Source organism: Anoplopoma fimbria, chromosome 7, assembly GCF_027596085.1.
Source record: "Anoplopoma fimbria isolate UVic2021 breed Golden Eagle Sablefish chromosome 7, Afim_UVic_2022, whole genome shotgun sequence".
Taxonomy (NCBI): domain Eukaryota; kingdom Metazoa; phylum Chordata; class Actinopteri; order Perciformes; family Anoplopomatidae; genus Anoplopoma; species Anoplopoma fimbria.
The window spans coordinates 3,097,920-3,242,098 of record NC_072455.1 but is presented as its reverse complement, the minus strand read 5'-3'; the positions used below and the strand labels follow the sequence as shown (position 1 = coordinate 3,242,098).

Genomic DNA, 144,179 nt, shown 5'->3' with positions numbered 1-144,179 from the left:
CCATAATTATGTAGAGAATTATGCAGAGAGTGTGACCCATGGGGGTTGGAGATAATTGCAACATGTAGCATTTTCCAGCATTGATAATTGGTGTTAATGTAATTAGTCGTAGGTGTCACACTCGCACGCAACCGCACGCTCAGGGTGCTAATAAGTAGAATCTGATGTTAACTAGAATGGTGACATGAACACACACACACCGGTGGCCTGGCAGCCTCCATTAACGCACCGTGTCCTCTATCTCATTTGCTGTCTTCTTCTGTTTATTCTTAATTTATTCATAATAACTAATATAGATATAGCATCGACGTGGAGAAATAAGGGTCCTCACGGCAACCAAGGAAACAGAACATCACAGAGGAGGGTAAAACATAAATGTAGGAATGCAACATTGATTATCTGATGGGGCCAATAGCTTGATATGTAATATGATGTAACTACTGTATGCACTTAGTTCTGAGTGTCTGGATGGTAATAAGAAATTATCGGAATGTTATTTTAGTGTTAAATTATCAACTTAGTGTTTGTCATGCAGCGCACCCCGACACCAGGCTGCAAAAACATAATTAAAAAACGAATATATTATATGAATAATTAACATAAAACATTATAGGCTATTTTTTGCTGTACTTACATTAAACTTATAACAGCCAGTCTATGCTGCACCCTTTCTTTACCCCTGTCACCCCCACAACACGCACACACCTTAGACTGTATATCAAAAGTTTTTTACATCACATCACATATAAAAACATTTTTTTGCGGTAGCCATCTTTTTTTTTGTGACCGTATTTGGACTGAGGAGTGACGTAGAGACGCCATATATGTCTCTGGTAGGGACCTGTCAATCACAACATACCCCCACCCCTAAAGCATACCCTGCTTTATGGTCTGTTTGACTCTAAATGGAGCATCATTTACTAAATGAACATCATGCTGTATTGAAGAAGACTTGAAACTAGAGATTGAGACCATAAACTCATGTTTACAATGTTTACTGAGGGAATAAATCAAGAGAGAAGTAGAGTCATTTTCTCATAGACTTCTATACAACCAGAGGAGTCGCCCCCTGGTGGACAGGAGAGAGAATGCAGCTTTAGTCATTTTATTTATCTGAGCATAATATGTGCTCTATGTTAAACATTTCTGTACTGTACAGCATGTCTTTATTATTTTTGGAACATAAAACAATATGAATGAAATCTGAAGTGAGGCATTGATGATGGAAGTGATGCAGCAACAAAACAAATGTAATGACTTTGGATTTCTGCCAATTAAAGAAGTAATACTTATAACATATGTTAATAATCCATAGATTTTGAATGATTTCATCTCATCTCCTTCCCTCGTCCACTTCCTCTCTGCCTCCCCCCTCCACTGTTTCTCCTCCTCCTCCCGTCTCCAGATGAGTGTGGCAAATGGAGGATAAAACAGGTTTCAATTAAACCCATAAGAATTCAAATCACATTTTCCCTGAGCGGCTACAAGAATGAGACGGAGCAACACACATCGAGACACACACACACACACACACACACACACACACACACACACACACACACACACACACACACACACACACACACAGTACAGATCTCGAGGCTGTTTGGTGTAAGCACCGCTTTGTCTTCAGCCATATTTCTATTAAAATGCATGTCGTGTCTGCAGACAATTACAATCTGTGACACAGTGTACGGAACATTGACTGTCCTGTGGAATGTGTGTGTGTGTGTGTTGTGTGTGTGTGTGTGTGTGTGTGTGTGTGAGGCATGTCTCAGCTTTTGGAGGGTTTTGCAGCATGACGGCGTCTTCTAATCGCTTTTGTCTCTTTGTCTGTGCATTTGTTGTGGAATGTCACTGTGTGTGTGTGTGTGTGTGTGTGTGTGTGTGTGTGTGTGTGTGTGTGTGTGTGTGTGTGTGTGTGTGTGTGTGTGTGTGTGTGTGTGTAATTTAAGGGAGTCGAATTCAATGGCATTTTGCTTGATTATTAACTCTTAGGCATGTTTATTTAAGTATTTTTTTGTATTTAAGTAAAATGTTATTTAGTTTTAAACAGTGGAGGAATGTGTGTGAGTCATATTTCATCTATTTTGATAAGAGATATTGACCTGTGTTTCAAAATTGCAGATGGTTTCTGCTTCAAAAACAGAACAATAACAAAAGGTGACTCATAACTAGAAGTGCAAAGATGACATTAAGCACTGTAGGTGAACGCCTTATTTTGGAGTTGAAACTTTTTCCATGCAGGTTGTGTGGCTAAAAATACAAACACTTTCTCCTCCTGGATCATTTTAAGATTAAAAGACGGAGACTGGGGGGACCAATCGAGACAAAGGAGGAGGGAGGGAAGACAATGGGGCTTTTCATGTTGCATCTTTAAAAACAGCTGAGTCATCCCTGCTCTTATTCAGGGGAAAGAATGTAAAGGTTTTGTTATCAAGACAAATAAATCTCATGAGATATAGCAGCTGCATAATATGACATTATAGTATAGTAATAAATAAGATCAGCTTATATAGATGGAAGATAATAAAAGTTTTATTTGCAGTATATTTTGTTCTTACTTTGCTGCCAGGTCATTTTCACCCGATAAAGCCGGATCGAATCTCATGAGATCAGATTCTGCTACTTCTGATTTTTATCTGGGAAACATTGACTGAGAATTAATCGAGTCAATTATATAGCCAATTGTTGGAGTCGTTGAAATGATAACGACGACTGGCTTTACTCATACATTTTAAATTGAAAGCTAAAGTTCAACACCCGAACATCCTGGATAGTTTGTTTTTTTGTGTGTTGGGGGAAGTTTGTATCAGAAATGTGCTGTGTGCTTCTTTTGATGCTACCACTTGGTGGCGCCAAGTAAGCTACTACATACTCATCATCCTGTTGTAATGTTTGAGCAGTTAGTACACCAAAATATCAAAAATACTACAAGAAATACAATGTTAACTGTCAACCAAACTCCTTTTTTGGGAAGCTACTATTAAAGTTCCCAAAATAACTTTACAATATTGTCTTCTAAAGATTGAATACTTTGGATTTTTTGGGGTTACCAAGATTGTTATGCAGCTGTATCACTACAATCCACAATTTATAGAAATCTATTCCAGCTGCAAGAAGCTCCTTTTTATGCATTGCATTGTGGGAGAATAATGTGCATCAATAGCTCCTTCTGCATTCTGTCTGCTTTGAGTATACTTTGTTTTGCTACTATGATTGTGTGAATACAGTATATAACAATTAGTATTTAGCATGGATTTGGGAAGTGACGAAGGTATCTTTAAGATATATTTTTAGATATGTGATGTGTTATTTCCCAGAGAAAAAAAACCCCATGTTTTACCACTTTGACACCCAGGTGGTTAGGATGATTCATCCATCATCATTCGTGACGCCGCTTGTCAATCATCTGTCAATTCATTGTTGAAAGGCGGATCTGCTCGCCTCCCAACATCCACAGAGTAATCAGCGAGTAATTAGGGTCCACACCCATTAACACACCCATTTCGTGATAACTCAATATTCCCTTTGCAAAAAGATAATCTTGCCAAGATTTCATTAGAGTGTGTGAAATCCTCCCCAACATTAGCTCCAGGTAACTTCTGTCATTACACCAGACATGTGGCTGGTTGTGACTCCACTTCCTCAGCTGGTTGAATGAACGACCTTCCATCCGGCAGTCTGTGATTACAGCGGTGCCTCTCTCTACCATTTACTCTCATTTGAGTAAAGCTCTCTCCTATGAGTCATATCCCCTGTCCCATAATAGTCCTCTTGGACTTGCTCTAATAAGCTACATCAAGAAAAAGAGACGATCCTCTCTACCTTTCTTCTTCGCTCTTATTACTCGTGTTTCTTGTCATGATCACTCAGGGGTCAAAGCAATAAAGTCGGGTCAACAAGGCTCTCTGACCCGTTCACATCTGGCCATTGGTTGCTTGTAGTGGTTGAGGAATTGAATCTAATTCTACTGTTCCCTTAAATTGCAATGTCAAATATTTGAAAAGCACGACTAGCAACAACAGTACAGTGCTGCTGGATTGAAGTATGTTTGTAGGTACAGAAGTTAGCGTCCCATTGGTACCCTCAACAAAGAGCCAATTGGATCATTTCTGGAAATAAGTTCTGTAGCAAAGAATAGTTTATGATACTTACACATTTTGTTCAGCAAGATATTCTTCACCACTTTTATGATTTTTGAAGCTTAATTGCAAGTCGGCAGAAGTCAAAAGCGAACCTTAGGCTATGAAGGAGCTACACCACGGTAGTAGGACTTCACATCCCCACCACTAAGCTACAGTGCTCGGTCATTGAGCCTTTTTTTAAGACATGTAAAAGCTTGAAAATGTCATGAGTAGGTTATTTACTGATGTATTTTATTCGTAGAAAACAACATTACAAAAGTGAAAAAGTATCCTGCAACATCGACAAACAGAATTACCAATACAACAACTATTTAGGGTGAGGTCACCTTTAAGAATGCGGGGGTGTGATTGTGGGAGTGTCTTTCACAAGGGTTCAATGTTTCCTGAAAATGAAATGAAATTAATTAGTTGTTAGATAATTGGTCTACTGTTTAATGTGGCATCCCATGAAAGGAGTTGATGGTTTCAGTCCACTGGAAAAGGTTGCCAAATAAATGTGAGTCACATTAAGAAGCAGTCCACATAAATGACGTGGCTTAAATGTTTTGCAGATAATGACTCTACTTCTCTCTTGATTTATTCCCTCAGTAAACATTGTAAACATGAGTTTATGGTCTCAATCTCTAGTTTCAAGTCTTCTTCAATACAGCATGATGTTCATTTAGTGAATGATGCTCCATTTAGAGTCAAATAGACCATAAAGCAGGGGATGCTTTAGGGCGGGGCTACCTTCTGATTGACAGGTCTCTACTGCTGTGTTATCCGGTCTGAGATTTTTCTCCATGTTTTTTTTTGTCTTGGAGAATTAATCACAGCGTGTTTTCAAAACATGAAAGTCATTCTTAACCATTTTGGTGGCCTAAAAATCTCTCCTCTCTCTCTTGTCACATTTGGTTGCAAAAAAAAAACCCTATATGGGGCCAAAGACCAAGATGGCAACAGCCAAAATGGCAAACCCGAGGCTGCAAATCGGCAAACCAAGTGGTGACATCGTGATGACCACATCCACTTATTTTATACTGTCTTTTGGGAGTATGATAAACTGGAATATCAATAGATGGGTCTTGTGTTGAGTTCTACCTGCATCCTTAGGTTTAGTTAGACCAAATCCTAACGAAAGTATTTCTGACCAAAACTTCAAAACTAAGCCTTAACCCTCAAAACTGTCTTTTTAAAACTTGAAGGCTGGACACTCAAGAACACAAACTACACACTTCATCCATGTGTCTCAGCTACAGATAAAAAAAAAAAAAAACTGCCACTGTGTGTCTGCAGGCTGGAGGAAGAATATTAAAAAGCAGAGCATGACTCATCCAAATGGAGCTCGTATTGACGAGTGGGCTGCGTTTGGCGCAAAACACTGCTTAACATCTTATTTGGGGTGAAAACACACACAAGCAGGCGTCACACACACTATTCCTATTCCCTCCGCTTGTTCTTTCAGCCATGGGAGCACTTCTCAAAGTCACCACGTCTCCGGCCCATGATCCTCTTTGATTGTTGCCGATCCCGGGTCTTAACCCGAACACCGATCCATTCCTCATCCGATTCCCCCCCGCCGTTCACCTCTGCTCCGATCTCCAATAATTCACCATTCCGGTCCAGGTTTCATCAAACTAAATCAGATCGGCGGTTCTGATCCCTCACTTCCTGGTCGCCCGGGCGCTGTCCCAACTGGTCAAATGGAGCGGAAGTGGCCAAGTCAAGGGGAAGGTTGAGGGTGGATTTATTCATCGGGATGTGTGATGCAATAGTGGATAAAAACATTCTTAGTTTCCAAACTACCTGAGCAGCGAGAGAGTGTTTTCAAGGTGACGCATTTGTTTGAATTATTTTAATATCATCAGGGAAGTGGGTTGTTAGTCTCATTCTCCTTCATTGACTTTTGGAACAAGAGAGAAAGAGGCAGACAGACAGAGAGAGAGAGAGAGAGAAGACGCCCTTGCTGAGTCTCAGAGTTAAGTATAAACCAATAAGTTCCGCAAGAGTTGGTGACGGCCCAAAATATCGTTGGCTGTTTATGCCCTGGTTGTAAATCAATTATTCAAATCAGGTCATATTTTATCATTGGCACCATTGTGATGAAGATGATGATGCAGGCATGAATGGACTCAGGAGAACACACACAGTCTAATGTGTAAAATATTTATATTGTGTTGGAGTTTGGGAAGTTTTCTTCCTCGTTCTGGTTCATTGTGAAGATTGAAGTAGGCTTCAAAAATGTATATATGTATATATATATATAATGTAAGCTTTAAAATTACATTTTTAGAAACAGAAGCTAAGTACCGATTTTTAAACAGTTTCAAGCCCCCCAACATTCAGACATGTTTTGGATTTTTCACTTTTCTTCTTTCTTTTCTTCTCTTCTTTTCTTGTTTGTTTTTGTTTAAATTTGTGATGATTGTATCTTTTTTTATAATTAGGAAAAATTAGAATAAGTGTATCTAAATTGTAAAACCATGTTAATGTTGCAGGGGTTTTGCTATTATGCTAATTTCAAGGTTATTATGAGGATCATGCAACAAAACACCAAAATATAATACCACCAATAAGTAAAATGAACACAAACAACAACAAAGAACGAGCAAAAAAAAGCATTTAACAAGGTTTTTGCATAACAAAAGGCTGAGTGCCTTTGGGCGTCTTTATCATAACTTTCCCCATTTCATCAAGTACTTGAAAATCAAAGTAATTGTTCAAAAACTATTATTGTTTACAAGCCATCTGAATTAATTAATAAAGAACTGAGGGAGTTTTATAATTAGTGGCAAAAGGTTTTTGCAGCATTAATGAGTCTTTTTATGTCATTTTTGCTCAGCGGGGTTTTTTATTAGACTTCAAGGGCCCTGCAGTGAAGTGGTCCTTGCACAAATCCTTGCGGGACTCCCTTCCAATATTCTAATTAGCTTTATCACTCAATGACAAAGGAGGGACCTTTGTTTTTAATAAAATAATCTGTTTTCTTAAGGATCTAAACTCTTTTGGACCTTTGAGAGCTGGCTGATTAGCTCTGAGGTAGTAAAAACAAACAGCAGATCCAAAGACATCTGTTGCAACCTTGAATAGTGACGGGAAAATAGCTCGTACTGACATAATCAGACGGAGCGGGACGGGAGAACATCTTGTGCATCATCTAATTTTAGCTTGTTTGCTGAAATGTCCCCTCAGGCTGCTTATCTTTAGGAACATGGCAGCAAAAATAAAAAAATCAATATTTATGTCACAACAATCTGGAGAAATGAGACTTTAATAGAAACAAAATGCATGTTATCTTCTAAACGTATCACCGTTGAACGAGGACACTGACAATGACATGACAGGCCCATTAACTTCTGACTGCCGGAGTCTGAAGGTCTCGACTTATTGTGTGCGATGGCTCTCTTGATGACAAAACTAAATAATTCAAACTGGTGGGTTTCGCTTCATGAACGTCCTTGTAGTTATACAAATATAGTTGATAAACTTAACTTGTCATACAATATAAACGTTCCACAGAGTTCACTCATCTTATTAACCTGAAGAATGTGTGGGCGAGTACAGATTGTGCTTGATTGACGTCTCCTGGTCATGCTCTTAAAAGTGAATTCTCTCTACCATCAGGGGGTTTTACCTGCTTGCAGAACAAACCGCCATTCCAAGTCGTTCATCCTCTGCAATTCGACTACTAAATGCATTGTGTATGTGTATTTGTTGTTTGTATGTTACTGTGTCTGTGCAAGCTGCTCAAACAAATTGCCCTAGTGGGATAAATAAGTTTATTGTGTATTGTATGTACCTCAAGCTGGGTTTGCTCCATCAAACTTCAACTTCTTTTAGTAGCTCTGTGTTATTTGCATCAATAATTTAAAAAAGAATCCAGATCCAAAAGGGTTTGGACATATATAATAAATAAGATTCTGTGATGTGATGAAGGGGAGAACATAGCAACTGCAGAGAGTCATTTTTTATTCATACTCATTTATTACACTTGATGGATGCAGTACTTTTTGTATCTTTCTAACTTAAAACATATTAGTACATGAGTTGTGGCCCTTGGATATTCACTATGGAAACTCAAACACTTGTACCCATTACTAGATTTGAAATTGTGTTCAACCTATTATGCAATGACAGTTAGTCATTAGATGCATTAGACTGTAAGTGTTGGCCTTGTGTTTTTTGTCCATTTTATACTCCAATGGGCAAAAACATTAGTCATGCATAATTAAAAGCTGCAAATCTGTCAGTGTTCTTCGGTCCCTTTCTTTGCCTCGGATATTTCAATTGTCAGGTGAAAAGTTCAAACTAGAATTTGTGTTGATCTAATCAACCGTATTGGAAGCCCATTTTTAACAATTTGGCAGACAAATTCCTAAAGATGTATGCTATCGGCCAATTGCTTCAGCATCTACACTGCGATGAGCTCATGTTCAATAGTCACATCGTAGCATTGGAAAAAGACAAAGGTGGAGGCAGCTTGCAACTGTTAATTGGGGCAATGTCGGAAACCCCCCTGACCAGTCTTGAAACCCAAAGCCTGTATCATTAATCACGCATATTGTTTTGTTTGCTGTGTCATCACCATTCATATCTACACAACCAATGGGTTTATGGTTAAATGGTTTACAAGAGCATACAATTGTTCATCTAGCCTCTATTTTTACTCTTGAAGTGTCACATTGATGCATTTTACCTTTAAAATTTCAGATTTTAGGTGAAATATTCCTGTTATTAACATATTGCATGAAAAAAAATTGTTGCAATGTCATTTTTTTCCAATACGGTACAGCCGTAATGTGTGTCCCTCTATTGGATGCTTCCTCCAGGGAACCCGTGTTGGTTAAATCCTTAGATTTAATTAAACTAATTTGAGTGTTTCTCCCATCACTGCCTCAGATAACCCTCAGACAGACACACTCAAACCCACAAGAATTTCATAGAAATGTTTGCACAAACTCACACACTGTCATGACGCTCACTTTTTATGTAACAGATGGGTGACATCCATGAGTGCCAGACTAAAAAGACGACAGCCAATATCCCGCCGTGTGCACACACACGCTAACAAATCCATTCACTTTGCTGCGCGCTAGTTCTCTGTGACATCCACTCACTCGCCATGTGTGTGATATGCCAGCTGTCAAATTTTACTATTTCATTCGAGTCTTTTTTTGTGTGTGTGTGTGCGTTTGTGCCGACAGAAGCCAAACAAACAGACGCAGGAAGGACACATTTGCAGGAGACTTAATTCTGTTTCCAGGCGAAGAAAGTCATTAAAGGTAATGGAACAGACGTGCCGACACACGAGTGCTGAATGTTAAAAAGCTTTTGTTGCATAACACACAGCCTGAGAGAGATAGTTTGATATCCTCAGGAGAAACAGATTGCTTTGCTTCTTCGATGTTTAAGATCATTTTTAGTCTCTCATTCATTAATTTCCCTAATTTCAGGCAAAAAAAAGCACAAATGAGCAAGTACATAGTTTAGTGTCTTACTTAAAAAAAAAATCTGTGTTTGCATTGTATCTTAATTAATTAATTTATTTATATTCATGTATTATTTTTCTTTTATTTATTGAATTGTACTGACATGATCTTGAACTATTTTATTTGAATTTAATCAGACTTCTCAGGATATTGTGTACACATGTTTTTCATGACATCCCTGATTTCCCTGCATGTGTCTTTGGGTGACAAATAAAAAACTTTAGTATTTCTAAAGTCCTTTTATCTTTTTGTCCTTGTTCTATTGAAATGTGCCAATAAGCTATGAGTGTTCAGTTTGTTACCTCTAACATGAACAAGAAAACATTTAAATTCAAATTGTAGTGCTCATTGTGAAGCAGAAATAGCTGCAGTCATAACAGCTTTGTCCAACAGTGTTTCCACACTGTTTGTGTCAGTGTAGGTGAAATGTTCTCTTGAATCACAGCATCATTTCAATTCCCAACAGTAAAAAACAAACACCGTCATTGATTCATTATGGCTGTAAAAAAAAAAAAAAACACCAACCTGAATTTCTAATTATTGCAAGTGTTGTTTGTTTATTGACAGCGTGGCATCTGCAAAAAGACAATCACGTCCCAGAAATGCAAAACTGTAATTACATTACATTACATTACATTACAGTCATTTAGCAGACGCTTTTATCCAAAGCGACTTACAGGAAGTGTATTCAACATAGGTATTCAAGAGAACTACTAGTCACCAGAAGTCATAAGTGCATCTCCTTTCTTAAACAAGCATCTTAAAGCATAAACCAGAGCAAAAGTATAGTGCAGAGGCAAATTACTACGAAAACAATAATTGCAACAAACTACTACGAATAGGATAAGTGCTACAAACTACTACGAATAGGATAAGTGCAGTAAACGAATACGAATGCAATAAGTGCAACAACTAATACGAATGCAATAAGTGCAACAACTAATACGAATGCAATAAGTGCTACGAGGAAGGCTCAGGGCTCAGGGTAGTACTTCTCCCCTGCAGTCTTCAGAGGTAATTATGATTCTTTCATTGTTTCTCTCTGCTGTTTCATTCTGCTCTCTCTCTATTCAGTTTCACTATTCTTCACTTGTTCTGCAGCTCTTTGCTTTGATGAAGAAGTCTAGCACTTTTTTTTCTCTCTTACACCTGTCTTTGATTCTCCAAGTTTGATCTTTTGACGACCATCCCTTGTGTCTAAAATCAGGAAGGCCCAAACCTCAATGTGCACAAACACAAAAGGGATCAATAGGCTCAAAAAAATCCCAATTTATGATTAAAATGCAGCTTTCAGGTTTCCAGAAACCAAAGTAAGTATCTTGTTTTGTCCAACAAAACACCCAAAATCAAAAAGTGCATTTAATAACTATGTTGTCGAATTTACTTGAACAATTTATCTATTATGTGTTGTAAAATAACATGTTAAAATCTCTAAAGCTTGTGTTAACCACGTACCTTATTTCAGGTTAACTAAATACCCATTGACTTCAGGACGAAATAACCCGGAGTGCAACAATTCCATCTGAGTTTTAAGGATTCCTGCAACAATATACGTCTTTTGAATGTCACGTTAGTAACTACGCACAGAGTTTAAGCTTTATTCTCCATCTTCAATTACTTTTTAGTAAACAGAAAATAGCGCAATGGGGAACCAAATGTCAGGGAAAAAGTATACAGTAGATAGGAAATGGAGAGAGAGGATACAGTAGATGTTGTGACTGAGCTAACGGTTAGCTCGGCAGATACTGCAGCTTACCACCAACTCCAGCAAGTAGTCACACTCATATACATCATGAAAGTAAGCAGGCATGAACCACACCAGGACCCTTAAACTGAAACAGCTAATTGGAATTCAGCCATCATTGAATTCCTTTATTTAACCTGTAACTTTCCCTGCTGTGAAATGTAAAAATCTCTACTGTGAAAAATGCGTTTTGTACTATAAAGTTGCTCTAACAGATGGAAGTAAACAGCCGAGTCAATAAGATTTAAAATAAGCAAAACAAAGCCAAAACTGACCAATGAAGTGTGTATTCACAAGCATGCACAGACACACACGAGTGCACACTGTGGCCGACAACAGCTGTGGATTATTAAGAGTTAAGCAGATCAAGGGTCAGAAACCACTGCTGGCTTTGAGATAGATGCAACACACACAAAAACACACACAGTCAAACACACACACACACACACACACAGCTTGCAAACAGTGCTGTACTCTCACAGGTCGACTTAGGAGGTCAGGGGAGGACCCGTCCGCCAGCTGGTTGGGGCGCATCGTGTGGGTGGGTGTTTGAATAAGTTTGCATAATGTGTGGAGGACCACGAGGAGTTTTTTTGAGCCCCACGTGTGTGTGTGTGTGTGTGTGTGTGTGTGTGTGTGTGTGTGTGTGTGTGTGTGTGTGTGTGTGTGTGTGTGTGTGTGTGTGTGTGTGTGTGTGTGTGTTCTTTTGGGAATTTATGGAAAACACGAGGGTTTTTCTCTATTTTGTGTCGTCTACTGTTTTTGTGTTTGTGTTTTCTGTTTGCATAATGAGGGACTAAGAGTGTGTGCATGTCCACGTGGATGAAATCTCATTCCCCCTGGTGTATTTGTTCTGACATGCAGGCTGTGTGTGTGTGTGTGTGTGTGTGTGTGTGTGTGTGTGTGTGTGTGTGTGTGTGTGTGTGTGTGTGTGTGTGTGTGTGTGTGTGTGTGTGTGTGTGTGTGAGGGCCGGTTTTTCCTGTCTTGTGGGGACATTAATCTGATTCCACAGTCATATTGTGGAGACCTGGTTAAAGGTCAGGGTGAGGTTTTTGGGTTTAGGTTGAGATTTAGGTTAAACTCAGGGTTAAAGTAAAGGTAAAGGTTAGGATTATGCTGGTAGAAGTTATGGTAAGGTGAAGTCTCCAGGAAATGAGTTCAAGTCAATGTAATGTCCCCAAAAAGTCATGAAAACACGTCTGCGTGTGTGTGTGTGTGTGTGTGTGTGTGTGTGTGTGTGTGTGTGTGTGTGTGTGTGTGTGTGTGTGTGTGTGTGTGTGTGTGTGTTATTTAAAGAAGGAGATTAGGACCAACAGGGACTCAACACCTGATTAATGCAGAGAGATGGATTGAAAAGTGGATTTGAGCCAATGGATTTCATCACACACCAAAATAACACCCTTATGCAACACACATAACACACACACACACACAGAAGCTGAAGACTGAAGACTGAAACTGAAGAATAAAAAAAAAGTTCACAGCCATCTCTCATGTCTGTCTGTATTGACATTTGAAAGACATAAAGAGAAGATGCTGAGTGAGAAAAACACGGAGGAAGAAAGTAAGAGAACAATAAAACACACACACACACACACACACACACACACACACACAGGAAGTCAACAGGAAGTCAGCGAGGCAGTCAGTCAACAGCAGCAACAAAGAGCTCCGAGGAGACGGAGAGAAGTTTGCATTCATAAAAATGTTCCGCATCTGGGCTGATACCGAAGCTGGAGGAAGTTTTTCTAAAGACTGTTAGACGTCATGAAGTTTGCTCTGAGTCCTCGGCCCTCTCTCTCACAGAGCATTGTCAACTCTTGTCAAATCAGAAAAATCAGTGACACAAATAAACACGGCGGCATGAGGAGGAATTATGAAACGGAATCAATGCACTGTGGGAATGGACGGAACTGCTTCTACCAAACTAGAGTTTGACCAGAAAAATAAGTTATCCTTAAATTGAAGGCGCTACATTTTTATTTCACAACAAAAATCCATCAAATTTTTTATATTTTTTTCTTTGGTGATTAATTATTTAATGAAATGACAGCTTAAGGCAGCGATGACACCAAGACGCCTCTCTAGAAACTCATTGTCTGCAAAACCGTTGTTTTTCAGACGTTTTTTTAGACGCGCATAAAAGTACAAATTTCAACATTTCAGCGCACTAGTTAGCCGTTTGGTTGTGAGAGAGCTACGGAGTATGTGAGAAGGAAAGAAGAACCAGGCGGCACGCTCCTGTTCTGCAGGGTGAAGCCGATGCAGAAGTGTTTTAAAGCTGCTTTCTCTCTACCGACCACCAGGGGGCGACTCCTCTGGTTGTATAGAAGTCTATGAGAAAATGACTCTACTTCTCTCTTGATTTATTCCCTCAGTAAACATTGTAAACATGAGTTTATGGTCTCAATCTCTAGTTTCAAGTCTTCTTCAATACAGCATGATGTTCATTTAGTAAATGATGCTCCATTTAGAGTCAAACAGACCATAAAGCAGGGTATGCTTTAGGGGCGGGTTTACAGTGATTGACAGGTCGCTACAAACTTGAAAAGTGAAAGCTCAAGCTTAATACGCCTACCACTCTTACATTACATAACTAACTTGGCTTCTGAAGTAATTTAAAGTTATTTATCTTCACCACACTCATGCCAGCAATCCTATTTTTTATCATATAACTTTCTGTGAAGTGTCAGGCTAGCAATCTGAAAATATGAAATGTGTGAATAGTGCATTCACTCTTCAGGAATGAGGAGACAGCAGGAGAGAGAGAAGCAAAAAGATGAAAGAAGAAGTGTCATTGACTTCCCTCAGCGGGGGATTTGTTCAGCTTTTCTTTGCAGCAACAAGCCGTCTTTAAAAAGATGATATTGAACATTATTAATTAGCCATGAAAAATGAGAGGCACTGGTGTGTCTTTGTGAGGCTGACATCCAAATGCTTCCCTGCTGCTCAATCTAAATTTGAACACACCAGCTTCCACTGGGAGTCACAGAGCTGCAGAGGAAGAAAGGAGCAGATTTGGCTGGGAAATGTATTGATATTATATCAATATCGTGATATGAGACTAGACATTGTCTTTTGGATATCTTTATATGGTATAAGAGTTATCTTATCCTTGTTTAATTACTGCATTTTCTAAACTTACCAGACTCTTCTTCTAGCATTTACCCACTTAGACATTAAATCCACATTACTGATGATTATTCATAAAATCTCATGTAAATATTTTGTGAAAGCACCAATGGTCAACCCTACAATATCGTCACAATATCAATATGTGTGTTTGTGCTGCAGAAAGAGAAAGAAAGGAATTTGAAAATCGGTCCAATAAAGCAACAATAATATTTGATATTTGCCTTCCTTTGTATTTAAATGTTAAATTCACTTTAGCTTCCTTTGTCATGCAAGTGCACACACACACACACACACACACACACACACACACACACACACACACACACACACACACACACACACACACACACACACACACACACACACACACACACACACACACACGTGGATGCTTGCACAGGTCTGCTGCGTGCCTTCAAGAATAACAAATATCCTGATGAACTTAGACACACACACACACCATTTATCTGTCACATTCATGTTTTCATCACCTCACCTCAGAATGTCCAAAAAACAAACCGAGCTATTCCTGTCTGGGCGTTTAAGATGTGAAGAAGAACCTCTGGAGGGAGACTAAAGGCTGCAACATGTGATGTATCTGATTACACACGTTAATTAGTCATATAAGTGCTCATAAAATCAAACAAATTGTCTCGTAAACGGACATTGATCATAATATTTTGCATTATTCATTTTCATTTGACTGTTATGATTGGTATTGACAAAGCAAACTGTGAAATAAATGGTTTCCTCATCAGGCAATGGCAGTAAAACTCACTCGCTGGGCTTCTTCTTCTACCTTCTTATTTTGTTTTTCAGAGATTTATTTGCATACAGCTCCCTTTTATATCTTGGTCTAATTCAAATTAAAAATATATGTGTTGAAAAACAAAAGGAAAAAAATAGAACAAAAAAAGGTGTCTTCCGTGCCACCAGAAACATTGTCTGTTCCTAAAGTGGCTGTTTCAAAAAGAATTCAGATGATCAGAAGCAGGTTTATGAAGGCGTTTTTCATATACAGGGAGTACACTTTTGATTGGATTTAGACTCAAAAAGAAGTTGTTTTGCTTGGGGAGAGACCGTCGTCATGGTGAAAGAAACATTTGGCTGTAAAAAATAACCTTTTCTGGTAGGAAACAATAAACAAACTGCAGTCTAGTGGCTTTATAACAAAGATGAGCCACTCCAGTCTTTATTTCTGAGAGGCAGCAGTCATTATAGGTAAAGGAAAAGGTAAACACAGGTATTTGAACAAACGATCAATGCCGTCGTTTTTCTATTTGGCGGCCTCTGCAGCCTACACAGTCAGTCAGTCTCCAGCAAATGACTGTCTTTACCCGAGACAGACACCTGCATCCAGATGTATTTGTTCAAGCTTTCACTCTGACTCACAAACACGTGCAAAACACACAAACGACAGACTCTGGCTGTCACTTCCTGATGCATACATTTTCATTTTCGCGAGGGGAAAAAATGCAATCAGATGCCAAGTGATGAAACACACACACACACATATATATCCTGTTTCTCTCTTTCTCTTTCTCATTCACACACACACTCAGAGTCAACACTGCACTGTGAATACGAGTGTCAGCCCTGGGGATTATCAGCGGGGCCGCTGTTTGCCGGGGTAAAGACGTAGTCGATATATATTGACCAGACAAATGTACAAGCTGAGATAAACGAGCCAGCAGCTGCAGCCGTGCATTCTCCATTACGTTCAGCTCGGGCGGAGAAAGCAGAGGAAATGAAGGCAGATAAACGGGTATGATGTGTCACAGGAGAGCAAAGTGAAGCTAGAGGAAGTCTAGAAGGGGATATTTTAAAATCTATAGTTTAAATGGAGAAGAAGTTTTATTGTTATCCAACACTCCAGTTTCAAGTTTTATTGTCTTAAAGTAAAAGCAGTACAGTCTCATTTGTCTATTAAATGCAACTTTTCACACTTCAGTGCGACCTACCTGATCGGAAAGTGATGGAATATATTTTGTGGTCAACACAATTCATTTTCCTGTAAATTCTGCGTCATTTTTGCCTCTCCCTGCTGTATTAGTTGACTTGTTTCACTGAACAGCCGCTTACAGAGCTTCCCTAAATCATTGATAAAGACATTACTCTAAAATTCTCTGATATTTTGTTATTTAAAAAGCTTTTATTTTGAAGCAGGAAATCAGGAAATGTTGGGACGAGCTTTTCGTCATAAGGAGGTGGGCCGTGGTTACATATTTCTGTCTCTCGGCCCTTTTTTTTGCTTTTTTCAAAATGATGCCGTGGGTAGACTTCAAGTGATTTATATCAACCATGTTTTATTTCTGTGAATGAGAAAGAAGTGAAGTGTGTTAATATAGAGTAGTAGTAAATCACAGCTCTGCTATAAAAAGGCCCTGAGTCGTTTTATTGGGACTTTCTCTGGATTCTGGTCCAACTTCTTGAGGACCACTACGTTTAAAAAAATAGATATATTGTTTTTTATATACCGCCCTCTGGGTAGCTTGAAGTTTAAGATGGTAGGAATCTGATTTGATTCCCAAGAATTAAAATAGGTTTAATATCTCATATTGTCTTGCAGTTATGCTTTTTGTTTACTCTTAATTATGTAATTTAACTTGCTCCACCTGCTCAGCTTGCACCTCCTTACTGGACAGTCTTGTACCGATAATGGTGCAGAATGTCGAAAGATAAATTTGCAATAGCTCCAAAAAAATGTATGATTGTATGATTTCCTAGTTAACTAAACAGCAAAGAGAGCATTTGCATCTGAAGGATGACTCAATCGTGATGATGCTGTTCCGAGTGGAAGAGGAGGGGGAAGAAAAATGGAAACTGGCGGTGGATGTGATTCATCAGCACCGGAGGCTGATGTCTGCCGAAGGTACAGACTAATCAGGAACTGGGAAATGTGCGTGTTGAAAACTTGGCTTGCATGCTCGGCCGTGATGACGGTAGCATGGCGGATGCTTTGCCAATTGTTTAACTCAATAAACAATTACAATGCTCGGCTTGACGTCTTTGTCACAACGAGAAGCAAAGGCACCATTAAAAGTCTGTGCGAAAGCATGTTATTATCACCAATAATCGCCTTTGACATTTTATGATCGATGATTGCACTTTAATTTATGCTGGGTATTATTTAAGGTCACAATTATTCCTGACTCATCTTACCCAACACTTATCCTTAATGAATGCCTGCATCAAACTGGTCTGGAGGTATTATAATTGTAGATGCTATTGTCAGATGATAAATCAATGTTAAAGCTAATAAGCTAATGTTTAGCAGGTGTAATGTTTCTTTTGTATTATTGGCTAATTAACACTAAATGGTATGGCGTTTGGCTGTTGGGAATGTCCGTTTTGCAGGTATTTAACAAATACTGCCATCCATTCGTTTGTGGACTTCCATTTTGAAGCCTCGATTTCGGCATTTAGGTCGTCGCCATCGTGTTTTTTTGCGCCCATTGACCATATTTGGACCGTGGAGGATTGACTCCTTGGTTGGGATGGCGTGTATGGCTCTGGAGAGTCAGGGGATCCTCAGAGTGATTAGAATTTATTGTCTCGGAGCTATACATTTAAATTCATAGAAACAGCTTTTGTGCTCAGTCATGCTTCGGGTACATCCATAATTGAAAAATGCTCCGTGGCACTTCTGAGAACAAAAGTCTGGACCAAAAATAATGATATTCCTACTGCTTTTTGAAGAACTGAAACTTGGAAATTAGATATAAATAAAAATCCATTCCCTCCAATTTTGAGAATGTCCCCAGCGTTGTGGCCGGCTCGATTAGTTTAGGTGCACCAATGGGATTTTTAGAATGGTCTAGTTAAACATCAATGAGGCCAACGTGATTATTCACAGCAGCATGCTTAGGGAAACTTGCTGTGTGTGAGCTTGGTGATTAGTCAAACTTGGCCATTAGGACTGTATGACTCATCACATTCAATCATGCGACACCAGTCAAAGACGAAGATGTTGATTGGATGCGACTGAGCGTTGTTTCTGTTGCCGTAGGTACGACAGAAACAACACAGAGACGGAGGTTTGAACATGAAGAAGGATTCAGTTCTTGAATGACTCCCACACTGCAGTCCACTTATCTTTGCACACACATAGAGAGGAGACCTGCTCCATTCATTGCTCACCTCCAATCAATATCCCCCTCCTCTGTCGCTGTCCGTCTGATTGAGAGGGATGAGGAGGTTTCATGTGATTGCATCAGTTAATCAGCAGCCTTACAACCAGTCCAGCTGCTGCATATCCGCCACAATCAACCTCTCCTCACCCGTCGCAGCCTCCACCTGTCAATCTAATCTTGTCGTCAATTGACATACCTCCTTTTAGTTAACTATACCTGTCTGTCATCCTTTCATCATTGACACTGACTTTATACTCAACGATATCTGAATCAGGATCAGCTTTAATGGCCATGTGTAAACACAAACAAGGAATTGTGTTGCTCTGAACATCCATACACATGAAATAGACATTCAGCTAAAGAAAATAAGGACTTCCAATACAATCAGACTTCTTTTTTTCCCCAACCAGAGGAGTCGCCCTCTGAAGGCCATTAGAAATAATGCACATTTAACATTTAACATAACACAATTTAGCATTGACTGTATAGAGGAAGTGGAAACCACTTGACAAGGTAAACCATTATTTTCGACCACTCTGTAATGTCATGTATGAGTCATAATGTGCATTTTGAGTGTGGTCGTGTGCCGTTTTCCCTCAATCCCCTTGATCCTAAAGGTGAACACGATCAGGTGTGCTTATTGTAAAATGTAGTCAAAAAGCAGTCGTGGTAGTTGTTCACCTTGTGTTCTCTCTGTATCGGTTAGGGAGGTAGGTATGGTGCCTTTAGTTTCTTTTTTGTTTTGGGCCTGGCTCATCCTGACGCTTATTTCTACTTCACTTTCTAAAACATTTAATATTGTGGACTGTACATTCTTGGGAGTGGGGGAACATATGTATATAAATATATATATATTAAATTGTAAGCAAAAGTGCAAAGGTGCAGAGTGCAAAGGGTTCTAAAGAGTAGGCTACATCAATACGCCAATTCAACCTTTTTCCATGTGACTTCATGTGACCTTTGTGAATGTCACCCTCTTAAACTCTCCAAATGACTTTTACTTCATAATCGAATAAACTCTGTAGAACATTAAATAATGACAAAAAAGTTCATGTGCTTATTTTGAAAAAACAACAATTGGATGGGAGTGTAATTGATTTTTTACAAACAGACAAGCAAAAGATACGTAAAATGTATGTGTGTAGCTTTCAGGAGATCTACATGCGTGTCACACCACCAACTAAAGGGATTCAAACATGTGAGAACTAGGGAGTGCCACACATAACACAGAGCTCACATGTTCACCGTCATACTCTGCATCTGCTCGGAAATCTAAATGTTATGCGACGTTTGATGCGTGTAACTGGTACGATCCTCACTCTTTGGTATCTTCTTTCTAACAGAGGATTACAACATGCAGCAGTAAGAGATCTGTCGACACTCCACACCTTGAGCCCATTTAGTGCCCATCATTGCATAATTGTGAAACTTTAATGACTGGCAGGGATGGGTGGATCTGCAGTGAGCATTATTATTATTACCAGCCGAAGGTATTGTGTTCACCTTGTAAATCTGTCTGTGTGTCATCATGGCAAAATGTGTTTCTTGACCCACTTACTGTGCCAGGAACAAGCACAAAGGTGGTTTTGTTTATATGTCAGTCTGTTGACAGTGTGATTGATGGCCGCAACCTTTCAAGTCGCAGTCACGAAACTTTACAAATGTATTGTTGACGATTACAATGAAGATGGGCGTGTGCCGAGCAAAAGGGGCAACAGGGCTTAAATACACTTATTGTATTGGTATTAGTCTGTTTCTGCACTATACTTTTGCTCTGGTTTATGCTTTTAGATGCTTGTTTAAGAAAGGAGATGCACTTATGACTTCTGGTGACTAGTAGTTCTCTTGAATACCTATGTTGAATACACTTCCTGTAAGTCGCTTTGGATAAAAGCGTCTGCTAAAAATGACTGTAATGGGGCCATTGCACGTTTTTTATTCCTTTTGTATATTGTTATGTTGTACATTGTTGTTATTATTATTATTGCTATCATACACTGCTGCTGGCTAGCTGAGAGCTGCCAAACGGAATTTCGTTATTCACTACAATGACAATAAAAACGTCTTTATCTTTATCTTATCTTTATTAGCGCATCCACTTAACCCCCCTGGCCTAATTTGGCGTCAAAAAAAACTTTTCCAACTGTGTAGTTAAGATCGTCTCTAATAATTTATTTTCCTAATTTGGGAATGATGTCAGCACTGGGTATAAACAAAAATAATTCCTCCTTTTGTATTCAGCTGTTATCATAACTTTATGGCATGACAAAGAGCTGCTGGCTACTGCTGATGACTCAAGAATTAATCGAAAGTTCAATGTCATAGAAATGTGTAAGAGCGGAGGGATAAAAGGGAGCTTCTATACGTCATAGTTTTCATGAACATGGTAGAAACTGTAACCAGTTGATCTGCTGTCATTATGACTTGACAGTGACATAATCTCTCCAGTTAGAAACTACAGATGGAACATAAACCTTCTGCCTTTAGATTGTCGCAACAATTTACAAATGTACATATTTATGTCTGCAAATTCATGTTCATTCTGCTATAAAAACAGGTGTTCTTTTCGTATAGGTACTAAGGAAAAAATGTATGAAACCACCGAACAGAATTCAGCAATTTAGAAAAAAAACTGGGAACCAAAAAGGAACATAGAGAATAGTTTCCAGATGTTATGACCCATTTGAAGATTCACACAGATAATTCCTTGCATGCAAAGTCATTAAAAGATGAAAGAGAAGCCGGCCTAGCAGGTGGAACTAAATTAATAAGAGAGTCAGGAATTTGTTTACACGCACACATTCCTGAAAAGAAATGTCATCAGCCAGAATAAGTAGACACCTGTAGGCGTCTTAACAAACATTATGTAAGATCTACTGAACTTTGAGCAGTTCATAAAAGACAATGAGAACAGAGACAATAGACAGTGAGTTTTGAAAATGTGTTGCCCTCTAGACTGAGAAAAGGGGATCACAAAAAGGGTCAGATTTTTTTTAATTAAGGGTTTGTTAGAATTAAACGTTACAATGGACAAACTCCACCGTCTATACACAAGGTGCACTGCTCTGAGCAGCCCTTTGCTTTGAAGTCTGAAGTCTGCACAGGCAGCAGGGCAAGAAACATTTAAATTCTGTTTGGCAACCGCAGAATGGGTAACTGTCAATCATGTTGCAAGGACAGTAAATGGAAAAAGCTATGAACATAAGTTATCTAAAGAAATCCAAACTTGGAGAGGAAAAAGCTGTGGTGACAAGGTGTTTTTCTGCTCCTCGGAATTTTACTCTTCAATCACGGTTTCAAATAAGTAAGAATTATATTTCTCAGTGGACCCAATAAGACACATTTTGATCAAGCTTCAAATTAAGCTTCATTTACAGCATGTATCCCACAAAGGAATTCATTTTTGAATGTGGTGATGGATTAAACCATCACCACTAGTTATCACGATAGAAATAGAATTGACTAAATGTAGTTCGCTGTGCTCTCAGAGAACACTGAAAGTGAATGTTTAAATATCGGTTTATAAGTACCAAAACGTACATTTTTAGGCCACCAAGCCAACGAAGCCGACCAAAGAGGCGTTCTTCTCATTGCGACGGGCAATGTGTACAAAGGGCAGGGACTTAATCACCTTGAGCTCATGGCCTGTGCTTACTGTGAATTTCTCATTAATGCAAAATAATTGCAATCTCCCAATCTATATAACATGTCGCCAGGTTACCAATGCCTCTTGGCAAAGGGCTGCCACATGCTGATCAACTCAGTGGAGGCGCATGCAGTCCTGAACATCTTAGTCCATCATCCAACCACTGGTGACCATTTAGAAAAATGGGTGCCACGGCCACCAGGGGGAAGGTTTGTGATGACCCAACATCCAGTTTTGTTCCCAATATATCGATCATCACCTCTAAAAAAAAAAATTGGTGATGTCATATTTGGGTTTTTTATCTTTTTATTCATTTCGACCTTTAAAACTTTTTGAGTCAATCCAAGTACAATTTGAGGATTTACATTTTCTGCTACTTTACGTTTGTACTCCATTCCATCTCAAAGGCAAATAATATCCTTTTTCTAAACTACATTTATTTGACACCTGCAGATTCAGATTTATAATAAAATGTTATACTTGTACTTGAAAATGAACGTGTATGAAGTCGTAAGCTTCTTTCATTAATTAAACCAATCAATTGGTTTTGAAGTTCCCAATGATGAGAAGAAAGTAAAATAAAAATGTAGGACTAATGATTGGGAACTCCATCTCTTGCTCATTATTAATAATTGCATTCTTCTTAATACATAGGTGCTTGTAATTAGTGCATAGCTCCGTGCAAGCTATAAACAAACACAGGCATCAAGACAAACATGTTTGACTTGATGCCTTTTCTCTTGGCCTCACGCAAAGCTTCTTATGTCAGTGAGGGAGATGAACTTGGTTTATTGGAAAGCATAATACTGTGGGCGGAGCCAAGTTTAACGAATTGGGTATATAACGGCGTGGACGAAGTGAAGGAGGCATCGCTACAATGGCTCTCTACCAGTTCCTGTGTGGTTCCACCGTGATGATGATTCTCTTATCCAGAGGTAAGAAACTTTTCTTTACAATATTACAAATGTTTGGGTTGATAAAGGGTTGAAGTGGTACTAGACTGTTGATGTGAGGGTATCTGCGAGCTATATTGCCTGCCAAGTGCAGCTTGAACTTGGAAGCAATGACGAAGTCAGGTCTCCGTTAAGATTATCTTAAAAGGTCAAAATAAGGGAAGTTGTAGGCTGACCTTTCATTTTGTCCTTCAAAAATATTTAATCTTCAAAAATAAGCAAAAATGACTGATTTTATAATGTAATCAAAGATCTTGGGTGCATGTAAAAGCACCCAAGAGTGGCGGTAGAGTGGTTGTAATCAATTGTGCTTCATTTGGAAAACTCTTCCTGTCTTTTCTATTTTTCTTTATTTTAAATATGATTAATTAAAGAGAGAAACAACAAAAAGTTGGAAATGTGGTAATGTTCAGTAGAGTGAAGAACCGAGTAGTTCAGTGTTATGAAATTAATTATAGGAATATTACATTGGGATGAATAAAAAATAAATCAACAATATCAAAAAATTATAAAACATAACAGGTTTATTAATTAAACATTCAGAGATTAAATAAAATAATAATAGCAATTAGAACTAATACCTTGCAAGTGTATTTGTGACAAAACATTATGTCAATAGATCTAGGAGGGTGTTTGGCTAGAGTTGCAATTTTATTTCAAAATGTGAGTTGCAATTTAAAAAACATGGAGCCTGGACTTCAAAATGAACTGGTCAAACAGTTAAGACACTGTTTTTGTTTGTTTGTAGACTCATTTTTACATTTAATGACTTTATATATTTTTAGATAGGGTATATTGGAGAGAGAAATAAGATGTGGGGAAACAGGGTAGACGTGAACCGGGAGCATTTCCGCCCATGTTGTATGTGCCTTAGCCAATCGGCTATTGGGTCAGATTTTTTCTAAATGTTTTTGAAACTGTAATTTATGCCCACAATAGTTTCTTTTTGGATTTATGTTCACTAATGCACCTCATCATCTGCTTCTCCCTGAATGGGTTTGCTTAATTAGTGTCTCTCTCTCTCTGTTCTACATTTCAGGATGTCATTCACAGCTGCCAGGTAAGCATCCAAAAGCAACATTACAAAGATCTTCAACTTTTACGATTTCTCAGATATTTAGCAGCCTTGTTGCATAATAGTTCATGTTTTACTCACCTATGTTCTTCTTTCTCTGTCAGTGTGTGGCCTGGCTGTAAAAAACACCAGAATTGTGGGAGGTCAAAATGCGGCTCCGGGAAGTTGGCCCTGGTTGGTCAGTTTAAACAGTGATGGCCGTCCCTTCTGTGCAGGGTCCCTAATTAACAATCAGTGGGTGCTGACAGCTGCCCACTGCCTACCAGGGTGAGGAATAACTGTTGCTAGCTTTCTTTTATTAACTTTGTAAATGGTTTGTCAGCTTTTTTTAATAGAAACGACAAGATAGTCTTGAAAAAAAGATTGTGCACGTGCAGTCTAGCAGTATTGCTGAAGTACAAACAGTCCCTTATTTGTGAAACTCACCTGGTACTCTGGAGGCTGAATGTGAAAAAATGTACTAAAATATATTATTTTCCTTCCTTTGTGTTCTAGAAGTGACCGCCTTACCACAACTGTTTATCTGGGTCGCAACAGCCAGACAGGTCCAAACTTCAACGAAGTGGAAACGTCACTTGAAAGTATCAATTGCCATCCTTCATACAACTTCCTGACCAACGAGAACGACATATGTCTCCTGAAACTGTCGGCCCCGGTGGATTTTACGACCTACATACAACCGGTCTGCTTAGCCTCGGCGATGAGCACGTTCCACACCGATGTTAGCAGCTGGGTCACTGGTTTTGGTGAAACTCAATTTGGTAAGCTCAGAGACTGTACACTTTTATCACAAAATGATGCATACTGATGTGTATCGTCTTTGTTCGCACACCAATTTGATTCTTATCTTTTGAAATATCTCTGAACAGATTCATCTTCCAGGGCAGACATCCTGCAGGAAGTGAATTTACCAATCGTTGGAAACAATGAGTGCAAATGCACCTATCCTGAAATAACAGATAACATGATCTGTGCTGGGTTCAAAGAGGGAGGAAAGGACGCGTGTCAGGTGACCACCACTTTTTGTCTTTTTATTTTGTAATGCCTTCTTGTGGAAATCATTTTACTGAGAGATGATAGAAGGCAGGGTAAGCTACAGTTTAGTAGCTTGGAAAATATGTACGTTGTCTTCCAATTTCAGTAGCAGGGTAGATTGTATACCCATTCGCATGGGTACCAAATAATCTTAAAACCTTAATTCATATCCCAGAAATCTGCAATATTACATAAAAGAGCTGCAAATCATGCACATGTTGAGTAGTTTCTCTTTGTCTACCCAAAACATAAATGTACATTCATTTCAGTCACACTTGAGACTTTGGCTTGTTGTTAGTTTTATCCAGTTTGTTAATATTAGCTGTCAATTTCTTTCCATAGGGAGACTCAGGGGCACCACTGGTGACTAAAAAGGGTTTTATGTGGATCCAGAGTGGAATTGTGAGTTTTGGCCTCGGCTGTGCCAGGCCTATGACTCCTGGAGTCTACACCCGTGTGTCCGAGTACGAAGAATGGATCACCACCATGACTGGCAGCAGCGAACCAGGCTTTGTTACCTACAGATCCTCGGGAGTGGACAGCGACTTAAATATTACCTGTTCAAATAATCAAGCCCCCACTACCACCGCCACCACTACCACCGCCACTACCACCACAACCCCCACCCCCACCACTACCACCACAACCCCCACTACCACCGCAACCACCACCACTACCACCGCAACCACCACCACTACCACCGCAACCACCACCACTACCACAACCCCAACTACCACCGCAACCCCAACTACCACCACAACCCCAACTACCACCGCAACCCCAACTACCACCCAACCAACTACCACCATGAACACAACCCCAACTACCACCGCAACCCCAACTACCACCACAACCCCAACTACTACCACAACCCCAACTACCACTGCAACCCCAACTACCACCATGAGTCCCACTACCACCACAACCCCAACTACCACCAAGATTCCCACTACCACTAAAAAAACCTTAACCATGAAATGCCCCACTAAAAACCAGAGGGATGTTGACAGTGTATTTGACAGTGGTGAAAAAGTTATCCATTTCTCCCGCTTCACCTCACTCTGTCTTCTAGTTATTTCCCTTTATGTGCTGGTTGGTGAAACATAAAGTGAAATGTCAAACTATATCTCATTCACTGTGTTTTATAATGAGCCTTCTTCTTTCAATGTTAATATGTAAATATGAATGTAAAACCACTAGAACTGAAATGCTGTGATTATCAACAACAGAAACAACTTTTTTAAATGTGTCCTTTTGTACCTGTAGCCACACCCAACAGTTATGTCACAATGTCCTTGGGTACACCTATGCATCACTGCAGATTGTGAAACCACTGAAAATCAGCAAAAACAATACTTTTCAGGGGGGTATTGAGTTACTCTTTAATTGCTATTGTATGCTATCATAAAGTAAATCATTGTATGAAGTTGCAGATGATTGGATTGATGTTACATTTGAAAAAAGTTTGTGAAATGTTGTATTGTCTTGTAAATAACGAAATGTTTTATTAAAAAAGATCATGAAATAATCAATTTTATGTTGAATTCCTCTTTGAATTGCTGTTTGCTATATAGAACAGATGATTTGATAATTCAAATAAGAGAGTACATATAAAACACATATCACATGATGCGTCTATGGCTTGTTAGACATAAATCTAAATTAGACATTCATCTTTACGTATATTTGCAATAATCAGAAAAACATTTAATTTCTTGCACATTTGGATGTGGCTTCTAGTTAAAGAGTGTATAATAATGTAAAATAGACAAGCAAAACATACATAAAATGTATTTGTTTTGTTTTTAGGAGCTCTACTTATGTGTCACTCAACCAATAGCATTCTTGATGGGCGTATATGGTGCTATTCTCATTTCTTCACAACTCTCTGCAACATTTCATTTTCATACAGATGCCGCCAACTAGACCAACACAGCAACCATCTTTGTCTCACTTTTCTTGTGTTTTTAAGTTTGTACAGCAAATGTACACACGCAATTAGAGCTGGTTTGCATTCTGTATCTTGCCGCGAACAGAGGGTTACAACGCGCAGCAGTAGGATATCTGTCGACTTGCCACAGCTTCTGCCAAAGTAGTGTGCACAATTCTTCATTTCATATTCAGCTGTTATTATTGCAGCAGCCTTCTTTATGGCACGAGCTGTCAAATAACCACTGGCTACTGCTGCATATGTGGAGGGCTAATCCATGCTTTACATACTGCTAAATAGCTCCATACGACATAGTTTTCATGAACAGGATGTTGGTTTATTTTACCTAATGATCAGGCGAGATTTGCTCATATATTACTTTACTTTCAGTATCTATGAAAGCGTGTGCAAACCTTGAGATGGTGTGGCAGACACTGGACATAATGTAAAACCCTTTCATACAAAATTAGGAATAATTTAAACACTATAAGTTTTCTGTCTAAAACTCCTCTCAGGTTACATAATGCATAATGTAACCAGTTGATCTGCTTCGCGTCATCATGACTTGACAGTGACATAATCGCTCCAGTTAGAAACTACAGATGGAACAGATACCTTCTGCCTTCAGATTAGAACAGGACTGTGAAAAGAGCATGACAAAAAGACAATTAAAGTCCCCTGTATTTGATGACTTTAGTGTCACATTTTTAAAACTACATTTTCTATCTGGGAAATGTCTCTTTGTTTGATTTAAACTATTAAATATTGTGCTACCCACAGAATGGGTTACTGTCAGTCATGTGGCAAGCCAAAAATCGGTAAAGATCATTCTTAAAGTTAGCCTACATGAATGTTACAACTTTTACTTCCTCAAGATAGTCAAGTTTGATCGTTTTCTTGAATTGAAGAATCGGTAGTTGCGACGGGCGATGTCATCAGGTTACCAATGCTTCCTAGAAAAGGGCTTCCGCTCGCTGATCAGTGGAGGCGCTTGCAGCCCTGAACATCTAAGACCATCATCCAACCACTGATGACCATTTAGAAAAATGTCTGCCACCGGCCGGTTCTTGATGGCCCAATATCCAGTTTTGTTCCCAATATATCCAACATCACCTCTGAAAGATTTGGTGTTTTTATCACAAAATCATAAGGATTGTTTAGTAATGCCGCTTAGTTTATTTATTCAAAACTTTACAACTTTGACTGAATCCAAGTACAATTTTGAAATACTTGTACTTCATTTGAGGATTTTTCCATTCTTCTTTATATTTGTACTCTAATACATCTCATAGGGAAATATTGTACTTTGATTAAACTATATATAACCCCAAAATAAATGATGATGATAAAAATATCATGATATATCATATTAGAAATCTAGAGATGTTTAGATACCTTTTTTTCCTTCCTGTCATTGTGTTTTAGCCAATGCTGAGTACAGATGAGATACCGGTACAAAAGAAAAATTGTTAGACACATTCTTCTCTAGTAAATGCAAGTTGCAGATAAACCTAGGCATCAAGACAAACACGTTTGACTTGATGCTTTTGCTTATGGCCTAATCCAGAGCTTCTTAAAGCAGGAATTCTGTTATGTTGGGAGGTCAGCGGGGGGGGAAGTCCTAATGATGACGGTTTAATGGAAAGTATGACACTGTGGGTGGAGCTGTGTATTCTGAAAAAGGTATTTAAGGGCGAGGACAAAGTGAAGAAGAAACTCTTAAAATGGCTCTCTACCAGTTTCTGTGTGGTTCAGCTGTGATGATCATCCTCTTATCCAGGGGTAAGAAACTTTTCTTTACAAAATTAACAGAAGTTGGTAATGTTCAGTATAGTGAAAATAAAATTCACCATCTTCTACCAGCCATTGTTTCATAACCTAATGGGTCAACCCTAGCACTTTGTAGAACATTCACAGTATTATGAAAAAGTTATAGGAATATTACATTGTGGTAATAGTCCAAAATTATTCACAATCATCATGAAATCATAAACAAAACTAAGGTTCAATAATAGAACATTTAGACATTAAAATAAAAAAGTTGACGTTGGATTGAATACATTGCAAGTGTAATTGTGTAGCAGTTGCATTTTGGTTCCAACCAGACTTTTATTCTGGTAATATAACAGAATCCCATTAGGTTCCCTAGAGCTGAACAACATTACAAATACAACAACAACACATGACCAAGAACAAGCTCCTGAAACTGCCAGAGTAAAGAAACAACTATGTATGGAAACACACAACGGAATTCAACCGAGTTATTTGACAAGGCATGGCTAAATCAACTGGTCGGAGATTTAAGAAACTGTTTCTGTTTTTATATGATTTCGATTATTTTGGGGCATTTTAAACTTCTATTTCATTTATCTATTTTCAGAAGTGATAGTGAAGAGAGAGAGATAGAGAGCAGGGGAATGTCATCCAGCAAACTCAGGGCATTTGCTCATGTTGTATGTGCTTTATCCAATCGGCTGTCGGGTTATATTTTTCCGAAATGTTTTTGAAATGGTGATTTCTGCCGAGAATAGTCTCTTTTTTTTCTGTTCATAATCAAATGTCATCATCTGCTTCACCCTGAATGGGTTTGCTTAATGTCTCTCTCTCTCTGTTCTACATTTCAGGATGTCATTCAGAGTCACCAGGTAAGCATCCAAAAGCAACATTACAAGTTCTTCAACTTTCACGATTTCTCAGCTATTTAGCAGCCTCGTTGCATAATAGTTCATGTTTTACTCTTTTGTTCTCCATTCTCTGTCAGTGTGTGGCCTGGCTGTAGAAAACACCAGAATTGTGGGAGGTCAAAATGCGGCTCCGGGAAGTTGGCCTTGGTTGGTCAGTTTATACAGTGATGGCCGTCCTTCTTGTGCAGGGTCTCTAATTAACAATCAGTGGGTGCTGACAGCTGCCCACTGCCTACCAGGGTGAGGAATAACTGTAGCAAGCTTTCTTTTATTAACTTTGTTTAGAGTTTGTCTTTGTTAATAGATACAACCACAGCATGAGCCAGGAAATACATATGACGTAAATACTGCAGGTTACTAAAGTACAAGCTCTCCTTCCTTTCTAAAACTCAGATGGCACTCTGGATGCTGAAGGCGAAACATTTGCTAAAATGTATTCTTTCACTTTTTTGTCTTGTAGAATTGACGACCTTGACACAATTGTTTATCTGGGCCGCTTCAACACATCAGGTCCAAACTTGAATGAAGTGTCTCTTGGACTTGAAAGTGTCGATTGCCATCCTTCATACGACTTCCTGACCAACGAGAACGACATATGTCTCCTGAAACTGTCAACCCCGGTGGATTTTACGGACTACATACAACCGGTCTGCTTAGCCTCGGCAGGGAGCACGTTCCACGCCGGTGTTAGCAGCTGGGTCACTGGTTTTGGTGTAACTCAACCTGGTAAGCTCACAGACTGTACACTTTGATTTCAAAATGTTGCATACTGATGTTTTTTTTTGCACACCAATTTGATTCTTATCTTTTGAAATATCTCTGAACAGATTCATCTTCCAGGGCAGAGATCCTGCAGGAAGTGAATTTACCAATCGTTGGAAACAATGAGTGCCAATGCACCTATCCTGAATTAACAGATAACATGATCTGTGCTGGGTTCAAAGAGGGAGGAAAGGACGCGTGTCAGGTGACCACCACTTTTTGTCTTTTTATTATATCATGCCTTCTTGAGGAATTTATTTTACTGGGAGATGAAAGAGAGCAGAGTAAGCTACAGTTTAGTATCCTGGAAAATATGTACCTTGTTTTACAATTTCAGAAGCAGGGCAGATTGTATGTCTGTTGGCATGGGTACTAAATATTCCTAAATTCTTAAATAATATCCTGGAAATCTGCAATATTACATAAAAGAGCTGCAAATAACGCACATATCTACCCAAAACGTAAATATAAATGAATTTCAGTCAAACTTAAGTCTTGAGGAGTCTTGTTATGTTTGTCCAGTTATGTTAGCATTACCTTACCTTAGCTTTCATGGTTTTTCCAAGTTTTGTTTCTGATTCTTTGTTGCAACAACTTTTAACGTTACCTACAATTTCTGGCATTGACACAACAACAAAGCTTCTTAAGAACAGACATTTATTTGATTCCCCTTGCTTGTGAGCTTTGTGCTAAGCTATGCAAAATACATCATCAAGATATTCATTGATTGCACAGACAGAGATGAAGGAGAACAGACTTTAACAGTTACCAAACAGCATTCAAGGAGTTATGCTTCAGAAAGGCAGTTGCTTCCTAGGCTAGAAGATACCCTAACACATTCCATAAACTGTCAATTCCTTTCAACAGGGAGACTCAGGGGCACCACTGGTGACCAACAATGGTTTTATGTGGATCCAGAGTGGAATTGTGAGTTTTGGCCTCGGCTGTGCCAAGCCTACGACTCCTGGAGTCTACACCCGTGTGTCCGAGTACCAGGAATGGATCACCGACATTATTGGCAGCAGCGAACCAGGCTTTGTTACCTACAACTCCTCGGGAGTGGACAGCGACTTAAATAGTATCTGTTCAATTGTACCATACACCAATGCAACTACCACAACTACCAACACTGCAACCACCGCTATATCCAAAATCCCAACGACCAACACGAGCAGCACATACAGCACCGAAGACCCTAAGTCTGGTGGCAGTGTATTTGACAGTGGTGTAAACGTGAACCACTTCTCCCACTTCACCTCACTCTGTATTCTAGTTATCTCCCTGTATGTGCTGGTTGGTGAAACATAAAGGGAAAATGTCAGTTTAAGGTTTCAAAGAGCAAATGTTTAATTCATTGTGTTTTATAATGAGCACACATCACTGCACTAAGGTGAGAAGGGAAACCACTGGAGATGAGCAAAAACTAAACTTTTCCGGGGGGTTTCTCTTTAAATTTGATTGATTTAAGTTTGAAAAAGCTTTGGGAAATGTTGTATTGTCTAGTAACTAACTATATGTGTGTGTGATGTGTAATAATGGAATCATGAAATAAACAATTGTATGTTGAGTTACTCTTTGAATTTCTGTTTGCCATATGGATTAGATGATTTGATGATACAAATAAGAGAGGGCATATAAAATATACATTACTGATACATTTTCAATGTCCTGCAATGCTTGATGGGCGTAACTGGTGCTAACCTAATTCCTTCAAAACTCTGCAACATGTCATTCTTCATACGGATACTGCCCAACAGACCAACACAACAACCTTCTTTGGCATATTTTGGTATCTTGCTTGCTAACAGATGATTACAACATGCAGCAGTATGAGAGCTGTCAACAGACTAGATCTGCCAAATGTATGTGCATAATTGCATAATTGTAAACCTTTAATTAATAGCTGGGATGGGTGGATCTGCAGTGCACACTATCATTACCAGCTGCGACGCAGGAATTGTTTTCACCTTGTATGCGTGTCATCATGGCAAAATGGGGACCTGGAGACAAAGACACATGTTTTTATGTCTGTGTGTTGACAGATTGTGTGAGACATGAGAAATATGCCGCCAGCTATTACTTAATAATGCCAGACATATCCAAAGTCTTTATGTGCTGTGTTTGAATTATTTCTTTGAAGATATGTGGATGTGTTTTTTTTAGAGGTACAGAGGCAGAGATCTGAAGCTTGGCAAACACATTATTATGCATTCCAGTAAATGGTTGACATAATCCACCTGTAACAGATTACAAGCAGGTAATAAGAAACACATTGTAAAGGCTTTGTCATGAATTTAACCACAAAGAATTTTTCTCTATTCTGACTAGTTTTTCTTGTGACGTCTGGTTTTGATGGGAAATGTTGTTGTTGGATGTCAACTTTCCCACATTGGCTGGGAGACTAAAGAAATTTACTTTTAAACACATTTAGAACTGATAATGTATATATCTATAACTGAATACGTACAGTTTATGTGCAGTATGCAAATAATGAATCAAAACAACGTGTTTGATGTGCACAGTCTGATGCTGAGCATCCGAAACCACCAAACAGAATTCAGCGAGTTAGGAAACAACTGGACAGAGACGGAGTTATGACCCATTTAACTTCATAACACTAACATCAGCTCAAAGCAGCTTATAGCCTAATGCAAACTTGAAACTGCCAAGATGTCTTCTTGATCAAGGTTATAATTTAAAAATGAATGCAATCATGTATTTCCCAATCATCTGAATCGCATTGTTTGTTTTTATGCAAATAACCAGATAAATCCTGGTCGTTAAGGGTGAAGGAGAATCTACCCAAATGGGTTGAACAAAATCAAAAAGAATTATTACATGCACAGTCCTTCAAATAAATCGCATCAGGCAGAATAAGTACACACACCTGTAGGCGTCACATTAAACATTCTGTGAGACTTTTCATCTACTAACATTTGAGCAGTTTACAGGAGACAATGGACAGTTTTTAAAGTGTGAGGCCTTCTGGACTGTGAAAAGGGTGTCTGCTCTGAACAGCCCTTTGCTTTGAAGTCTGCACAGGCAGCAGGGCAAGAAACATTTCACTTCTGTTTGGCAACCGCAGAATGGGGTAACTGTCAATCATGTAGCAAGCCCAGTAAATGGAAATGGCTAGGACCATACGTTATCTGAAGAAAAACTAACTTGGATAGCGGATGAAAAAGCTGTGGCGACGAGGTGTTTTTCTGCTCCTCGGAATTGAACTTTCAAACACGGACCATACAGTTTGTTTTTTCGTACAGAGAAAACAAGAGTCACCTCAAAACCAGAATACAAAACACTACACTGGTAATAATAAGCAAAATGAAGCCTTATATTTCTCTGTAGCTGGAATAAGACGCATTTGAGCAAGCTTTAAATGAAGCTTCATTTGCAGTGGTTAGACTCTCAATTTACCACATGCCTAGATAAACTCACAGCATATAAAACACACAACAACTAGTGGATAATCTAGACACCTGAAGGTCTTATATGAAGTATAAGACCTCAGTACAAGCTGAGACTACAAGGTTTTATGGCCCCACCTTCCTTGTTATACAAGTATCTACATTCCAGAAGGAGAAAAGTTGAGACAAAGTGACAAATCCAACTGTGAATAAAAGACTTAAAGAAACTGAATTTTGATGTACCTTGTACCTAAATGGATATGCTATGTTTAGCTAACAAATCTAAATTAATAGTAATAGTGCTTTGACATTTGGGTTTCGGACCTTTTGTTGACCTCTCTCCAATAAACTGATTCCTTGAGAAATGATCCACATCTGTGATTACGTTGTTTTCTATTTCAGTCATTTCAATTTAACTGAACAACTCTAAGTAGTATACATTAGGACTTACCCTAACCAACAGGCATCAAGTTAAAACATGTTTGACTCTTCATCCAATTTAGATGACAATCTAATTGAAAGTATGACACTGTGGGCTGTGCTGAGTATAACATATAGGGTATTTCTGTTGTTTTTCTGTTGTGTTTTGTAACTTTGCCATGTGTTCACTGAAAGTTACAGAGAGCAGTGAGTCATGCCAAAAGTAAACATACAAGATTTCAAAAGTAGGACATCATGTCAACCAAATGACAAGTCAATCAGAGCAGTGGTTTGGCTCGAGTTCAGATTTTATTATGCAATTGGAAAGTCGGCATTTAAAAAATGCGGAACCTAGACTTTAAAGTTTACTTGTCGGAGACAGGAGACCACACTCTCGGGAAATAGACAATTAAAAAAAAATTGTGGTTTGGTTGGAAATGATCTACTCTACCGGTAGAAAAAATTACTTATCTAACTACAATTACTATTTTCCGTCCATGGCACAATAGAGGTATCAGAGTGAAAGAGATCTGTGTGATGATGATGATGATGATGATGATGATGATGATGATGATGATGATGATGATGATGATGATGTCCTTATGTCCTTTAAAAAGATTGAAACTACGGAAAGATTTCTTCCTTTAAGTATATTCTTCCACCACTGGTTAACGTGATACAGCCTTGAAAATGTACATGTATGAAGCCGTTAGCTTTGTTCATTAATTGAACAAATAACCAACCATTAGCTATGACGTTTGTTGAGTGTTGTGTTGGGAGTCCGTGAAAAGTTTGAAAAGTTTTGCTTTCCTGTCGGACTTATTGAACGGGATGTTGCGCTGGGTGAGTACGTTCTTTAGACGGGAGACTGTCCACTTGGAGATGTGGGACGTGTTGGGGCTGTTGGAGAGTCGGCGTGGTGAAGGAGGGTCAGGGTGGTTTTGCCCGTCGTTCGAGCGCCTGGATCTCGAGCGGATGGGAGAGCGGCTTCGGGGAGGGCCGATGTCCCTCGCGCGCCGAAGTTGAGTTCTCCCCCTGGGGCTGATGGAAGGCGAGGGGCCGACGGCCTCGGAGTTGTCCGGGGATGAATGTCGGGAGCCACGAGGAACGTGGATGGTGGAACGTAGCCGAGGTTGCTGGTGACGAAGGATGGTGGGAGAAGGTTGGAGCCTCGGGACTTCGGGGGTGAACTCGTGTTCTTCGAACAGCTCGTTGTCAGAAGGGTTTAGGAAGAGTTCCTGGTCCATGGTGCTGGGGTTCTTGTTGTGTTTGTCTCGCGATTCTGACGTCATGAGGAAACAGAGTCAAGGAGGAAGTGGATGGATCAGTCATGCTTAAATACTTTGTGCAGAGACAATTAGGTGTTCAGGGCGTGGTCATTGTTCCATAACTACGTTATTTAAAACTTCATTTGTACAAGCTGAACATTTCCTCATGAGAGGGCCTTCTGAACCTGAAACACCGGGAGCTCTGGTTTGTTTTACTGCTTTGTCATTTCCAATAGAGCTCCTCAGAGAGGATAACTCATAGTCACACTTACACATTCCTGCTAACCTGGCAGAAAAGTGCAACTCATCTCCACTGGCCTGCAGGATTAATCGGGTGAAAAATGACATGCACTGATTCCATGTGTGTTTGAGCACTCATTAGGTGTGTGTTTCTGTGTGAAAATGTGTGGCTTTTGTGTGTTTGTACGTCGCATTGCCCTTAAAATGCCCTTCAAGGTTCACAACCTTCCTCTGAAACAAAACCTTCATTTGGTTTAATGTAACTTCTCTTTCATTTCCTTTCATGTCTTTAATGTTCATTTTCAAATATTCACACATGAATGGGACTGCTATCCCCAGCAGGCCACAGTGGATCATTTGACAAACCTGCGCTCCAATATGTTCTGGGTGGCTGATCAAAAAAATTAACTCTAAAGCAACTTGAAGCAACAGCCTCATATGTGATGGTGTATTATTATTTTAGTCTCAGTGGTATAAATTGTGTTTGTGGACTTTTCTCACAGAGAAATGCAAAGATTGACTAAGGGGCAAGAAAATAAAGTTAATTTCTTTGCCAGATGTAGAAGCACTTTGTTTCGGTGTGTCACTTCTTTTTGCCTCTTTCTCAGTGAGAAATGTTTTTAATTTAGATTATACTGAAACGTATTTTTACCAACCAATCCAGAGGTTTAGCAGAGAAACATTATTGAAACAGCGTCCCTGTTACTGTGTCCATTTTCATTCCCTTTGAGTGCCCTTTATAATGCATTCTTACATAATAAACTGTGTCTCTTTTGTTACGTGTACTTTATATAACATAATTTGGTCTCTCTTTGACTGATCAAAGAGAAAGATGAGGCTCAAAAAACAAATATACACCGCAATATATCTTTCACCATGTTACAAAAAGCTGGAAGGTTTTCTTTTCATCGCATTGGTGTCGGGATCAGAGCCAAGAGAATAAAAGAAAAAAAGAACAGTGACCCTGTAAGACCGTCAGACAAGAAAAGCTAATTAAGAGAGAGAACGCTGTCTCTCTTGAGTGGCATTTCACAAAAAAACCCATTAAATGTGGCCTTTATTGCTGCACCAGTAAATAGCAGACCTAATTTTATCAAACAAGAGAAGGAATCAGTAATAGAGAATGACAGTCAGACAAAGCATTTATGAAACATACTGTCCATTCTATATTCACCACACTGGAAAATGCCATATTGCTCTGTTTAGATCCTTCAAGACAGTATGTCAGGAGCAATGGCATGTGAAAAATGAACATTTAATGGACGATGTTCAGAGAGGGACTCTTGTCTGGAAGCCTGAGTAGTGGTGTTTAAAACCAAACAAACTAAAAGTAGAGTGGCAGAAAAATCGTTGCAGCCAGGAGGGCCATCAGTTTAGAGGCTCGCACATCACAAACAAAAGTTAGCACAGTAGAAATATTAAAAGTCAGTGCACACAAAAGGCTGGAACACCAGCAAATGGCAATGCCTGAAACCAATCCAAAACATCAGAAAACACAGTGATAACTGGACTAAATAGGGCTAAACACCAGAAAATACTAGACCCAAATAACCAGTGAGTATTGGACTAAAACAGGGCTAAGCCATCACAGAATATAAGGCCAAAACATAAGTAGAACACACGACTAAAACCCAAGTGAATAATATCAGAGCAAAGTTATTAAAACCCAAGTGACTATGAGACCACACCAGAACTAAAACACCAGTAAACATTGCCCTAAAACTGGCCAAAACACTAGTAAATAATGGACAAATATTTAATTTATCATTGCAAAAAACGGGACAAACGGATACCAAAGACATCTCATTTTTAAGATATTCTAAAATGCAGCGTACTGCAGAGCTTGTTAAGTCTCTGTGTCAGTGCTGACTCACTGTTTATGTGTAATGACTCATGGTGTTAGTTAAGACACTGCCATTGTTAGCGAGCTTCTGTTGAACTTCCCCACCCCGTCACTATTACACAACCTAATGTGGAAAGAGTCATCATCGATCTTATAACTGAACCAGAAAAGTGGTAATATGATGACTGGTAGTAGCAGTAACAATAGCAGCAACAGTAACAGTAGTATTTGAAACAGTAAAGTATATATTCTTTGTTTACCTTCTTTCATTTGGCTGCCTGTGTTGTCTTCCTTTCTGTGTCCAGTCTATTGCTTCAGACTCAGCCAAATTGAAAAATCACTGAAGTCAGCATCTGTTCATTTCTGAGTGTGTTTGGGAGACACAAGAGTAAACTGCTTTAATCTTCCTCTTTGCAGGCTCAGCTGCAGTCATGAACTGGATATAGTTTGCTTCAGTGGCCATGAGTGTCTCAAAAACATGCACAGTCTACTCACCAAGGTCGCTTTGTGATAAATCATATTGATGACTATTGTCTTCGCAGTGCGGTGAGCAAGGCAAAAGATTACAGGTATGCCAAAACGACTTGGAAACCTTCAAGCAAACACACTTATATGTATTCAGGATTGCGCTCTCACACACACACACACACACACACACACACACACACAGTCTCACCCCTTTCCGTGCCCGTTTCTCTCCCTTTACTAAAATCTTTGTGTTCAGAAAAGCACCCATTTCAAATGTCATCAGCCGATTAAATGCATGTCAGCAGTGGTTCCCGATGGTTTCACCACCAGTCTAATGCGTCCAGCAGAAACAATGCGTCTACCACGTTAAAAAAAAAGTGAAACTTTAAGTTGGGATTTGAAAAGAACAACTTGAGCTTTAGACTACTAGGTTACTACTTATTGCGTAATTTGCATATTTTGGCGTGAGGCCATCGGTTTCAAAGACGTCATCCACATTGTCAAAATAATCTAAATATTCTTCCCATGGCATTGAAAAGCTTCTGCATAAACACTAAGCTACTCTTCCTGTATTACAACACTTCCTGGTACTCTTCTCTCAAACTCTCGCTCACGTCGCCTCATGAGATTTCCGAACAAGACTTCTCATCATCTCCTTTTTTCGAAGAGTCCTTTCCAAATGTCATCAGGACCGAATGACAACAATCTGAGCCTTTCAGTGGCAAAAACAAACAAATTTTCGTGCAAGTAGCGTTAACTTGAAATTGTGCTATTGTCCTTGCAACCTGGTAGCTGCAGCGCTCTCGATCAATACTGAACCAACTTTAAAAAATTGTAGTCGAAAAAAAGGATCCAGGATGAAAGATACCACAGTTCAATATAGGTTTGTTAGTTAACTTGCAACCCGGTCCCAGATAAGCGTAAGATGATGGATTGATGGAGAGTCAAACTGCAAGACAGCTGACCAGAATTGCAAACTTGCCAGAAATCCATTTGATCTTCCGAGAGCCTGTTGGTAGAAATCAATCAGGCGTCATGAAGCCCTTCAAATGTTCCATTCCAGATTCACTGCAGCTCTCATCACTGCTCATTGCCTTTGATGTGTGATCGACAGGTTCATTAATCTGCTATGGATATTTGTATGCATCGGGCATTTCAGCCAGTGGAAGCGTTACCCTTCCATCCTGGACGCCCTTCAATTCACAATCTGAGACAGACTCTGCTGATTAATGTCTTTGATTGATTGATTAGAAAGGATATCGTCGACTAGTTTTCTAAAGAAAAGTCTGCCAAAAGTCAACACGTCTTCTTTAGCATTTTTGGAATAAGTAGTCACACAAGAAAGATTGACGCTGGTGTTTATAATGTTGACAGACCAATAATGGTAGGAATGACATTTAGATATCCAAACATGGCCGCTGGGAGGATCTTATATTCATAAGTAAATCCTTTAAAATGTATTCAAAATGAATCTTGTATCTCATTTTGGTCTTGTCTCTGAATACAGCTAACCCATTGCATCTTCATCTTCATCTTCGTACTTTTCACTAACCTACTGTTTTGTTTTTGGATGTATTGATCTCCAAGTTTGGTCCACCACATCTCAACAAGTTTTGAATGGATTGCCATGAAGTTAAGCACCCGTATTCATAGTTCCCAGAGAGCGAACCCAACTGATTTCCGTGATCCCCTGACTTTTTCTTCTAGCACCAAACAGTATATACAAATATCTCGATATCTAGGATGAAAAAGACACAGGGGAATTGTCAAAATAACAAAATAAAACTGAGAAGATGCTCCAGCCAGGAAAAAGGCGCTGAGTTATTGTGCATGGAGGAGATATTGAGCTGAAGTAATCATTTGAGCCTTTCCCTTCTGCTGAGGTAGATATTGATACGATTCTGGTGTGGAGGTTAATGTAAAAAGAAGAGATTACACTATTGATGGAACTTGGAGCAGAGTTAGTGTAAAAGGTATAAGAATAAATCCTCTGTTCAGGGTTTTCTCCTCTGCTTCTCATCTGGTAATCCTTTCTCTGCTCTGTAGTCTCAGATATGCCTTTTGGCACCAAACATTTTTTCTTTCTTGGAGTGTACGGCTTAAAGAAGTCCTATGGACAGATACTTCTCCAGCTCCATCAAGACTATCTTTGTTGCCTCTCTGATTTAGGTCCTCCTTGTCCGGTTGAGGAGCATTGGTCCTCTCTTGGATGGTTTGTTGTGGTGCCATATTCTCTCCATTTTGTAATAACGGATCGATTGGTGCTCCATTAGATTATGTGAGAGATCAAGTGACAGATAACTGACCTTTAGCAAAGTCTCACTCTCGAAGGCAAACATAGCGTAGCATCGTCGCGTAGCATCGTCGCGTAGCATCGTCGCGTAGCATCGTCGCGTAGCATCGTCCGTTTGCTCCATAGACTCTCGTGTGATCATTTCGGACGTTCTGCTTTTTCAGACTGGTTTAGTGGATTTGGAACTAGTCATGGTTAGACATTGTGCAATAGTGATACTCAGAGAGCTTGGAAGTAGTTGTAGTTTTTCTAAAACAATTAGTTTCTACTTAAAAACCATGTGGGGCTTTACAGGAAATGTTTACAGTTCTGTTCCTCCTCGTCTCCAGGCGATGTGGTGGTTCACTTTCACACTGTGATCTGTAGCTTCCATCTTTATCTTCTGAACCCGTTTTCACTGATTGACATATCCTTCAAACGCCAGCTTCTCTCTGAAATCGCTTTTTTCCGAACTTAGATATTACATCAATATTATAGCGAAGGGTCAATTGGTAGAACCAGATCTTATTTAGGGGCTTCATAGCTATCCTTTTCTAATTACATTCCTTGCATTTCCTCATCCTTCTTCCTCCCACTTTTATCTTACAGTTTTTTAACCCAATTTTCATCACCACTTTCCTAATTTCTCTTCCTATCAATTCCCCCTATCAAATCTGAACCCTCCTACTCCTCCTTTGTATTTCAGCTCTTCTCTTTTCCCAAATGTTCCATTCTCATCAAATTCATCCACTTCTTACCCCTGTGCAGCTAAAACAATCTGACACATACGAATTTCATTCAGCTAGAAATGATCTGCTTCAGTACAGAAAAGGAAAATCTCCCAGAGGGTCGGTTTAAATTCAGCATGAAGAAAAATTGGATGGATATCATTTAATTCAATATTTCGGTGGAATTTGTCGTATCCATTTCATATGAGATTAGACTGCTGGAGGGAAGATTTAAGCGATTCAAAAGAAATTGGCTTATGTGGAAGTTTCATCCGAATCTGATCTTTAAAATGAAGATAAGAGGCTGTAATAGTGGATATCATTTGACCCCATCTGGTTCTCAGTATAATATTAGTCATTTACTGAGAGAGGAAGAGGCAGTAAAACACTTAATTATCTTTCTATGATTAAACAGATATTTTTATTCAGATTTTAATGAATTTGTCTTTAGGTTTTAAGACATTAGTGTCACTTTGTCTCAAATACATTCTGTGGTTTAAAGTTTAGCTGCTAATATTTTTCCTTTATTTCCTTATATTTGAATGTACTGAATACTTGAAGCAGGTCGTAGCATCCTTTGAGAAGCACACAATCTGAATTTAATTTAAATGAGAGACCTTTTACAAAATGACAAACTTTCTGTGGCATTAACAAATATTTGTGCTTGTCAAATAGTTACATAAAACAATAAACCACTTTCTGTTATATTGGTTTTGTTATCTAATTATTAAAAACTTTGCAAAGTTCTTTGTAGCTGTATAATTATTTCCCCTTTAGCCACTTGGGGGCAGCAGTAAAAACTATAAATGTAACATCTGGCATAATAAATTGATATGGTTTACCTTTTAGTAAACCATCATCTCCATGTTTATAGGAATGACAGTTTGGAAGATGAACACAAACTTTAAATAGAACCCTTTCATTCATAATTATCCTCCTCTGAATCAGTGAATTTCACCTTTTCCCCCTTTAACTCTATTAAATTCCTTCTTAACGGCAGATTTCTCCCTCATTAAGAGCTGCTCACATCATCCCACGTTACAAAGGCTTGACATCTCTGCTTCATTTCATGGTTAACGGCTTCTGTCAGCGTGAATGTATCTGTATAAATATCACTTTAAGTGGGGAATTAAATTCTGGATTAGGGATTTAGTCCTTTTTTCCAACCTCATTCATCCCTCGCCTTCATCCTGTAATCTTCTTCTCCTTCTTCTAAAAAGACCAGACTGCGGAAATCATCCTGTTCCTCTACAGAAGAAAGCTTCTTCTTTCCCGACAGATTTAGCTCTTCATGAAAACTGTCAATCTCGTCTCTTCCTTCGTGTCTTTCTCCGCTTTCATCATTCAGAGTGGAGGCTTCCTATCGCGGTAAATGGAGATATATCTTTTCCTCTGGTCACAACGAGTTTAAGGACACACACACACACACACACACACACACACACACACACACACACACACACACACACACACACACACACACACACACACACACCGGATAAAATATCATCCAGATGGTTGCTCATGATTAGCAAAGTAGCAGAAGATATTTATAGTGGACAGGTTCTAAAACAAAACAAGGATCTGAGAATAAAAGGACTGTGGTGTCAGCCGTGTTAATTATGTTCCGAAGGCTTGTTTTTCAGATTTCTCTCATGCTAATTAGTCGCCCTGTTAATCCGTTTAGAGTGAATGATAATTTCACTCCCCGGGAAGGGAAGACGCCATTATTATATGTTGGTAATAAAGATATATCTTGTAATTAAGTATAAAAAAGACTGAGATGAGTTAAAGTTGTTTGTATTTCCCAATTACTCTCTGGAACAGGACAATGTCCCCATTAACCTCCAGTTCTGAAAAGTGACGCCAATGCTGAAGTGCCTTAAAGCTGCATTCTCTCTACTGTCCACCAGGGGGCGACTCCTCTGGTTGTATAGAAGTCTATGAGAAAATGACTCTACTTCTCTCTTGATTTATTCCCTCAGTAAACATTGTAAACATGAGTTTATGGTCTCAATCTCTAGTTTCAAGTCTTCTTCAACACAGCATGATGTTCATTTAGTCAATGATGCTCCATTTAGAGTGTTATTATTAGTAGTATTAGTGTAAGTATGATTATTATATCTCAATATATTATTCAATCTATAACTTTTTCCCCACTTTATAAAAATAATAAAGTTATAAAAGACATCTGTAGAACATGATATTGTTAATTAATGATAATAAACATGAAAATGAATTCTCATAAAGGATCGGCTGTCTTCTAAAAGTGTTTTTTATTGAAAACTCACCTCTTCAAGAAGTACTACCCTGAGCCTTCCTCGTAGCACTTATTGTATTCGTATTAGTTTGTTGCACTTATTGTTTTCGTATTAGTTTGTTTCTGTACTTTTGCTCTGGTTTATGCTTTAAGATGCTTGTTTAAGAAAGGAGATGCACTTATGACTTCTGGTGACTAGTAGTTCTCTTGAATACCTATGTTGAATACACTTCCTGTAAGTCGCTTTGGATAAAAGCGTCTGCTAAATGACTGTAATGTAATGTAATGTAATGTAATGTAATGTTATAGAATGGCAGAGGGGATTACGTGAAAAACAGAGAGAGATCTACTTTTATGTAAATAATATTCAGCCAGTAGAATCAAATAGTTTTACAAGATATTTAGTGCATCCAGTATTTTTTGGACATATTCCTTGTCTCAAACGATGTGCTAGGACTAAATTTTAACTTGGAACAATGCAGGAAAAGAGGCACATGAAAAAAACAAACATATCAGTTCCGCCTCGCTCTGACCCAGGAATAAAGATCCCTGCCTCATTCATTAGTTTTACTGTCTGCGGTTCGACCCAGGAGGATTGTGGGTGTCCGTGGAGCGCCGGGCTCCTGTCAGCTGTGGTTGGTTCCCTCGCAGCTCTTTACACATCTAATCACACAGAGTTTCTGTGTTTGTCTGTGGCTCATTAGACAAAGCCGAGCACTTGTGATTGTTCCTCTGCTTCTTTTCCCCCTCGAGCTTCTGGGAATTTGTGTGTGTGTGAGTGTGTGAGTGTGTTTCGGCTAATGTACGCGTATTGTTTTAGGTACACGTCGCTTCTTGCATCAACTGTCTCGCTGATTGTCGCCATTTCTTCCACGTGAATGAACACAAGCATGCTACGGCAGCAGCAGCTTCAGAGTGACAGCAGTTGGTATTTACAGGAGCATTCTTCTTCATGTGTGTTTGTATTGGTTTTAGAAGTGCAAAACCTTAAAACAAAAGGAAGATAAGGGTAAAAATGGCAGCTTTCACTTAGTTTTAGATGCACAAGTTTAACAGTTTACCTTGCGTGCAGAAACATGTCAAAAGTGAAACGACGGATGCAAATCCTACTGAAACAGACTGACTCTGACTTATTTTTAAGTGTTTGGTGGCCATACGGCTCCGTAGTTTTGAGATCAGCTCGCGTTGGAAAAGTCAGAAGAGGATGAAATAAGTCAAAAGCAAATAACAGGGAATCAAATATTTAAAAAGGTTCATGGTATGAAAGAGGAGGAAAATAAGGAGTATATCGTGAGAAAACACTCCCCATCCTGTTGTTTATTGTACAGTTCTTATCTCAAACATGAACAAATAGGTCATTTGCATAATTCCACGCGATAGTAAAAGTGTCATCGAGCTGCATCATGTCTACATGTTAAGATCACACTTGTGAAAGGCTCTATCGTTTTAGAAAATACATTTATACCAAATGTTGTTTGTTTTATTTCTCCGTGATGCTTCTTGTTATTTAAGAGGCTGAACTTCAGCGTCAAACACATTTTTTCCGTCAGACATCAGTCAATCGGTTCGGTGACACCCCGGCTTCCTCAGTCAGGAAGCTCATGTCAGATATCAAACTTATTTGATGCTTTGGCTTTTCATGTCCCAACCCAGGCGGATCTGACAGCTGGCCGTGATGGAAACTACTGAGGAGGACGGATAGAACCAACGAGAGGAAGGAGAGACGATTTCACAAAACAAAGCTGTGAGCGGACAAGAAAGCGGAGAACAAAAGGCAGCGAGTAAGATGAATCATTTCTGATGCAACAGCCTCCACTCTGCTGGTTCCTCCACCAGATGTAGGAACCTGGCTGCTGACATTTGTTCCCATGCAGACATAAAGAGCACTACAGTGCAGGAAGTAGTGACGCTGAGGAGGCTGCAGCACCCCCTACTGGCAACTGGCCGTAACTGCAAGGGATATATCGTGTATTTAAATGTTTTGCTCATAAACTGGAACAAAAACATGGATGTAGACATTTTGGAGCCTATATGGTAGAACTATATTACCATTATAAATCATCAATATGTCCTCAGTTATACAACATGGCAACCTTTCGTGTTTCTCCTTGGAATCCCAGCGATTTGTGGTCTTTCTCCCCAGAGTTCTCGCATCACCTTTCAAATCACCATCACCATCACCATCACCATCCCCATCCCCATCACCATCCCCATCCCCATCACCATCCCCATCACCATCCCCATCCCCATCCATCCCATCCCCATCACCATCCCCATCCCATCACCATCCCCATCCCCATCCCCATCCCCATCCCCATCCCCATCCCCATCCCCATCCCCATCCCCATCATCCATCACCATCCCCATCACCATCACCATCCCCATCCCCATCATCCCCATCCCCATCACCATCCCCATCCCCATCCCCATCCCCATCCCCATCACCATCCCCATCCCCATCCCCATCACCATCCCCATCCCCATCACCATCCCCATCCCCATCACCATCCCCATCACCATCCCCATCCCCATCACCATCACCATCCCCATCCCCATCCCCATCCCCATCACCATCACCATCCCCATCCCCATCCCATCCCCATCCCCATCCCCATCCCCATCACCATCCCCATCCCCATCACCATCCCCATCCCCATCCCCATCCCCATCCCCATCCCCATCCCCATCCCCATCACCATCCCCATCCCATCCCCATCACCATCACCATCCCCATCCCCATCACCATCCCCATCCCCATCCCCATCCCATCCCCATCACCATCCCCATCACCATCCCCATCCCCATCCCCATCACCATCACCATCCCCATCACCATCACCATCACCATCACAGCTCATTCTTCCAGCCGCTGACCATCAGTGAGAGTCAGAACGAATGCCGACCTGTAGTTGAAATATCGACTCCGAGGCTCAGTTCTTGCTTTTAATGGATGTGGAAGCTATTTGGAATGTGGCCCAGCTGCCTAATAATGCATGGTAAAAATACTTATTTTTCTTGAAAGAGGCTCAATACAAACACAATATGCTAATTTGCACAAAAATAGGGGAAGCTCACTTTGATTCTGTCAGATGGGGATGTCAAATTTGGGATTCTTGCTTTGTTCAGGAGAAACAACCATCTTTGTTAATTGATTTTTCACCCTGAAACACACATATGCATTTTGTCACAAGCTCATTACCGGCCCTGTGTACAATGATACTCTGATATTGATAAGAGCCCACTTTTGTTCAGTCGTCTTTATGAGACTTTGTCGTCAAACTGCGTCGTTTTCTTATCACCGACAGGCCGAGAGTAAAAACATCAGAGCTTAATGGCTTCAGTGTCGTATCCCCTCACTTTCATTCACTCACAGAGGGTTGAAATTCATCACAGAAGAGGCAGAGACTCCAATGTCTCCACCCACGAAGAAATAGACCAGAATGCAATTCAGCCACGAGACGGGGACACAGCTGCAATCACACCGACGGCCAAATGATCATGAACAGAGAGGCGGCGGGGCTTCATCACACGGCCAAACACCAAGGCTTGATTGAAAACGTATTGTTTATGTCATTGCTTTGGGGGTGGATGAAAAGCATCCTGGGAAATGTAGTAAATCATACATTATATCTTCTTTTTTTTTAGAAGAAAGCTGAAAATACGGAACAAAATCTTGGAATTTGTGACGAAAAACAAGTTAAACAATTAAATTTGAGCAAAATTATTACACGAAAAACAGCACAATTAGAATTTGAAGTGCAAACACTGCATTTTTTCATATTTAAACAAATATAGATATAATATGGTGCGTTATCAGCAGCTCAATTTCTTCCCATTTTTCTCCTCATGTTCTATTTCTAACATAACACATTTTCTCCGTTCTTGTTTCTTTAAGGAGTCACTGGTTTTATGCAACAGGGGGGGGATAGTATTTTTGTGAGAATGGGATCATAAAATCAAAGAGAAAATCCATTTTAAATGATCTGTTGTTTTTATAAAAGATTCCCCAAAGAAAAGCAAAGAGCATGAAGACAATCTACGAGAGCTGTTTGCCAAGTCAAAAGGTACCGCCAAAATAAAAGCCAAAAAAAGAATGTTCCTCTCCTTAAGAACAAACTGTGACCTTCAATCCTAAAAACACACACACGATAAAACACATTTGTGAAAAATGTTTCGGGTCAGATTTGAGCTCTTACTGTTGAACCCAGTTCCTTGCAGGGAAATTTCCTCTCTGGAGGTTTCAGACTTTGACATTTGGCCGTCGCATTGTTCCACAAAGATGAGCCTGCTGAGGTTCACCGAGTGTTCTGTGTTCATGTGTCAGTGCGCTTGTTTTCTACACTTTTCTTCCCAGAGGCTGGTCTCTCTCTCTTTTTATTATTTCCTCTGTTATTCTAACACCTACACACACACACGAGTATTAAAACTAAAATGCTCACACACACACAGACGCAGGAGTTTATGGAAATGACCAACGAAGAAGTCAGGCAACGATAATTAAATGTAAAAATTTAAGATAGTGACACTTTAACATGATAAAATAACTCATAATAATGATTGTGGTGAATTATCGGGTAGTAGGGAACTTTAGTCCAGAGTGACTTGAAAAAACGGTCAAGCGTGAATGGAAAAATAAAGTGGGATTTAATTATAATTCATCAATTAACGCCACTCTTTTTTTCCTCGTAACTTTATGATTTGATAATCTCACAAATTTGAGAGTTTTTTTCTAGTAAATTTGCCAGTTTAATCTCATAAATCCGGAACTTTTTTTATCTGAATATTCCCTTCCTCCCCTGGCAACATAATTGTACAATGATTTATGATTGTTTGTTTATTTTTCCCCCAAAAAAACTTCTGTCCAGTCTGTGATGAAATATGAATATTTGTTTCCTAAAACAATGTGAGGAAAAGTTATTCCAGTATGTTTGAAAAGGCATATTTAGAGTTTTAAGCATATTGTGATGACTATCGGTAGAATATCGTGAATTGCAATTATTATGGCCAAAATAATCCTCCGATCTTTTCCATATTTCCAGCGGCTCAGAGGCACTTTTCTTGATAAAATGTCACTTTTTAAAGAGCTGGATTATGGTTGTTTTTTCTTTTCTCACCATCTTGACGCTGAGCTTTGGTTTTGTAATTTTCTGCAGAAAGGAAGGCGGATGTGTTCACCGGACAAAAAGCTGGTGAAACACACACCTGGCTACAGATGTTCTGACTCACACACATACTGCCGCCTGATGTATTGTTGCTGCCGACGGATGATAAAGGCTGCGGTGTCTTGGTGTAATAGAAAAGAAGAACTCTTTGAAATACTGCCCTTTGTTGAATCTGAAAGTTGTAATTCAACCCGACCCCAACGGTCATCTGTCACACGAGGTGGACATAAAGCATACGGGACGGTTTACTCAATGCTTTAAGGCCTGCATGTAATTCTTACTTCAATGTCCTTTTTCCAAATAGTTTTTTTGTCATTTGTAGTTTAAGAAGGAACGCAAATATTAGGCAACAAAAAAAGCGGCAAAGTTTTACCCAAACAACTTCAAAACGTGGCTCCACACACTCCACACGGAGGCTTCATAATCCAAACCAAGCTAACTTTATGAATCCTTTCAACCTTTATCTGAACCTTAACACCTCTATGCTGCAGGGATCGCAATGTTTTGTGTACATTTTGAGGAATCGTAAAGGTTCATTGATGAGAAGTGGTACTTTGTGAAAGAAGTTTTTGCAGAATTTGGGAGAAGTTTTAGGAGCTACTATGCTAACATAAAGCTTCGGTTGTGACTGATTGGAGAGGTCGACATAACTTGCTACTCACTCTGTTGAATCAGAATCTGTTGCCAAGAGAAGAGGACATTTTAGGACGGCAGATTAGTCTTTAAAACTACAAAATCTCTTCGTTTCCTGTGACTGAGAAGAAAAGCACAAGAAAAAGGTCACTTCTGTTCCAGAGTTTGGAGAACAAACTTTAAAGAAAAAGTGCGAGAGGTCATCGGAGGGAATGAGACCATCTTGTATTGGAGAGAAAGGAGGAGGCTGCAATATCTAACAAAAAAAAACAATAGTAAAGGAATTTGTTTCGGCTGCAGAGCTGAAATAACCTTTCAGAGGTAGTAACAATAGAGAGGAATGACAGGAAGAACCAGGTTGGGTAAAGAGGAGTGACAATAACAGACGACTTGATTAATGTCCAATTTACTTCAGAGGAATGAAAAGAGAATAACCTTTCTTCTGGGAAAAGATTGTATTCAATAAAAACACTAAAAATGACCCCAGAGATCCAGATCAGAGGGGAAGAAATGAAATCAAAGTAAAACAAATCCTTCCTCACACACATCAATCAACCTGATTGATGGATAACTGGAGAAGGTTCCGCGTCGTTCCAATTTTCAAAAGTACAACACGGCCCTCGTGATTTCAGACTGACGGAGTGTCCACTTGAGATCGACTGAAATAACAAAACGACAAAAAACCCATTCCGAGCTGGCCAAACAACAAAAAAATACACTCCGTCGCCATGGCAACTGGCTCTCTTGTCCCACTCTGAAATGGGGTTTTTTTAATCGGTTCTGGGCTTTATTCAGCATCTTTGTGTCTTAGTTAGTACAAAAAAAACTGTAATGTGATTATTTATTTCCACTAAAAGACATTTAAGCGAAGACGGATGTTATTTCTGCTTAAAATACTGAATGAACTGTATTTGGATTAAACATTCAATTATAATTTTACGGACATACTGGGACGACAAATGGCTAATTTGCATGAGGAAAATGAAATGCAATGGCTTCCACTTTTACGACTTTTTAATCAGACAAACTGTGTAAAAAGATATGACTCTTAGGGGCTTTTAAAATGTATTAGTATGACAGAAAGCTGAAGTCGAAGCACTTTAATAAATGAAAGTTCTAGCTGGAGTGGAAGCGCTGAAAGATATAGGACATGAGTATGAAACTCATGAACGAAAATGTATTTTAAGTTGTTCAGTAATGTATTTAGGCTACAAAATAAAGTGCATTAAATGTCGACATAAAAGTGGAACAACATGAGCCCCATCTGTCTTCAACAACATAGCAATTAAAAGAGCAAAGCTTTTTGAACGAGACACCCAACCAGTATTTGAGAATATATAAGAAAACACAGCAGGAAACACATTTACAACCTTAAAAAAAACATAACAAAAACATGTTTCTATTGTTATTATTCCTTCAGGCTGCATTAAAGTGACCTTTTTAAGTTTCATTTTCTACAAACCGCACTCACACAGCGGTGTCTCTGATGATGTATCCGTTGGCTCTGCAGCCACGGACAGAGCATCCATATTCATGCAGCTCCATCCACAGACATTTGGTACTCATGCACACACAAACACACACACACACACAAACCACAATGACTTGGAGCACGCCACGGGCCAAATCCAAGACGCTCTATTGTTTTGGCTCATCTATTATTATTTTGTTCACCCCTCTTTTCTCCCGACGGGGTGAGGTTTGCCCTTTCTTCACCGTCCAGCTGGGGAATGCTAATGGCGACGCCGCGAGGCCAAGACAATTAGCCAGACACCCACACACACACACACACACACACACACACACACACACACAGTGAGCAACAGGAAACACGCTGTGACACGTTTACACACTGAAACACACAATGAGAGACAAATGCTCGTTTCTAGCTTTTGTTTTGAAAATTTGCATTTCAGGCCAAGAAACAGAGCGACAGCAAAAATGCAAAGCGAGGTACTAGAGGTAGAGCGAGAGAGGGAGGTCTGAGTCACTACTACAGACAAACTGCAGGGTGTTGAATGAAAATATTGAACGAAAACACAATTATGATTCATGCTCAGCGAGGATGCAACAAGTTTAATGCAACACCATCTACTTTAAAACCCTTTGAACCCCAAAATCCCATTGGAGGGATTGAAAAGCATGTTTTATTCAAACCATCGGCAAAACTAAACCCTTAATCACAGCCAGAAGCTGCAGAAAACCTCATTGTTGTCAGGTTTTCATGGGTCATGGGCGGCAAAAGAAAAAAACAGCCAAAACAAAGCCTCTAATTGTGATATTTCATCAACAAGAAAAATATTCTACATGTGTCATTTAAAATGTTGCCCCATAGAAACCGTTTACTTTAACCAGATTCTGTAAAAAAGCATTAAATTCTGAGCTCCTCAGAGCAACTAGGAAGCCATGATTGATTCTCCTGAGATCTACAGTCACGTGACAAAAATTCTGTTAAATGTCAACTGAACACAGAGCGGAGAGGAGAGGCTGTAAGTAAAGGTTGTAAAAATGTAAATAATTCAATATATACAGCATGTGGAGCCAAAAATGTATTCATCCAACATTGCTAAAACTTGTGGACACTTGTGGAAAAACGTTGTATATATAGATTCCAGTGTTTTCCAATTTTTGTCAAATAAATTATCACAGAAATTCAACTTTTTTTATGATTTATGACATGGAAACTGTGTTATACTGAAAAAAAAAGCCAACAGAGTGAGAGCCTGTTTCCCAGCCAATCACTGATCAATACTTCATATGAGGGTTTGGCAGAGCCGGATCAGATGCGTATTTGGCCGAGTGGGCACCATCTCCACCAGAGCACTTTTAATCAGACTGAGTTATGAGGATCTGTGGCTCAGAGAGATCTAGACACACACACACACACACACACACACACACACACACACACACACACACACACACACACACACACACACACACACACACACACATTCACAATGCTGGGACAATCAATCACTTTAATTGATGGAGTATATAACGGGAAGAATGGGCTCAGGAGTCTCGAGGCGCGGATGCAGCAGTTAGGTGGGTTTGGCAGATGATAGGCACTGAATTAAATTGGCAGGGATCCATACACTCTGTGTGTGTGTGTGTGTGTGTGTGTGTGTGTGTGTGTGTGTGTGTGTGTGTGTGTGTGTGTGTGTGTGTGTGTGTGTGTGTGTGTGTGTGAACTTTTAAAAGGAAAACACACTAAAAGGTTAGAGATGTGTTTTTTGGGTCCAGATGTTCGCTGTTTTGGTGTAAATCTGTGCAGAAAAAATAAGAAGAAGAAACCATTTTTTTGTCAACAACCATCAAGGTGTCCTTGAAGGATTTACTGCTTTGAGAAAGTAAAAAATATACCCACAATCTCGACAAAGCTACCAGCAGGGCTCATGTGATGTTTTGCATTTAAATTCTTACTTTGAATAAGAAGCATTTCCAGTGTTTTTGCTCCATGACTATACAAAATATCCGTTGATTAACAAAGAAATCTATGTGAAATCCCAGAAACAATACCTATTTTACTATTCATTTCACAAGGTGTATGTAATTATAAAAAATATAAAGATTTACAGTATTAAACTTGAATTCAATCATTTTATTTATTTAAAAACAAGTAAATATTTGTGACATGATGATTCATTTTCGAACATATCTTATTAGTCTTCTTGTGTGAAAAATAAACAATTATTGGTAAGAAAATTGAAATGTTCTGTTTTTTTCACAGTAACAGGTTTTTCATTTTAGTATTCATTAGACATCTAATTTCAACGTCAAATTTTGTATTTTATTCATATATATTTTCATGTATTTTATAAAAACACAGAAAAAGAGTAAAATTACAGCCTTTTTTACAGTTTATAGTTGAATTGAGTCCAAGCTGTAGAACTTTTTCTTTTACAAGAATGGACTGTCTAAATGTTCTTCCACACTGCTGGTTCAGTCTGTCTCATCTCAAATGTGAACTACCAAAGAATAAAGTCTCTTTTGTTTCAGAACAGTTGGATTTTGCACACAAAATATGTATTTAAATCACCAGAATTTAAGAACAAAAAGTGCTTTAAGACTCAGTACTTTGCATCCACAGTTCAAAGGTTATAAAGCCAGAAATCCATCTTTCTGAGGAAGAGGACCATGATGCAATGCGACATCATCGAGACTGGAGAAACTCGCTCCACTGTGGCGTCTCGGACATAAAATCCATCACTGAATGCTTTACCACTCAAGTGTTGAGTTCAATGTAGAAGGTTGCTCTGAAAAATGTGGGAACTTTCTAATTTTAGTAGAAAAACAAAAGACAGGAGAATAGATATAAATTTCAGCCGTTGCTCAACAGGAGAAAGTTTTCAAATGTATATTTTTGTCGTCGAAAAGTCTGTCCCAACTAAATCTGAGGACACAAAATCGATTTCCACACCTCTACCTCCCTCCCTCTCTCAGGCTGTCACTTATCCGCTGCAGGATTCTGTAGAACCAGGCAGCCCAAAGAGGGATTTAAGAATCAGAGCTGTCATCTGGTCAACTTGTTGATCCACACAAATCTCTTCAGACCAGCAGCTACAACACCGGTGATTGACATCTGAGGGTTCTGAGGGGAAAAATCCTCATGAGACAGTTTTATGTGATGAAACTTTTGTTGAATTTAGGAGAAATCTACTGATCCAAGTGCACAAAGAAGTAAAGTAAACATCTAAATGTGCATTTTTTTTATGTTTTCTTTCCACTAGACTGAAATAAGATGTGTTATGGAAGCAAAATAGACCAAATCTTGAAATTGATAAGTGAATAAAAAACACATTTTGCCTGTAGCTTCTGCATTTGAGACAAACAAGACATGATATATTAGGAAAAAGAATCAACATGGATTCAGCATAATAATATAATGGAGGGATGCAAGGGAAACTGATATGACATCATAAAAAATATTTAAATTCCTTCTCTCAGAGAGACATTTGTGTCTGGAGTATCGTTTGACATAAAGAGGAACGTGGTGCATCACTGCCCTCTAGTGGCCGCCCAGCGTAACAACACGTCCTGCACTCAACAGGTTAAAAAGATGCTCTTATTAAAAGCAACATAAATACATGATTAAACAGAAAAAATATTAAATTAAACATGTAGACTAAATGAAGGACAGCAATTTTATCAAAACAACTTTATTTTTAAGAGCGCGCATGACAGCCATTTAAAAAAATAGCACAGCATCATTGGGTCGTCTTTTATACAAATAATTAGCAGAGTGATATTAACATGATAAACACTGTACAACGTATGGAAATCATACAAACATGCTGTCTAACTTCAACAATGTATGAAAACGTTCAGGCTGGTGCATAATTCATCAGTAGAAAGTATAATTTACTGACTCCTCTACCTTAAAACGTATTTTAAAACGGGGCGTACAAATTACAAAAGAATTAAGATTTTTTCCCTTTGTATCCTCTAATAAAAATGCCACAAGAAACTGACTCAAATGTAACACTATAAAAGCCATTATTAAAAACAGCTTTTAACACAATGAACTGGCATAACTTTAGAATAACAAAAAGCCCACATAAGAACTCTTTTCCATCAAAAACTGGAATTAAAGATTTATTTCCAATATTATATAAAAAGACAGGAGACACAACATGTATAAATATTAAACGTATTAACAAATTATGTACAGGTTTGACTGGCAATGTTGTATTTTTTGAGAGGAGGTGACGTCTCACTGAGATAAAGCTTCTTCCAAAATGTCCCCGTTGACCAACGGCAGGGACGCGACCTCGAAAAACACCCTGAAAGATATTAAAGAATCCGTAAATATTAAATGTTTAAGATATTATGCTGCTTGTGCATTTCATTAACTTAATTTAATTAACTTACTTGTGAGAGTATTTGTTCCTGATGGCTTTCAGTTTGTCGTCCGGAGGAGCTGAAAGCATCTCGTGGAGTTTTCTGACGACGGGCGCCACATCTGACGTCTGATACCCGGAGTGGAACTGCAGGATGGGACTCTGCAGCACAAACACATGTTTGATTAATAAAAAATGTTTTAACTTTATCCTTTCTACATCTGAGAGGATTCTGGAATCGGACCAGGAACAAAATGAAATCACCCGCCGCCCCCTTTAAACATTTACACGGAAACTATTTGTATTTAAATTGAAAGGAGGAAGGTTGCTCTCTTCGTGCAGGATTGAAAATTCAGCAGTTTAAAAACAGATGCAACTTAAACTGGTGGACAACAGAAGAGACAGCGACTATTTTGCTGGTAAAGCCAACAAACAGCCTTTTTCTGTGACAGTCAGAGGAGCTAAAACATCAAATAAAAGTTATTTTAGTTTGTGTTTCTACCACATTCCTGCAAACATTACAAAAGATACAGCAGCTGTTATTGTGTTCTTTGGCAACACAAATCATTCCTGTCATGCAAACTGTGTGGTAAATACTGCAAAGTGCGACCAAATGTGCTAGAACAATCAGGTGTGTTTTTTGGCATACTATGTATTGGGACATACTACAGAATACTGTATGTATACTTTACATTTTGAACTCTATATATACAGAATTTTTGTAATGCGACTGTTGGTCTCAGCTGAATCAATCATGACTTCCTAGTTGAACTGTGGAGCTCAGAATTTAATGTTTTTTGCAGAATCTGGTTACAGTAAACGGTTTTATTGGTAAACATTTTTAAATGAGACGTGTAGAATAAATAGTTTCACAATTTCAAGCTTCGTTTGGCTCCTTTTTTTAAAAGCGTTCAGCACACATGATGTGTTCAAGGACCATCGGAGAGATTAGAATCTGAGGGTAATGTTGGTTTTTCCAGTTTCTGGCTGTGATAAACGGTTCAGTTTTGGTGATTGTTGAAAGAAAACATGCTCGTCAATCCCGCCTAAGATCAAAACAGAGCAGCAGATGAAGACGAGTCAACGGAGGAACAAAAAACAGACGTGTTCTTGAACCCACCCATCCTCCCAGGTCTCTGGTGACCAGCGCCAACAGCAGGCAGGCGGACGCCAGCAGCGAGCCTCTCTCCGACACCAGCTCCATCTCCATGAGACTCATCTCGCAGAAGAACCGGGCCAGAGTCAGCGTGTCCATCCCCGCACTCACACACTGCAGAGACAGAACCACACACACACACACACACACACACATGATGAGCAAAGAGCTAAAGAAACACCCAACACACACACACACACACACGTCATGCAAGGAATTCACCCAGCACACACCTTGGCAAAGCGTCTGAGGAAGCGGTACGGGATGGGGATGTTGATGTCGAAGCCCAGCGTCTGCAGGATGTTGGCCTCCATGGAGATGATCTCCTCCCTCTTGTACGCATCATCACAGATGTACAGGAAGTCGTCGACGCACGGCGGACTGCGCTCCTGTGGGATCGTCAAAATAAAAGGTCAGGAAAAACAATCAATCTGTGTAAAAGTGTCATTCTTCCTCTTGTTTTGGACTTAAGGTTTATTTATTGAGCGTAGTGGCGGTCTTCGTTCTCATTTCGTGTTTGCTAAACGAGCCTCTTAATCTTAATTTTTCCTGCTTGGCTTTTCAAGAGTAAAACATTTTTATAATAATAGTACCCAAAACCTCCAAGAAACCATGACTTATTTCTTCCAATATTAAGGTTTTGATGTGTCATTAGTCATTTAAAAATAATGTGCTCAAATTATTCTTTTCTCTGAATGGTAAGTTGTGCGTCTTTACCTCAAACTTGGAGGCTATGAGCATGGTGGTGGAGCCCACGAGCTGCAGCAGCTCCCTGTGGACGGGCGTCTTGGCGAGGTAGTGGTCGGTCATCTTCACGGCCAGGTAGAGGGTCTCGTGGTACAGCTCAAAGTTCTCCTGAACAAAACACACAAATAGAAACCACAGTCCAGTCAACAAGCTGCACAAAACACAGAAGAGCAACTAAGCTGAAGAACACACAGACGCACGACATCTGGAATCCAACTGAGCGGCAACGTTCTCTTCATTTTTGTTATTACATGCTTCAAATTTTACGATTTCTTTAAGCACCTGGAGTTTATTTTAGCAGTGATTTTACTTTTAATTCAGGACCATAAAACTCTTAGTTTGGATCAACACAAAAGAAAAGAAAAGGTGAGCAAATGTAACTTTTAGAGATCGGCGATCACGCCTTTGAACATTGATGATCCATGTTGGCAGACACAGATTGTTTTTGTTACGTTATAGCATTTAGTCTACAAGGCTGTCGACTTTTTTTTTGTTTTCATCACCTTCCCAAAAATCATTTCAACCATCGAACATTCTAAATATTATCCTTTTACTTTGTTATGGATATTTGTGGTGTTTTTATTACTTCTTAAAAAGCACAATTAAAATGATAACAAAAAAAAATATATTTTTTATTGAGAAAAACATCTTGTATTAGTAGTTTTAATGAGGTATTATAATCTGCCAATAGCTAGTGTAAACGATGACATAATTCTTCTCTGATATGTTGAAAACATCTGGATTCTTTCAAGTTTCTCACCAACACTGCATTTCACAAGATGACATTTGAACACATCATAACGTTATAATTTACCCAATTCTCATTTTCCCTGAACAGAGCTCGAATGCATTCATATGGATCTTAATGGAACCTCCGTACGTTGGCCGTTAGCGATGCTGCTAACGTTACTAGCTCTCTCCTTCTAATTGTAACACTGATTATTGCCGATGTCTTGGTGGTTTATTTTTACTGAATATCGGCTTTATTTCACACTTTGATGGTTCAAACTGTGCAAATAATCCTCTAACCACTACTTTAAAATGCACACATAGATTACCTCGCCCACTTTACACCCTTTAAACATAATCTCTTATTAGCACAAGTCCCCAACAGGCCAGCAGGAGGGCTCACCTGTACTTCCACCAGCCAGTCGATGAGGATGGCCCTCATCTCCGTGTTGAGGCTGGGCTGCTTGGGCATGTAGTTACAGAGGACAAACTTCTCCTGCAGACGACACAGAAACAGAAGAGATGACATTGCATTCAAAGCCACACTGTGGGGAGAACGTAACCCTGGTAACGGGGTTTTTGTTTGGCTCACCTCTCTCTGTTGGAGGTAGTCAAATATGTCCTTTGCGTACTCTGGACACATATAACAATCCTCTGAGTTCTCAGAGTCGATGTCAAACTCCTCTGGGATCTACGAGGACGGAGAGAATATTAGTAAAAAAGAACATTTTAAAACAACCTTTCCGCAAAAAAAGCTTCTTTAAATTCCCCTCACCTGTTGTTTCTGATGGTGTAACGGCACCTCACAGGCAGCAGGGGGCGCAGCAGCCACCAGCTCTTCTACTGGGGCTGCTACGTCCGTCTGCACCTCCTCTTCCTCCTCCTCTGCATCAGTCTTCTCAACAGGCGTCCCCTCTGAGCTCTCCGACGAAGGCCTTCAGAGAAAAAGAGAGAGGCTGGGAATTAGAGAGACATCTACCACTGAAGGAGGTAAAAGAGAGAGAGAGAGAGAGATAAAGAACGGTTGGGTTACTTTTTCAGGTTGGCGTTGTTCTTCGCTGACACCGTGGCGGCGCTCGTTTTCTTCACCTGCTTCTTCGCCGCCTCCTTCTTCTTCCTCCCCGGAAGGCTGATCGTAACCTTATGAGCCTGCGTGAGACAGTCAAAGTTAGAGTTTTCAGTGAGTCCAAAATCTTGTATTTGTGATTTATCCTCATTCATAAGGGATAATAGAGGAGATTGGTGCTATTAGACTGTTGAAAAAGTACCAAAAAAAAAGCTGGAATATCTCGATTTTGGTAACTACACAGTTGCCAAAGCTGCAGCTGTGAAGTCAGCAAGGTGGCAAACAAACATGGTGCTCGTTTCACATTAAACGGTGAAGCGGCAGAGAGCATCGAGTCACACCACAGTGGAGAACCACAGAGGCCGTATGAAGGGATGAATTGTGTCATTCGTACGCGGATGGTGGGGTGATTAACATACACAATGAGCAGTGAGATGTTCAATTTAAACTATTCTGTGTGCACATTCTTTAAATCCAACAAAAAACCAATAAATTCCAAACATTTAACGACCTGACAGATGCAGAATAATGTCAGAAACAGATTTAAACAGAGACACCGCACAGACTCAGTTTCCTGTTTCTGTGTCAACCAGGCGGCAACTTCCGGTTCTGCAAAGTGAAGCCAATGCTTCATGTCTTAAAGCTGCATTCTCTCTCCTGTCCATCAGGGGGCGACTCCTCTGGTTGTATAGAAGTCTATGAGAAAATGACTCTACTTCTCTCTTGATTTATTCCCTCAGTAAACATTGTAAACATGAGTTTATGGTCTCAATCTCTAGTTTCAAGTCTTCTTCAATACAGCATGATGTTCATTTAGTAAATGATGCTCCATTTAGAGTCAAACAGACCATAAAGCAGGGGATGCTTTTGATTGACAGGTCTCTACCAGAGATGTAAGGCTGTCATTCCTGCTACTGTGTGAATTACTAGGTCCGAAGGAAAAAAATATCTCAAATATTTGTTATTATATAAAAAAAGAGACACGAGGGCAAAACTAAGTTATCAACATCTCTCACATGTTGAGCAAAGGACGCTTTCTACACATGAACCGTAACATATGCGTGGATGTTCCAGCAAGCCTCCTAGACGGTGTCACGAGTAACTGTTCCCTGTAGCGGCAGGAATTTACTGTGAACAAATGTATGATGGTTTCACGCACATGATGCAATCACTGGAGACTCAACAGGTAAATGTGAAGAGAGCAGAAAGGAAACAGATACCGAAAAGCTCCGCCATGCAGCAGGCGACCCAGAACACGATCGATTATCAAACACTGATGTAATCTTCAGAACTAAAACGACTATAAATATGATTAACTGGTCGCAAATACAAGCACCAGGCTGACAAACCTTTTCTTTAACTCGTGCTGCTGTTTGGTAACTGATTCAAATCAAACCACGTACAGCAGACCTCAACAGGGCTCGACAGTAAGGAAACCCATTCTTAGCCTTTGAGCTTATTAAAAAATAGGGATAGCCAACAGCAAAAACGTACATCCCAGTCTCTTCAGCTGTTTGAGAAGAATCGAGAAGGATTGGCGTTCCTTTCTGAAAGCAGAGACGATGGACAAGCTGAGATTTGTGCCACTTCAAGCTTCCACAAATCAAAGACTTTTTCCAGAATCGAAAGGTCCAGAAAAACAAAATACGAAAAGGGAGAGAACAGATGAACAAGTGACTTGCTAGGATACTTTTTGAGGATTCTGTGAAGAACATGACAGCTTCACTACTGCTAGATTGTATATCAGGAATGGTTAACTGATAACAATTAAGATTCAAATTCTGTAAGGCTACTGATAAAACACAAAGTAATAAATAATTCTGTTTGGTATGACTGATGAAGCTTTAATTCTAAGCGGACGTATAACTGCATTGTAGCTCAATAATTCAAAATATAAAGGATGAAGTCTAGTGTTGAATCAAATCAGATCAGTGTTAAGGGGAGTTTGCATAAAGCAGACGTATTATCTACACTTTGTGGTCATTTGGACCAAAACAAACATGTTTTAACGAATCAAACATTAACATTTAATGTCAAATTTTGGTTATGGATGTAACCATTTACACCTCAACACACCAGCTGGATTTAAGAGAATAAATTAGACTGTTTGTCCTATCCTTTATGCTATTGACCCTGAATCTGAATCCTGATACCAGCTGATCTCAGACGAGCTTACATTGGTGATGTCGATGAAAGCGGTCCTCTTCTTCGGGGCTCCGTGGGGAGGAGAGGAGGACCTCTTCACCTGTGGGCCTTCCTCCTGCAACACAAAACCAACAGGAAGCTGAACAAACACATGCATCACTCACAAATCACGTGCATGCAGATTGCAAAAAAAGTTGCATGCTTTTAAACCTCATGCAACTACAAGGAGACTGAGACGGAGGTCTTCAGGAGTGCAGGGAGCACTCCTGAAGTCCTTCTTTGACTCTGTGGTGGCATCAGCCATCTTTATGCAGTGGTCTGCTGGAGCAGCAGCATCTCGACAGCCGACAGGAAGAGACTCAATGAACTTGTCAGGAAGGCCAGCAGTGTGCTGGGGTGTCCACTGGATACGGTGGAGGTGGTGGGAGACAGGAGGGTGATGGCCAAGCTATCATCCCTGATGGACAACACCTCCCACCCCATGCAGGACACCCTGGCAGCTCTGTGCAGCTCCTTCCTTCCTGCTGCTGTTAGTCTGCACAACCAGCTCTGTCTGCCATCCCAGTAGACCACAAAAACACTAATACACTGTGCAATACAATAAGATAAAATAAGATAATCCTGTATTAGTCCCGCAGCGGGGAAATATACAGGATTACAGCAGCAGAGAGGATAGTGCAAACAAGAGACATAGTAAATAAAAAGATCAAAATAAGTATTATAAATAAGCAAATGAGCAATAAAAAAAACAGTAGAGAATCCACAGTAACTGAAATATTATATATACAGACAGAAAATACATATTGTATTGCTATATATGTATTATAATAGCTATAATAGTTTCTGTCTGTATATATAATATTTCAGTTACTGTGGATTCTTTACTGTTTTTTTATTGCTCATTTATAATACTTATTTTTGATCTTGAACTATGTCTCTTGTTTGCACCATCCTTATCTTATCTTATCTTAAGGAACATATGATGCAATATCTGCTCCTCTGCATGAAAGCTGGTTATTTAAACCCACATGAGTGCATCTTCTCACCTGGTTCTCACTGGTTGTTGCATTCGGTTTTGGGACCTTGCTCCCGGCAGTGGCTGCAGGTTTCTTCCCCCTGGTTAGAGGCATGTCTGGATCCTTTATTCTCCCACACAAGACCTCTGCACTTTGATCTGCTGTGTGTATAAATACATAAATAAAATAAAATAAATAAATAAATAAATTTAAAAAAATATTCTGCAGTATTTGGTGTCTTTTTTAAAAGGTTTAACAATTTTTATAAAATAAAAAAAAAAGCAGGTTGTGCACGCAGAGTGACGTCATCGACACATATTTCTGTGATTTCCGCACATGAATTGTGTCTGTATTTTAAAGACATTCAAGCAAAATATTCATATTTTTTCTTACCGTTTCTTATGGTTCCTGCTCGTTTGTTTCGGTTTAGCAAAAAAAAAGCAAAAAAAAACTGCACATAAAGCTGTTTTTTAATGTTGTAAACAGTCTAAAGTGTGCAGCGTTGTTCTGCAGTAAGAGAGCTTAAACAACACACTGCTTCAAACCTGCAGCTCCTCGCTCCTGATTGGCTGGAATTTGAGCCCGGCTGGACCAATCAGGAAGCCGCTAAGAATGCCGTTGCCAGGATAGGAAGCGTTGGTTTCACTTAACGGCTCCGCGCGGTGCTGTTCATTCATTACAAACACAGTAGCAAGCTTTTAAAATAAAAAATAAATGATTATATGTGGGGAAAGTAGTTTTTTTATGCTTTGTTGTTGTTTTTTTGTGTGGTTTAAAAAAGTTAAAATGTATTGAAGATGAGTTTTTAAAATAAACCCCGCCCGTCTGCATCGCTCCTTGTGATTAAATCCAACGAACCCCAGAGGAGGAGCCTGCAGGCTTTTCAAACATACTAACAAATAGTTTAAACTGTAGTTTATTGATGCTTTCCTCATGAATGAGGGACTGATAGTGATTATTTCAGTACAGACATGCAATTGATATATATTATAAATGAGTGCACATGATAATACATGTTTTTCTACTTTTATTTCAATACTTATGCATTAAAATATGCATAAGTATTGAAATAAAAGTAGAAAAACATGTATTATCATGTGTGAGGGGCTGATAGTGATTATTTCAGTACAGACATGCACTTGATATATATTATATAAATTAGTGCACATGATAATACATGTTTTTCTACTTTTATTTCAATACTTATGCATATTGTAATGCTGCATCTCAGTAAATGCAGGTATTGATGTTTGAGGGACTGATAGTGATTATTTCAGTACAGACATGCACTTGATATATATTATATAAATTAGTGCACATGATAATACATGTTTTTCTACTTTTATTTCAATACTTATGCATTAAAATATGCATAAGTATTGAAATAAAAGTAGAAAAACATGTATTATCATGTGCACTAACTGGAATAATGATAGTGAAATAATCACTATCAGACCCTCAGACATGAGGAAAACATCAATACCTGCAGTTACTGAGATGCAGCATATTTTAATGCTGCATCTCAGTAACTGCAGGTATTGATGTTTTCCTCATGTCTGAGGGACTGATAGTGATTATTTCAGTACAGACATACACTTGACATATATTATAAATAAGTGCACATGATAATACATGTTTTTCTACTTTTATCTGAATACTTATGCATATTTAAATGCTGCATAGTCATGTTATCAATAAAGACCCACATCCAATATCCATTAAGTTATTCAATATGAACAATAAACGATGAAGTAATTACAATTATAACATCAGGATTAAATCTTTTATATGTTCTTGAACAGAAAATGTGGTGTTTTAAAGTTTAAATTACATGATATTGATCATTCTTGACATCTGCACATTCCATATCTTGATGAAGACCATGGAAGCTCCATAAAAGCCAGGAAATTGACCTTGAGCTAAGAATATTTCTCAATTGCAGAATACAAAAGATCATATATTTCTTTGTATGCTTGTGTAATGCAGGTCTGTCATGCAGTGATTTCCCTTTAGGCAGCCATACACGACTGAAATTACTCTTTAAATCTATTCTAATTATCGTGTTTGAAGAATGAGCTCACTGATACAAAGACCACATTATTGCCTATTGGGACCGAACAACACTGCAAGTTACTGCGGCAACAGTTTGGATAATAGACGGTCATTACATCACATTTGTGAGGGTTGAGGATGGAGCCAACATCCACCCAGCTGCTTGCATTTTGGGAGAATCATCCCTCATTCCTGTCTGAATAGCATGGAATAGAGCCCATTAAGTGTATCTAAGTCATTTTAAGAGAGCAAATAAATCGTTTAAGTTCATTTAAACCCTCCTTTATCCTAAAAACGCACCATTAATGCCATATAGAGGTATGTCATCTCCAAGTCCACCCTTTTAACTGCACGTCAAGTCTCATTAAACTCCAAAAAATGAAACAAACATCCCTTGATTATTGCTTCACGCAGTGCAATTTGGCGTCTTAACGAAGTCTGCAGAGAGATATATCCTCTTATAACACTGTTTTTTATTTAATCTCCCTCCTCTCAGTTGTGCTCGTCCAAGACAGAAATGCCTTCACATGGGAACATTTCTTTTCCAGATTTTCATTGCTTCTTAATCAGACCGGCGAGGAATACTTATAATTCTTGGGATTTAGTTTAAGCTGCTAAGAAATCTTTGGACACTAAATTCAGGGTGTCAAGGATGAAGTGCACCAAAGAAAATTACACAGGGCTGTTAAACTGGAGTAAAAATAAACACAAAAAGTGATGTATTTTAAATTCTTTTTGGCTGAGGTATCGGTCTGAATCTGTGCTTTACCTCCTCCGCATCCTCTCTTCCTCTTCCTCCCCTGTGACCATCTCTTCATTATTTTAACTTCATGCACAGATTAAAAAGAATAAAACAAGCAGAGTGATTTCCCATAAACCCAATGCATATTTACATAATGCATATGTAATTTGCTTTATGTTGTCAGTGAGGGTGATTGCTGCATATAACACTCACACACATACAGGAAGTGGTTGAACTAGTCTTTCAAACCTGTTTCCGTGTAAACTCATTTGCACAGTAGACACCAAACAAGGAACCGCTGGTAAGTTTATCTGCATGCAGCATACGCTGTTTCCTGTGTCTGTATTTTCATATTTTGAGGTACATTTACGTAACTTTTTGGCTTAAATCTTTTCCAGTTGGCCCTTTTGAGATGCAAGTCTGCCTCTGTCAGCTATAGTAAATCTTTGAGTTGCCCCCCTTTCATCTGCCATACTTCATAATCCTTAATGTTTTATGTTAAGCAAGTTTATTTTCTTCTTTTTTTGGTCAGGAATCCTTTAAATATTTTCTCGTTTCTTATCTACTGATGTAGCGCTAAATCTTTGATATTATCTGTGCAGTTTTTCTCAGGCCGACAAATGTTAACTTGAAATATTGAAAACAAAACAGATATAGTGTGAAGACGTTTAAGGTTATTTATCTGCAAAAAGTTGAAATACTCCCTTGCAGAAAGCTCTTTGGATTTCATTAGAAAACATAAGTGTGAAAGAAGAACAACATTCACAGGTTATTGGATGTTATAGCAGACTCTAAGGTGTGTTAGTAAGTACCATCATAATCAACCTCTTTTAAAAAGGGTTTTACAAGAAAACACAGGAGTAAAGTAGCACCCTAATTTTATGAACATCAAGATGTCCAAGTCAGACTGCCTGCCAAGAGAAAACATTCTTCATGTTATCTGTAATTTGCTCCACATCTGTGCTTTATTCTTCATTCGTCCTCCCCTTGAACTGTGGCTGTGGTGGAATGGCGGGAAATTATTGTGACATACGTCCCTGTTGCATGAAGATTTGTCGCTCAGAGCGCTTTGAATGCCTAAAAAAGGAACTCAGAAAGTAAAGAGAAACTCAAACTGCATTCTGGAAATTGCTTTGAACCTGATTTAAATGTCATTTTTGTTAAATCTATACAATTTAGACGTCAAATTATTCTTGGATAGGCTCAACTTGAACCATCATTTTGATCGCAAGATGGCCACAAAATGCTAACCCTGAAAAACCCTAAAGTCTTTGTACAGTAGAGATGAAGATAAGGAAGTTATTGAGGTTGTTAATTTAAGTTTCACATTAGTTTAGTTCTCCAGTTTCTCATACAGAAAAACTTAAAATGCAACTTAGTCTACTTAGCAACTGTGATTTAAAGTTACATTAGCAAGGTGAAGTTAAAAAGAGATTAAAAACTACATATTTTCAGTATATTTTCAATTATGTTTTTATATGAATGCAATTGTTTGCTAGCTAGACAATGTTTCAAACCTTTTAAGACAAAAGGTCAAGGATAAAATCGTTGTTAGGAAGTATAGCTAACTGGTATTACGTTACGCCAACTTCTGCTGTCTCATGCTAGCTAGCTAAAAAGGTCAACGGAAAATGTACGTTGCAGTATATAACAATATTGACTTTGAAATAGACCTAATTATCTCAAACATATAAGTTAATGTTTTGAGGTTTATCATACAAACAATCAAAATATAACTTGTTAATTAGTAAGTCATAGAGGTGGATTTTACTACGTGTTAGCAAGTATAACTCGCTGGTATCATGTTAGCCAACTTCTACTATCTAATGCTAGCTAGCTAGAAAACGTTAAACCGAAAATGTACGTTGCAGTTTATAAAAATATTTACTTTGAACTAAACTTATTATCTCAAAGATATAAATTAATGTTTTGATGTAAATCAGTTTTAGAGCTGGATTTTGTTAAACGCTAGTGTTAGCTGTTTCCTCCTGGTTTTCATTAAGCTAAGCTAAGCTAAGCTAAGCTAAGCGGCCGTTGCTGGCAGAAGCTTAATATTGACCATGGTATCAATCTTCTCATCAAACTCTCAGCAAGAAAGCAAATAAGAGAATTTCCCCAAAATTTCAACTATTCCAAATCTATTAAACGATTAAAGAAATATATTTTGTACTTATTGTATTCGTATCAGTTCGTTGCACTTATTGTATTCGTATCAGTTCGTTGCACTTATCCTATTCGTATTCGTTTACTGCACTTATCCTATTCGTATTAGTCTGTTGCAATTATTGTTTTCGTAGTAATTTGCTTCTGCACTATGCTTTTGCTCTGGTTTATGCTTTAAGATGCTTGTTTAAGAAAGGAGATGCACTCATGACTTCTGGTGACTAGTAGTTCTCTTGAATACCTATGTTGAATACACTTCCTGTAAGTCGCTTTGGATAAAAGCGTCTGCTAAATGACTGTAATGTAATGTAATGTAATGTAATGTACATATCAACTCAGGGTTGTGAAAATGAGTTGATATGTTATTTCATATTCAAAGCTGTTTGCACTAACACACTTTTAAACAGGGTCCAAAGCTTCTTTCTCTATCGTGTTGAAATGGATGCAGATGCCGTCAGAGATAAACAACATAACACATCTCATGTAACATTTGCTTTGCTCCAATTTCCGTTTTTCTCGACTTGAAGAGAGATGATTATCAAACACAGCTCCGTCTCCATTAACTACAGATGCCGATACATAGCGAGTTTAGAGAGAATGTCAGGTTGCCTCTGTGGACGCCAAGTACTTCCTGCTTGTCACATCCTGGCTGGCGGACAGCTCATATGGTGACAGGCTGTGGTTAAGGCCTCCTTCTTACTTTCCATCTGAGGCTTCAAAGGGGACTTTTTGTTTTGACAGACTTATTTTCTTTCCTTATTTACATCCATACTGATTACTTTCTGATTTTCCGTTTCTTATACATACCGTACATTTAAACATTCCTTCAATTTGATTGATTTCTTCTCTAATCTGAAACAGGCGAGGAATGTAGAATATTTGGGACTAAAGCAATAACTTAATGTTATAAATTATGTCATATTTGATCTCTTTCAGTTAGCTAAAAATAAGCCCTAAAATCAGATCCTTTATGTCTTCTTCTGACCTTATACATGCTTTACTTTTTCTCATCTGGACTACTGTGAAGCACTTAATGTTGGTATCTTTCTCATTGACTCTAACTGGTGCATATTGCAGCCGGCCAAATTCTAAAGTACTATTCAACGTACACAGTCTGACAGTTATTTTTCGTATTAATTAAAAGAATTGATTGACTTTAAAGCATTAAATGACCTTGCTTTAAAATATATCAACGCTTTATTGACCCCTTATGTGCCTTGGCGTTCCCTTATTTCGGCCTTTGCCGTTATTGACTCAAGAAAGCCTGTTTAAATCAGACACGCGTTATCATCATTAGCATCTTTTATATTATCAATATTCGATATGTTGCTGGGTTTTATCATCCCTCCCTGGCAAATGAATATATATATTTTTAAATTTTAACCTCCTGTATTTTGATGTTTTTATGACCCCTTTGTTGTTTGTTTTGAATTATTTTGTTGTTGCATGTTTCTGTTCAAACCATCTTTCTACTCTTTCCGGTGCTTGTGCCTTGTACTGTCCTTCACCATATTATTCTTGCAAAAAGAAAAGAGGCTCCAGGAAAGGCAATATTTCCATTGCTTTTACTAAGATTAGTGCTTTTATCCTCACAGGATCCAATGCAGACGGTGAGTGCTGATCAAAAGGTGGAAGAGCCGACTCCAGAAGGCCTCAAGAGAAGCCACCTAAACATTGGTGTTCTTGAGGAGTTTGCCAAAAATATGTCCGAGAACATAATCCAGTCGTTTAAAAGCCAAATGGAGACGATGGAACCTGGGGTGGACTGCCGGGCGTCTAGATTTAATCAGAACCAGGAGATGTTAGCCGAAGAGTTAGCTTCAATAGTCGTTGAGGTCGCTTTGAGGGAAGTGTGTGGAGGTCATAACATAGGGGATCATCTGGAGGGTTCTCAGAGGTCAGCTGGGGTTAAGATGGATGGCGGAGCGGCTAAAAATTGGCAATTTATGGACGAATCGGACAGCGAAAGATCCACAGAGATGAATCCTCGCAAAGAAATCCAGACCTCCAAAGACCACCATCACTGTCACCAATCTTTCTCCCAGCCAGGGCTCCCCGTCGCCGGATCCCTCGACTACCCCGACGCCCCTCCGACCACGCCGCTCCTACCTGAGCTCGAGAGGAGCCGACACAGTTTTGCCAGGAAGCTGAAAGGAGGCCTGGCGAAGGTTTACCCGCCTTCGACCCCTCCGCCGACCCCGAAGGACGACTCGGACGGGTCCGCCGGCGACCCCCAGGTGGAGTTGATGGAGCATCTGATGCACTCGCTCTCCACGGGTGATTTGGAAAGGGACTATTTTGGGGTAGGATCTCGCTGTGGAGCCAAGATGGAGGTCTTTGCGGAGGCTCTTTCATGCGATATCATTGACTGGGTCTTGAGGGATAAAAACAGAGATGAAGATGGCGATCTTCATCTACTGGCCCACCAACTGGCTGAAACCATCCTCACCTCCTCTATTGACGAAGCTAAAATGCTCGTCTAGTATCTTCATGTGATTAATTGGATCATATTTGGGATGACTGGCAAGAAAAGTCTTGATATCACCCCAAACATTTCTTCCAGTCGGCCTGGCATTTGCATTGAAATGTGGTTTACTGCAATAATATTGTTACATTGGCTGATTTTTTAAATATTCAACTTCTCAATAACGTTTGGTTCAAGCTCATCCAGTTGGGGCTTTGATTGTGAAATATTACTTTTTATTGTGAAAACTGACCAGAGGTCCAACAAAAAAGGAAAGTTTAGCACTTTTAATGACGTGTTTATTGTAGAAGCTGTATATCTTAGATGCTGGATAAGCAATCAGAGGTTATGGTTTTAGTCAAAGATGGATTAAATGTACCCTGGCAATTTTGACTGGGATCCAACCGCAATAACCGTAAATGTCCTGTAGATGGTATTACAGGAACAGAGGTTGACCTGAGTAATTACCTTTGGGTTAAAAAAAAAAGCTATTTTGCTATATATATATACATGGTTGATGCTTTATTTATCTATGTGGATTGTAGATAACTTGTGTTGTTTGTCTTGATTTTGCTTTATTAATGGAATCAAATATTGTCAATTCAGAGAATAAAGACTTTATTTTTGTATATTTAGTGCACTGGATTTAAATGTTTCACAACTTTTATGAACACAACTCTGACAGAGGAGGAAATGGCACAGTAGATGTTTGAGAATTTGAATACGACCACAAGTAAATTAATCCCTACACCGCTTTATAATCGATTGCGATGCTTGGAAGTTATTCTGATATTTCCCCTTTGTAATCATTCTCGAAATCTTTACAGATCCAGTGATTCATTCCTCCCCTGGACTGAGCTGAATGGTGGCATTTGAGACAAAGTCTGGCTCTAAAGAAACACATTTTCATACTCACTTACTTATTGAGTTCAGATCCAGGAAAAGAGGCAGCCATTGTGCACGTAACCACAAAAGTGATGTGATCCTGCAGGAGAATAAAGAAAAAACTTGTTTTTCTTTCCTTACTTTCCTTCTTCTATTAATAGATAAGTTTGCCGCTGACATAACAGTCAGTAAATGCCAAATTCAATAAAAGAGGAGCTTAAGTGATCCTTGAAGTAGAGTTGTATTATTCTTAGTCATCCGTTATTGCACACATAAACTCAAACACACTTTTTAGATTGAAGAGAATTGGTTCACAATCTAATGTTTGCTCTTTTTTTTTTTTTATGTTTTATGTTGCTCTTTCTCTCTCTCTCTCTCTCTCTCTCTCTCCCCAACACAGATGGGATGAGTGGGAGTAGAAAACAAAGTCAGCGGGTGAGCACTAATCATTGACAACTTAATCTGGGTGGCACATACATGGCTCCATTTCATTCAGAATTAAGATGCAGACGTCCTACTGATTTTGATGATGCCATCAGCCTCAGCTGTATTTTTATGTTTGATGCTAAATATAGCACGCTAATACGCTTCATTAAGTGGGTGTTCAGGCCGGGATCAGTTTAAACTGTGCTGGAGCTCTGTGGGTGGGGGGGACGAAATAAAATGTTTCCATTGGATTTTGAATATTGCAGGAAATAAGCTGCGTGGCAAACGAATGGTTACGATACTTACACCTTTTGTTCAACAAGATAATCTTCACAAATAAACAATGCTTTTATGATTTTTGAAAAGCTACGTAAGGCTACAAGGAAACTACACCACGGTTGCATAAGCGCGAGTAAACACAGCGAGGCTGCAAATTTAGCAACTTATTAGCAACCGCCTTTATTAAGACACGTAAAAGCTTCAATATTCACTTATTTTAGGGTATTTAACGACGATTTAAGTTTATTGTAGAACTAAATGTTAAATCTCTTCAGCTTGTGTTAACCACAGACCTTAATTTCAGGCATCTTACCAGAACTCATTCAAAAAAACAACAACATTGACTTCAAGACAAGGAACCGGAAGTTCAAAAATGCTGACTTATTTCAGGATTTAAATCTAAAATTGTGTCTTTTGTTGCGACAATTGCAAGCTAAACAGTAAAAATATAGCATTAATATTTTAAAGCTGCAAAACTGGACTGGTTTCATTCAAATTCATTTTCATGCAGAGCTTAAAGTTGGTCTGAACTGGGCCCAAGATGATGAAAATCAGCATGTTAACGTTGCCATTTTGAGCATTTAGCATGTTGACATCACATTAGCAACAAAGCTGCTAGCTTGGCTACTTGCTCTTGGCCTTGTTAACAGTTAAATTAGCTTCTAAATCCCTAAATCTAAAGCATTCCGACTGCTGTTTTTAAAGATTTTTGGACTTAAATGCCACAAAACTTGGCCGTTAATTTGAGCCACATATGCACAAGAAAAGAGCACAACACACACACACGCTGACCTGGCAGCAGTGTGTGTGTTTGAGTCCCTTGGCTCTGACACATAATATGTCATGGAATGCTTAGACTGAACTTTTAACTCCTACTGCTGACCGCCATTATGTTTTCTCACCACGGGACACCAACGGACACACACACACACACATGCACACACATAAGCTTCAGGGCTGGGTGGACAGCTGTGGCGTCAGAGGGGACACACACACACACACACACACACACACACACACACACACACACACACACACACACACACACACACACACACACACACACACACACACACACACACACACACACATCTGGAAAAATGCTTGGTTGTGTTGTCAGGTGGTCGGCTGCCAGAAAGAGAGGGAGGCTGAGGGAGGAGGCGTGATGACACACAGAGGATGTATAGCAGGGGGGGGTTTCAATATACTATAATAGGAAACTAATGGCGGATGTACTTCATCTCTTTGTCTGCTCTAACGGAGGGTAGACCCACTTAAATTAAACATATTCACTCTTTATATAAGTGAAAACAGAGTATGTCTAAATTACCCGCAATACATCACCATAATAAGCGTTTTGTCGTGGAGCTGGGGAGGAATTAAAGGGTTACTAAGGTATTTTTCAACCAGGAAACTATTTGGCTGGTTTTTGTGTCGAAGTGACTAATGGGGACAAGAATTTTTGAAATTGGTCCAATATTGAAGGAGACGGCAGCCAATAAACTTGCTGCAATGTGATCATATCAGGCAACTCCTCTCCCTCATAAAGGTCCACTAAAACAGCATATTTTCACCACTGAAGGGCTCAGATTGTTATTAGAAGTTTAACTCAACTATGGTGCATAAATACCATATATAGGCACCCTTTACTTTGACATTTTTTTCAGTTTTGACTTCATTCCTCTGACATGTGACGTCAGTTTATTAGTTGAAAAAGCCTTTGTGTTTAATAAGATCTTAAAATAGGAAATATGAGAAGTTACAGCTACCCAAAGAAACAACAACAAAAGTTAACACAACGTTAACAGTTTGAATCTTTAAAACAAATCCCTGTAAGCTACATTTTGAAGTTTAAAGCAGTTTTAATTGTTCTTTTGAAGTGAAGTTGGTAGCAAACTGTTGGTTAGTTACATATACAAAAGACACAACATTAGCACACACTGAAAGCGCCGTTTCTTGCCACTCAATGAATATAACTAATTTGAACTCTTCTTGTATCTCTGTTTTTGGTCTCTACCAACTCCAAAGCCAAATATCTGGCTAGTGAGCTGATAAATGCTCTTTCATGTTCAAAAGCTTGTTGCTAACCTTGTCTTTTTGGAGCTGGGCTGGGAGTAAAGTTGTGATGCCAAAATAACCGCCAAAATAATAAGATGAAATATGCTTACTTGCTCCATAGAGCTAAGGGGAACGATTGCACATAAGCTTTTGATCCATTGATCCATATTATGGACTAGGGGTCCGTGGCAACATTCCCAGGAACAATCCCAAGTGGTGACCTCAGGGAAGTTAGATCCAAAAGCACAAATGCAATTTCTACTTGTCGCCATAGCTGCAGCTAAAGAGAACGAAACAGAGATCCACAGGTACAGTATTTATTTTACATCAAATCTGACGTGTCTTATCTCTTTTACTCAAAAGTAATGGTAAAAAATGAGAGCTACAAACTGGGGCTAACTGGCTCCAAACAGATCTTTACATGCAGTCTTTCCCGCATCATAGTCCATCGTCCATCCATACGATATAGAAAATCTACAGCAAGTCAGCGAAATATGAACAAAAAAGATTATTTGTACTTGCACATGCAAGCATTTGGCTCGGGTCATCGGAGCAGGTGTTAAGTATGACTCTAAACCTTGCTGGATATTTGGCTGTTCATTGAGTTGTTGAAATATCGTCCAGACAAAGAACTTGCACAATTTGCAGCAGAATCTGCCCTCAAGGAGTCGATTTCACCCAAAACTCTGTCAAATCCATCATAACAACGGTACACGGAAAGTATTTGAGTCTCTTCTCATCTGCTGTGGATTTAAACATCTGTTTCTTTGATATTTGTTTCTGTCCAAATTTTATTCAGTCTTACCTGAAGACCGCTGCGTCACCACTTCGCGGCCACCAAGATTTGTACTGGACATGTCAAGTCCCGGTCAGGGGAACAGATGACTTTCACATGTGGTGCAGGCCCCAGGTGGATTTAACTTGACTCAAAACCATTTTTTCTGGACAACACTGGCTTTCATGGATGAAAAAAGCGCTTGAGTTGCTCAGGGCATGTGGGCTGGGGTTCAGAAAACGCTCTAGGGTCTTGATGCTGATGAGTTTTACACCAGAAAACGTGTCTCTTATTGTGAAAAGCTTGGTGTTGAACTGGATTTCCAACCCCCCTTTTGTATCTGGTCCTTTCAAGCCAAAGTCTAAGCAGTAGAAAAAGTCCCGTGGCTCTCTGATGGTCTGTAGCTGTCCGACTGGAAGCGGACCAACTTCATCTGCCTCCCATCCTTGATAAACAGCTCTGACTGCTGGGCACACACAGTCCGCCTTCCAGCTGTTTTGTGGTGATGTAAAGGGAAACAAAAGAAAGGCTGTTGTTTAGGACAGAGGTTCCCAAAGCGGGGGCCTTGAAGGAATGGTGCCACAAGATTTACCATATAATTGTTTAGTTGTTGAGTGTTTTTGAACAAATGGACCGACAAACAAAACAGAAGTCTGACTACTTGGCTAACGGTTTAACAGGCTGTTTTTTTGCCACTTGTGGAGGACTGATATGCATCCACTGTGGTATGGCTCGTTAACTGACATATGTATGTGTGAGGTCTCTCTGAGCCCTGTTCTAACATGAAAACACAGCCTGGACCCACTTCCAGAATGTCAAATACCAACATTTGGGCGGTGTTGCTCGGCATCTTGAAACCAACCCACAAGGAACCCTTTTGCATCTGTATGAGACGCAGCAGGATTTCAACTAACTCCAATGTTAGCCCATCTGCGTCATTATTAGACACTCAGAATAACGGTAGAGAAAGTCTTCTTTTCTCATAGACTTCTATACAACCAAAGGAGTCGCCCCCTGGTGGACATTAGAGAGAATGCAAGATAAAGGCACTTCAGATTTGGCTTCATTTTTCAGAACCAGAGGTTGCCCCCAGGACGTTAAGCTACATCACTGAGTCACATGACATAACATTCGTAGCTTGCGTTACGTTACAAGGGTACAGTTTTCTGACTCTAATCAAGTACTTTCGTTGCCTAAAACTAACTGTTACCGTTCACAATGTTAACCACATGCAAACCGGCTGCCTGCTTCTGCACGAGCGGCAAAAAATCTCAAATCACGTTGGAAAACCAAAAAAGAAACGGCCTCTCTGTGCAACCTTCTTTTGATTCTGTTTGTTTGTCCTTGTACACCTTAAATAGCCTAACCCTCAGTCTAATTTTGAAGAAAATTAAAGAAATACATTCAATATATTTAGGTATTTGTTTGTAGTCATTGATAAGTTAAGTATTCATCCGTAAATCTGCATCTGTAAGTCCTTCTGCCAAACTTTGGATTGTTTTGGACTTTCCTCCACAACAGTCCAAAGACATGCAGGTTAGGTTAATTTTTGACTCCAAAATTGTCCACACTGTCAGCATAAATTGGGTTGTCCATCTCCGTGTGAGTCCTGTGTTATCATATATAGCTTGTGTTGCAATGACAACAAACTCCTTGAAAACTTTGAAGTGGTGACATGGTCAAAAAAAAGAACTACTGGTTCAGAGCTGAACTGTAAACACAGTATCCGCCTGGGAAAAGATATGATTCTGACTCACTGTTCTGTTTGATGGTGATTTAAGACAGGAAGGAGGCTTTACAGGGCACAGCAATACGCTGTCTGCCGCAATAAAATCGAGATGTAGTCATCTCGCCATGAGGTCTTATCTCATCCAACAATAAAGTCAGCGGCCTGTGTGCAGCTTTTTGTGATGTTTTTGGAAAGTGAAGTTAACTTCAGATCGTGGTTACACTTGTTTGACAGAGATAATCTGGAAGGCATCGAGGAAATATTTTCTCTCCAGCAATGTAGAGCGATAAAATAGACCGCAAGGACTGGAGAGAGCAGCTCAGACGACAGAAAGAGTAGAAAGAGAGAGCTGGGAATCACAAAAAAGACACAAAAAAACATGGAAACCAAAAGAAAACCAGGTATTGGTCACTTCACGACAGGTGAGGTTTAGACAGAGATGCACTTCTTCCTAAAATGTAAACAATTCAATGAAATAAGTTACCCTTATTTTGACAAATACGCCTCTTGTTTGTTGAAATGTAATTGTAATACTGTATAAATATTATTACATAACAATCATAATGTTATGTTAACATTAAAGTGGTGTTAATATTCATGTTATTATATTGTGTACTTCATTTTTTTTAATTTTGATGCTTTGCCAATGATTTTTGAAACTTTCATGCCAATAAAGCCACATTAAATTGGATTAAATTGAATTACATTTTGCTATTTTTTCTTTTGCATAAAAAAATCAAATAGATAAAAAAAAAGGGATTAATCCAGGGCTGCATAACGGCTGTTTTATTGATTAATCTGACTATTATTTGACCTATTAATTTATATAAAATGTCAGAAAACTGTGAAAATGCATGTTATTTTTGATGAGGGGAAAGAAAAAGTCACATTTAAGAAGCTAAAAGGAGTGGGGTTTTTTTTGTTATTTTTTGCTTAAATCTCCACAAGCTTTTTTTTTAAATTATTTTTAAAAAAACTCTTAACTTGCTACCAAGTCCTGAGGTGACAAGAGTCAGAGGAAGAGAGGGCGCCCTCTGCCAGCTCATACTGAAACTGAGGCTCAGGACAAGAATCAATCCAAACAAAAGATATCACGACCTACATGATGAAGACTCTCTTTAGATTTAACCTTTAACAGACTCTGGTCCATCCTGTCATCAAGGAAAGGTTTCTAGTCTTCTGGAATAAGGAAAGACATAGAGAAATCTATTTATCAAGAAAAACTTGCTGCAAAATATGCCATTTTTAGTCACTTTCCAATGGGACAAATAAGGAACAAAACTGAAAGTAATGCACCTTTAAAATTGTGTTTTCTTGGTATGTTCTGCTTTGGCAATGTGTGGCAATTCGTGCCTAGAAAGCAACGCTGAAACTGAAACTGTGTGTGTGTGTGTGTGTGTGTGTGTGTGTGTGTGTGTGTGTGTGTGTGTGTGTGTGTGCAGGAGAGAGAGAGAGAGAGAGAGAGAGAGAGAGAGAGAGAGCTCCAGGGTGATGAAGAGGTTAAGCCAGCCCCCTCTTTGCTGCTCTCTCCCGGTTGCAGCCCATCAGTCCTCCGCTGCCTCCTTCAGCAGCTCCAAACGCAACTTCACGCAGCAGCTGAGGACAGATCCCAAACTTTAAACTTCCAGGTCGTCTCCTCCCTTCCTCCACCCTCCTCCACCCTCCTCATGAAAACCCCTCCAGGACGCATGGAGATCTAATTCTCCTCCAACTTTTTTCTCTGTGGAGTTTTTGGGTTTGTTTGTTTGTTTGTTTGTTTGTTTGTTTGGTTTTGTGGTCCTCTCATGCGTCCGGGAATGCCATGGCCACTCCGAGCGCACAGCAGCAGCACCAGGATTATTTCAGATCGGTGAGCAGTGAGTCCACCACCTACATGATGGTCCCTGCCGGCGGGCCGAGCGGGACGAGGCGCAGGGAGACACCGTCCAAGATGTGGGTGGCCATGGTGGTGATAGTAGTGGTGGTGCTGCAGATCGCCTCCACCACGGGGCTCTTCCTCTACCTGAACATGTCCATATCTCAGGTAAGAGCTGCTGGCTGGCATGTTGTGCAGGCTGTAATCCTGCAAGGGGGAAAAAAAGCACAGATTTAAGCCAAAAATGTCATGCTTTGCAATTCACAACTGGGATATTATCCATATATTATTGCATGGTTTTTTTTTTGTTGGGGGTGTAATTGATTTATGTCTCTCAGCTCAGCCTGACTGGACTTGTTTGACAATGCAACCCGGAATTTACAAGCAATAAGACGGGAGGGATTAGATTTGGTGCTTAAATGGACATATTGGAGCCATTTGGTAGAAAGTAGTCCGGTTGCAGATGTAGTGTGCAGAGGTGGAATATGCAGGTCATTACATTACATTACAGTCATTTAGCAGACGCTTTTATCCAAAGCGACTTACAGTCAGTAGTATATTACATATCATTCACCCATTCACACACTGATGACAGGCTACCATGCAAGGTGCCACCATCAGACTCTAACTAACATTCACGCAACATCCAGTCCACACCGATGGCAAGCCTTCAGGAGCAACTTGGGGTTAAGTGTCTTGCCCAAGGATGCATCGACTGCCGAAGCCGGGTATCGAACCACCGACCCTCTGATTGGAGAACTACCTTGCTCTCCACTACGCCACAGCCGCCCCTGGTCAATGATGGAGGTGGGATGAACCCCCCCTGAGCTTTCATTTAAGCCTTTTTCATCCCCTGAAATGATCAGATACAGATAAAACTACTGCACTTCCAAAAATGTGCCTGTTGAATCTGAGAAAAGTCTGAGGTTTGATGGCTGCAAGTGTCACTGTTGTTTGATGAGTGTGAAATCACCTGCGTTTTTAGAGGTTCAGTGGGAGAGGTCAACGATCACATCTCTGCACTCATGCTTTTATCTGTTGAGGTCAACAGCCAGAGGGTGTTGCATATGTTTCACACTGTCTTTTTGAGCAGAGTGAATCTGATGTATGGGTCCCAGCGAGAGGCCGGTTTAAAGTGTAACACTACCCGTCTGCTGCTCACAGAGAGAGAGAGAGGCAGCAGGCATCGGAGGCGTACTGTGCTTCTTCTTCTCCACACGAGAGCAGAGAAAAAAATCTGAGCATCTCTCTGACAACACTATTCGTGGATCCTGTGGAGAAGGAAGACAAATGATACTCGAGGTTTTCTTTTTTACGCTTTTGCGTCGATAAAGACAGCAGGTGTTTTGTTCACATTTTTAAAGCTTTTTAGCTGCTGCTTTTACCCAAAGGGAGTGAGCTACCAGGGGCTCAGTGTGGAGGAAAGCATCACATGTTTGACTTTTTGGCGAGAACAGAATAGATGAAAATAAATGAGCAACAAGTGGAAACAGTCTAGATATCTTTTTACGTATTGCCGTATTGTTTTTAACCCCCATCAATAGATGCTTTTGTGTAAAAAAAGAAAGGCAAATACAGGTTGCATGGACTTTATAAAAGTATGACGCACTTATATGAAAAGCAAACGATAGCAGAATGCTTTTTTCTTTACTGATGAAAGGATGTATGCCTGTTAAAAAGGTGTTTATGCACTTTGAAGTTGAGGTAATGTCTGTCTTGGATCGGCACGTTCATGTCGTATGTGATTGTAAACAGAAAAACTGATTTGAAATCATGCATTAGCGCGTTTATAGCGACCTTTTTGTGTCAGAAGTCCTTGTACTTTCTCTTGTTTTCTACACCCTGCCACGAGAGGAACATGATAAAAGGGCAAAATATATCAGAGTTTTCCTGTGTCTGCTTCCAATTCACTTGCTGGCATGAAAGCAACAGTCCTGTGTCGGCGCGCAGCCAGCAATAGAAATGTATTGTATATGCTTTATTACATTAGATTATAAAAGAATACATAGATGTATTAGGGAGGTAAAAAGGCTAAGTTACAACTTAATCTCTGGGGTTGGATTTTTCTTTTTCCGGCGCATCAGAGTCGGCAGGAAATCGCATAAGGAACAGTTTAGAGATGACACTGGAGGGAGATGGAAATGGAAAACACGGAGCTGTGTATTGTCTGCACGCGGGGGATTGGGAATCCCCCGGTTCTCAAGCGAAGGCCGGCTATTTTTAAATCTGGAAACAGGCCCCTTCTTTGAAACTGCAGAATGGAGTCACCACCCCAGTGCCAGCCTGGTATGAGACAAAAGACGCCGCCTGGAACAATGAGCAACGGCACAATAACGAACGCTCCGGTGTTGCCTCGGCGCTGCTGCGTTCACACACATACACACAAACAAACAAACACACACATGTAGCTTGAATACAGAAGCTCTGGGTGGATGTTCCCCCACCGCTGGTTTGCGTGTCTGTCGCTGCTGGATGAATCTATTTGTGCAAAACTGTTTATTCATTACATTACATTACATTACATTACATTACAGTCATTTAGCAGACGCTTTTATCCAAAGCGACTTACAGGAAGTGTATTCAACATAGGTATTCAAGAGAACTACTAGTCACCAGAAGTCATAAGTGCATCTCCTTTCTTAAACAAGCATCTTAAAGCATAAACCAGAGCAAAAATATAGTGCAGAAGCAAATTACTACGAAAACAATAATTGCAACAGACTAATACGAATATAATAGGTGCTACAAACTACTACGAATATTCATACGAGAATGTGCTTTTTCTCAAAAGGCATAATTAAATCCACTGGTCGAGTCACATATCGCGATTTGGCTCGTAAATAGTGAACTCAAGACTGATTGTGAGGAATAATGGAGCTTTTCATTGGCATTCTGTTGCTGGGACAACGGCTTTTGAGTCCAAATTGACTTCCTGTCAGCCTCCGCATTGACAAACATTGCAACAGGAAATACAAAGGAGCCCATTCAGATGGTTTATGTTATCACATTTGAAAAAATGTCCGTAGACATAGAATGTCAATGGCTGGAGTTGTTTGTTGTCATGGTGACGATACATGTAAGTGGGGCCATAAAGTGTGAAAGAGAGAGAGCGGTTTATATCATATTAAAAAATGTATGCAGCTACATTTGCATTGTTGCTTCTCACGGCATCTGTGTTGATTTACGTTCCCTATATGTGTGTGTGTGTGTGTGTGTGTGTGTGTGTGTGTGTGTGTGTGTGTGTGTGTGTGTGTGTGTGTGTGTGTGTGTGATTGGCATTCCATTCCTCACACTTCACTGGTCCACTTTATTATTGTTTGGGTTCACAGATAGGCTGACTCACCCTCACATGCAACAATACACCCGGTGTGTGTGTGTGTGTGTGTGTGTGTGTGTGTGTGTGTGTGTGTGTGTGTGTGTGTGTGTGTGTGTGTGTGTGTGTGTGTGTGTGTGTGTGTGTGTGTGTGTGTGTGTGTGTGTGTGTGTGTGTGGTCCGACTCAGACAAAAGAAGTTTAAGCTTACTGTGGATGTTTCTAAGTGATGTGTGCACGTGTGTGTGTGGTCCGTTTTAGCCCCCCAAAAAATGTCAATTTCTTGTCTTTTCTATGTGTGTTTGTGTGATTTAAAGTGTGTTTTTTACATGAATGATTTTATGCTGTTATCTTTGTGATCACTTGAAGACCTCCAGGCATAGAAAAATGAGCAAAATCCTCATAAACCCACCTAGAGAGGTCAATCCAGAACAGATTATCAATTGGTTTGGGTGTTAAAGTTAGGCTTCAGGAGGTTTAAGTTACATCACTTTTCGTTAACATGACTGAACTCAATTCTTCAGTGTGTGCTGGAACATTAGCAAGTGATCCACTAGGTTGTGTGTTTAGATCAGAGACAATTGTCTACAATTGCCCATGAATGGACGGCTGAGTCGCTATAGATAAAAGGTAGAGCAACAGTTGATCTATAAGCCTATTACTATATAGGTAATCAAACAAATCATTTTAGTCATCAAACACAAAATAATTGATTCTTTAAAGTGAAGATTTTATGCTTTTTTTTGGAAAGTAAACTATACATCTTTGGGTTTTGGACTGTTGTCGCACAAAACAAGACATTTGAAGACTAATGAAGTAAGCAATTAGCAGATTGATTGATAATCAAATAATGGTTATTTGCAGCCAGAGATCCAGCAGACATCTGCCCCTTTTGTACTTCCTCCCCTGGTTATGGGAAGTAAAACCAATGAGGAAGTATCTTTAACTTGCATTCTCTCTCCTGTCCACCAGGGGGCGACTCCTCTGGTTGTATAGAAGTCTATGAGAAAATGACTCTACTTCTCTCTTGATTTATTCCCTCAGTAAACATTGTAAACATGAGTTTATGGTCTCAATCTCTAGTTTCAAGTCTTCTTCAATACAGCATGATGTTCATTTAGTAAATGATGCTCCATTTAGAGTCAAACAGACCATAAAGCAGGGTATGCTTTAGGGGCGGGGCTACACACTGATTGACAGGTCGCTATCTCTGTAAAATGTCCTTTTTTTCATCTTAAAACTTTAACACTTTCGCTTTTCATGAAGGTTAATTGTAACCTCCTTAGTCACCTGGAAATATCTTGTTCAGATGTATAGTGTTGGTGGTCACACACACACACACACACACACACACACACACACACACACACACACACACACACACACACACACACACACACACACACACACACACTCTCAGTCCAGCCTCCCTGTGTGGCCTCAGCTGTTGTTGCCAAGAAATGTCCGCCGAGACCTCCTATAGCGCCGTATAGAACAGTACGGGCCTGTCGCTGTATGTTTATCCCAGACTTTAACACTGGATCGGGTTTTATTGCTGATGGTGAAGGTCAGCGTCACCGTTAGGGGATCAATGGACGTCCTATAACAAGAGTGGCAATGTGTGCAGGGGGCGAGATCAGGCAACATGTGTGCATTACAGGGGGGGGTTAGGGTTAGATCTGAACTTTAACCTTTCCTCCACACAGACAAAAAAAACACACACAGGTGCATCATCGTCAGATACCAATTTAAAGACGAATAATATCCGACACTGCAAATACTTAGATTTCCTTCCTTCTCTCTCTCTCTCTTCATCACACCTTCATTGTCTCTCTCTCTCTCTCTCCCTCTCTCTCTCTCCCTCTTAATCAGACCTTCCTTCTCTCTCTCTCTCTCTCTCTCTCTCTCTCTTCATCACACTTTCATTGTCTCTCTCTCTCCCTCTCTCCCTCATCACACCTTCCTTGTCTCTCTCTCTCTCTCTCTTCATCAGACCTTCCCCTCTCTCTCTCTCTCTCTACATCCCTCCCTCTCCCCCTCTCTCTCTCTATCTCGCTCTATATCTCTCTCCCTCCCTCATCAGACCTTCCCCCTCTCTCTCTCTCTTGACATCCCTCCCTCTCCCTCTCCCTCCCTCCTCCTTCCTCTCCCTTTCTCTCTCTCTCTCTCTCTCTCCCCGTCTCTCTACCTCCTGCCCCCCTGCAGTTTCTGGTGTTATGGTTCAAGTCCAAATCGGAGAATCGAGTTACAGTCAGTTTTAGGGCTCAAGGGAGGGTGTTTGGGGGGGGAGACGAATTTTTCAGGAGTGACACAAGCAGTTTTTATTTTCTTTTTCTTTTATGGAGGTAGGAGTGGAGAAGCTAAGTGAGTCTTTGGCAGTGGATATGTGTGTGTGTGTGTGTGTGTGTGTGTGTGTGTGTGTGTGTGTGTGCATCCAAACAGACCCCAGGCCCGTCTCCAACGTTACGTGAGGTGTTTATGTGGGTGTAACACACAAAAAGAACAAGGCACGGTTAATGGGAGGAGGTGGGAGACATATATTTGGCCTTATTTTGCATTCGCGACTCAACGAAGTCGACAAGGCCAACACTGACGTGATCTGAGTAATCCCCGAGTTACAGACACGTCGGCTAAGGCGGTAAGGAAACACTTTTAAAAAATGACGAACCATCACGACCCAGTTTACAAAAGGTCGTAACTATAAATTGTGACCGCCATTTCCACCAAACCAGCCATTTAGAGGAGATGAATGTCTGGTAAATCCCTTTGCTGTAATTGAAAACACATACACATGTGAAATACTTTATAAATGAGACTAAATAGATGCATTCAGGTGGAGTTAACTGGCTCTTGGTTTTTAAAACAAACAGAATGTACGCTAGCCTTTCACAATAGATTAAATGTTAGAAGAAGACTACGATTATCAGAGCGATAGCAACATGTGGCTCAAAGGTGAACAGCAGATATAAAAGACAACGGGAAGAATCCTGCAAAACTCTGAAGTCAGTCCTTGGGATGACTGGGCTATAGTGCACGCAGAAATCCGGACAATAAAAGAGACAATAATGAAATAATAATCGAGTTTGAAATAAAACATTGCATGCACGCTTAGTGTTTTCATGGCCAGTTCATTTGGAAGAGGACGAAAAGGAACGAGGGATTAGGAGATGATGATGATGATGATGATGACAGATGGAGATGAGATTTTTGAATTAGACTCTTAATGTCCAAACTAAATCCTATATTTTCTTTTGTATTTTTCCAAATATTTGAAAGCTCCTGATCGAGCCAAAAAAGACATAATGCATGTTTTCACAAGCTGAGAAGTACTTTTTGTGATGGCTAAACTGGGTGAAATATTGATTAAATGGTAAATCAGAATACTTATAGATTTAAGTATCTTAAACTCTGATGAACTCTTCTGCAGCTCCTTCTCTAAAAAGCTCATGTCGTGCAGCAGAGCAGTGTTTAAAACCCATAGTTCTATATTTAAAAATCTCCAAAGTCTCCCAAAATACCAAATATGTCACATTCAATTTCGAGTAAATGTGTGAAATCCAGTTTATTTTTGTTTGAATAAATGGCATCGCCTCATGGCATCTTGGGTTTGAAAAATATTTGAAGCAAAGTGTTGGAACGAGCAGATACAGAATATATATGATACGATGCTTTATTTTCTAAAAGATTAAACATAAATGCGGTTAAATGGAAAAGTCAAGAATTTAAGAAGTTAAAGTTTAACAAAACATGTCTTTTACTGAACAATAAATGCGATATATAGCATGTTAATTTATATACTTTAGAGATGCTGGTGGGTTTCACCTATTTGTGCTAAGCTAAGCTAACTGGCTGCTGGTGACAGTTTTATATTTACTATACAGACATGTGGGTGGTATCAATCTATTCAACAAGGTCTCTGCAAGAATTTCCCGAAATGTTGAACTATTCCTTTAATATGACCCTCAGAAGATTAACAGTATTGTTGTAAAATGATTGGAGATTTTCAATTTATTAGCAAAATATTTCATATTTTAAATGAGAAGTCATTTTAAATGAACGCAGCACCCAAGAAGAACCAGAAATTAACTTCATATTTATCATCACAGGTGTTCAGAAGGTAAACAAACACAGAGTTTTTTTGGGGAAAAGGATACAATTGATTTTGCTCTAAAAATCTTTGCAGCAATTTTGTGTTTGAGACTTTTCTGGGACCTTTGGGCGCATCATCTTTGGTCCCAATCTTTCATGTTTCTTTCCCTAAAGTAATATTTGTCACAATAATGTTAAGGACCCCTGAGACTAGATTTCTAGCAGAGCAAACGAGGTAATAAAGGTTAGCAAACATCATGTTTCCTCACCACAAAGTGTCTCAAAAGTGGCATAGATGGTGAAAGATGGTGAAAGATGCAGAGTTGCAACAGAGCGAGATCATTTGTGAGTAAAAAAAATAAATAAAAAAGAAGAGGAGTCTGATGCTATGCGTTACGTCATCTGATGGAGCGCAGATCCATCACGACCTTGGTTCAGCAGCTTGACACGTGAAAACAGGATATTTGTGTTCCCACGTCGGAATGCTCATTAGGATGTGGCTACAGCTGTGTGTGTGTGTGTGTGTGTGTGTGTGTGTGTGTGTGTGTGTGTGTGTGTGCGTGCGTTCTTGTGTGTGCCAACAGCTGGTGCTGTGTGTTATCACTCTGTTTGCTCAGTCAACATGGCTATAAAGCGCTGATAAACGCTGCTCAGACGGTTTTAGGGCGCTAAACAGACTGTCACATCTGAGGGCTGATATCTGCTAAACCTTCTGTGCACCTGGAAGCAAAATCATGTTCTAGTTTGTTTTTTAATATAAATATCTTTATAGCACGCTGATTGCAGAGTCAGCAGAATTTCTGTGCTCTGCATTTCCTTATCAACTTTTGTTAAACACCATCTCTGGCTGATAACACCCAGTAGTGATTTATTGTATTGTACATCGACTTTGTGAAAGCTTTTTCTGTTTTGAATCTGTTGGATTTCCCTTTTTTTCCCCTCAATATATTAAAGGAAGTTACACCTTTTTATCTCTAATTTGTTTTATGAACACAAACAATATAACAAGGAATGAAAAGGAGCCGTAATCTAACTTGTGTCTGTGAGTGAGTGTGCACCTCCGTGTCTGTCCACGGCTAATCTCACATTCTGCCGCAGCAAAACTGCAGGTGGTTGGTTTTGTCTGCACACTTATGCTCGACAACCAATAGTGCTGTGAAAGACTAGTAAAACCGCTAAAATAAATTCCTATCAATGGGATAAAATGTTGAAAATGTAACGTAAAAAACGTATAAATCTTGTGTCTGCCAGAGATGTCCACATAAGTTTCTTGGAAATAAGACATTCCTAATTCCTTTTTTTTATATTCAAAGATATCTTATTTACTCTAAGAGAAAACAAAACAGATTTTAATAAAATGTTTCCATATTTACCTTAAAATTACATAACCCAAAAATAAGACTGATTCTCTGTTGATGAACTAAACAGTCAATCGACAACTCATTTCAGCTCTAGAGAGAAAGTTCAGGTTTAAAAGTCAAGACTTGGAATGACGGTGAGACATGAAAATGAGGAAAGAAATGAAAATATTATTGAGCTGTTAAAACCATAAAACCACAGTAAGTAGTTGTTTTTTAAAACTTTTATCAGTCCAAGAACTTTGCTAGAATCATAATGAAAATAATTCAAATTAAAAAAGTTGATTTATTACATTCTTCCAACAAAGAAACAAGAAATAATGTGGTCTTTATGAACTTGAATTTTAGTTTGTTTGCCCTGAATACGAGTCTAATTTGTTTTTTTTATTACGTATTTGTGAAAATAACCAGACCTTGAATCCGACACATGAGCTTTGATTAATATCTGAGGTCTGATAATAAAAAAAACGACGCCTAGGCAAAAACAAGTCTCCAGAAACTATTGTGGTGTTCCCAGGAAACAGATGGTCATAAAGGAAGTTACACCTTTTTATCTCTAATTTGTTTTATGAACACAAACAATATAACAAGGAATGAAAAGGAGCCGTAATCTAACTTGTGTCTGTGAGTGAGTGTGCACCTCCGTGTCTGTCCACGGCTAATCTCACATTCTGCCGCAGCAAAACTGCTTAATATTTTGAAGGTGGTTGGTTTTGTCTGCACACTTATGCTCGACAACCAATCGTGCTGTGAAAGACTAGTAAAACCGCTAAAATAAATTCCTATCAATGGGATAAAATGTTGAAAATGTAACGTAAAAAACGTATAAATCTTGTGTCTGCCAGAGATGTCCACATAAGTTTCTTGGAAATAAGACATTCCTAATTCCTTTTTTTTATATTCAAAGACCGAAAGATATCTTATTTACTCTAAGAGAAAACAAAACAGATTTTAATAAAATGTTTCCATATTTACCTTAAAATTACATACTAAACAGTCAATCGACAACTCATTTCAGCTCTAGAGAGAAAGTTCAGGTTTAAAAGTCAAGACTTGGAATGACGGTGAGACATGAAAATGTCCTGGTGTTCCCAGGAAACAGATGGTCAAAAATATAATGTACATAAATTACATAAATAAAGTTCTTCTATGTGTTGACCTCCTACAATGAAATGTCCTTCCTCACATCCATCCGTCTTCCCTCAGCTCTGATCTCCGCTGTAAGAGCTCCATGTGGCTCCCATAATGTGGAAACCAAATCCTCCATACGCTCTATGCTTGTATCATATCAAAGGAGAGGCAAGCTGCGTTGCCCTGTTGGAACATGTCCAATTGCTCCATGGATAGACTTTGAGTTTTGGTGGGTGGGTGGGGGGGAGATGAAGATATTTGAAAGGGAAAGTGCAGAAAATTGGTTTTCAATATTTTTCTAATGGTGGTTTTGTGATTTTAACATGCTTTGCCAGTGTTTTTGAAGCCCAAGAGCCAATATAATTCCATACAATATTGCAAGATCAAAACCAATCCATCAAAAGCTATTGAGATTCCTTCAGATTCAGCAGCTCCAAGACAACAACACACACACACACACACACACACACACACACACACACACACACAGAATGCAAATCTCCAGAGAAAGCTATTGAAAAAACATTATTGTTTAATTATAATCAGGTTATGTCATATCTCAAACTCTCTGTATTAATCTCTCTCTTCAGTCAGCACTTGAATGATTTATGATTTATTGATTAGAAAAGCCACAATTTTGATATAAAGTTTAGTTTCAGGCTCTCACGAATCAGGATTTGCTGCTTTTTCTGTCTCAAGTGACAGCAAATTCATCCTCTTTGGATTGTTTTCTGGACTATATTTGACATCGTATAGACCAAACAATTAATCTATTAACAGAGAACTAAAACATCCATCCATCCATCCATCCATCCATCTCCTTCCGCTTATCCGGGGCCGGGTCGCGGGGGCAGCAAGCTAAGGAGGGTCCTCCAGACGTCCTTCTCCCCAGCAACACTTTCCAGCTCCTCCTGGCCAGACGAGATATATAATCTCTCCAGCGTGTTCTGGGTCTACCCCGGGGCCTCTTACCAGTTGGACGTGCCCGGAAAACCTCTAAAGGGAGGCGTCCAGGAGGCATCCTGATCAGATGCCCGAGCCACCTCAGCTGGCCCCTTTCGACGCGAAGGAGCAGCGGCTCTACTCCGAGCTCCCTCCGGATGTCTGAGCTCCTCACCCTATCTCTAAGGCTGAGCCCAGCCACCCTACGGAGGAAGCTCATTTCGGCCGCTTGTATTCGCGATCTCATTCTTTCGGTCACTACCCAAAGCTCATGACCATAATTGATAATGAATATACAGTTAATTGTTAGCTGCAGCCCTAGTAACCACAACAAATAGAATTTAAAGTTTGCTCTCTGTCATGGCACAAGGTTAAATAATTATTTGAAATGCTCTTGAATGTGATGATGCGTGGTTTTTGATGTTTAAGTGTGCAGTTTAAATTGGAACGCTTTATGGTCTATTTGACTCTAAATGGAGCATAATTTACTAAATGAACATCATGCTGTATTGAAGAAGACTTGAAACTAGAGATTGAGAAGTAGAGTCATTTTCTCATAGACTTCTATACAACCAGAGGAGGCGCCCCCTGATGGTCATTAGAGAGAATGCAGCATTAAGACACTTCTTCGGCTTTACTCGGCAAAACCGGAGTTTGCCTCCTTCTTAGAAACATACCTATTGCTTAAATATACTGCTATGTCCTAAGAAAAAGAGGGTGTGTGTGTGTGTATGTATGAATTTGATTATCCAGAGGTTGATTCAACGGAAAGTTCTAGTAGGTCTAACATGATCTGACCATGGGAATGGGCAACCATCTCTGTCCTGGCACAAGAAGGAGGGCTTGTTAGTGTCAGCTGAATGTCTGTCCAATCCAAGGATATCCTCACACACACACACACACACACTTGTTCTCTCTCTGATATCAGCATTTGACTCTGAACTCTCTCAGTAACAAAACCCTCCTGTCCCCCTGTCAGCTTTCATTTCTTCACCAATTAAGCAAGCGCTGAACTCTTTTCCTCCGCCATCGTCGTCCAAACCCTCCAAGATTATCTTTTCCATCTTTCCATCCACTCGTGTCCCACTTCCACAACCTCATCCATGAACCGCAGTGTTGGCCGTCCCTTTGTCTCGCTCTCGTCTCATTGAGTGTGAAGAACAAGTTTTTGGGGCTTTTTAATGAAAGCAAACCCCAAAAACCTATCATCACCGACTGTGTGTAGATCTAGATACCACAAGACGTTATCGCTGGAGTTCCACTTCCTCGGCTCTCCGCTGAGCTCCAGAGTGCTGCTAGTTTTTTTGGCTGAGCGAGTCACAACATGACGCTGCCTCGTTAGAAGCTTGTAGGGTTGTTTGGCGATCGCAGGTCATCCATGACTCCATGAATCAACCGCTGAGCAGGGATTTGGCTTTGTCTGCAGCTGCTGAATGGAAAATGTTAAAATGAAAAGCTCAGAGAAAAAGAAGGGAAGACTTTTAAATAGCGTGAGTTTTTAATGGAAGTTTTGTGTGTTAAAAGTTGGAGGCGAGTAGGTTTAGGAGTGCAGATGTTGGTTCGATTGCTACATCATTGCACTCTCGTCATTTTAACTCTCTGGGAAATTAAAAGTTGGACGAATGAGTCAGCGAATTTAGGGTAAGATCTGCATCAGCACGAGTCATCGTTTTAAAAGAAGGCAATCCTCGGCTCTTGTGTGTCTTAATATCTGAGTTAATTGGAATTTAGCGTCTTAAATTAAAGCTCAGTTGTTGCTGGAAAGGATCTAAATAAGTGGTGGCCAGAATTTTTTTGATTTTGGGTCATATACAGGAAAAAAAGGCCAAATAAAAGGTGAATGAGGAGTTTTCCACCAGTTAAACTGCAAGAAAATCAGTGTTTGTTGACCAGTAAGAACATTTTTTCTATCAAAAACCTACACAGCACTAAATAAACGTTTGACTTTAAGGTAGCTTATGGGTGTGCCCACATATTACAAAACATATATGTGCATCAGCTGCTCCTAATTGTTATTTAAATTGATTCAATGCATTTAAACTCCAACACAGTCCACTGCCTGTGTGCCGACTTAAAATATTATGATGATATGTGTAAATAAGTAAAGTTACAACAGGCTGAAACTGCCAAAAATACTGGTCTCTGTTCATGGCCTGAAGGTCCACTAAGATTTAAAATTTAGATCTAAATCTGTATGATATGTCCTGTTTCTTGAGGTCATGACAGAGGTGGTTTCACTAAATTTGTTCGGCATCAATGTTTAAACTAGGATGTGCGATGTACATGGAGTGCAATTCATTTGGAATAGCCTCAAGCTATATTGTAGTTTATTTTTAAAAACAGGCAGCATGCTCTGGTTTGGCCAACCCAAGATCCAAATAACATAGACTTTGCAGAGGAAATAAATGCCAACATACTGTTCTTGTTTGGAATCCAGCTACTGCACTTGGACGTCTTGGCCTCTTGTAGAGGAGATAAACATCTTGCATGAAGGTTATGAAAACATGTGTGTGATGGAGTATTGTGTTTCTCTGCTGTCCAAAAGAAAGAAACAAAAACCCCCACAGATCTCCCGCTTTGCTGCTTCCAAAATATTATGAACAGAGAGGGACAGTTGGGACAAATCTAGATTGTGACTGAGAAAAGTTGAAAAGGCTTATTTTTAAGTCACAATGGTATATTTTTAGGGTTTAGGACAAAGAAATATTTGAAATTTCTTGGACAAAATGTTTCAAAAAGAGCCATGTTAAAGTTAAATTACTACACATCCTAAGGGGGACATGAATGTCTCCACCAAATTTCATGGTGATCCATCCGATCTTTTGAACTCACGGCTAAAAGCGTCATTGTTTCGAGAACGAGGAAGGAGTTTAGTTGACAGTAAATAACCGGATTAACTTCCTGCTTTAGATTCTCAGAGAGGTGAAAGGTTTTTTGCAGATACATAAAGTAGCAAAGAATCCCATCAGGAGATCGCAGACAGGTTTCTCCAGCCTTTTTTTAAGGGTTGGCAAACAATGCGAGCTGCCAGTGAAGGCAGCATTCATGAGACGTTCAAGATGTTTCTCAACGCGCTGCACAAAATGCGCGGTGATGGCTTCCATTAAAAAGAGGCCGGTGTGCGGCATGTCAGCAGATAGCAGCCGACGAAAGGGTTTGGAGTGGTGTAGTGGCTTCGAATTGCAATTCTTGCGATCAACCCTTTTTCCAGAATGAAGCTTGACTTATTCAAGTCACGGCTGAAATGAGTAACGCATTTTTTAATTTCTGAAGGAAACTTATTGGAAGAACTCCATTCTCCTGACAATTGTAATTTTAGTGATTGCTAAACCAACAAACCGCACATTTAATCACCCATTCACCGACCTTGTTCTACTATGTACTGTTTTGATTCTCCATAATGCAAGTTAATCAATTTTTCCTGACCCGTCCGAATCATTTAACATTTCTGAGTAACCCATCTGAGACTTTAATCTGCTGCTATTTAAAGGATTTGGAGCCTCGTGATAAGTCTTGTTGACAGCTCGTGATAACCAACTGTTGTTGAAGCCTCATTTGATAATGTGTGGTCATGTTGAGCGTTATCTGCATTATTGGCATTTCTAATAAATGTTTAAGCTGCTCATTATTGTTGAGAGTTTACCTTGGTAGACTTTTTTTCCAGTGTCAAGGTTTTTACTTTACTTTTAAAAAAGAAAAACTGGAAACCCGTGTTGATAGAAATACTTCTAGAGACACATGCTTTTAGTTTGAGAATTGCAAAGGTAACGCAGGAAACTTCTGTCATTAAAAGAATTCAAAATTGTATGTTAACATAAGAGATCATACATTCTCAGTAGACTAAGTGTTTTGTGTAGAAGAAATATGTCATTTTGAGAAAATTGTTGTTTGTTTCTGAGCAAATATTTGGATTTTGTTTTGGTACACTGACCCTAAATATACTACAGTATTACACTATTATGTGTACCTTACGTAGGCAGGGACTCACTCATTACTACACAATCCCACACATAAGAGGGATGCCATTGGACCTCCAAATGAGTAGTTCATATTTAAAAAAGGTATACAACTTATATAAACTTGTAACTCTGTGTTACTTGTTTTCATTGTGCCATGTTGAGCATTATATGAACAGAAAAATGCATTGGATAGCACTTGTTAAGCCCTTTTTTTTCCCATTTCTAACAATAAGTCTAAAAATAATTCTAACCTTTCTCTTAAAAATAACCTTTTCGGTCATTCAAAGTGCCCACTTTCATTGTTTTGTCATTCTTGTTGGAACGTCTGGACCCCACCAGAGAAAACACAGATCAGCTACAATCTCTCTGAGAGAACAATAACACTTGTAAAGGCTTCATACTTGCTCACCAGCTCTGCTCTGCAAAACAATATTTACAGACAGTCTTTTTTGCCCACCCATGCTGGACCTGCCCACCCACCGGCCCCCAGAGGGCCCCACAGCAGCATGCTGAGCTAAACCGCTTCCACTACATTGTGCGTTCTTTGGTCAAACATCTGCCGTAGTTTTCCTCACTTTGAGTTGTCCAAATTTAACCATCCAGTGGTGGAAAAACATCATCTTAAATGAAGGTGTTGTTGTAAGAAGCAGACTTGCTAAGTGGCTCATTGGATGCAGTTTAAAGCAGTTAATTAACTTAATCCTATCAGAGCTACAGCTAAATACCTGAAGGAAACTTCAGGTAAATGGACTACAAATGGTGTCCAGCTGTTTGCCTTATTTAGATCGGTTGGCACGGGGTAACCATTAGCCCAAATTCAGAGCTGGCGTAGAAGTCCACATGTTAGGACAGATTACATCAATGTCAACGGTCCCCAATGGACCAAGAAAAGTAGCTTTCCTCTGAAATTTGGTCAACACAACAGATGTTTCTCTTCTGGGCCGCGATATCCCATAACCCACCATGTGCCAGTCAGATTGTTAGGGGAGGGGAGGTGGGGGGGGTTGATAAGGATTCACGTCATCTTCATCCCCTTTGGAGAGACGGGAAATAGCATGTGACCGGTTAATTTTTACCAGGTGTTTGCGCTCCAGACATCAGTCACTGATAACTATTTCACCTAGGCGTAACACAGATGTCAAAGACAAAGCCAGGTGTAAACCACACTTTTTGTTCTTGATAATAGCCTGGGTGTGTTATTATTTTTAAGGCATTACAGATTAATAGAAGTCTTATTGATATATTTACTTTTTACAGTTGTCCGTTATGTGTTAGAGTTACACATCAAATTTGGGGCGACCATCTGGTAAACTTGCAAACGATTGAGTTGCACCATTCTTTTTTTTCTGCAGCTCATCTATCACCCTTTTCCTTTCTCTGTCTCTACCACATCAACTCAGTCGCCTCAAGCGTTTTTTGCGTCGGTATGTGAGCACACAGGTGACTGAGACTAACTGGAAAGTCCTGAACTGGTTTTGCTCTTGTCTTTCTCTTTTTTACTCTTCCCCGTTGACAAGAACCAGAAACTTAACCCTTGGAACGAGAGCAAAAGTGAACGGCGACGGTTCATTTCTCAATGCCACTAACTGAGATAAGGCAGCTCACACTCCCATAAACACAGTTACAATAAACACAGAGATACGTTTTTACAACTTTGTCTCAAGCTAAACAGAAACATTCTCAATTGTTTTACCGGACAAGGAAGTTAAAGAGAAAAAAAGAAATGACCGGAATATCAGCAGGCAGGTCCACCCTTTCTTCAAACTTTATTTCAACTGGACAGAATCCAAAGCAGCAAAAATTGACAAAGAGAGGTCATAGTTCCACACGCAAAGGGTTGGGAGTGGTATGCTGCTGTCCTGCTGCGGGGCGATCATTAACACTGGCTCTTGCAATCATGCAGACACGCAATCATGCCAACACAAACAAGTTGCGTGCATAGATTTGCCCTGGAGAATGCAGGTTAAACAAAAAACCCTAAAACCCGTTGGATCACTTGCAGCAATCCTCACCACAATGGAAAGCTAACTGTTTTGAACACACACACACACACTGAACAGGACAACCGTTAATGCCTCTAAGCAGAAGCAGACTATCTTCTGGACAGATTTAATAATGGATTGGGTGAAAGCAATCGGCGGACCATGTGTTTGCATGTCCATTTTTGGTGAAGTAGCATCACTATCTGAAGCTCATTATCGAATACTTTCTAACGTGTGCACAGTCTGGTTTATTTGCTGTGATTTAAAGCCGGGGAAGGCAGTATATTATTGTTATCATTGGGGAAAAATTCCATAATAATCCCTTCAGTGTATTGTAATGTTTTCAAGCTTTGGGAAATTTAGCTCGTGGCCAATCGGAGGTCATTTCGGAGAGAGGGCGTTCTGATTGGCTGGTCTACAGATGCACGTCCATCGAGATGGTGAAAGCCAGATTCAATGGCGGAATATCCGGCAAGACAAGTTGCTATTCCAGCATCGGCAACGATCTACCTACACTGCAAAGCGACCAATAAAAAGAAGGATGGGCTTATCAAAAGGAGAGTCTGACAAAAAATGTAATAAAACAAGTGTCAATATCGTAGAATCAGCGTTTCAGAGATGCAAAGAAAATGATGCTAATAGTTTAGCTTTGTGCTCACGGCTCAGGCTAGTGCAAACAGCGCTAACAATGGCAACAATGCTATCAGAGTCAAATGTTTGGTTGACAACGGCGTATAGCGAGCTTCCATTCACATGACCTGTATAATAAATGACTAGAACTGGTACAGATCACTGCACGAAGGACGATGTTTGAAATGCATTAAAAAAAGAAATGGCCTTTTCCAGAAAACTGTCACTTGAATTACACTACGCTCAAAGGTTATTATGGAATTTTTGCCCAATAACGCCAAAGAAAAACTGCCTCTGCCAGCTTTTAAAGTGCACCAAAAGAGAAATTTGAAGGAGGAATTCTTTAGACCTTGGAAGCCAGAAACCATAAAAATGTCAAATTGTGAAATCATCCGACTTCAATTGTCGTCTTGTTAGTGGTCCTGCTTCAATTTCTCTCCAGTTGTTTTATATTTAATGTAGGCTGATATGATTTGGGTCAGGTTCTTTGACTATGCATGCTGTCATTGTTTTGATTTTGTGATACAAATCAGTCCCTAATTGTTTTGACTTTCATCCCTTTTTTTTTCTTTTCCCACCAGCAGTGGTTGCAGCTTTACCTCCGGCTACAGCTGCAGACACTGCTCACTGCTTACACATGCAGCAATAAAAACGCTGATTGCTTGATTGCAGACAGACATATGGATGCACTGTCACCTTTAAGAAGCTGCAATCAGAGCGGCTCTTTGAAGGTTGTGTGTGAGCGTTCATCATCATTAATGCTAAAAAAAAAAAGGGGCAGAAATCAAGGTTCAAAGACAGAACCAGGTCATTGTGAGAAAGAAAAAAAAGGAACAGTCCTGAAGCGCCGTGACTGAAAACTAATGGCAAACACAATATCTTAATCATCCCCTCGTTTTGTTTTGTCCTACAGCTGAAATCATTGGCGGCTCGGTCACACAGAAATTTGAGCAGCAAAGATGAAAGAAATTTGGTCAATAAAACAGAAATGTAGGACTCCAAAAAAACGTCCTCTAAATCTGCACTGATACTTGTTGTTCTTCAGGCTCTTTAACTGAAGAGGGTCAAGTGAAAGTCTAACACTCCCCTATCATCACGCATGAGTCATGAGCTTGTTATTTTAACCGTTTCACTTTTCATTCAACTCATCCGTAGACTGGTTCTTTTCTCATAAAGCATTGTCTCGACCGTGAATAAGCTGACTCATCACTACTTTTTAAAAGGCACCTGCTGCCGTTATCTGGGGATATTTCACAAAGACCAAACACACATTCGCCGGATGACTGGCGTTTCAAGGAAAGACAAGTGAGCCATTGAGAAAGAGGGGAAGCGGAGGTAGAGTTTGGAAGTCGAGGATCAGTTTTTTTTTTAATCACCTTTAGGCCGGAACGTCCTCGTGTTTCGCCGATTTGAGGATCAATTTCCTAAGCCTGTTTATTCACAGTGCCAATTATCTATACATGTATCCAGAGCAACAGACACAGCAAATTAAGACTTGAACCCGTTTTTCTTTTGATAATGTCCTCGTCCATGTCTAGAATGTGGTTCCTTGAGGCAAACTGATGCTGGCATGTGAGGCCAGGCCAGGACGCATGTGGTTTAATGAAGCCATGTTAAAAAGGCAGTGGTTTCTGATCCCTAATCCTCTAATGATTGTTCCCTGGGCTAAGAGCCTCAAAATGCTCCCCCGAAAGCTTTTGTTTGTATGTGAGCTGGGCTCTGGTAGGGCCTTTTGTTGGGAGGAGTGAAGCTCTGTTTGTCAACTGTTCGTAATCAAAAATGGCCTTTTTGCTTTTTTTTTTTACCGAGTAAATACCTTTGTGAGTTCAAAAAAACCTCCTGTCCTGATGGCTCTTTAACGTGATGGATCGCTGAGAAAGCTGCTGGTCATTAAAAAGCAAAGCAGGCAGCTTTAACAAATAAATCTAAGTTGGCACCGTGTCGAATGTCTGCAGCCCCGGAGGGATGATAAACTGGGGAAGACACACATGCGTTTACATTAAACGGCGTAACAAATCACTGATATAAACCTATGCACGCACATTTAAAAGCAAGCCCATAAACATGCATTAAAAAAATGAAAAGCACTCTCACCCTTTGCACACAAACTTGTATGTTCATGCTTCTGGTTTAGGTGAACAAAAAACAACAAAAAAGGGTGCAGTTTTTAACGATGGCTTCAGGGCAGTTTTCACAAAAGAGAGTTGAGACTATAACTATCTTCAGTGCAGATGAACGGCCAAACAGATTCAAGTGCAAATGTCATAAATCACCAGCACGCCCTAATTTATAACAAATGAAATGTACGGGTGTTTTTCACCTCTACTTCATTAAATCCAACAACATAACTTCTAATTCCTGCTCTGCAACAGAAAATCATGCATTTAGTTTCATTTTGAATGTTTTTTGTGGAGGTATAACTAGTATAAATAATAACTCAATTGTTGTTTAACTCATTCTTTCTTGCATCATGTTTACGTCTACTAATTTCTGTGTATTAGTGGGTGTCCAAAGCTAAGGCAGCAGGAGCTTTAAGAAGGAACTTTTGTCACAGCGATCAAAGAAACATGTCAATCCAAAAGAATAAATGATTGTTTCTTTTACTTTTACTTCTGGTTTCACACGGGACACAAACAGTCTTCTGAGTAAAAGTCCTGTGTTACAAGTTTAAGTGTTTTTAAGTGTTTTTTTTAATTTATTTTACTTTTAGCTTTTATTTAAAGTTGAAATTTGAAGTTTATGGGTTAAAAAGAAAAGTAATCGTTTATTTTTCAAGTTGAAGTTTGAGTTAAAGTTGTTCATCCCGACCACCACCACCATTCCCAACCGTGCTCTGTTGACTTTATTATTATCTGTTATTCTCAATATTATTACGTAACTTTCAATAACTTTGACTTTTGACGCATCCCGTTATTTTCAGAAATGTACAATGTCAACATTTAATTGTCTTCCCTGTTGACTGGGCTGCCACCGCTACAGTTGCTTTCGAGTTCCCAGACATTATTTATTGAGTTCAGAACTCCGAATCGTGAGTACATTTAAGTCAAGACATTAAAGAACGTAGTCAAAGTCTTCCATTAGCGAAGACTTCCATTAGTCTGCTCCTCCAGACTCTGAAGGCTGTGAGTTACACAGCAGGGTGTAACTCAACAAGATGAAGCTTGGTTCCACCACGCTGTTCTCTCAGTATGTTTTTATTTCACTCCTGCACTAGTTTATCCCCCTGCCTCTGTGTTTGGGTAAAGAGATTTATGTGCAGTGCCACTGTTAGCGAGGTCTCAGCTGGTATTTCACCCTCTTCTTCCCCTCCACTGAACCACTCTCTTGTCTTGTCTGTTTCATCACAAAAGCAGAGAAAGTACACTGAAATACAGCCAACTTTCTCCTTCTCTATCCCTCTGTGTTTGCTGTTCATCCCCCACACACACACACACACACACACGTATTCTCAGTCGAAACCTCTCGCCTGCTGGATTTGAGTTACTTGGCCAACTTCTCCTCTTCCTAATCCCTTCAAATGAGAGATTTGGACTGCCAAGGAACTCCCAGAACAGCACACACACACACACACACACAAAGAAAATTGCAGCAGAGTTTCCAAGTGGACCTCTGAGATATTCTTTTCAGGGTTTGGTGTCCAGCGAGGGGGCCAGACAAACACACACTCTATTGCACATACACACTGAGAGGCAGGCCACACACACACACACACACACACACGCACACACACACACACGTAATACATATGTGCACACACAGGCGTACACTCGCACAGGGGAGGGAACAGTGCAGCATTGTTCGCTGCTTCCTGAGAGAGCTGGCATCGGGATCACAGGAGCTCCGTCAGCCCGGACCCTTCCTCTCTCTCTCTCTGTCTAAAGTCCAGTCGTCCATATTCAGTGTGGACAGCCGTGAGAGACAATGTCCTCGTGCATGTGTGCACCAGGTAACGCTCCCAGTTCTTCAGCTCTTGTATTTGGAGAACAGTAGTTATAAGCTATGAGTGATTAAAGTTGAGGTTCAAGGCCCAAAATAATACTGTGACAGTTTGAGAAACTTTTTCAGATATATATATTTATTTATTTTTTTGCTCTTTTGGCTTCAGCAGCTCTGCAGTTTCATCACAAAAACAAACAAAGGGGAAATTATTTGTCAGAAAATTGGATACAGTGGAGAGTATGAACTCCACAAGGCAGTTTGTGAAATAGTCAAGAAATGCAATCCATTTGGTTTTGTGCACAATTCGAATTGCCCATTTCATTCGTCACGCTTGGAACAGCTTTTCTTTGGAACGACATTACGTTACAAAATTAAAGATTGGTTTCGACTACAAAACCACTTAGTTAGGTTTAGGAAAAGCATCATGGCTGGGCTTAAAATAACTACGCACAGTGTCGAACAATGGACTCGTGGTTGAAAGTCCTGTTTGTTGGACCCATCAACATCCCCTCCCGTCTACAATAAGTAAATTCTACACTTTTCATTTTGTCAAGCAAATGGCGATCTTTCAGCCAGAAGACCACTGAAGTAATGTTGATTTATTTGTCACTTGACTTGCGTACTCCATTAACGGCACTGCTGCAGTTACTTTAGCCCAAACAACAATCTTTTCCTAAACCTAACTAAGTAGTTTTGTTGTCTAAACCTTACTAAGTTGTCAGAAGACAGAAGACAGAAGTATATTTTGAAAAGAGCGTATGCATGTAACAAGTGGAAATTGACACTTGTTGTTTGCTTGAAATGCACGAAAAATGCGGACTCTTCTGAAGATATATCAACCGTTGTATGGCGATACTTCACATGGAAGTGTTGATTTTGTGTGTCCAGCACGAAAAAGTGTCCTAATTGACTTTCCGTTGGCATTGTCTTTTTGTCCCGAGCGACACCAAAAACAAGGGTAAATCCGTGTCCATGTACACGAAACCAATAGATAGCATTGCGTGACGATTTCACAAAATCATCACGTCTGTTAATAAAAGTCAGGGCTGGTTGTTTTTTAACCATGACAGGAATCTTTCCTAGAAAACATACAAGTTATTTATGAAAGGACATATGGTTGTAATGGAAGATATTGAAAATCTGTTCTGTTGTTTAGGTATGAGGACAGATGTAGATGTACATATATCCAGCTGTTTCACCTCAAAGACCACCAACATGGCCGCCTTATGGTGTCAGCCTTTACATCACCTGAAAGCTCTTCCGCTCTGTCAGTTAATAAAATGTAAATGGCTGTAAACCAGATATTTTAAAGAATTTACAGACACACTCTGACATCTGAGCCAAAAATCAGACGTAGGCACTCAACAATGTTTAACAACACAACAGAGAATTCGTTGTATTGCTGAATGTTTTTTGCATGTGTTAGCCCAGCCCGACGGACGTATTGCTTAAGAGCCATCAATGTCAACACACTCATAAAATACGCCGCTCAGGGGACGCATTATAGAGACAAGAATTTACCAAAAAAGGATATATGACCTTTGTGAAGAGAGAAGTATTTTATTTCAAAAGACAAACGGCGCAACTGCAGAGCAGATTATGGGCTACTACAACATTTATGATTCCTCTAAAGACCTTTGTTTGGGAATTAAAAGTTATTCATCAACTCTTTGTCAGGAGTAGTTTCTTTTAAAACACAAAGACGTCTTGGTTATAAAATTCTAACAGCAGGTCAGCAAATCAATACTGTCCGACTGTTGTGGCTGTTGAATCATCGGGGTGTAACTTGCTCTTGAAAACGAAGGCTAATGGGCCCAGTATTGCAATTTTTCGCACTCAGGAGAGGAGGGGAGGGTTTTCTTCTCACTGTTGATGTTTAAAAACCTGTGGAGCTGTTCCAGTTGCATGGTCCCAGGGCATGGTGATGATGAAGAGTCCCCCATCCCCTGGAGGCCTGCGTGTCTCTACTGGCTCTACGGAGTCTCGAGCAGTTTCCTCTCTGCTTTCCAACAGTTTAACTTAACCAAAAACACAATGTGTAAAAGGAAATAACTGATATCATCATGCAAACGTCATTCCCTTGGGCTATAAAACTCACAGTTCGGATCCTTTCACATATTTGAGTCATGGTTTCGGATCAGCAGGAAAGAAAAAAAGGAAGCAGAACTTTTAGAGATCCCCTGATCATGCTTTTTTGCCACAATACCAATTTTCAATCATTGATGATCAGTATTGGCAAATACAGATTGTTTTTGTTAGAGCAGCTGGTCTACAAGGCTGCAGACTTTTCTTTTTGGCCACCATCCCAAAAGTCCTTTCAAACGCTCTGAAATCAGTAAACCATCAACAATTCTAAATCTTAACCTTTTACTTTGTTATAGTCATCTATTGTGTTTTTTTCTTCTTCATAAAAACACACAATGCAAATGATATGGAAATAAAAGATGTGATAGTGATAGGGATAGTGATAGTTTAACCACAAAGGGGGATCCGTATGGATCACAGATTGACAACGAACCATCACACCACGAGTCTACTGACGAGGCAAACTGTACTGTACAGGCCTTATTTGGCTTTCAGGATTTGGTGGGATCAGAATTGTAGATGAGAACCCAGGAAATGATCCTGCAGGGAGATTAAAGAATCAGGTCGGGTCTGTGGTGGTGCTGACTTCCACCCACGACTGTTGGGTGTGCATCACTATTGAGTGCAGAAACAACCGAGAGAGGCTAAACTAATGCATTTTGACATAAAACATGCGTCTGTGAGCCCCAACTCTCTCGGGAATATGTTCGGTGATAAACTAAAACAGGCCGAATGGCTCCAGGGATGTCAGTTGGTCGGTCGACCGCTTTGATCTAGACCGAAATATCTGAACAGCTATTGGATGAATGACAACAAATTTGCGACACATGTCCACGGTGCCTAGAGGGTGAATCCGAATGACTTTGGTAATTCACCCTCTTTTCATCTGGTGAGTGAAGTTAATGTGTGTGGCTTTGAGCTAAACGTCGCCATTACTATCCAATTATTGAATGGATTGCCATTTCAATTTAGTAGCAACATTCATGATGCCCTCAATGTTTAAATACCTCTGTTGAGTTTCTGACTTTTCAAGAATCGGTCATCTAACTACAAAGTAAGGAATTTGTCTGTGTGCATGTGTGTTTGTTCTTCGTATATCTCGAGAACCGTTCATCCGATCTACTTCACACTTGGTGGGTGTTTTGATGGCAAGCCAAGGATATGCAGTGTCAAAGTTGGTGCCATTAGGACACGCCACACGTTTAATATCAATACAACTTTGAATAAACAAGAAAACGGCGCTCTGTTAAGCAGCCGTGACGGAGCATTGGGGCTCTGAGGACTGGGTTGATTTTTCCATTGCTGGATATGAATTGAAATTATAAGGACTTAATTTAATGATTATTTTCATTGTCATAAATCTTTTGATTACTTCCTCTATTAATTGATAAGTTGTTTGGTCTATAAACTGAGAGAAATTGGTGGAAAATGTTTATCAGTATTTCCCGAAACCCAAGACAACATCCTCAAATGTCTTGTTGTGTCCACATCTCAACAATATTAACAACTACAAAAGATTTACAAATTTGAAAAGCTGGAATCTGATCATTTTCACTTTTAAATGAAATAGTCAAAAGTATTTTACAATTATCAAAGTAGTTCCCGACTAATCTAATAGATGAAAACGACAAATAACTTGTATGCGTCTTATTGATTGATATTTTAAAGAACCAAGCTGTCTCCATAGAAACTATAGAAATTAAAAATGTCCCTCAAACTTAGGAAGAAGTTTCTTTGTGCAGCTTAAACCCTGAGAGAAGAAAGCGTATCAACCTGATGATAATGTTTCTCTGCATAGCCCGGTTTAGCCTCTGGCCTCATCTCCATGTACTAATGGAGCAGAAAGTTGCCTCCTAATCTTGTTTTTAAGCTCAGTACATTGATGTGTACTGGTTTTTTTATCTCCTCACTAATATGGACGAGACACTCCCTAGCGAACCCTGTCAAAACTTAATGGACACACATACACACACTTGCTCCTAAACAAGTCTAACCTTTTATTCTCACGTACAAAAAGAAACTCCTCAATAACAATTAATCCTTCAACCAGAACGGCCAAACTAGGGAGTGTGTTTTGGCAGAGGCGCCGGGTAGAAACAAAGCCCTACTTTCGCTCCATTTGTTGCTGAGAACGGGCTCGGATCCACTCACTCATGTGGGAAACCTCCCCAACTCTTCTGCCAGTGGAAGCTGTCATCACAAGCGACCTCACAACAGACAAACTGTCTCTGCCCAGACGCCGCCGTCAGCAGTTTTGGTTGGGAAGTGTTCTGATTGTATGCAGATGATGTGTAACGACCTGCCGTGCTTCCCTTTTCACTCATAAAAGAAATGGATGTGTGAGTTTTAAAGCCAGGTCCTGGTAACAAAAGTTGGTAAAACTTGACTTTTCAATGCGACTTGTGTCATCCGATCACTTGCTCTCTTGCTCTCATTGGGATCCGATCAGCCAGACCACATGCTGAGGCGGCCTAAAATATGGAGGTACTCTCCATGATGTCACCACATAGGTTTTTGGAAAGCCATTGATTCTGGCGGTCAACACAGTGACGGCACATTCTAACTCTAAAAACGGGCAAAGATGTGGATCGTAGAGGTTCTAGACATATTGATGCTATAGCTTAAGTCGAATATCTAAAAAAAAAGTCTTCACCGTTCTCAGAATATTCTAGCGAATCATAACATATTATTTCGTTTAAAAGCTTCAAAATGGAGCTGTAATAGAGAAGATCGTTCCATTCACACTCGTAAATAAAAAATAAAAAAGCTTTAGATTCGTAATGTTTGCCCAAATTAAATTTATGATCCCAGGTGCAGACACCTCTCTGCCAACAGGAAGAAATAAATCTAAAACAAATAAAAAGCTTCAGACGGTTTTGTCTCTCATGTCTTGTTTCGAAAAAGGATAAAATACTGTTTTTGGAGATCTGTACCGACACGCTACATTATATCTAGATTTTTTGGAGCGCGTAAAGTCCAGAAAGTTCCCTCTCAGTTGACCTCAACCTGGATCGAAGCTTGTAACGGGAATGTCAACCGACTGGAACAAGTACATGTGTATCCAATTAGACTCATTGTGGTATTTTGTCCCTGCAAAGACACATGAAGCCATTAAAAGACGTGAGTCATCCCTTTCAGGACTGGGCAACAAGTTTTTCCCGTAAGCGCCCTGTCCTTTCTCGCTTGGTTTGATCTTTTCACATACACATACATGCAGACGCCGCTATCCTCACTAGAAACATCGAAATCCACTCATGCATCAACGGGGACAGTATGGCCGAAACAAAAGAGACAAAAGGAACAGGTTTCTTTAGCAAAAGTGGGAGGTCAAGCAGAAAGAAATTAATAAAAAATAAAGAACAGGGGGTGAAGGAGTGCAGCTCTAATCTCTCCCTCCTCATCGGTGCTTGTTATAGAGTCATTAGCAGGGCTTTCAGACCGTGACGCTTACAACCTCCCTGAAGGGTACTGAGCCACATAAAGCCTCCCTCTGCGTATCAGTTCCCAAAGAAAGTCTAATTTGACCCGTGTTGCCCCGAAAAAGGTTTCTTATTACAGGTGGAAGTCGCTGCCAAACAGGAGGCGTAGCGAAAGGAGGAAAATAAGCATCTTATTAAGTGTCTCGATATGGATTCACTGTACTTGTACACTGTACGCCCAGGAGAAACTCCTCAGCAAGGCCACGCATGCCCTCGGCGTTACATAAGGAGTTTTGTTACAAGTCGCCAGAGCCAGCAGTCCCCGTGCCAAAACATGCCTCTCAGCTTCTTTCACTCCCAATTTCCACCATGTGTGTTCCTTCTTTCATTTTTCTTTATACAAGTCGCTGTAAGACAAGTTTTCCAGTTTTCCACCCCGAAGGATTGTCACACAGGAGTGAAAAAGCATGTTTTGGGGAAATGTGCACCAAACCCCGAAATACATAGTAAAACATGACAAACGACATAAAGGAACAAGCTGCAAGGATGCAAACAAAGAAAAAACAGGCAGGAAACTCATGCAAGAGACTGATACTCTGAAAGTGCAGCATACTTTATTCGGGACTTAAAATAAAAGAGCTATAGTCCCTTAAATGTTTTGTGCTCAGTTGAAGAATGTTATTTGGATGTAAAAATCACTCATTTCTTTGCCTTATTACCTAGATGGTTTCTTATCTCAATGTGATCTACTCAGCAATCGATTTGTGCATCTAAATATACAGATTTTTTTCCCTTTTATTAATATTTTGTGCTGTGGTTGACCTTAAGGGCCACCGTAATAAAGCAAAATTGATTTTAAAAGCTCTTTAGGGGTTTGTTTTAGAGATTCTGTTTATATCAGGACTGTTCAGTTCCACTTGTAAAGCAAAAACAGTCTGCGTTGTAGTTGACGAGGAGAGTTCACCGTATACATCATTTTTTTCTGGAGCCTGTGGTCTAAAACAGGGAATATAAAGTATGCTTATCTTTGTTTTCCTGTGTGTTGGTTCTATAGGTGCGTAGCCAGGGAGTCACCGAGGAGCTGAAGTGCCTGAGTTTACTGAACGCTCTGGATAAGGACCAGGACATCCCAGACCAGCTGGCCCAGCTCTTCGGAGAGCCCTGCATCAAACTGGCCGAAGGCATCAAAGCCTACATCTCCAAGGTAAGAGAAGAAGTTCAAAAACCACATAACCACAGCAACAGAAAGAGAAATGTCCTGAAACTGCTCTGGTTTCAGAGGGCCTTTCATTCCAGCTGCTTCAATGCAATCACTTTGGGGGGTTGTTCTACTGTCACGCCTTCAGTTACTAAGAAACCAAGACGACACACTACGATGACGATGATGATGAAGCTGAAATAATTTAGCTGTAGGCCTCACTGACTAAACTAAACAAATACAAAACAAAGATAAATGGATTTCCAGGGCTGTGGATCCCTCACAGTAGCTTTACTGCTCTTCAGTTTGTCTAACCTTTCAACTGGATGTTGTGACGTCCTTGGATGGAAAGGGTGAAGATTGTAAATCTCTGGGTAGCCCTGCACTGAAATGATAAACTTCTCCTCCATGTATTTACCCTAGACTCATTTTTCCAGATATCTGACAGCTGTAATTGGTTGTTCCTCGTCACATGACATGGGGTGCACACTTCAGCATTTCAAAAGTTGAACAATTTTGATCTGTTTTTTTAAACAGTTTTTTTGCTGTAGGCGTTTTGTAAAGGGAAAGCAGCAAACAATACGAATCATAGTTAACTATATCATAAAGAAAGATAGGGCAAAAACAAAACACATCTGTACATTATGAAGGGAAGAACGTGAATGAAATGCATTGTTGGCAAGCTAAAACCACTCCCACATTCTCAAACATCTACTTTATACCCCGACAGCACTAACTGACAAACTCCAGACTCTAATTTGGACTCCCTAAATGATATACTTTGGATATTAAGTGAAGTGTGTGTAGCCGGCTCTGCTGACCCCGGGTTAAAGAACAGATGGAGGCTGGGTTTTCAGCGCGAAAGAATCTGCACAGTTACAGTGAAGCCGAGAAACATGTGTGTGGACTGACGCAGAACTGAACCTCTGGGTGGGACTAATTGGCTGTATTTGTCATCGTTATGGAGGAACCTTCAGCTGTAAGGGAGTGACACTCATCATATAAATAAAGGGGCACATGTGTTGAATTACTGAGATAAAAAAGATCCATTTTTTATTATCAAAAAACAGCAGATGTACTGTTTTTAATAATAATTCAATTTTATTGTTTCTCACTTGTCCTTTAACAACATTATGACCAGTTTCATCTGGTCAGTCGTCTTATTTGTAGCTGTAAGTGAATCCTTAGAACAAAAGTGAAACATTTAAGACAGTGAGTATTAATCATATAAATGTATGATGGATTGAGTGGAACAGAATAAGAAATGTGAGAGTAAGACAGCTAATTTTTCTCAGGTTGTACTCGTTGGCGCTCTACTACGGCCAGCTGCTCAACCTGCTCTACTCAGGCTATTCTCCTCCAGCATTTGTAGCTAAACCTACCAAAAATAATGCCCCGTAATTCATAGATATCCCACAAAATCATTTTATATCTTATCCATTTAATAATGAAATAGGAAAGTTTAAAGAGCAGTGAAACAAATTGGGCAGACGGAAGGGCACTTTCGTGGTTATTTCGACCCAAAAAAGGAACTTTTCCTAAACCTGACTAAGTATTTCACGATCTTTTTCCTAAACCTAACCAATTACTTCACACTCTTTTCCTAGACCAAACAAAGTATTTCACGATCTTTTCCTTAACCTAAATAAACAGTTTTGTTGCCTTAATCTAACTGAGTTGTTTCCATTGAAGATGGAAGTTTATTTTTGAAAAGACTGTATTCATGTAACGAGCAAAAATTGACACGAGTTTCTGGAAAATGCACATAAAATGAGAATGAACTTTTTGTAAGATATCATACAAACTGTTGTATAAGGATATGTTGGCTTTACTATGGACAGTTAACAGTTTAGTAGTAAAAGTGACTCACTTAAAACACCAAACATGAGCATCATTGGGGTTATTTCCTTACGTTTAGCGTCTTTGGAGGGGTAGTATGTGATGGTAGTACTGGTGCAGAGTTCAATCAAAGTGTTTGACCCCTTATTCTTGTGTTTGTGCAAGTGTAAACACGACTTTCTGTTTCAGGCTGTCAACGAAATATCACAAAACGAATCAATAACTGGTGACATCAGAGCCTAAAAGACACTGAGCCTGTTTTCCTACATGTTTACATTAATGTGCTCTAACATGTGTTTTATGAGTCAGTGCTTGAGACAACTTATTTTTGCCGCTGGGTGTTTTTTGAGGCACACACACACACACACACACAGAGTTTTGCATATATATTTCCAGCTGTGTGTGTTTGCAAGCTGCTGTATGCGAGCCAAGTGTTTGGGTTGAACCTGCTTGGCTTTTAAAACTGATTCTTCATGTACCGGTCCCAGACCTCAGTCAAAAACTGTTCAGACAAGAGAAGTGCACTACAACTCACTGTTGTAATGTTTAATTGAATGAATACAAACCACAGTTGGCTAAACCGCCCGTGTCTGAATCGCAAGCGTATCTGATGTCTCAGCTGGGTCTCAACCTTAAGTATTTTATGTGTCAAGTCTATTTTTCGACAATAGGCGTGTAAAAAGCAGGCGGCAACATCTGGTTCTGAAAAGTGAAACCAAATAGGAAGTTCCTTAAAGTTGCATTCTTTCTAACGTCCATTAGGGGGCGCCTTTCCTGGTTGTTTAAAAAAGTCTGGTTGTATAGAAGTCTATGAGAAAATGACTCTACTTCTCTCTTGATTTATTCCCTCAGTAAACATTGTAAACATGAGTTTATGGTCTCAATCTCTAGTTTCAAGTCTTCTTCAATACAGCATGATGTTCATTTAGTAAATGATGCTCCATTTAGAGTCAAACAGACCATAAAGCAGGGGATGCTTTAGGGCGGGGCTACCTTGTGATTGACAGGTCTCTACCACAGCGTTGTCCGGTCCGGACTTTGTCCATATTTTTGTCTTTTAACTTGAACCCTTTCACTGTGTGTTTACAGTTCATGAAAGTTATTTGTAACATTTTTGGTTTGCATAAAAATAGGTGGCGGTTGATTGATTCAACAAAATTCCACAAAACTAAATTGAAACAAATTCCTCAAGACCTTTCTCCATTTTTCTCTTGTCGATTTGTTGGATGGCCAAGCCGACGTGCTTTATTTCCAGTGCGCAACTTCCTCTTCTTCTGCTATGTTAACTGGTGGATTAATACACCGTACAGCTCCAACTTGTGACCAAACGTTGCTGTAGCCAAGTTCATTTGCTCGAGAGTTTTTACTTAAAATTTGCTTCATAATTGAATGGAAACATGCTTTTTTTTGTCACGTCTCTCCATCCTCAGCCCCTTTAAACTACAAACCTCTAGTCTAAAAGCATAGTTTTGTTTTGGTGCAGCTGTAGCTCAGGTGGTTGCCCAACCATCAACCATGTCACAGTCTACTTAAGAGAGGCACCCAACCACCAGTCTGCTCCTGATCTAACATGTTGGGGGAAAAACTTCAGCCAACTTTTGGACTGAAGTGTGAATATAATGTCTTTGTGCTGAAACACTTCAGCCTCAGGGCACCTCTCCATGTTTTCAGGTTTATAAACACCTGGTTTTACTTGGCATCAACCAGTGGGATCTGATCAGACAAGTGATTTGTTTTGTACCAAGACGGGAATTTGTATCCCCCATTGCACATTAAGAAGTGTTTTTTTTACACACGAGAGTTGATCGCTCAAAAGGTCTAAACTTAGGTGTCACATGGCTAAAGAAATGCACAGACACAGGCACACCCTTACAAACAAACAGTCCAGTAAGTAAACACATTCCCATCAGTGAATATGTCGAATCAGCATGAAAATACCAAAGGACTCCAGGAAGCTGTGGTTCAAGAATCCCCGGTCGCTTAAGCCCACTGAGTCACTCCATTGATATAAGTCATCTTCTTGCAGACATAGCCAAGAGGACCTCTCCCGCTCTGTCTGAATGTCTGGACGCTTACAGCAGTAAATCTTCAGCCCCCTCATTTCCTACAACCCCCACACAAATGCACACAAACCACCGTCTGTCTTTGTTTAAGCCTCTCTTGTCCTTTTTTTTTTTTTTTTTAGGTCGCACTTTCTGGTGTAATTTCTCTCCCAATCTTTTTTTTTTTTTCATTGCTTTTGCCTCTCACCTCTCTCTTTCTCTGCTCTACTTGTACGATACAATCGGAGAACGCTGCATGCCCATGTGGTCCTCAGTGGACAGGAACAGGAATGTCTAGTTTTAGTAAATGCTGGTGACACACCATCCAAACAAATTCACATCTAATTACATTTGTTCCCCCCAAACATTCTCACATTGTGGTATTCTCCAGCTAATCCCATTCATTTCCATGTCAGGACTTTGTGTGTTTTTATCTTATTTTTCCAACTGACGCTGCCTCAAACCTATCAGCTCCAGTAGAGCGTTTTGGTGGCTCACAGTAGAACATTGTGGTCATGGTCATTTTGTACAACAACCCTGTGTCGTTTTCTTCATCAGCTTGCGTCAGGGGATTCCGGTTTTAAAAGAAAGGAGAAAAAAAAACAAGGAATAGTTGAGTCGAAAAGCCAAAATGGTGGTAAGATCGAGCTGGCAGACCAAGGAGGCGCCGTCTCTTTTCTATATAAAATGCTTCTGTGAAAATACCGGAGATCCAGATTTTAAACTGTGACACCAATCTTCCTTTTCTTTTTTACATTTCATACGGATGAATACAACTATTCAGTTAAAACTACACAAGTTCTGTTATGTTTAACTGTGCATATCCTACAAAAAAGAGGGCCTCAGTTATCCAACTTTTAGGGCAAAGGACATTGTGTATTATTTATTAACTGGATTCCAATCAGCTGACACCTAAGAGACCGCAAATCTTCCATGGGTCAACAGAAAGGACAAAAATACAAGACATACAATACATTACATAAAACATACAATTCAAATATTACAGTCAGATACTAGGATGTTTAGTGTCAGTACAGGCCATATACAGTCTAAATGAGTCATCACAACTTGTTTAGTCTACAAAGGCAATGGAGTTCTAGTTATATAGTCAGTGGTCTTAGGTGAGCCTTTAATCTTCTGTAAATGACAGATGACTACCGGTTATATATGAGGAGGTACTGAGTTCCAAACCATTGTTGAACGGTAGACAGTTGTACTTTTGAGGAGATTTGTCCAAGGGGTTGGAGGTATCATGTGACCTGAGCCTCCTCGTGTGATGGTTATGTGTTGTAAATTTCAACTGACAAGCGAGAGTGCATAAGGTGCAGAGGGCATTTTTTCTTTATCGTACATTTATCAGACTCAAATCTAATCCAGAAGCATACAAAGAATTCACCGCCTAAAATGCTCATAAATTTACAAAATGAGAGTAAAAAAGAGACCGGTGAGACCTACCGTATGTCTTCATTGAAGCAGGCAACTCTGGCAGCCGGCCACTGATAAGCTGGCTGCCGGTGGTGCATTAGTGTTACCTCTCAGAGGGAGTTTTGCTAAACGATTTATTTGCGGGCGTCTGGTAACTCACATTGTCTGGAATTGCTTTTGACTTGGCTGTTAACTTGCATTCCTTTGGCTGGTTCCACGCTCTTCACTGTTGGCATCTGACCACTGTAGGAGCAACCTCGCTCAAAAGGGAAGGATTCTGCTGCTAAAAAACTCATTCTCGTTGACTTCTCTAGCCCATCAGGTGGGATTTGTCATGAAAAAAAAGGCAATTATAAAGGAACAGTTTGACATTTTCTTGCCGAGGGGTGTACGAAAAGATCAATATCACTCTCATATGTGTCCACTTAGGATGAAGTTGGAGCCATTTAGCTGCATAAAAAGGTGGTAGCAGGGTGAAACAGCTTGTCTGGCTCTGTCCAAAGGTGCAAAAGATTCACCTACCAGCTCCTGTAAAACTCACCAATATGTTTTATCTCGTTTGGTTAATCAGTACAAAAATCTAGGTTTTGTTTTTTGACAAAACCAGGTCATTTTCCAAGATTTTATTGTAAGCTATCCATATCATTATATTCCTTTATTGATCCCCATGGGGGAAATTCGAGTGTTGCAGCAGCTCAACTACACAGACACAGACAATAAATACACATACCATACAACAAAATATCCTAGCCACCGGTTCGTGACTCCCATGTATTAGCTTACATTTTGGGTCCCAGAGGTAACCAACAGTTTCTCTAAAAGATCATCAATCAGAGTTGCTTGAAAAGCGGTGAACATATTTTAGAGGTCACCAAGATGAGAGAAGTAACATTCCTGAGGACAAACATGGGTCAAGTCTAACCAAAGCCACTTGTAGAGGCCTGTTGCTGCAGCTTGTTGGACTCTGTAAGGAATCCCAGCTGTTGCGGCTAACAGGTGCTGGCAGGACGTTCTGATCACGGCTCCGTACTGTAAGAGCTTCTTAAAGCCATCTGATCCAACTATCTCCAATCTCTTTCCATCAAGTTGAACTATTTTTGACTTGTAGCACTCGCATGGAAATGCAACGCCGCCAGACTGCTGGCAAGATCAAAAAACAGTGTAGTGTAGGGGTTCGAGTTAAGAGGAAAAAGAAGCAAATGGTTTGAAGACTGGTTTTGTAAAGGATGTATCACTAGTTTTGGATTAAGATATCTGAAGAATCCACCATACTACCTACATAAATGCAATAAACCTTGAGCAGTAAGTTTAAGAAATCACTCACAAAACTGTCCATGAAGTCCAAAACAGAAGTTTGGATTTGGTTCTCTGATAGACTTAATTTATATGACGAAATTACACCAGACTCCATGACCAAACCACAATGGTTTGGACCAATCAGTGACCTGTGAGGAGCTACTGGCAGCTAGGGGCGTGGCTTAGGTGCGTGTGAGACAACAGTTTGTTATAAACAACAATGGCAGCTTCTGAAAAGCTTAGCGTAGATGCTGCTTCAGCGTCAGTTATACAAGATATCATTGAAGATCAAATAAGGACAATGAAGGCGTTTCTCGATGGAGAAGATGTTTTCGCTCTATTAAATAGGGTTTGATTGACAGATGGTTCATCCCATCACCAGTAAAGTAACTTTTTGAAAGTGCCTGCCATTTTCCAAACTTTAACAGGTTTTTTTTCAAAATATGACAAGCGATGAGTGTGAGTTTAAAAATGAGGTCAACGAGGAGCATCAGTGGAGTTTTTCTACTGGAGATAATTATAAATGAATGTTGGCTATACATGGTAGATTCCTCTGTGGACACAAACTGTACTCCATGGGATCAGTGAGTGAGTGAGTGAGTGAGTGATGATGATAATGATGTGACAAATATGTGAGTGAGAGGGTAATATTGATAGTGGTGTTGGCATTAGATGATGAAGATGGTGGTGATGATGACGACGTAGACCGGTGGGATTGATGGGAGTGAACTGAAAGATGTGCAGGTCAGAGGTCGGGCAGAACTGGATGAGTAATACAAACAGTTTATGAAAGAAAAAAGAAGGAAAAGAAGCCCAGCTGGACGGGGGAACAGATAAAACAAGAAAAGAGATGAGAGGCGTGGAGGAATAAATATATCAGAAAGAGGTTTTAATTAAACGACAATGTGTGGAGGAAATGGAAAGGGGAAAGAAAAACATTGCATTAAAACTTGGGGGGTCTTAGCAATGTTTGTTCAACAGCCAATCCAAAAGGAATTCAATTAACTGGTGGTATCGCATGTTTTTGAGTATTACTCATCACAGCGAAAAATCTGATATTCTGAAACTGCTGTGTGTTTTTAAAACCATTTAAGAGTTCGTTCCCCTTCAGGAAGCCAGATTTCAGACCGTTTCATTAACATACAACAATCATTAAATACTTAATCCATCACGTGGAGCAGTTAGTCTGTATTTTTACACTCTATCACTATACAAATACTCGTCCTTGCATCACTTTGTGCTGTATGTTCAAGAGAATCAAACCCAGTAGACAAACTGGGAATAACTTTAATAAAAACGATAACAGTTTGTCCACCAAACAATAAAAATATGACTAACATAAAATGTTCAATGTGATGGACTCTTGAAGGATGGGTTCTTTCAAGTCTGTCTTAAGACAACAATCATGCATCCATATGTACTTGAAAGGAGTCCAGAGAGACAGAAAGAAGAATTTCGTACTAAAACCACTGTAACTCAAGACCGACGTGGCCTCGTATAAGCTTCAGTTTGAAAAAAAAAAATAGACATATGGTGGAAAAGAGGTGAAGCTGAGAAGAAGTAGACAGATTAGAGAGAAAAGAGATGGTGAAGTAGTGAAAACTGCAGTATAAAATGCCATACAATGAGGTTTTAATTATGCAAACATTGTGTGGTAGCAAAACAGGAAACTAAATACTCTTTCGGCTGGAAAATATTAAACTAAACCTGCCTGTGCATGTGAGTTTACTCAATTTTAAAAAGGGACCACACACATGATTTTGCTCATTAACAAAAAAAATCATAAACATTTAAATAGATTCGTATTTTTAGGCCATTACTTTCAGTTCATTTAGTTTTACTACGAACTTGCACACAGTTGAGGTATATTTAATTTGTCATGGTGAACAATTAGTCTGCTTATTTTTATATTATTATCATCCTTTTAAAGACTTTCTTTATGACAATATGCTGCACTTCATAATGACTTTCTATAAGGTGAAAATCCATTTATAAACACACGTTATGCTCCGTTAAACGGTCATTATGAAGTATAAAGGATTTAAAGTGAAAGGCTTAACTACTGGAAAACAACCCATATGGGTCATAAGAAAAAGAAAAGTTTCTAGTTCGGTCTCGCTGTCTGGAGGATTCGGCTCCTTTGGCTTTTGATCTTCTACTAGCTTGTTTGACATATATGAGCACATGAATCACATGCACAGTTATTCCAGGGTTTACGTTGGGCGCCAGTTTTTTCATGAGTCGTTGTCCAGCAGATGAAAATTATATTTTAAGCCCAAAATGTCCCTGGGTAAAAATAATTCACATATATAAATACATTTCTAGCATATTATTTAGTCTGTTGTGTGGCCTATAAGATTTGTTGCCAAACAAATATTTTGTTTTGCCTCCACTGCGATTGAAATCTGATACACATTTTGATAAATTCAGCAAATATCTCCTCGCGGTCCTCTAACTGTCTCTTCACAGACCTGGCTCTGTAAATGGGAAACTTTTTTTATACTATATAGCTTCTATTAAGGTTTTTAAAAAAGAAGCTTTGAAAGTCTGTTGATGTATTTTATGTATAATGTTTTTTGACCAAGAGAAAATGTTGTTTTTTAAAAGGCTAAACGCCAACAATTATGGATTGAAGCACTGAAACACGCAATATTTCGTTAGATAAAAGCATTCTGGGAATTTGGGAAATTATGACATCCATCTTTTGTTCAATAAGCGTGGAGTTTTGGACGGAGGACTGAGACATTTACCGGATCCACAAAGAACTATTTTTGAAATTGACAAATGTTGAATTCTGACCCACCAGCCTGCTATTTGTTTTATTTGTTTTATTATTAATTATGTAAAATGTAGGTTATTACATGGCTATTTGAAACGTGTTGTGCAGTTGTTCCAATGGCCGGAATCCTGGAATATTAAATCAAGTGTAAACCCTGAGTTACTGTATTGTCTTACATGCACACATTGATTTAAAGTGAGACAAGCGAAGCTACAAGGAGGGCTGGAAAACAGCAGGGGAGAGGAAGAGGGGATAGCACGGGGAGATTTAAGATGGCATGCGTGTGACTATGCTTCGGTATTCACAAACTAAAGTGTTCAGGCCCCTGTGGAGACCAGAGTTAAGTTTCCATTTTCTACCCTGCTGGCCGTCCGTTTAAGAGACAGCACTGTAACATCTGCACGTGCTGAGACTGCCAATACATCAGCTCTCAGCTTCCAGTTGCGGTGACGGATAACTCTGCGAGACAGGGTCAGGAGTTAACACGTTCCTCAGCAGGAATTTCGTATCATCACTTGATCAAATGTTCCCTCCCGGGTCTCCGCTGTGGTGTGTGTGTGTGCGTGTGTGTCTTCACCATCAGTCCTCTGGACCAACGTGGTAAATAATGCCGGGTTTTTATTTTTGTTTTTTTATTTAGCGTCAGTTCGCTTTGATTTTTTCTTCCAAGAATTTCTTTCCTTTTTTTTTTATCATCCCGTTTTACCACATGTACTGCAGACAAACCGCCTGTGTCCAAATGGCTTGATGCTTCATTGACCTGCAGTTATTTTGTTTTGAAGAACATCTTCAGGTAAAGGTCAAAGGTTGAAAACTTTAAAACAGGAATTTATCTTTCATTTAGGGAGGCCGGGGTAAGAGGAGGCTAAGAAACCCAATCTACACCCACTTTTACATTTAAAAATAGTGATTTTGTCTGCAGGGTGTGAAAATGTCCTGTCTTTCACCAGCTGAATCTGATAAAATACAAAAGTGAGAACAGTTGAGTTTCTAAGTTAATTCTCAGCTTTGGATACAGCAAAAAAAAATCTCACTTTAATGTCCATTTAAAAGCTGTTCAGGAGTTTTTTTCCATATCACAAGAGCTTCATCATTACCATCATTTTCAACATGGACCAATGGAGATAAGTATTTACAGTGCTGGAAAGTAATCTGCTGATGAAGATCATGTGCTCTGATCGAAAGCCCAGAGCTACTCAATGGACCTTGAGGGGAAATTAATTAATCCCAATGAAAGAATACTGTGATTTATCTGAAATTTGTAACTCAAGGTCCATTTACCACCTTATACCAGAGCTATCAACCGTATCACACTGTCTTCATCAGCATCAACTGCTATTTACATGGTCAAGAATGAAGCTTAACTTATAGAAATAGATGTCTTTAAAGTGCTCACATCCCACATGTCAAACAGTAATGAAGAAGACCATGTGATGTGGTTGAAAGATCCTAAAAAGAGACAGCAAATGGACCTCTGGTTGGGATTATTTTTGAGAATAAACTTTGATGCTTGACAAAAGAGGTACAACTCTACAATTCTATCTGAAAACATATTTATTTTCTTGTATTTCAGAATATAGAAACAATTATAATAATGTTTTATCCGTACTTTAGCCATTTGACCCGACGTGCTCCGGTTAGTTATTTCTTATCAAAAAAGTTGCGTTCTTTAAAGCTCCACCAGCCTCCCTTTGTCTCAAAGAGATGCATTGTGGGTGCCATATCTCTAGATCTGCTCTGTGTCAAAGCTGTGATGTTACAGCAAATATTTGGCTTTTGGCTGCTGATGCAAAACAGCTGTTTTGAGATCACCGATCAGGGTGTGGACGGACCCACGGCGGGCTTCAAAGAAAGCAGTGGACCATGCGAGTCAGTGTTAAATTGCTCTTTGAAGCGAAATGATGCAATGCAATGACGGCAGGCGATTGGGATGTGCGGTCTTTGTTTTCGAGGTTTTTTCTGAGTGGAAAGATTGTTTGTCGTGTGAAAGATCTTTGTGTTCTAGAAATCAATGCTAAAATAGTTCATTTATTGAGGAACCAGATAGAGGATTATCTACAGATAAAAGTCAAATGGAGTGGACTGAAATGACCCACAGACAAACACTGAACTGTGCATTGTCAATTCACAAAGCTCTGATAGAATGTATCATCAAGCGTAATAAAAAAAGTCATGGGTTCAGCAGGTGAGAGGCTGAAGCTAAATTGATCCTTTTAATACGTTTTCTATTGTTAAATTTATGAATCATTGCATGAATCAGCATCAGTCAGAGTAGTCTTCTTAAATCAATGAACAATTGAACGGTGTTAAAACAGGAGCTTTCATTAATAAATGTCCCACTGTTGACCCAATTTTCTTCAAAAGAAACAATAGTTTGACTGTGTGAAGCACATAGAGATAATGGTGTCATTCCATCTCCATCTAACGACAGAAAGGAGTGAAAAGAGCAGGTTTTTTTCACATCACGGTGTGCATCTGTTTTCTGTGGAAATCCACAAATTACCCATTCTCTCTCCCAACTCATGAAATACTGACGCTTGGCTTTCAACTAACTCCAATGAAAAGCCATCTACGTCCTTATTAGATGATCAGAGAAACTGACGTAGAATAGCGTCAACGTCTGTGTATAGTTAGTTTGGAGTCGAGTATGGACGAGACAAACAAACAAAGACTTTCACCCAGGTGACCGCTGTTTATATCCCGTGTGAAACCAAGTCAACATTGACTTATTTTACCTTAGTTTTGTTTTGTAAGTTACGTACTTTTGCAACGCCAGTTATCAAATGTACATATTTGAACACCAACCACGATCTTTCCCTAAGCCTAAACCAGTACTTTTGTTGCGTTTGTAAACCCAAAAAACTATGTTCACCTAGTTTGGAAGTTGAAAAGAGACTGTATGCATTGTAACAAGCAGAATTTGTATGTTTTTTTGTGAACACAAAAGTTAATTTTGAAAAGACACAAAAGCAGTTACTGTATAACATTTGCTCTTACAGAACTTTGACTATTGAAGGACTGATCTTGACCAAAGAAGTACAACTAGTACAAGTGTTTTTTCACAAATAATCACACAAAAGCACTGTTTTAAAAGGCTTGTGTTTACCAGAGAAGTTCTCATAGATTTTCTTTAAAATAAGACATTCAGCATTTAAAAAGCATAAAAAAACGATTAACTGATAAACTGACTTTTTGGGGACTGTTTTAAGCCTGCTTTAGTGAGTATTTGCAAGTAAGTATTATGAACTGACCTCAAATTCATCATAATGTAAGAACATGTCATCAATTGCAAATGTTTTTAATAGTTTATAGACAACATTGGAAGCTACAATGATGTAAAGGATATATGAGGCTATACTAGTTGTTGATGGTAAGAAAAAAGTAAATAGCACCAGACTTATCCTTTAAGATCTCAAAGATTGGTCAAGGTCAAGGTTTTGGTTTTATAGGCTGAAAGAGAAACAACAAAACTATGTACGAGTCTAAATATAGGTGTCACCAAAATGTATCAAAAGATCACCACCCTCTTGGGTAATGATGACTTAGCATGGTGGTTATTTACAGCGACGAGCACATGCCAAAGGAACAAGTTGGCCTCTTATTCTGCCCTACAGTCGGCTATTCAAAAGCAAATGTCAGTCATTGTGCACAAACAGGGAGGGGTGGCAATGTTGTTTGGTGATTTCCAGCTGATATACAAACACAAAAAGTCCTCCGTTCGTCTAACGCGAAACACAAGAAGCCTCTCAAGTGCTCTCACGATACATGTATTAAATACCAGACTCATATGATCTTCTGGGGATTTCCACAGAGCAGAAAAAACTCCCATGAGACGAACAACTCGGTCGCCTGTTTCTAAGTCTTATTCAAACGCACATTCCTGGGGTGTTGTCTAATAAAGCGAACATTCAGCATTCCTGCAGCACCTGTGCAGCTTTAACTCGCACTAACTCCCGTGACTTCGCTTCTCCACATCTTTTCTCAACACTTTTCCTGCTCCAATAATGTACTCCTGGTTTGGAACAAGCGCTGGACGGATGGAAATGTACCAACAGAAGCCAGACGCTGCCTGGCTCGCTGCTCGCGGCTCGCTGCGGGATTTATGGCGCTCTCACTCTCTCAGTCTGGAGTTCTCACACTGGCCTTCACACTTTCATCTTTATCTCACTTAAGAATTTTGAAAAGCCTTTCATTACGACACACTTGTTCACGGATACATGTGTGCAATATTTTATAGAAGATAGCACTTGAATGATGGGGGGAGTTCTTGGTGTTCTTGAAAAAAGAGGCATTCGACTTTCTTTTTAAGACAGTTGTCGGTTTGTTTGCCGACCATATGAACTGTCAAACTTCTAATTATAAAAAATGTCAAAACTATTTAAGACGGATCTGTTGGGACACAAGATCTGTTGGGACACATTGGCAACGGTTACACTTGCTTTTGCAATGCAACTTTTGTCATCCAATCGTACCGGGAAGCATTAACAGTCAAGTCTGTCTGTCAAGTCCGAGATCCGAGCGTTCTGGCTCGCATTGAGTTTGGATCTCGGTGAGGTGTGGACAGCATGTGGGGCACAATCCAGACGATTTATCAAACGTAGGTCTCCATCATCTTCCTCCCCTCCAACATGGGAGTTCTTTACAGAGGAGAGCAAACGGGGAAGAGAGTCTGACTCCTGTTGACTTACTGCTGATGAAAACCCAACAATTCCTTATGTTTCTGCTTCAAAATGAAAGCTTTTTAATATGAAACAATGGGGGGTTTTTTTATTGTGAAGAATTTATGGAAAACCAAATATGTTTATCCTTAGTTTTAAAGCTGCTCCGTTGACCTCAAAATGAATATATATTTTTGATCTCTATCGGATCGCAAAAGTCGCATTGAAAAGATGAGCGTAACCACAACCTTTGACGTCTTTTGTGGACTTGAAAGATGTTTATCAATGTCTGGAACACTTTCTTCAGATATTTACAGGTATGAAATATATAAAGTCCAAGCAGAGAGGCTCCCTCGATAAACCCAAGAACTCCCCATCGGAGATGATTCAGGATAATCAGAATTTAAACGTGTATCACGTATACACGATCTGATCATTTTAAGGCAAACACATAACACAAAACAAGAAGTGGGAAAGAGATCTGGAGATTCAGATCATAGAGGAACACTGGAACGGGTTTAATGAGTAATCACAGATAATTAAATTAAACACCAGGTACAAGCTCTGGAGCCTGAGAGATAAAACTGATTTAAAACCACTTAATCCAATCACTGCATCCGAAGACTCTTAAACTGAGACGGTTCAAGCCTGGAGATTGGGAACCCTCTTTGAAAAAGTTTTATTGAGGGAAATATCTTTATCTCCTGTGATTACAATGTTTGAGGATATGAACAATCTGAATCCTTTTTCCCAAAGGATATAGTGTTTTTCCCAAAGATGCATCACATCTAAAATTACTCAGTGAATTCGTGAGGGGTTGGGATCCATGGATAACTTACATGGAAATCTATTTCATTTGGTATTTCTTATCTTTTAGTTTTTCATATTTTGGGGGTTGGGTGAAATCGTGGAGGACTTGTCTCTGTATGAAAGAGAGAAGTGGAGTGTACATATGTGTTAAAGCTACAAAATGTCTCTTTTGGAAAAGGAATTAGCAGGATAAAAGAAAAAGAAGAAGTTGGCGGTTGGAACAAGCAAAAGAAAATCCAATCTTTTTATAACTGGTGTTTTGTGTTTTATATAAAGACTGTCAGACTATCATGAATCATATAAACCATTTCTTTATTGGTTCTTTGTTGTACATAAAAAAAAAAAGGATTTTGATCCCCAGATGTTATACATGTCTCTCGGGCTATTATCATCATTTCACGACATTTGGTTAAATCTGCCATAAAGCGCTATTCCTTCCCTTTTATCTTCTACGGCGTCGCCTTTACCCCTCTCATTTTCAATTTACATCCCCCTCAAACCGTTATATTATATTATATTGATATGATATTTAACATAGTTTCCCCAGAAGAAAGACAAAAAAAACCCCACAAGATTAAAAATAGTTGGATGAAAAGTGATTCATGTGTGACCAATAACAACGGCAACTAAAGGAAAAGGGTTTTTTTTCGTATGTGAAGAGGTATTAGTCATATTTTACCATAATTTGTGCCGTTGCCATGTAGCAAACTATCTCGACGGGGCTGATCTTAGAGGTGACGGAGAGCCAGATATTTGGGTAATCTGTAGTTTATTATCACTGCTGCCCCGTCCACTTTTATTCAACCTCCTATGTCTGAGTATAAGAGTTGAACTTAGGTTATAACAGGCAGCAACCGCTCCAATAAACCCTTATAAGGATGCAAAACCTCGTGGGATCAGCATATTTGTACATGAGGCATTCACAGACCAAATATTGTTGCACTGGTAAACTCGGCTTTTTGGCTTCTGGCCCCAGCATAAAAACTCAACAGTGGTTCTATTGGGATAAACAGGCCACACATTGTCTCCGTTTAAACAAGGTTTTTTTTTTTACTTTTTTGGGACCTTAAAAATGTGACATTTAGGGTTGTGTCTGATGAAGTCACGGCTCCATTAGCACAATTATGCATGTTTAGTTGCGTACAAAGGGTCTTATTGAGTCACTTTTGGTCCCTACAACACGCTCCTGTCTAATAATCACAGCCACATTGTCGCCTTGGCTCTTTTTTTATCTCTTCATTTATTCATAGCCAGTAGATGTTCTCCGACTCCTCGGACCGTGGTCTGCCTCTGTTGTCAGCATGGAACAAACATGGCCGTGAGATAAAAGAGTAAACACAGGACTGCTATGAAGTCAGCACTCTGTAAGCAGAAAGGCTGAAACAACGTCGTGCTTTTTGATAAATGGCTCGGTTTTCGACAGTCTAAACAATAAGTTTGAGGCTCACCACCTTGCAGGCTTAGCAGAGACTCAGCAGATTTGTTTTTACGTAAAAAAAACCCAATGTATTTAAAGAAAGCTGCGGTCCTTAGAGATGATTAAATGTAAACTATAGACCGGCCGCTGTGGGACAAACTGAGTTGTAGCGTTTGTTTCGATCTGCCAGATGCAGCAGATGGGTGGAGTCATTGGATAATGTACATATTGACAGGATTTGGAGGGTTACATAAACATTTTTGTATTCCGATACGATCTCTAATTACATGTTAAAAAAAATGAAGTCCGGAACCAAATCCAAGTGTCACAATATTAAAGTAACGCATCTTGATTACTTTCTGTAACTTTTGGGATACCTCAATACCAAAAATGCAAATAAGACGGGAGTAAAGAAATATCAAATGGATAATAAATAGATTTATTTACACTAATGTATTGATGATAATGTTTTGCAGCATGTAGAAGTAGAAGTCAGAGATGAAGAAGAAGAAGTAGTAGTCTTTCTCTATCGTTGTTTTTACCTGCAGCAGAGAAAACGTGTTGGCAGAATTCAGAGTGCTGCTTTGTTTTGTTAAATACGAAAAGAAAATTGCTACAAGGGTAATTTGCACTGTATGCTGTGTGATGTCACAGGCTTTTATGTGAGACTCGTGTCCTGAAGCGTTAGAACTTGTATGTGCACGATAGAAGATTTATAACTTCCAGTAACCGACACAATTAATCAGATATATCTGTTGCAGTAGGCAGATATCTCAGTTCTCCTCTGAACATTTGAAGATGTCACTCACGATGACACGAATGCAAAGATTCTACACGCGCAGTTGCACGTTTATTCCTGCACTTTAGGGCTGTTATCTGTTATTGTGCTGAGTCAGCACCAACAGACACGGTCAAAGTTCTTACCTGAAACGATAAAAACAGATTGAGATTGTGATGATAAACCGGATGGTTCTGCTGAGGCAAGCACCTACGGTAGAATGCTTTTATGCTCCATCACAAGGAAATAATTCATGTTTTTTTATGCAAGTGTTCCTTTTGCCCACTTCTTTCTATCAAACAAGCTGATCAATATGATGTTAGCGATATAAGCATGGCGTTTACTTTGATTGGGAACATAGAAGTAGGAACAAAAACATAATCCCGCCATCTACTACCCTCTGAGTTTGCATTATACCGTCCCAGAGAACGCAGCTGACCTTTAGGCATTACATATCTGCATACCTGTACAGGTATTTGTATTGTGATTAGTATTTGCTCGTGGAAACGAAACTTAAAAACACCGAGAGTATCAGGAACAGAGACCGAGGCTGTAAAACAACCCCGCCCGTGGCCTACTTTATGCTGTTTGTGTACTGACGAGCAAAAAAAAACACCTTGTGAAAGAGATTAAGGGTGACAGAAACTCAAAGAGGGAGGGGAAAGAGAAAGTAATCTCTGCAGAAACTCCGCCTCCTCCACTTTTAAATGTGGTTTGTGTCTTCCTGCAGAGAAACAGTAGAGAGAGAAACACAAACAAACACTCATAGGAAGGTGAATGTGAGAACCGACTCTGTTTATTGTGTATAAACAGTTTAATCCTCGAAAAAAAGTAAATAATTGGTTGATATCAATCTGTTTTTTTTCACCCTCATGTGTGTGCTTCCTCAGAATCAGTCTAGCAGGAAACTCCCACAGCAAACAGGTCGGTTATCAGAGACTGGCATCGAGGCGGCCACTGGTGCGTTACCTGTCGTAAAAAGCTTTCCTCGCTGCTCCTAGACTGTAAACCGCTAATGAGCACAGCGACGGGTTGGATCCTTAGAGTAATGAAATGCAGCTTGGGTTTTATACGTTGGGCCATTTAGGGTTTCAGAGTCGGTCACCATCTTGGGAGTACGATGCTAAATTGGCAGTGTAGTCTTTTTTTAAACTGTTTTGTTCATCTGCTAATTGTTTATGCAAAAACAGAAATCAAAAACTGCTGGATCCCAACTTCTCAAATGGGAAGATGAGTTGTTTTTTCTCACTTTTTAATCATTTTAATTGGAATATCTTTGGGTTTCAGCCGAATCAAGACAAAGACTTTGAGGGGTTAAGATGAAAACATCATGATAAACGTCTTGATACAATAATGAAAGGTGAATTGTATGTGTGGGGAGTTTTATTTTGTTCTATGAATAACTAAGGTAATGATGCAAACCAATAAACAACGACAATGCACAGGTCATTTAAGTGATGTCCCCACAGTTGTGATCTTGAAATAAAATCTAGAGTCGTCTTTGTCAGAGACCGTGACTTTTAGAACGTGGTCTTGAGACCCTTCGAGACAAAGCCCGACTCCAGTAGACAACACTCACACCTTTGAGCCTTTGGATTAGTTTTTATAAACTACAGTTGTTTCAAAACAGTTTTTTAGCAACGGAACCAGGTAGATTTCCACCTTTTGGTCTTCAGTTTCTAGTTTAGCAAAGCGTTTAGAGACTTGTGAGTCCATGTTGGACACTAGAATAATACTGAAAATATCGACACAACAAACGATATCAGTGCAGACGTGGAGAATTACGTGGTGGTAACATTTTCCCATGGGGCTTAGCATCAATTACTGGTCTGGCAAGGGGGGGATTTTAAAAAGGGAAAGACAGATTGTTGACGCAAAGGTGTTTGGTTTAAATTTAGCTTTGGAGCTGTTGGCAGTTTTTCTCGTATTCTTGAACTTAACACTCCTTTTGACGAGGCCCGATAAGAACAGCTAATATAGCACATTCCTTTTCCCCCCCAAATCTACATACCAATCTGTCTTTAAACAAAGTCCGACTTACTTATTAATCATCGACCCAGCTTCTAGGAGCAACATAAGCCATTAGACACACAAACACCCAGGTATTTCGTCTCCGTCTTTGGGGGGTTTTTCTGCAATTACACTTCCTCAAAAAAGGACATTTGCAAACACACAGTGAGGAATGAGTAGCCTCTTAGACCAGATAAGTTTGATAAGTTTGTTGCCGAGTTTTACACACACACACACACACACACACACACACACACACACACACACACACACACACACACACACACACACACACACAGCAGGTCCAGGCCTGTCGGGGTCGAGCAGCATATTAAAGTATTGGGTTGCAGCTACTGCTAATCTGCAGAAGAAACGCTCCTTCATGTGCATACTTGTCCCTCAATCCTCTCTTTCAGTCCTCCTGTTCTTTTTTTTTTCTCTCCATACTTGTCTACTCTGACTCTCCTCTCTGTTTCCCCAATTTCTTTTTTTTTTTATCCTCATTCCTCCTCTTCTTCTCTCGTTTCCCCATAATTGTCCGTCATCTTTCGCTCTCTGGTTTTTCTCTGTTGTAGTTTTTTTTTTCCCACCAAACTTTTGATTTTTGGTGCTGCAGTCTCACGTATTCTGTCATCAGTGAAATATTTAAAAGTTTGGACACAAAGGCATAATAGTGATAATTTATTTTGATCCATCCATCTGGTTTATTTTGGTTTTATTTAATTTATATAGTACTCAAAAAGATGGACATATAAGCTTACACATATATACAAAAATGTGCAGAGATGTGCAGATAATTAACGCAGCATTAAAATAGAAAGAAGTTTAAACAAAATTAAAAGCCAGAGTATTATTATCATATTTTTGTCTCTCTTTGTCGACGATATATGTGTTTGTACTGGGACAATATTCCAAGAAAATCTTTGTTGTTTTGTTGTTAAAAATAATGAAGAAAGTTGGATAAAAAGCCAGAGAATTGACGTGTCTCAGCTCGTCTTAACTCGTATACACTGAGGTTATCCCAGCCTTTACTGCTTACAACTTTTTTATAAATTAGTCTCTTTAAAGTCTCCCAACTTGGGAGTTTCTGGAAAGCAGCTTTTAAGCTAAAAACACCTGCTGTGACATCTGTACTGTGGAGCGGAGGCATGTAGAAGAAGCTAAGACATGCCAAAAAGGATTTACTCACACCATCTTCTTGTAGAGCAACCTCTCATTTGCCCCCACTGTGCTCTTATTTATGCTTTGTTTTTTTTTAAACTCTTGGCTGCAGACAGTGTGAGGAAATGTGACTATTTCTGTCTGTCTGTCTGTTGTTCTAAACAGGGTGAAAGAGGAGAGTTCAGGGTTTGTTTGTTATTGGTGTTTCTGCAGCTGGAGAGGTTTTGAGAGACTTGTGGCGTTACAGACTTGTCTTAAGCCTTTATGAACACACACACACACACACACACACACACACACACACACACACACACACACACACACACACACACACTGACAGTAGACTGATGTCGGTCTAGCCTGCACACACACATGAGGTCACGCTGGCAGTGAACTTGAACTCTGAGGTTTGTCACATCAGAGGCTGCAGGATGAGAAGCGGGAAATAAAAGCATCCGACTTAACGAGGGCAGACGAGTCGGCTTTTCAGAGTAAAACCACCGCGTGACAGACGCTAAAACGCTCGTTAAGAGCAAAGCTCAAAAACACATAAATATGACTTACTTCCTGTTGGCAGAGGGCACTTTGGGATTAACCCTCCAGCGAGGTCAGTCAGACAGTGTTTATTGTTTTTTAAAGGAAAGGTGATCAAAAAGCATTTCAGTGAAGTCCTGGTTTTTGTTAGATGGTTGGAGAGTTGAAACCCAATCTCATTACCAATTCGTCAAATCCACTTCAGCGTCTGTAACGCTGTGCTCACACCGAGCCGTGTTCACATGTGGGCTGGTTAAATACAGCTGTAAGAACCCCTAATAAACATTTAGCTGTAATTCAGTTGGAATAAATGAATAAAGAGGATGCCGAAATAACTACATAAAAATGCAGATTTGTTTAAAGTCTGAATTCGTCTTTTGTTAGGCGTTTTGCCACAAGAAGACAACAAAACTTTTGAAATGCTTGTTTTCTGAACGGAGTTTGGATCGATCAGTGCTAAACTATGCTATCATTGTACCTGCTCCATCAACATTATGGTCTGTTTGACTCTAAATGGAGCATCACTTACTAAATGAACATCATGCTGTATTGAAGAAGACTTGAAACTAGAGATTGAGACCATAAACTCATGTTTACAATGTTTACTGAGGGAATAAATCAAGAGAGAAGTAGAGTCATTTTCTCATAGACTTCCATACAACCAGAGGAGTCGCCCCCTGGTGGACAGGAGAGAGAATGCAGCTTTAAGACACTTTAGGCTTATTTTTTCCGGACCGGAGGTTGCTGCCTGATTTATACCCCTACTTTTGACCGTTCTCTGTTGAAATATAAGATATCGTAGTTTTGATAAGAGAGATAAGAGAGATAAAATAAGATAATCCTTTATTAGTCCCGCAGCAGGGAAATTTGCAGGCTTACAGCAGCGTAGAGTAAAGTGCACACAAGAGATATAGTAGAAGAAACACAAGATAAAAATAAAAAACGAAAAAAAACAAAAAACAAGTGTTATAAATAAGCAATAAAAACAGTAGAAAAACAACAATAACTGAAATATACCGTAATATTTACAGACAGAAAAAACTATTTTAACTATTATTGCATAGGTTGGGTGGCCACAAACAATGTCAGAACGGCAGGAAATGCAGAATCTCAATGCTGATGGGTTTTCGCGACACAGCGTCAAACAAATTTCTTGCTCAAGGTATAATATAAGCAGCTGACTTTTCTGCAGGTTCATGCTTGCGTCCAAGGCGAGAAAAATGATGCAACCGATGTCATCAATGAGGACAAGGCATCCATCAAACTGAAGTCAGGACTGGAGGGCATGTCACACGCTTTGTGATATGAAAAACCCTAAGAAAACACACATTTCATGGGCAAGTAAAGCTGCAGTTGAGCGCCTAAGTAATGCAATCAGAGGTCATCTTTGTACCCTGAAGGCATGCATAACAAGCGGTCCTGTTGTGACCTTTTCAACCCTTCTGTCTCTGGTCTCTATTTAAATAGAAGCGCTGGTATAAGAGACATCCCTTGAACAAAAAAGCGTGTACTAGAAGTTCCCTTATAGCACGTATTTCCTGTCAGAGCTGCTCCTTAGGTAACTGTTGGAGTGAGATATCTGGCTCACTTGACAGAATATATGCCCAGGGAGCCATCTGGGTCGTCCCAGAAGCCACGGCAGAATCTAAAGAAGACAGATTTACTACAACTCCCACTCCTTTGTTGCAGCCGAATACCGCTCACGGCAGCCAAGAGAAATACTAATGACGTGGCTTCACAAAAATATATATATATATACAATTCGACAAAACATGGCGCTGGAATCCACTTGATTGAGGGATAGAGAAATAATCAAAAAGGTCAACTTACTATAGATGATAGTATTGACGCCATTGTTGGGTTTTTATGAATCAGTGAAAAGATAGAACGCTTCCTGTTCTTTAGTTTCATGCTGTTTCTGTAAGCTTTCTTTCTTCCAAATGTATTTTACATTACTCAATAATAAACCGAATTAATCATTGTGATAGAATGCCTATTTAGTATCTCTCAGAGCTTGTAAAACATTTGACATCATCTTTGGTGTGTAACTGTAGTGTCTGTTGGCTTTGTATTATTCTAAGCAGACTGCAGATGTGTGCAGAATTATTGCTAAATCAAAATATCCCCCTTAGGGACAATAAAGCATATCTGATATTATCTTTTCTCATCTATTGCTACTGTTAAATACAGAGGACAATAAGAAGTGTAGGTGTATGAAGATCCTTTCTCATGACCAACCAAATTATTTTATTAGATGGTTACCTTGTCATATCAATGAATAGTGTGGGAAGGAATTTGATTAAGACAAACATGAGAAAACATTATGTCCAGCAACACGTGTCAAATTACGCTTGTTACATGCATAGTCTTTTCAAAATAAACTTCCCTCTTCACAAGAAACAACTTATTTAGAATAGAAAGGTTGTTTTGTTTGACCCATCCATTTCCACTCCTACCGGCATTGTGTTGGGTTTTGCGGTCCTCATTAATGGATGAAAATACAAAATGATTTTGTGGAATATTTACGAATTACAATGCATACATGTTTGTAGGTATAACTACGGACAGCATGATAATAGCCTTCGTTATAGTGAAGACAACGAAACAACTATGAAACAAAAGAATGGATTTAAGATCAACAACCTTTCTGATAAGTCTTTTTTCTATTTTCTTTACAAATAAATGTTACTTTAGATTACTTTTTATGTAAATATATAAGGTTTTGTTTTTTTGGGGATCTATGTGGTACAAATAACCGCTTTCTGATAGCGGCCATCAGGTGTTTCAGTGTTAATTTCGATAGCGAAAACTATAACTTAATATGTTGAGTCATGGTTTCCTTACACTTACTGACTTTATCAACATGCAATATAGTTGACAAAAACAGACGAGACATGTAGTTAAAAAAAAAAAAATCCCCAAAATCTCTATACACATTGGCAAAAAAAAGGGAATGTAATTTTATAGAGCAGCAGTTTAGTTTTTCCCTGTGTTACACGCAACATCAGAACCATAGCGGTCCAGTGAGGAGGACTCTGAGTAACTTATTACTTAATTTAACAATGACAAAAACAGCGTTTGTAAGAAAGAAACAAGGTTATATTTTGGCTAGAGACTGACTGGAATGTTCACTATAATCTGATGTCCACAATGTTTTTATTGAATAAAAATACACTCAAACATTTATGGTTTTCTTTGAGTAATTCAACTAAATCTTGACAAAAAAAACCAACGTGATGTCGATTAAATGTGCTAAAAACTAGCGAGGACATTTCAAGCAGGCATTACAACTAAATTAAGAGAAAAAATCTGCCAAAATAGTTTCATTCAGAGCATGCTGTTGTCATTAACCGTCTGCACCAACAAGCTGAAGCCTTTATTATCTGGGATTATCTCATGATGGCAGTAATTGACCTTTAAATTAAAGGGCAGAATAATGACTTCAAGATGGAATCATCCGAACAACACAAGAAGTTAAAAGCTGGTACCTTTGATTTTAAATGTATCTCACTAAAAAACACCTGCAGAGCCAAGAATGTCCCGTTTCTAACCGGTAACACCGGATGGGAGTGCTGCTGCTGGGATACTACAGGCTTGTTTTTAGGTATATTGTGTTTATGGTGTTTTGAGTATTAGGACCTGTTTTCGCTCCCTTTTATAAGATGCCGTTTGCAGCCATTTGTTCTACATCAGCGGGGAAAAAACAGCAACTATTCATCACGATTTGAAATGAAGACTTAATTAGACACAGCGAGAGTTTTATCTGAACTTCATTGCGCCATATTGAGTTGTTTTTTTTCTTACACGTCTCCTCCGGGAAGTAATTTTCTCAAATTGTCACATTCATTTTCCTAAGTTTAGCATCTTTGCGATTCATTTCAAGCTGTTTTCTTTTACGCCTTTTAACTGTGAGTGCGTTAATATCTAACAACTTAGGATTTGTTCTAAATACAAAACAGATGCATGCACACACACACACACACACACAAAAAAAGGCGAGTAAGAAAAACACAGTAAAACGGACGATAACTCTGCATGATTGCAGCGTTCACCTCTAAATGTACAGCTGGTCAGAGGTCTCTCAGGACGCCATAGAAAGCTTCCACTGCTGTGCGTGGAACATAAATAAGCTTCAGCTGATTTCACTCTTTAGTCATCCGCTAGTTTCACATGTGAACGTTTAAGCTTTTAAAAAAGACAGCAGACGTGAAATTCGTATTGAGAACATGTCGCAGTGGGTATTGTACTTTTTTTCTTGTTCAACCACAGCCACATGCTGGGTGCAGAAATATGTTGGCAATTTCCCCCCTCTTTCTTTAAGTGTGTGCGGGTCATTTTATGCTTTCGGGACTTTAAGGAACGTAAGGGGCAACGACACGTCTATGGAGACGGAGCTAGCACTGGGTTCCCCTTAGAGTATGTAGTATATATATATATATACACCCAACCCCCACAGCGATCACGTCCAATTTGCCCGAGCAGCGTTGAGCGTTCGCCGCGGGAGAAAAAACGAGCTCGCTGCCAAGCACAACATTACGTTTAGAGCTGGATGACCGTTTAAAACACCGGTGGCATTAATCATATTCAAGGTTTTTGTGTTTTTTTCAGCACATTAATCAGGGAGATTTATACCACCAAGGGGGAGAGTACAGGCAACATGACTGGTAACAGGTGATTAAACATGTGACCTTTATGCTTGGAAGGTGATTGGACGTATGCAAGGGTAGAAAAAGGTAGAACTTAAAATGGAAAGGATGAAAAAATAGAGACAGGAAGTTAAAAAAGAAGAAAGTTCTTATGAGTGAAAATACGTTAAAAAGGAGACGACTGAGGTTTGATTTACAAAGTGAGAAAGACTAAAACAAGGTCAACAGTCAGCACAGAAAGCTCTTACGTGTGTGTGTGTGTGTGTGTGTGTGTGTGTGTGTGTGTGTGTGTGTGTGTGTGTGTGTGTGTGTGTGTGTGTGTGTGTGAGAGAGAGAAGAGTTATAGAGTGTGTGTGAGTATATGCATCTGTACGTATAGGTGTGTGTGTGTCCGTCAGCGTTTCCGTGGCTGCATCTGGTGGAGATGAAACAGAGCTGAGATGATGATGTATGGCTAAAGTAAAGCAGAGAGGAGGCGTGTGCCGCCGGCAAAGAAAAAGAGAGGGCGAGTTTTTTTGGGTGTGGTTAATTAATGCGCTGATGAAAGGAGGAGGAGGAGGAAGATGTGTCTTCTAACTTTATACTAGACTTAATCACAACCTTGTAGCAAAAAAAACAACAACACAGGGGTCTTTAAAATCCTACCATAGACACTTAAGAGTGATGGTAACAGATGCTTTTATCCCACAATGCAATGCGTTACAGAGAGGGAGGAGCTTCTAATAGCTGCAGGAACGTGTAAATTGTAAAAGCATAAAGACACATTGAGAAACTTTACATAATATCAAGGTTTTTCCTTTGTTGTACATTTTGTCTATAACCAATAACAAAGAAATTAGATTTATTTCGTTTGCAACTTAACATTTTTAAACGTCTTATTTTATGTTTTATTTTATTTTTTTAATATCATGATAAAGTACTAAACCATTTTTATAACTTCATGGTCAAATTGATGTAGCGTCAATACATTACCTTAAAAGCTTGTGGAGCAAAACTTCAATTATTTATGCTTTAACACTGAAAATCTGATTCTTAAAATACTTCATTTAATGTTCACTTAATATAAGTTTATATATATATGATCTCTATTGCATGTTTGTCTGTCCTGTTGTGGGTTTTTTACCAATAAAGGGGAGTTTTTTCTGATCTGACTCAAAAGGTCTAAGGTTGTCCACAGAGGGTGTCGTGATTTAAAGTTAACACAAGGAACTTCCATTTGTTGTTGATTTTTTGGTCGTGTGGTGGTGTTTCTCCCTCGAATTTTACTGCAGCTGACAGTCTGACCCTCCTCCTTCCCATTAAGAATAACTATATAGAAACAGACAATCTTCTCTCTTATAGTCTTGTTCACTTATAGAAGATCAGGACTAAACTAAGACTGATTCATTACCAGTTAAAAGTTCCTTAAAGTAACTGCAAATCTGCACAACGACATTCACAGTCAGTGTTTACACAGCAAAGAAACAATCTCAGGTTAATTATTAACTTTTAAGTCAAATAAAGCCTCATTCAAATGTACAAACAAATCTCATGACTCCCATTTATATGTTCCTGAAGGGTAAACATTACACTGCTGTTACTGCTGGTGACGTTTGCTTTGTCTCTCACATTGTTATTGACCTGCATGCTTTTCTTTTCTCAGGTGACGGAGAACATCATCTCCAAACAAACCTTCATAGGTGAGCAAATGTTTATTTCTCTCACAACACAAACAACGATGCAACGAACGCCATTTTTTTATTCTAATACTTCCCTCCCTCCATCAGAAGCCAGGACCATGCCTCGCTCCTTCAACAACTCGGTGACATCGGTGGCCCAGAGGCCGTCGGCCCACCTGACCCTCAGAGACACCAGCTCTCAAGGTGAGGGGGACATTTCTTTTTTCAGTTCAAGAGTTGAAGGAAGAGTGAAAAGGAAATACCACTGATGTTATTTGGGGGTTTTATTGCCCCTGTGTGTTATTATGATGTCAAGGTTAGAGGTTTACGAGGTTTACGGCTGCTGGGAAAAGCACTGTGTGTACTGAGCAATAAAAACCATAAACCTAAATAACAAGAACAAAGAGCGATTTATTTCTGATTTAAATTGCTTCAGACATCTTGAAGGAGAAACGTTACGGCGTGCTGGTTTGTGAGAGCGAGAATATGTGAAAATTAGTAGAAAATAACAAAAAGAAGAAGAACAATCATTAATAAATAGTAAATTGAGAGTTAATTAACTTTAAGTTCATAATTATTTATTATATTTTACTATAAACAAACAACGATATATATATTTTATAAAGATGCAAAAGATGATTATAATACTTTGTTTAAATGGTTAAAACACTTTGCAAAGCATCTATAAACATTATTTAAATAGTTATTACTTTGTTAATATTTGGATTCTGGTGCATCTATCTATTATTATTTTATTTATTGTTTTACAAACAGTTTCATTTATTTTATTTATTGTTTTACAAACAGTTTTATTTATTTTATTTATTGTTTTACAAACAGTTTCCTAACAATGCACAAATACTTAATACAATATATAAAATGTTTTAATGTGAGCAAAAACAAACTGTTATAAATAGTTTACTGAAGTAATCAAAATGTAATTATTATCGTCCTTTATCAGCTATGATTCAATTTTTCCTTTATAGACAAATTATTTCATACTACACAAACTACTTATAAGAATTAAAGCATTAGTCATAATTAGTAAGCATGCTTAATTATCATTTTTTTGTTTGTTATCAGTAGAATGATTTATTAACTAAAGTTTTAATTTATTAAAGACGGCAATTATAAAGTGTTATGTACTTTATAAGAAAAGGAAAAATCGGAATGAAAGAGGATAATAGGAGCAGCTGTTACTAATAATAACTCACAAAATATTATTAAAATTGCAGGATAAATTAATGAATTATATCCTTAAATCTTCCTTTAAGAAACAGGCTGCTAAAACATACCTTAAATAAATTGTATAAATCTGTAAATCATTAAAATAAAAGCAGCACCAGAGGATTTGAACCTGGTGTATTAAGGATCACATTCAGTTGTTTCAAATATGAAATATGAAATGTTTCAGTTTAAACGATTCAGATTCCTTGTTTTTGACAAATTCCTCTTCCAATAAATGTCACTTCCTGCTTGCCAGAGACGTTTGTTTTGCAGAATAATAAAAAAATAAATAAAAAAAAGCTTTCATGAACTCGCTTTGAGCCGATTCGGTGAAGTGTATCGGTGTAAAATCAGATATTTATTAGAACGCCGTCACACAAGAATAATGGAGCGTATGCATGTTGTAAAAGGCGGAATTCTACAAAGTTGGAATGTGGTGTGTGTGTGTGTGTGTGTGTGTGTGTGTGTGTGTGTGTGTGTGTGTGTGTGTGTGTGTGTGTGTGTGTGTGTGTGTGTGTGTGTGTGTGTGTGTGTGTGTGCTGTCCAGACGTTTGTATCGCTGCATCAGAGACTGGCGTGCAAACTGAAGGGTGTCGGCAATCTGGCAGAGGCCGACTGATGTTATTTCCATCAGGTTGACAAAGGGCAGGGATGGTGTCACTGTGTGTGTGTGTGTGTGTGTGTGTGTGTGTGTGTGTGTGTGTGTGTGTGTGTGTGTGTGTGTGTGTGTGTGTGTGTGTGTGTGTGATAGGGAAGAAGGAAGAGAGGCTGAGCTTAAGGCATAGGGGACAGGAAGTGATGCAAACATGCACAGGAAGAGATGCTTGGTTACTATGGAAACTAAATATATACATTTCTTTTTTTCTGGCCTGCAGGGTTCCCTCCGTACCCGATCCCCATGGCGGGTCTCCACCAGTCCTGTCGCCACGTGGTCCGCACGTGGGCCAACCAGAGCTTCGGAGCTCACCTGCACAACATGACGCTGTCCAATGGGAAGCTGCGGGTGCCTCAGGACGGGCGGTACTACCTGTACTCACAGGTGAGCGTACTGTGTTATTTAATTCAGTGTTTTTTATTATTTTCTTTTATGGATATTTTGTGCAAACTTGTTTCTCTTTCCAGATGGAGATTTTGACAATAAAACAAACAGAAAATCATGTTTTTTTTTATATAAGCTTTTTGTGGTGCATCTAAGGGAAAAAATGAGCCGACAACTCTTCGATTAATGCCAACTACAAACGATATCTAGAAGACCAATACTGCTTGAATATATTTGAAATGTATTCATGTTTTCCCAACAACAACAGTTCTTATCCACAAAATAGCAGCAAATTATGATTATTTTTAGTTTTAATCATCTCAATAAATCAACTTTTAGTCTATAAACGAACAGAAAATAGGCACAAATGCCCAAAGAAAGTTTTTAGAGCTCAATTTGTAACTTGTAAAATGTATAAACTCACAGAAATTCAGTTTGTAATATTTTTTTTCTCAAAGCTAAAAAATCCTCACATAGTTTTAGATTAATATCTGTTTTAAAATAATCAAATAATCGTGCTTTTTTCAGATGCATGCCTTTACAACAGGAGTGGAACGATCCTAATAATTAGCTTCATCCTCTCTGCCTCCAGGTGTATTTTCGTTATCCGTCCCCAGCAGCCAGTGAAGGAGACGAGCGCAGCGTCAGCCACCAGCTGGTTCAGTGCGTCTACAAGAAAACCTCCTACCCGAGCCCCATACAGGTACGTGAGCCCCTTATCCCCCCCCACCTCCACAATCATACTGTCAGGTCGAGTGATTTAAAACATCCGTCTTACCTTTTTACCCTTTGTGTCCAGCTCCTTTTACAAACAGTTTTATTTATTTTATTTATTGTTTTACAAACAGTTTCATTTATTTTATTTATTGTTTTACAAACAGTTTTATTTATTTTATTTATTGTTTTACAAACAGTTTTATTTATTTTACTTATTGTTTTACAAACAGTTTCATTTATTTTTTATTGTTTTTTTATTTATTGTTTTACAAACAGTTTCCTAACAATGCACAAATACTTAATACAATATATAAAATGTTTTAATGTGAGCAAAAACAAACTGTTATAAATAGTTTACTGAAGTAATCAAAACGTAATTATTATCGTCCTTTATCAGCTATGATTCAATTTATCCTTTACAGACAAATTATTTCATACTACACAAACTACTTATAAGAATTAAAGCATTAGTCCTAATTAGTAAGCATGATTAATAAAATGTCATTGTTTGTTATCAGTAGAATGACTATTAACTAAAGTTTTCATTTATTAAAGATGGCAATTATAAAGTGTTATGTACTTTATAAGAAAAGAAAAAATGGGAATGAAAGAGGATAATAGGAGCAGCTGTTACTAATAATAACTCACAAAATATTATTAAAATTGCAGGATAAATGAATGAATTATTACCTTACCTTTTAACCCCTTTGTGTCCAGCTCCTGAAGGGTGTGGGTACAAAGTGCTGGGCTCCGGACGCAGAGTACGCCCTCCACTCCGTCTACCAGGGGGGGCTGTTCGAGCTGAGGGCCGGCGACGAGCTCTTCGTCTCCGTCTCGTCCCCGACCATGGTCAACGCCGACGACTCCTCCAGCTACTTCGGCGCCTTCCGCCTGGACCTCTGAGAGGACAAGGATGGGAGAAAAAGTTAAAATAAAGAGAGGAGCAGATGGATAATTGGGACAAATGAGTTAAGGGGCCTTTTGAATATCTGTTGATTGGGGGAAAAGTGTCATTTTTAGGCAGAGATGTGGGATCTTTGTTCATCAAAGTTTGCTTGGACGGATGCAATGAAGGATGGAAGGATTTTTTTTATTTTTTTTTGGAGGCTTTGCTTGAGTTAAAGGGGGAAAGAAAAAGTGGATTTGACTTCCTTTAATCTCCGCTGAGGGCAAAACCAAACCGTCGAGAGAGCAAGATATTCAATATGTGCAATCACGTAAAAAAATAATGGTGAGAATATCGATTTTTCTGATACGTCTTTGGGGAAGGAAAATTGCCTTTTTTGGACCGCAGTTTTAAAAAACGCTAGAAATCTGAGATGAGAATCGCCCCAAAAACATTAGAGCCCACCTGTTGTCTTTTCCCCAAAATAACACGTGAGTCTCACTCTCTCGCACGTCAGCGGCCCTTTTTTATTTTTTTTATGGGAAGCAGTCGAGGAGCCACTCGGATCTGGATTCAAGACCGAAGAATGTACACATATTAAGAAAAGAAATCCTCTGCATCGAAAATGTGAGGACGGACGTTGGAATAGTAGTAGAAGAAAAAATCAAATGATCAAACCAAAGCAACAAAAACATGTGGAATAAACTTTTTCTTTTTTAAAAGCGTGCCATGAGAGTGCTGTACATATGAATGGCTGAGACGTTGACATTGAACTGTGGTGATTTTGAAAGTAATTCATGTGTGTTTTTTACATTGACTGGACTTAAAACCACTTGGATTTCGCTGAGGACTTAAATCAACACTAGATCTGTGGATTCTATGCAAAGACTTAAGACGAGGATGCGGTTTGCTTCGTCTGGATACAGAAATGAGACTGTGAGAAGCAACACAGAGTGCCTTTTTTTTTTTTTTTTTTTTTTTAAACGAAGGAGTCTGCAAGGAAAAGGAGGAATGAAAACCAGGAGGTGGAAGAGGCCGAGGTCTTTTAAGTATGAAGAAGAAAATAAAAGAAAAAAAGTGTGGTATGCAGCCCGACCGGTCTGTGTTGTTGATCCCTCTTCTGTCTCCTTCACTTCCCCTTTCTAATCTCTCTTTTTACTTTTCTTGTAAAGAATGTTAAATATCTCGTCTTTCTGGTTGGACTGTTGTTTTGAAGGATCAGTTGAGCAACCGGACAGAAACAAAACACAACAAAAGCGCGGGAACAAGACGGAGGGGTGGTTTGGATGGTTTTCAGATCAAAAGAGGTTAAATATAATAAAATCCATGTTTGAACTTGTTGGTAGGAGCTGCTTCACATTAAAATACACTCACTAGATGCCTTCAACAACAGTCACTTTTGCAAATTTCAACAGAGACATCCTCAGTCCTTCAAACCACTGATGCATTAAAGTTGCCACTAAACAATTCAAATATCACACTGGATAATTGACTGCACACAAAACACACACATTAACATCTAGAAACAAAAAGAGAGACTTGAAATGTGAGCAGAGTTACATTGGGTTAGCAGATAAAACATTAACACTAAAGAAAATGTGAACGAGGACAGGGAAGAGTTAGCTTAGCTTAGCACAAAGACTGGAAGCAGAGGGAAACGGCTAGCCTGCAGGAGGATTTTGTCACTCTCCAGCCATGCTCGCTGTGCTAAGCTAAGCTATAGCTGTCTCCTGGCATCAATCTGGTATCAAAGCTATCCTCTAATTCTGGATCTTACCAGATAGAAATGTCGTAGCTATCAAGAAAACAAAAGTCATTTGGTGACACAGCAGCAGAACTGGAAACACATTCACAAAAACACATGCAAACATTTTGCACCACTCCGACACTGAAACACACACACACACACACACACACGTATATATAAAGTCACTCAAACCAGTTCAGCAAGCGAACCCTGAAAAAAGAAAAAGGTGAATTTTGGGGAAAAACATGAAGCAGATTTACTAACAAGACACAGACGAACATAAAGAAAGATTTGGATGAAGCTATAGAAGATATTCACAGACATGAAACATGCACCGACTAGCACGCTCTTTTATTAAAATGTTTATATCTGGCAAAGACACAAACACACACACACACACACACACACACACACACACACCTCGCACCACACCATCCAGCGTCACGTTGTAAAGATACAAAACACTTTATCTGCACTGCCAAGCCGCCATGTGCCATCTGGTAGTTGTCAGCTATCAGTTGGAGGCATGCAGTGTGTGTTCGCTCATGTTTGTTCAAAGGGCTAAAACAATTCATAAAACTAACACACACACACACACACACACACACACACACACACACACACACACACACAGATTGTGTAGCATCTGTTTGTTTTCCCTGAGAGAGAAAGGAGTTCACACATACCTGTGAATATACTCTATGCGAGGTTACTTTATACTCTGGGTTTGTTTCAAAGCTACGAAAACACACAACAACACACGCCGTTTATTTTTCCTGTGCAAAGTTGGAGGCAAATTTAATTTAGTTTGATTGCTGTTTTTAGCTGCTATTTGATTGTCTGCCGGGTGGCACGCACCTGCTCACGTTTCGCTTTCTCTAAGCTCGCTGGCGCTCCATCACGTCTGCCGTTACCTGGGCCCCGAGTCCGTTTATTAGAGTGAACTTCAACAATCATCTTTTCTTCCTTGCACTCCGACCAGCACCAACAGATCACTAAAAACAAGGTCGAGCGATTGGCGATAATGCAGCGTACGCTAACACACAAAGCCCCCTTTGGCCAGCTGGGAAAACTTTTGCATTGAATGTGTCTGTTTGTACTGGAGGGTTTTGTAGCTGTGAACATGTGTAGCACATTGTTGCTGAGACAATAAACAAATATTTGAACTTTCCTTGTGTATGTTGACATTTACAGAGTGGAAAGCAACCGCTTGCCAGTGGGCATGGTTTTGGACATTTGAATGTTTAAGAAACTGCCTTAAAAATGGTTGAAAAGTAAAAGTTTTTCTTGAAAATCAAAGTCATAAAGATCTATTGTTTTTGCATTTTAATGATTAGATTTCAACATGTAGAAACAACCTTTACACAGTCGTGAAGTCATTTAAATGCTTTATAAACAATGGTAATGTGTAATCTAGATCACCCTCCAATGGATCACAGGATGAATCTGAGCAATGGCAAAATAAATTTGAAAGAAAAGAAGAAAAAGGCAAACGCTTTTGTATCTGTTTTGGGAATTTGTTCTTGAATCTTTGCTCTGTTTTTGTTCGATAGTTACTTCGCTTTAAAGGAGAAGTGTTTAGGATTTAGTGGCATCTAGTGGTGAGGTTGCAGATTGCAATCCTCCCTTTCCAAGCGTGTCGGAGAACTACTGTGGCATTCAGGTAACAGAAAAAAGAGGCGGCATCTTCCAATTCTAACGCGTGTGTCCAATGCAGAAGTGTGTTAAAACCTGCATTCTCTCTCCTGTCCACCAGGGGGCGACTCCTCTGGTTGTATAGAAGTCTATGAGAAAATGACTCTACTTCTCTCTTGATTTATTCCCTCAGTAAACATTGTAAACATGAGTTTATGGTCTCAATCTCTAGTTTCAAGTCTTCTTCAATACAGCATGATGTTCATTTAGTAAATGATGCTCCATTTAGAGTCAAACAGACCATAAAGCAGGGGATGCTTTAGGGCGGGGCTTACTGTCCAAACATTTAATCATATTTTTTCACTTTACTGTAAAGAAAACAATTACCACTGAGAGTAATTTATGATCACATTGCAATACATTATAAAAGTGATTATAATTCACCAAAAATGTATAATCATATGGGAATTATGATACACTGATCCCAAACAATTGTCAGTTAGTGAGCAGGAAGTACAAAGTATTACAATACTTTACCTTATAAGTCATTTTAAAATGCTTTATAATGTGTTATGATTATTGTTATTAAGTATTGTTTGGATGTCTAAATGCTTAGAACCGATTAAACTGAGCTAAAAGCAGATTATAACACATTATAAGTATGTCTATAATGAACTCCAGACATGGGCCTTAGTGTTATTTTAATCTTGACTTCTAGGTCAATGCTCACCAGGATGAACTCACTCCACGGTTTCTAGTCTGCCGCCGACTCCTGAATAATCGGCGTGAATAATCGGCAGCCATTCAGTTGGAATTCCCTCCAAAGATGACTTTGTTCAAGCTTCTTCTGCAGAGAACACAACCCACGACTCCCACTGCTTAGTTAATTAAGTCTTTCTGAGCAGAAATGTTTTTCATTTGCAGCGCCCCGCAGAGCGAGCTTCCTCATCTCAGTCACAAATACTTCACTTTGAGTTTAGATGATGAAGAACACCAATTACTCACGCTGCGTCGGTACCACGCTCTGTTTATGCTTAAACACATAAAGTGTGTGGCCGTGTCATCCCAAATCAGCACAATAATTGGAGATGTGGAAACTAAAAAGCTGCAAAGACAGAAGTCTATCATTTAGATGAAACAGTCGGTTAAAGTAAGAAAGACTTAGACAGTTTTTATTGTTTCGGCTCCGACTTTTAGTTCGGAGGGTGTTTGACGTTGTTCACATCCATATCGGGTGATGGGTGTCGGAATTTATGACCAAGCTGGAACGATCTTTTCCGGCCATCTCACTGATTATATATAGGAAGTGGACGTAGTCATCGTGACGTCACCCATTGGTTTGTGGACAGATGTTATGAAGTCTCGAGTCGGGTGATTTAGCCGTCCCCATCTTGGATTACGGCCAAATTTAGACACTGCGAACTCTCCATCATGCATCTCTCCATAGGAAAAGGAATAGGATCCGTCAACTTCATATATATTGCACGTGGTACCATAGCAAGAACCTCTGCGGATGGCGTTTGCGCGCTGTTCTTTGCATTATTCTCCAAAACACCAGAGGGCGTACAAAGAAAACGAACTGTGAAAACGAGTGTAACCAAAGAAACACCATAAACCAACCTCCACTATGCTGAGGAGGAAAAAGGACTCATATATTATATTCATGGGCTACTTTATTGCCTTTGTACAAGCTCTGTTTGGAAAGAAGTCAAATATTAATTGCATTTTAAAGAAACGAAGGTTAGGAATATATATATATATATATATATATATATATATATATATATATATATATATATTTATTAGAATTTTAAGACCTGGTTTTATAAGCATTTAAAAAAACAAATTGGCAATCGTTGAATAACCCCTTGACTTGTTAATAATGTCTTTATCAGTGAATATTTGTGATATTTGCGTCATTTTCTGGCGCACGCACCTCTAGCCGGCTTCATTACGGCGAGTATGAACTAAGCTTTAAGTTTATCTTCAACTTTATACTTCAAGAAGATTCGAGTGAAGGCGAAAAGACACTGAAACAAGCAAGAGTCCAGTGCAAACCTGGCAGAGTAAAACAAGACCAGAGACTCAAGTTTTGTTAACAGACCAAAACCATTCTGACTGCACTGAAGTCTCCAATTCCCATGAAAACCCACGAAGAAAAATTAAAAAAACCAACACCAACATTTCCCAGCCAAACCCAGGACCTTTTCCTCTGCTAACCACATATCCAGCACCAAAGAAAACTCAGGTCGCCATGGTGATCATATCAAATCCGGGAGAAAATGCAGCCTCAAACTTCCATTTCCAAGTAAAAACAACTTATTAGCCAATTAAAATCCGATCAGCTGGAAAAACTGCCACTGTCATTTTATATTTATATTTGAGTTAGCGAGAATGTGTATGTGTGTGTTTGTGTGTGTGTGCTGACATTTGAAACTAACACTTAGTTAGCGGTCCGCTGTGAATCCAACACGAGACCGCAGCACGATACTGTTTAACTTGGCAGTTCTGTTTGCATTATTGAAGAACTCCCCATGTTCCATATTTACGTAAAATACTCTCTGCGGGTCATTAATTAGGTTTTGTGTTTGGCTCTGCACAAAAGTGGTTTTCCATTTCTAAAGTTTTGCAGCGTTGGAGACCGCCAGGCCGCCGGTCGCACGCATCGTCCATCATTTGTTCTCCATCAGACGTGGGGAAAGATGCTGAGCGGTTACTGTGAATCATAGAGTGTAAATCAACACTGAGACCGGCTTCCAGCTCTGTGCTGCTTTGGACCTCCCGACTGAGACCCATGCTGTGTTCATATTTGTGAAAGTGTTGCGGTTTGCTGAACATGATCACACATTTCCAAAGGAAATCCATCACAGGCTCTGTTTGAGGTGCGCAGAGTTTCGGTCGTCCAAAAGCAACAGCTTCTTTTGGTTGGAGAGTGAAAAGCACCACGAACAAACCACTGGAGATACCAAGTGTTAAAGTTACATTTACTGTTTCTAACCTTAATAAATTGTGCGTATCTTTGAGGAATGGTGACAGAAATTGTATCCAACCTCATAAAACATGGAAAATGTTTGAAATTTGCATCTATGTTTTCTAGCTATTATCCCTCTACTGTCTTGCTTCCTTTGATGCACTGCTGCATTTCTTGCCATGTTAGCGCCAGCAACGATTGGGTTTTGCACTAACGATTGGGTTTTGCGTCGCCTCTGTATGTGGTACTACTCTTAAAAACATTGCTCCCTAGCACTACTAGTGGTCAATAGGTCTATAAAGTACCTATAATCGGATAGTTCAGGTCTTTTAAAGTAAGGTACTCATCCATAATCATTGTTTTACCAACAGTAGAAAGTTTGGAAAAGCAGACACTAGTACCGGAACAGCAATAAAGCAATGTACTGCTGTGGACGGAGAAATGCGTATTTTTCTCAACTAAAACAAAGGCCGACCTAAAAGAAATCACTCCCAGTTAAAGTGTCTGGTACATTTTGAATATTTTCGCCAGTTCAACCTCTTTGTTTCTGGGGTTAAACTGGAGCCGATATAAGCTCTTGCCAAAGATACCACACTAAAAAAAAAAAATATGAGGGTTGCTGGTCTACCATTGACTCCATTGGTTGTTTTTTTGTGTTATTGTGTAACCTTGGTGAATCAGAACTAACCAAAGTCGCACTATAACACAAGTAAACACACTGATGGAGGCAGCGGTAGACTAGCAACCATTGTCTTCTTAGTAAAGTAAAGTAAAATATTGGGGTTTTTTCAACGGAATCTGGTGGTTTTGGCGAGAGGATAGATCTTTACATCTGCGTCAGTTACCAATCGGAAACGTCTGTCTCATGGCGAACAAACCAGCGAAAATATTCAGAATGTAGTGTACACTTAAACTGGTAATGATTTCATTTAACCAATAATCAACAATTATTTGGTTTAAATTAGGTAATGAGCTATCTCCAAACTTTCTCACCAATACCACCTTCATGAATTGATAATTAAAAACCAAAAAAGGTCAGGAAATCAATATATATTCTATTTATTTTCTTATTAAAGTTCCGTCTTGGTCGTCCCACAGCTCCAGGTGCATCTGAACCAATGAGATGATTTCTGCTTCCACACAAGCTGCATGAAACATCTGTGGCTCATAAAATGTACGACTTATAAATAGAGAAAATGGGTAGTGAGTGAGAAATCCTCCCCCAAGTTGTTACTGGTCCACAACACGCTTGGATCGTTGGAAAATATGCTGTGACATCATGCGGTTGGCATTAAGAAGGACTGACAAATCAACTC

General features: G+C 39.4%; 5 protein-coding genes across 6 annotated transcripts; 4 read left to right on the top strand and 1 right to left on the bottom strand.

Moving 5' to 3' along the window:
• Positions 1-23,152: 23,152 nt before the first annotated feature.
• On the top strand, positions 23,153-27,792 carry LOC129093838 (serine protease 27-like). The gene is made up of 7 exons (XM_054601962.1): positions 23,153-23,210; positions 24,268-24,288; positions 24,408-24,570; positions 24,799-25,064; positions 25,173-25,312; positions 25,681-26,019; positions 27,784-27,792. The coding sequence occupies exons 1-7, from the start codon at positions 23,153-23,155 to the stop codon at positions 27,790-27,792; spliced, it is 996 nt and encodes a 331-aa protein (XP_054457937.1).
• A 1,200-nt stretch (positions 27,793-28,992) lies between these two features.
• On the top strand, positions 28,993-32,280 carry LOC129093837 (serine protease 27-like). The gene is made up of 6 exons (XM_054601961.1): positions 28,993-29,050; positions 29,893-29,913; positions 30,030-30,192; positions 30,413-30,678; positions 30,780-30,919; positions 31,582-32,280. The coding sequence occupies exons 1-6, from the start codon at positions 28,993-28,995 to the stop codon at positions 32,020-32,022; spliced, it is 1,089 nt and encodes a 362-aa protein (XP_054457936.1). The 3' UTR covers positions 32,023-32,280.
• A 22,312-nt stretch (positions 32,281-54,592) lies between these two features.
• Positions 54,593-62,674, bottom strand: ccnb3 (cyclin B3). 2 transcript variants are annotated; one of them, XM_054601564.1, is made up of 12 exons: positions 62,510-62,674; positions 62,147-62,277; positions 61,132-61,215; positions 58,923-59,038; positions 58,665-58,824; positions 58,482-58,580; positions 58,293-58,385; positions 57,131-57,268; positions 56,647-56,802; positions 56,378-56,527; positions 55,289-55,419; positions 54,593-55,200 (listed from the first exon to the last, which is right to left on the bottom strand). In XM_054601564.1, exons 2-12 carry the CDS (start codon positions 62,228-62,230, stop codon positions 55,131-55,133), a joined length of 1,281 nt encoding a protein of 426 aa, XP_054457539.1. In that variant the 5' UTR covers positions 62,231-62,277; positions 62,510-62,674; the 3' UTR covers positions 54,593-55,130. The 2 variants fall into 2 exon arrangements, with proteins under 2 accessions (XP_054457539.1, XP_054457540.1); XM_054601565.1 differs by having other exon boundaries at positions 62,147-62,274.
• A 2,523-nt stretch (positions 62,675-65,197) lies between these two features.
• On the top strand, positions 65,198-70,630 carry si:dkey-171c9.3 (uncharacterized). The gene is made up of 2 exons (XM_054601753.1): positions 65,198-65,211; positions 68,669-70,630. The coding sequence occupies exon 2, from the start codon at positions 68,675-68,677 to the stop codon at positions 69,554-69,556; it is 882 nt and encodes a 293-aa protein (XP_054457728.1). The 5' UTR covers positions 65,198-65,211; positions 68,669-68,674; the 3' UTR covers positions 69,557-70,630.
• Positions 70,631-77,337: 6,707 nt separating this feature from the next.
• On the top strand, positions 77,338-137,474 carry tnfsf10l (TNF superfamily member 10, like). Its single transcript, XM_054601536.1, has 7 exons — positions 77,338-77,712; positions 105,445-105,594; positions 132,626-132,662; positions 132,750-132,845; positions 134,744-134,907; positions 135,500-135,610; positions 136,342-137,474. The coding sequence occupies exons 1-7, from the start codon at positions 77,491-77,493 to the stop codon at positions 136,525-136,527; spliced, it is 966 nt and encodes a 321-aa protein (XP_054457511.1). The 5' UTR covers positions 77,338-77,490; the 3' UTR covers positions 136,528-137,474.
• Positions 137,475-144,179: the final 6,705 nt, after the last annotated feature.

Coding starts and splice junctions, on each gene's coding strand:
- LOC129093838 (XM_054601962.1), top strand. CDS start 23,153: ATGGCTCTCTACCAGTTCCTGTGTGGTTCCACCGTGATGATGATTCTC. Junction 24,571..24,798: donor GCTGCCCACTGCCTACCAGG/GTGAGGAATAAC, acceptor TTTGTGTTCTAG/AAGTGACCGCCTTACCACAA. Junction 25,313..25,680: donor GAGGAAAGGACGCGTGTCAG/GTGACCACCACT, acceptor TTCTTTCCATAG/GGAGACTCAGGGGCACCACT.
- LOC129093837 (XM_054601961.1), top strand. CDS start 28,993: ATGGCTCTCTACCAGTTTCTGTGTGGTTCAGCTGTGATGATCATCCTC. Junction 30,193..30,412: donor GCTGCCCACTGCCTACCAGG/GTGAGGAATAAC, acceptor TTTGTCTTGTAG/AATTGACGACCTTGACACAA. Junction 30,920..31,581: donor GAGGAAAGGACGCGTGTCAG/GTGACCACCACT, acceptor TCCTTTCAACAG/GGAGACTCAGGGGCACCACT.
- ccnb3 (XM_054601564.1), bottom strand. CDS start 62,230: ATGCCTCTAACCAGGGGGAAGAAACCTGCAGCCACTGCCGGGAGCAAG. Junction 57,269..58,292: donor ACTGGCTGGTGGAAGTACAG/GTGAGCCCTCCT, acceptor TGTTTTGTTCAG/GAGAACTTTGAGCTGTACCA. Junction 55,201..55,288: donor AGGAACAAATACTCTCACAA/GTAAGTTAATTA, acceptor AATATCTTTCAG/GGTGTTTTTCGAGGTCGCGT.
- si:dkey-171c9.3 (XM_054601753.1), top strand. CDS start 68,675: ATGCAGACGGTGAGTGCTGATCAAAAGGTGGAAGAGCCGACTCCAGAA.
- tnfsf10l (XM_054601536.1), top strand. CDS start 77,491: ATGGCCACTCCGAGCGCACAGCAGCAGCACCAGGATTATTTCAGATCG. Junction 105,595..132,625: donor TCAAAGCCTACATCTCCAAG/GTAAGAGAAGAA, acceptor TTCTTTTCTCAG/GTGACGGAGAACATCATCTC. Junction 135,611..136,341: donor CCTACCCGAGCCCCATACAG/GTACGTGAGCCC, acceptor CTTTGTGTCCAG/CTCCTGAAGGGTGTGGGTAC.